This window comes from Capra hircus, chromosome 9 (genome assembly GCF_001704415.2).
Source record: "Capra hircus breed San Clemente chromosome 9, ASM170441v1, whole genome shotgun sequence".
Classification (NCBI taxonomy): domain Eukaryota; kingdom Metazoa; phylum Chordata; class Mammalia; order Artiodactyla; family Bovidae; genus Capra; species Capra hircus.
Genome location: NC_030816.1, coordinates 9166633 through 9294921, shown reverse-complemented (window position 1 = coordinate 9294921; position 128289 = coordinate 9166633). Strand labels below are relative to the sequence as shown.

The window sequence follows — 128289 nt, the reverse complement described above, 5'->3', positions numbered from 1 at the left end:
CAATAAAGGACAAAAATGGTAAGGACCTAACAGGAGCAGAAGAGATTTAGAAGAGGTAGCAAGAATATACAGAAGAACTGTACAAAAACAGGTCTCAGTGACCTGGATAACCATGATGGTGTGGCCACTCTCCTAGAGGCAGACATCCTGGAGTGTGACGTCAAGTGGGCCTTAGGAAGCATTGCTACAAGCTAGTGATGAAATTCCAGCTGAGCTATTTCAAATCCTAGAAGATGATGCTGTAGAAGTGCTGCACTTAATATGATAGCAGATTTGGAAAACAGGGGCCAAAGGATTGGAAAAGCTCACTTTTCATTCCAATTCCAAGGAAGGGTAATGCCAAAGAACGTTCAAACCACCATACAGTTGTGCTCATTTCATATCCTAGCAAGGTAATACTCAAAATCCTTCAAGTTAGGCTTCAGCAATACACGAACCAAGAATTTCCAATGTATATATAAACTGGGTTTAGAAAAGGCAGAGGAACAAGAGATCAAATTGTCAACATTCGTTAGATAATAGAGAAAGTGAGGGAATTCCAGAACAAACATCTGCCTCACTGACTATGCTAAAGCCTTTGACTGTGTGGATCACAAGAAACTGTAGAAAATTCTTAAAGAGATGGGAATACCAGACCACCTTACCTGTCTCCTGTGAATCCTGTATGCAGGTTAAGAAGCAACAGTTAGAACCATACATGGAACAATGGACTGGTTCAAAACTGGGAAAGGAGTACAATAAGGCTGTATATTGTCACCCTGGTTATTTAACTTCTATGCAGAGTATATCATGTGAAATGCCAGGCTGGATGAATCACAAGCTGGAATCAAGATTGCTGGGAGAAATATCAACAACCTCAGATATTAGAGTGGTAACTAATGGCAGAAAGTGAAGAGGAACTAAGGAGCCTCTTGATGAGGGTGAAAGGAGAATGAAAAGCTGGCTTAAAGTCAACATTCAAAAAACTATGGCAAAAAGAAGGGGAAGAAGTAGGAAGAGTGACGGGTTTTATTTCCTTGGGCTCCAAAATCACCGTGAACAGTGACTGTGGCCATGAAATTAAAAGACACTTGCTCCTTGAAAGGAATGCTATGACCAACCCAGACAGCATATTAAAAAGCAGAGACATTACTTTGCCAACAAAGGTCCGTCTAGTCAAAGCCACGGTTTTTCCAGTAGTCATGTAGGGAGGTGAGAGTTGGACCATAAAGAAGGCTGAGTGCAGAAGAATTGATGCTTTCAAATTGTAGTGCTGGAAAAGACTCTTGAGAGTCCCTTGGACAGCAAGATCAAACCAGTCAGTCCTAAAGGAAATCAACCCTGAATATTCACTGGAAGGACTGGTGTTGAAGCTGAAGCTCCAGTACACTGGGTCACCTGATGCGAAGAGCTGACTCATTGGAAAAGACCCTGATGCTGGGAAAGATTGAGGGCAGGAGGAGAAGGGGATGACAGAGGATGAGATGGTTAGATGGCATCACCAACTCAATGGACGTGAGTCTGAGCAACCTCTGGGAGATAGAGAAGGACAGAGAAGCCTGGTGTGTCGCAGTCCATGGGGTCGCAAAGAGTCGAATACGACATAAGGACTGAACAACAAATGTCCATGGAAGCTTTTTAGATTGTGTGTGTGTGTGGTGTGCACATGCCCAGTGATCCCATGGACTGCAGCCTTCCAGGCTCTTCTGTCTATGGAATTTTCCAGGCAAGAATACTGGAGTGGGTTGCCATTCATTTCCTACTCTAGGGGATCTTCCCAACCCAGGGATCAAACCCGTGTCCCAAGAGTGCCTGCTTTTATCACTGTGCCTCCTGGGAAGTCCTTAGATCCCATACCTAGTATAATTATCTTTAAATTTGAAGTTAATATGTATAGATAATGAAGAAGTAGATATATTTTAAATGGTTAATATCAACCTATAATGCAAATGATTTTCCAAATGCTTAAAATTTTTCTTTAGCTACTGAGCTTAATGTAGTACTTTTGTATTTGAAGCTCCTAAAAAATAAAATCCTGTAAACATAGTCCTTTTAAAATAGATGGTATTTGAAATAGATGGCAAATATATTGTCCCTTTTAAAAGATTCAGCCAGGAACTGCCCTGGTGGTCCAGTGGCTAAGAATCCTCCTGCATTGGGTTCAATCCCTGGTCTGGGAGGATTCTACATGCTGTGAGGCAGCTAAGCCGGTGCACCACAGAAAGATCCCTGGTCTGGGAGGATTCCACGTGCTGTGAGGCAGCTAAGCTGGTGCACCACAACAAGATCCCTGGTCTGGGAGGATTCTGCGTGCTGTGAGACAGCTAAGCCAGTGCACCCCAACAAGATCCCTGGTCTGGGAGGATTCCATGCGCTGTGAGGCAGCTAAGCCAGTGCACCACAACAAGATCCCTGGTCTGGGAGGATTCCATGCGCTGTGAGGCAGCTAAGCCGGTGCACCACAACGAGAGAAGCTATTGGAGTGAGAAGCTCTGCAACTGGAGAGTAGCCCCTGCTCGCCACAACTAGAGAAAGTGCCCTAGCAGCCACAAAGACCCAGAAGAGCCACAAGTAAAACTAGCTTTTAAAGATTCAGCTAAAAATAGTAAAAGAATCTATAATCCTTTCATCTCTACATGAGGTGATGGAAAAAAAAAAGGTGCTGTAAATTTTACTTACAGCAATATTGTAGGCACAATTTAGTGTGTACTAGAATTTCTAGTTTTAGGATAGAGAAAAGACATCTTCCCCTATCTCTTGAAAATCATCTCTAAATGATGAAAAGCAAGAAGCAAACACACAGTTCCTTTTTTTTATCAAATCACGAGATATCGCTAAGACTGCTTCACAGGGTAGGAAGACAGAATGAGTGTGGGCCCATCAAACTTGTCGTAGAATGGCCTCCACTTTTATTAGTTGATTATAACTCCATAAAGCCCCTGTTCTTTTAAGTATTTTATCCTTTTTTAGTTGGTTCTGATTTGAGCTCTTCTGGGTCCAAAGTATGTATCCTGAGTTTTTAAAAAATTTCCCCCAAAGAGTAGACTTGGTCATCCAGTTTGATAAATTTCAGTAATTGTGGGTCAGCCAATAGAACTGACTTGTAATAAACATCAGTATGCTGCGTGCTCATGGCCCAAGCCATCTCAATATCAGGCTGACCCCAAAACAGCATCTTGCTGGCTCATCACCAGTTCTACTAACTGCTGCCATGTTGCAACCCACAAAGCACAGCCTCACTTTCCCTGGAGTGATGGCGTGTGTGTGTGTGTTCTTTCCCCAGTGGACTGGTAGGGCCAGAACTAACTTACCTTGCAAAAATAAGTACTGGAGACCTACTATTTTAGCACAGTGTCTATAGCTAACAGCATGATTATATACTGAAAACATGCAGATCATGTATTCTCAGAGACACATACAAAATACTATTAAAGGGGGTGGTTGGAAAATGGACATGATGGGGGATTTGTCAGTGACCTTGATGGTGGTAGGAGAAGGCACTGGCACCCCACTCCAGTACTCTTGCCTGGAGAATCCCATGGACGGAGGAGCCTGGTGGGCTGCAGTCCATGGGGTCGCTAAGAGTCGGACACGACTGAGCGACTTCACTTTGACTTTTCACTTTCATGCATTGGAGAGGGAAATGGCAACCCACTCCAGTGTTCTTGCCTGGAGAATCCCAGGGATGGGGGAGCCTGGTGGGCTGCCGTCTATGGGATCACACAGAGTCGGACACGACTGAGTGACTTAGCAGCAGCAGCAGCAGCAGCATGATGGTGGTGGTGCTTTCATGGTGTGTTCTCATTTCCAAACTCATCAAGTTGTATAAATATGTACAGCTTTTTCTGTGTCAACCATACCTCAATAAAGTGGTTTTCAAAATAAGTGGAAGTAAAAAAGGAGGAACAGGAGAGCTGAAAGTGATGCCTCAGAGCTGGGGTCGGGAGCCCCTTTTGGCACTCATCTTTTTAGCAGGGTTTGACTTCTAAGCTCTGCAAGTGTAAGTTAGTGATGAAATTTAAAGATTGTCAAACTATAAACTCAAAAATGTAGTAAGTAGATAGGTGGCTTTATAGAAAAGAGAACCAGACTTAATTTTTGCTCAGGATAAATACAGATCTACCCTGTGTTTAATCTTAACATTTGAAACTATGTAAGGCAAGTGCCCTGAACTTGGTTAGCATGAAAGTTTGAAATATTAAGCCAAGTTTCCTCCATAAAATAAGCCCCAGTTTCAGAAGACGTACAAGTATAAGACATCTGTCTTCACTCTATGTTATTAGATACTGTATTAGATATGTTAAGGCAAAAATCTGTGGTGGAGTGTAACAAACACTTATTTATATATATATAAATCTTATTCTTAATCCTGAATATGGTTTATTTTTCTTAATTTAATTGGAGAATAATTGGTTTACAATATTGCGCTGGCTTCTGCCACACAACAACATGAATCAGCCATAAGGATACCTATGTCCCCTCCCTCCTGAACCTCTCTGCCAACACCCCACCCCATCCCAGCCCTCGGTTGTCACATGGTACCACATTGAGCCCCCTGTGTTATAGAGCAGCTTCGCATTGGCTGTTTTCCATATGGAAATCTGTATGTTTCAATGCTCTGAATACACTTCAGACTTGTTAAAGTAAAACTAAAATTTGAATCCTATTATAATGTATTATTCAAAACACGAAGATCATGTCATCTGGTCCCATCACTTCATGGCAAATAGATGGGGAAACATTGGAAACAGTGGCTGACTTTATTTTTCTGGGCTCCAAAATCACTGCAGATGATGACTGCAGCCATGAAATTAAAAGATGCTTACTCCTTGGAAGAAAAGTTATGACCAACCTAGATAGCATATTGAAAAGAAGAGACATTACTTTGCCAACAAAGGTCCATCTAGTTAAGGCTATGGTTTTTCCAGTGGTCATGTATGGATGTGAGAGTCGGACTGTGAAGAAAGCTGAGCGCCGAAGTATTGATGATTTTGAACTGTGGTGTTGGAGAAGACTCTTGAGAGTCCCTTGGACTGCAAGGAGATCCAACTAGTCCATTCTAAAGGAGATCAGTCCTGAGTGTTCATTGGTAAGACTGATGTTGAAGCTGAAACTCCAGTACTTTGGCCACCTGATGCGAAGAGCTGACTCATTGGAAAAGACTCTGATGCTGGGAGGGATTGGGGGCAGGAAGAGAAGGGGACAACAGAGGATGAGATGGCTGGATGGCATCACCAACTCAACGGACATGGGTTTGGGTGAACTCCAGGAGTTGGTTATGGACAGGGAGGCCTGGAGTGCTGTGATTCATGGGGTCGCAAAGAGTCGGACACGACTGAGTGACTGAACTCAACTGAACTGATGATGGATTAATTATGTGAAGATAGGTAAATTCTGAATTCTGTTAAGTTGCTAATATATGCCACATAGTAGCAGAGAAGTGGATTTGAACAAACTCTTTTCTAATAAGCGTATTAATTGCTGGGTCTTCCTATATGGACTCTCTGGGTCAGTAAAGAAAATAAATCCAAAGCAGAAAGTTAAGAAAGAAAGTTAAAATTTATGAATGCTTCAAGTTGATTTCTATTAAGGTTAAGCAGTTTTAAAATGGGTTTTAAATTTCATGTTTGATTTGAGACCCAGATTCTTCTTTGGGATTGCTCTTTTAAGAAATTGTGAATCCTAAAAGTATTCAAAAAATTAGAAATTAGAAGCTTTTTATAGGTTACTGGGATAGTAACCAAAAGTCCAAATTTCATGTTTTGATATAATTAAAAGTCTCCATATGAGGCACTATCTTTCATATTCATAGTAACAGATGGCACATCGGTTTTAGAATTTTCAAGTTGTGAATCACAACTGTTAGCTTAAGAACTGGAAAAGGTAACTTTTTAGGTTTTTCTTTAGGCATTCTGTATGAAAACAGTAGGTGAGTAAATGTTTAAACAGAATTACATAAAGTAAAAACAGAATTACATAAAGTGCATTTATTTCATTTTATTTTTATTGTGAGCCAAGTAGCTTTAAAAATTCAGAAAGCAAAAACAAAGTTCTGTTTTTGTTTTATAAACCTAGCCATAAACTTCAAATCAAGCTAAATTTTGCTATACTCTAGTATTTTGCTTATTCTAATGACCCAATTTAAAGTTCTGGGAAACAATGTATCCTAGAATATTATAAAATTATGTTTTGTATACCTTAGGATGAAGAGGAAGTAATCTATATCCTCAGTGGAAAAAATCATTTATTAATAAGATAGAAAAAAAGAACATCTTAAGATCAATTCATAAATAATTTATGCCTAATATTAGTAATTGTCCTAGTTTAGAACCTTTCAAAGTATGCTCTAGGTAGAAATTACAGACAGTACTATTAAAAATAAACACAGTATTCATTACTATAACTCAACCCTGAACTTCTTGCATAATATTTTGAGGAAATAAATCTTATTTTCCTTGAATTTTTAGAGAAAACAATTCCCTAGCTATTATATCTCTAAAGTGCTGTTTGCTACCTATGTCACTGGCTTCAATTTGTGATTTAAACATTTAAAAAATAATTTTCAAACAAATTACTAATAGCACTTGTCAATAAAAATAGAAAAACACTCAAGTTTTATAACTCTAGTATTCCTTTTATTTCCAATGCCAACGAAATGGAAATAACATTCAGCTGGAGAGAAAAGATGAATTTTCCTTAACCTTCTAAGAATAACATGGAACAGTGACCAGTCTGGGTTTGCTCATTACTCTGATGTTATGACCATAAAATAAGAATATTTGACTCATTTTGCGTCCTTAGAAATGGAAAACTTTTAGAGGCAAAGAGGCATTTAGTATGATTTCATATTTTATGTATGTCCATAACTATATCTAAAGCCATCAGCATCACACTCGCCACCAAGCATTGGTTTAAAGAGCTAGTGCCCTATGTGCTGTGCGCGTAGTCGCTCAGTCACGTCCAGCTCTCTGCAGTCCCACGGACTGTAGTCCGCCAGGCTCCTCCGCCCTTGCGACTTCCCAGGCAAGAATACTGGAGCGGGTTGCCATTTCCTCCTCCAGGGGATCTTCCCGACCCAAGAATCGAACCCTCGTCTTTTGTGTCTCCTGCCTTAGCAGGCAGATTCTTTACCAGTACCGCCCTCTGATACTGTACAGATAGTAGAATTCAAGACGGAGAATATGGTGTGCTCCTCCTGTCTGGGGACTGAAATGTAATATAACATGGTATGTTCTAAGAGCCTACAAGAAGAGAGATTGGAAGTAAGTACTATAATTAAGCTAGTATGTTATACAACATATATTTTGCATTAGTTAAATAGAACCCTCCAAATGACCTTAAACTTTTCAGAACTATACACCATTCAAGCAGGCTTGTTAGAAAGGAGATTTGTGTTCTCTTTAACATCGTTTACCTTCAGAGTTGTTGGTGTAAACTTGCTATTCCTCTAGAGTTATTGTTATAAACCAAAGACATATTATATATAATACATACATACATATTTTATATATATACACACACATATATACATACATACACTGTTTGCCATAGGATTATTCTTTACATTAGGAAGATGCTATGACCCCATATGAATGAGCTATTTGTGGAGTTCTTGTGAAGCTGAAACATTCAGTATCACTACAGAATTAGTTTACAGAAATATCAAGCATTTTAAAATAGGACAGAAATGTATGCTCAGTGCAGGATTCCTTAAAATGTTTCCTATGGAATGCTAATTCCAAGGGGTGTTTATCCACATATTAGTTCTTTGTATTTCTAAAATGCCCATTTGCTAATTTAATTTGGGAAATGCTGGGTTAAAGACTACAGGACTTTTCAGAACCTTTAATTTCCTAAAATGAATTGGAAATTCTCAAAGAGGGACTCTTATATGTTTATTTTTTAGCAGTATATCAAAATCACTTAACCAGTGAACTCTTTTCTTTTAGCAATAGCCCTAGGGACTGGAGTTCTATAGGGAATACTCTGAATTACACCGGTAACAAAGTTAGACATAGAAGCTCTAGAATTAGACAGTCTAGCAAGTCACTTGACCTCTCTGAGCCCTCTTAACCCATACAGTAAGAGGAATGATTTCTACCTAATGAAACATTACAAAGTACTAGTTCAGGTACAGAACATAGCTTATTATCACTAAAAATGCTTACTTATCAGAACAGCGTTAATTGAAGAAGAGAGATCACAGAAGCAGGCACTTCATTCCTCAGCAGAACTTAACAAGCCTAGAAAACTGGGCAATACGTCACCAAAGACAACTGTCATGAAGCAGGAAAACTAGGGACTATTTTATATTAAAATGTAAATCTTTCTTTGGTTCATGATTAGTAATTCGATCCCATGATTGAGTCACTTTAAATAAGTCAATTTTACTTACTGAGTAAAATTTTCATACACATTATCTCACTTAATCTTCATTAAAAGTCGGTGAGATATTATGTCTACTTTTACATTTAATTTTACAAGATGAGAAAATGGAAGTCATAAAAAAATAACTTTCCCAAGCTCCCACAGCTAATCTTGGAGCCTGTACTAAAACTCTGACCTGACTCCAAAACCCATGATCTCCTCTTTAAATGAACATATCCATATAGTTAAAAACTCAAATCATATGAAAAGATGAAGAGACATGCCTCCTGCTCCTGCCCACAACTCCTGGTTCCCACTACAGATAACCACGCTTTTATTAGATTAATTGTCCTTCTAGTTCCTTTATGCATACTCAAGCATGTACAGATACATGTTAGTTTCTTCTATAGGTGCATAGTTCTCAGACATGACATCAGAAGTACTGTCCCTCAGACAAAAAGAAGATAACACTTGTGTGCTGTGAAAGACACTTAAGAGGACGAAAGGCAAGCTGCACACAATAGACTGTATAAAGAACAACATTTTTAAAAAATCCAGTTATGAAATGGGCAAAAGATATAAACAGATATTTCACCATAGACGAGACACAGATGGCTTAATAAGCACACAAAACCATGTTCAACATCATTAACCGTTAGAAAGACACATATTAAAACCACAGTGAGATATCATTATACGCCTACTAGAAGGGCTTAAGTGGAAAGAAGTGATCCTACCAGATGCTAATGAGGGACGATGTGGAGAAATGGAGTTTTTTATTTATTGGTGGGAATGTACGATGGTACAGCTACTCTGGAAACCAGCTTGGCAGTTTCCCGTAAAACACGCACTTTCCATCTGACCCAGCAATTTCACTCTTGGGCATTTATCCTAAAGAAGTGAAACTTTGTGTTCACACAAAATCTGTGTACAAACGTTCATAGTGGCTTTCTGTGCGATAGTAAAATACTGGGTGCAGCTCAAGCCTTCAGCTCACACCTCCCACGTTATGGGTGAACAGTTCTCAGCCTCTGCGCCCACTGTCCACTCATGCAGCCAGAGGACCGTGTCGTTTGTCTCCAAGATGCCAGCGATAACCCTCCTGCCCTGCATTCAACTGAACCAGCTCTGGCGCATCCATGCACTGGAGTACTCCTCAGCAATAAAAAAAAGAATGAGCTGCTGATAACAAGCCACAGCCTGGCTAGACCTCAAGGATCTTATGCTTAGTGAGAATATCTCAAGATTATACTCTGTGGTTTCATTTCTAGAATATTCTCAAAATGATGAAAGTATGGAGGTGGAAAATAGATTGGTGGTTGGCAGGTGACAGCGACTTGGGGCAGGGAGTGGTGTTTGGGAGAGAGGGGCCCAGGAAAATAGAAGAAGCACAAAGGAATCCTATTTTGGTGACTGAATAGTTCTGTGCGTTGACTGTGATCATATGCGAATCTATACACGGTATGAAACTGTATAAAACTATATGCACTGGTACACACACACACACACACACACACACACACACACACACATACAGGTTAAAAAATGATGGAAGCTGAATGAGGCCTATAGTCCAGGTAACGGTAATAGACTAACGTCAATTTCCATCTGTGCTACATCACTGTATATTGCCCTGTAATTGTATGTCACTCGATAGCTATACTTCTGCCATCATAATTTGGAGAAGCTGATTGAAGGCTATGTGGGACTGTATCATTTTTGCAACTTCTTGAGTCTATTAATTATCTCAAAATACAAAAGTTAAAAAAAAAAGTGCATGTAGGATGGGACGGTTATTGTCACCATCTTGGAGACAAGTTACACACCAGTAAATAGTAAATAAAGTTACACACCAGTAAATAGTAGCACAGAGACTGGGGACTTGCTTGGGCTCTTGGAGCCAACACACAAGAGCCGTGATCCCGGATGGTCTGCCCCAGCAGTTGCAGGGACGAGTGGGCAGGAGCCAGCTCCAGGTGTGGTTTGGCAAGAATCATCATGGCTCCGGCTCCATTAAGGCAGGCTCGGGATGGAGCATCTGCTTTGAGGATGAAGAGCCTAACTGACTGACGCACGCTAAAGGAGAACACAGACAGAGACCCGACTCTGAACACAAGGCCAAACTGCAGAGGGGAGCGGGCAGCCCGAGATGCAGCGGAGCCCAGGAGTTTTGAGGGCAGAGGGAATCTGAGCCAGGGGGTCCTATACCGGCTGTGTGACTCAGCACCACGTCCTGCCGGGTGGGGTCGAGAAGGGAAAGGCTTAGTTGCTCAGTCGTGTCTGGCTCTGTGCGACCCTATGACTGTAGCCCACCAGGCTCCTCAGTCTGTGGCATTCTCCGGGCAAGAATACTGGAGCGGATAGTCATCCCCTTCTCCAGGAGATCTTCCCAACCAAGGGATCCATATTGCAGGCAGATTCTTTACCATCCGAGCCACCAGGAAGGAGAATGCAGGGGCCTGGAACTGGGACAGACCCCTCGTGGAAAAGTGTTGGAGAATGCAGACAGGAGAAATCAAGCACACAGAGAATTAGGGTACTTTTCTTTTCCAAGGAATCCTGAGTTTCGCCTCCTTTCCTTTACCATTTCTTAAACCTGTTTCCAGTTTGGAAATGACTGTAAAGTACAATACTTCTTATAGCACTGAGACACTGCTGTACCAAGAACTGTTACGGTTATATCAATACTTAGGCAGACTCAAACCACACATGGCGAATGAAGTCATTATGTTTCTTGGGACGGTGGGGGGGGGAGGTTTCTGAGGGGCACTGTGCTTCATGGACACTGTCCTTGCTTTCTTCTTTTAATAAGAAAGAAAAGTTTTGAAAAAAAAATCTCAATGCAATCTCCCAACAAGGCTATGTTTAAGGATCTGGGTTTAGAAATTTCCCAGGCCAAGAACTCTGCTCAGTGTTATATGGCAGCCTGGATGGGAGGGGAATTTGAGGAAGAATGCCTCCCAGGTGGTTCAGTGGGTAGAGAGTACACTTGCAATGCAAGAGGCGTGGGTTCGATCCCTGGATTGGGAAGATCCCCTGGAGGAGGAAATGGTGACCACTCCACTATCCTTGCCTGGGAAATCCCTTGGACAGAGGAGCCTGGTGGGTTACAGTCCATAGGGTCGCAAAGAGACATTGGAGTGACTAAGCACGCACGCACGCACATGTATGCATATGGCTGCGTCACGCTGCAGTGCACCTTAAATTCTCACCACGCTGTTAACCGACTGAACTCCAATATAAGATAAAAAGTTAAAAAAAAAAAAAAAACTTTCCTGACCAAGGACCCTCATGGTTCAATGGTTAAGACTTTCGATCCCTAGTCAGGGAACTAAGATCCTGTGTGACCAAAAAAAAAAAAAAAAAAAAAAAAAAATCCTGCTCTCTTGTCCACTTTCCAAGATAGTAACCCAGAGTTTACCTGATCTCTCCTTCCATCCCTGCCTCATAGGTTACACGGATAGACCAACGGCTTGCATGTATGTTCCCATTAACTGTAAATAGGCACGTGGATAAATGCTGGTTGTCTTACTCAGCCTCCCTGCCTTTCCACCCCATCCCAGGAAGCGAGTTTAGTACAGAACCGTCTCCATGCCCCTCCAGTTGCCCCAGCTCCACACTCCTGCCCACACGCAGCTGTGACTCAGCCCCCGTTTGAATGTTAGAAATGTCAGCTACAGGTACACAATCTAAATCTTTTCTTAGGACCTAATTTGATCTCCAGTGGTAGTCTGGCTTGTACACAGAGGATGTTAAAAAAAAAAAACAAACCTCAATTTGATAGTCAATGCTGCTACACGGATGATAGGCTGGTTTTCACTGGCTACTGAATAAGCAGTGCTTCAAAATCTGGGGTTTAGTGTGGGATACTGTTTAAACACACGCTCTTAGTTAAACAGAGCATTTGTGAATAAATGCGCTCGCTCAGCTGCCCTTACGACTTTTCAATTTGGCATGAACTTCATATAGACTTTTCCATTAGAACATAACTCCGAGTGGTACCAAACGTCACTCTGGCTGTATTTTAACAATGAAGGTAGCGACTATGAAGGCCAAGATTTCAATTAGCAGAAGTATTTACACTCACAGGAAGATGATTCTGAATTTAGTTTCACACGTTGGACAAGCATGTTGCATGAAAGCATGAAGTGACGCTTCAACAGGAAGCTAGGTTGGTGGCACACAGACCTGAAGTGAGTGCAGAGTGGCTTAACCCCTCTGAAGCTCCAATACTTTGGCCACCTGAGGCAAAGAGCTGACTCATGTGAAAAGACCTTGATGCTGGGAAAGATTGAAGGTGGGAAGGAGAAGGGGATGATAGAGGATGAGATGGTTGAATGGCATCACCGATTCAACGGACATGAGTTTGAGTAAACTCAAGGAGTTGGTGATGGACAGGGAGGCCTGGCATGCTGCAGTCCATGGGGTCACAAAGAGTGGGACACGATTGAGCGACTGAACTCAACTGGTTTGACCCCAGTTGATTGACTGGATTGCTGGCATACCATGCTCTTTCCTGCCTAGAATTGCAATAGTTGAATAAGAATCTGGTTAACCTTTGTTCCTTATCTCAGTGAGTTGCCATCAAAGTTAGCTTTTTTTAAAAAAAACATCTCAGAGCTCTTTGAGCTCTCAAAATGGGAATTAATTTTTATTTTATATTCTAAAGTAGGCTATTCTTGGCCCAGCCTTTGGGCATAGCTCAAGGCCTCCCTCACACATGGCTGTTAGGCTACCCTTTCTCCTCTGTAGAAACCACCGCCTTGAGCAGGGACCCTGGAAACCCTCAGGAGACAGCCAGTGTTAGAAACTAGCTATCTGAAGAACCAAAACTATTTCTTACGGCAAAAGGAGAGCTCTGCAAATACCTTTTATTAGAAAAGAAATATGCCTTAGAATTGTGCTTCATTTGATACCTGACTCTGAGTCCTGGTTTCACGCCTCTTACCTATGAATCAGCTTGTGGTATTTCTAAGAAATATTTATTTACTTACTTACTTATTTGGCTGTGCCAGGCCTTGTTGTGGCAGGCAGGGTCTTTCATTAGTCACAGCATGCAAACTCTTAGTTACAGAATGTGGGATCTAGTTCTCTGATTGAACCCAGGCCCCCTGCATTGGAAGCACAGAATCTTAGCCACTGGACCACCAGGAAAGTCCCTCATCTTGTGATACTTCACAGAAAGATTTCTGTAACTACGTATTGTCAGGCTCTGCTAATCAAAGAGAAAATACGGATTTTTTTTGTGTGTTCTGAAATTCAGCACGTAATCAATCAAACTTTGTTCTGAGCATTGAGTAAAGATTTCAGGGACCAAGCAGGAAGTGGACTGGGCTTCATTAACATAACCTTCATGGAGGTAACTTTGGTCTAACTCCACCAAGAAGATGTTTACAATCAGCAGTATAGTCGGTAGGCTGGAGCCAGTGTTGACCATTTTGGCTGGGTAACAGAGCAGTGTCATTCATCTTTGTCACTATAGCGGTGGTGACATTTGCAGATGACTTTGCAGGTGACCTTGTGGTGAACACGCAGGCAAGGTATCGCAAAATGACATGGTAACTGATGCGGAAGAGTCGCTTGCGGTCACCAGCGTACACTGATACACGCTGGGTTGTCACTGATGGCCTGACTTTTCAGAAAACATTCTCATGATGACAAATCCCTCATAACGACACGTGTGAGGGGATTACGTGCTTCAGCAACACTTAATATGGGTAAAAAACGTGGCAGAACCCCAGGCAGGCTAAATCTCTTAGCTCCAGCCTGAGAACACGACAGGTGGTTTCCTTGCCAAAATTAAGGCCAGAAGCATCGACGATATGGCTGAGGAGGAAGACTGACACTTGAAATGATGGATGGTGATCTAGGGCTTTCTACAAAGAATGCCTTTCTTTCCCGGTGGCTTTATGTCATAGCCCTTCAAATGTCGAGTGGAGGGTTCCAGCCACATTTGCTGAGCATCATAATCTCAATGCGTAGTGGTAACAGCAGTTTTGGCAAAAGGCCTGGATAGAAGACCCTGGAAACTCCAGAGAGCCAGGAGCCTGGAGGGTTTGGACTCTCTAAGGCAGTATTCGGTAGGCCTGTTACCTGGGGTATAGAACAGCCCACGACTTTGCCCGATTCTCATTGAGCCATCTCTGCTGAGGGCTCCAGGCGAGCCGTGGTGCTCACTTTTGGAGAGGGGCATTGAAGGCTGACTTAGTCCATGTTCTTCCTGGGCCCCACAGGGAATGGGGGAGGATCCTCAGACAAGACACAGCTCCAACCCTCTCCTGCACTTCTAGGCACTTACGGGCACTGCTCCCAACTGCACAGAACCCCGGCATCTTTCCCGCCCCCTATACGGCAGTGTCGCCTCCCGGGGCTCGCTCACTCCAGGTGGGGAGAAGAGCTAGGGTGAGGAGCAGCATTGTCGCCACGAGAAACCAAGACGTGTGGACAAAGTGAGCGATGCGGTTTGCTCAGGCCTGTGGGTCATCGTCGTCAGGGGTGTGAGCTAGGTCCGTGTCTGCCGACAGCAAAGAGCATCTGTGTTTGGACTTCAAGCCAGAACTCTTCCTGAGTTTCGTTTAAACGTGGTTTTTAACTTCTTGAAATGATCATGAGCTCTACAGTTAACATAAGGGTATTAAGGCAAAAGGAGACGGAGGCAGCAGAGGATGAGATGGTTAGATAGCATCACCTACTCAACGGACGTGAGTTTGGGCATGCTCCGGGAGACAGTGGAGGACGAGGGAGCCTGGCCTGTTGTCAGTCCATGGGGTTGCAAACCGTCAGACACACTTAGTGACTGAACAACAACAATTAATAGTTACACATTGACTTTGCTTTATTTTTAGCTTTGCTTTTAAAATGCATCAAGAAATACTGAAGTAAAGTGAAGTGTTAGTCACTCAGTCTTGTCTGACTCTTTGCCACCCCACAGACTGGGGCTCGCCAGGCTCCTCTGTCCGGGGGATTTTTCAGGCAAGAATCCTGGAGCCGGTTGCCATTCTGTTCTCCAGGAGATCTTCCGGACCCAGGGACTGGACCTGGGTCTCCTGCATTGTGGGCAGATTCTTTACCGTCTGAGCCACCGAGATAGCTCTCAAGCAATACTGCTGCTGCTAAGTCGCTTCAGTCGTGTCCGACTCTGTGGGACCCCACAGACGGCAGCCCACCAGGCTCCCCCGTCCCTGGGATTCTCCAGGCAAGAACACTGGAGTGGGTTGCCATTTCCTTCTCCAATGCATGAAAGTGAAAAGTGAAAGTGAAGTCGCTCAGTCGTGTCCGACTCTTAGCCGTCCCATGGACTGCAGCCCACCAGGCTCCTCCATCCATGGGATTCTCCAGGTAAGAGTACTGGAGTGGGGTGCCATCGCCTTCTCCGCAAGAAATACTGGAGGACTTGAAAGCTCACTGCAGCATTCGAGCGTAGAACGGGCACTCTGTCAGACTGTGTACGCTTCCCCATTGGCCCTCTCTCATGTGCGAGGGTGCGTGTGAAATGTTTTCTGTGAGATCTTCAGCTGTGTGGGACTCATCGGCTTATTTACACTCCAGCCTGGTGAGCAGCCGTGTAAGCCTGTGGTTCCCTTGGATCCAGTAAGGCTGTGATTCTGTGGGAACGTTTATAATATCACGTTTTCTGTCTCTTCTCCTAGAGGGCGACTGAGGAAACCAGTGATGCCCTTGGGGCTCCTGCATGAGTCAGTCGGCGCTGCGGCCTGTGAACTGCTGGCAGGGACTGGACACCAGCCCCTCCCCATCCTGGGAAGCACATCTCTCTCCCTTCCATGCCTTCCTTACTCCCTTCTGAAAAATTTGTCTTAAAAGAGCAAGGTGTGTATGTGTGTAGAGAGTGAGCAAGGGAGACAGAAAGAATGAGCGGGTGACTTATATGCTTCAGATTCCCTTCCATTTTTACATGAGAGGGTCGCGTGCTACTTCCAAGACAGAGACATTCTATGAGAAACAGATTTTCAATAGAGCGTCTGAAAGGACAGGAATGGTTTAAATTTAGCACCGGGGAGGGAAAGCTTGCCTCTAGGTAACGTACATGGAAAACGATTCCAAATGGTTTTCTCTGAGGCCAGCTGTGCGGCCTTTTGGAGAAATCATTTCACGTCACCCTCTTCAGAGCATTGAGTGCAGATGTGTCCCCAGGCCGCAGAGATCCTGGACTGAAAACCAGCCGCCCTGCGGTGCCCACCCCAGCGGGCGCTGCGCCCTGCTCCCACCCAGCACCTCCTCCTCACTCCCCTCCCAGCTCCGTGGGGCACCCAGGGAGGCAGACCAATAAACTCTGCCCACCAGGACCTTAGCGTCCCCCGGTGACACCAGGGTCCCCTCCTCTTTATTTTCCTTGGGACCCAGTGAATCATCTTTTGTGCCGTCTCACATGGTGTGACTCATTTCAGGCTGTTTTCTGCCCAGTCTCAGCCCAGTGGCTCATTCCTGGAGGTGGAGGGGGGGCCCTTCCTCATCTGTTAAATGTCATGAATCACAGCACTGCATGTGGCAGGAACTCCATGCTCGCTTCACCGGAGATGAGTGTTAGTCAAACAGCAAGAACAGAGCAGAGCGGTGGCCTTCTTGTGGGTGAAGCTGCCCAGGTCTGCGAGGCTTGTTTTAAGACCGCGATCTGCATATCCCTTGATGGCAATGACGATGCTGGGCTTTGTCATTCTGCCCCCTTGCTTTTCTTGGGAGGCATGTGGGAGTCAAATGTGGGCTGAAGTCAATATTTGCTTCCAAACAAACGTGACCTGGTGGGCACTTCTGTTTCCTAATGGCGCCCCCTCTTCTGCTCCCGTCTTCTGTTCTTATTTTCTTCATGTTGACATTTCAGAGCAAACAACATGTTTTAAGTTTCTCCTCTCATGCCCTTTCTAATGTCTGAGAAAAGTCTTTTCCAGTTGGAACTTAACTAGTTTAATTGGAGAAGTAAAGAGTTTGTCCAGTATACCTACACTGATATTCCCATTCTCTGGAAATCTGAGAAGCTTTTGGTGTCTTTTTAAAACTATTTATTTATTTATTAGGCTGTGCCAGGTCTTAGTTGCAAGACGCGGGATCCAGTTCCCAGACCAGGGATTGAACTTGGGCCTCCTGCATTGGGAGTGCGGAATCTTAGCTCCCCGGACCGCCAGGAAAATCCCTTGCTGGCTCTTTTAATATTAAAGAGGCTCACGATCATTCCTGCTTCCACTGAAGAGCTGAGGAGAAGATGCAGAAACATCTGGTTGGCTGGGTCAGGTGACCCAGGCAGCTCTGGGACTGCCTGCAGTGTTGGCAGACTCCTGCCTGTGGCCCTGGGGCACGCGTGGAATCTTCCCTGCAGAACAAAGGCAATCTTTTCCCAATTGTTTGATTTAATTGCTTTCATTTTTTTCAGGGCAAACTCCTTAGGTTTTCAGCTTTTCCTGGATTAGGATACGGATTGTAAAACATTTTGCTGGGTCAGGATGTGGGACATGACATGCCTCGATCTTCAGACAAGCTCAGGATGTTGCTCCAGGACCAAATGCCTCGAAAGTTTAGGTTCTGAAGGACGCGTGACGGGCAACAGCGGCATCCATGCCGGACGGTCACCTAAGTGACAGCAAGAGGTGACCCGGGTGACCTGAGTGGCGGTCCTGATGAGAGAGCATGGCTTGTAACAGAGAGGCCCCAGAGGACTGTTGCTGGCTTCCAGACGCATGGCCACACCCGCAGCTGCAGCCCAGAGAACTCCATCAGGCATGGCATGCCTTCTCTTGTGTGTTTTAAATTAGCTTCGTCAAGCTATAAATATTTGGGGGTAATTTCTAAAGAATGAAATGTTTCTGTTGAAGCCAGAAGACTGGGTTGTGCAATGCAAATTAACTTCTTATGGAGGTGGGGTCTGGAAAGCAGGATGCAAGTGTGTTTCTGGACTCCAGCTGGTCCAATAGGGTGATGGATCACAGGCTTAACTTGCTCTGAGGATTTTTCAGTTCCCTCGGAAATCCAAATGCCTGCCCATGGACTCCAGTAAGCTCCGTGGGATTCCGACATTAGTCTTGCGTGAGCATCTCCATCTCCTGAAGGACAGCTCTCCGTATGAGCTGCTTCTGAACTGATGTGTTTTATCCCACCTTCCCCCACTAGAATAATTTCTGTCTTTCTTTCTGCCAGGCCCTGTATCCATTTCCCTGGTCCAAATACCAATAGAGGCCCTCCATCCCAAGAATCTTCCCTATAGGGCGAGCTTTCTCTTCCTGAGTTTTGTGGGTTTTTTTTTTTTTCCATTTTTTAATGAGTATACTTTATACAAAAATACTGCGCATTTTTGAAAGATGCAGCTGCTCAGTCTCACACTACTCTGATAAATGCCAGTGCAATCGGCAATGAGATATCACTTCAAATTCAAAGATAAGCAAAAGGATATAGTCAGGAAGTCCTGAGTGGATGCCAGCGTGATGTATATTCCTGTTCCTTGAGAAGAAGCGGGAATTGCGACAACAGGACTTGGTAAAATTGAAGAACTATGCTCGTGTGTGCATTTAGCTGCTAAGTTGTGTCCAGCTCTTTGCAATCACATGGACTGTAGCCTGTCATTATTCCAGGCAAGAATACTGGAGTGGGTCACCATTTCCTTCTTCAGGGGGATCTTCCTGACCCACAGATAAAATCCAGGTCTCCAGCATTGCAGGTGGATTCTTTACCATCTGAGCCATCAGGGTCCCTACTGGATTATGATAAAATTTTGTTAAGATTTTATTTCAAAGTGCCTATAATTTTAAAAACTCTCCTGATAAGGACTCAAAATACATTTCAAAATCTATTTAATTTTAATTTCAACTCTAAAAGCCATGGAAACAATTTTTAGGTGACCCTAGCTCAGGTAAAGTAAGCCAAAATAGTAACTAGTGAGGCTAGTAACTTTTCACTAAGTAGATTAGCAATCAATAATTTGTTCTAAATTTATCTGGCTACATCAGGTATTAGTTGCAGCATGCGGGATCTAGTTCCCTGACTAAGGAATCGAACCTGGGACTACTGCTTTGGGAGTGCAGAGTCTTAACCACATGGCCAGCAATCAATAGGAAAGACCCAGCAATCAATAGTTTTAAAATAGCCTATCAATTACTTTATTTCTGATCAATCCAAGACCTTTTAAAGGATTCCTGAAGATACTTTAAAGAAATGTTCAGGATTCAACTCTTGTTCTTTATTTATTCCACCAATGCATCCATACTTTCATTCTTTCTGAATTCCAAATAATTTAAAGACTTGTTCTCTATTTAATTAAGAATGAATTTAATAACTATATGATTTCTGATGTGTGCTTTTTGAGAAAATTATAGAGAAAGTCAATCCATCACTTTGTAGGAAATGATCTGGAGTCCCTGTTACTGTTTACACACAAAAGGACTCTGATTTTACTTAGGAAATATAAACTAAAATCCGTTTTAGGATACAAAGAAAGAAACACCTATAGATAGAAAAAAATCTCGCCTAAACCCTGTCATCCTTGAAATCACTGACAGTGAAATTGGTGACATCATTTACTATGGAGAGCAACAGAGATGGATAAACTCAGCCTCCAGACCCACATCCAATGACCATCAGGGCCAATCTTAGCCTTGCCTCTCAAGCAAAACATAGCCAAATAGTAGTCATAGTTTTTCCTAAATCTGCTCTCCAAGCAATAGACTGTTACAAAAAGCAAGACACGATAGTAGAGAAGCAGTGATCCCTTCAGGATGAAGGTTCAAAAATGTAGAATGCAAAACTTGTGCTGGAAGGTTGCAGGGTATGTAAGAAATTAGGAATAAAAGATGTCTTCTAATGTAATTGGCCTAATATCAACTTAGATGAGAGGAAATGGATGAATTAGCTTCTAGAAGTCTTGCATATCTGATTTTATCTCAAAAGTGTATTTTTATGTGTTTTCCACTGTATATAAAGTCCTATTATCAATAGACCATGAAGTTTATTTTTTGCATAGTAGACACATTTATACCAATCTTACCATATTGTTGGGAAAAAGTTGATGGCTGGCTGACAAGGAGATGAGTAGAGTTATCTGATCTTTACAAGCCTGGCGATCTTGATCTGGGACTCATCACTGCGATGCTTTACTAAACCAGCCTTTGTTTTCTTTTGAACAGTACCAACTATTATCCTAGAGATTCAGTATTAATATGTTCGTTATTCAAAAAGTTTTTATTTAATGCTTATTGTGTGCTAGGTACTATTCTTGGCAGAGAGGGTCCAGGGATAAAACCAACCTTATCCTTAAAATGTCTACAAACCAAGAATTAAAATATAATGAGAATTCTGTTCATAATGATATATGCAAAAGGCAGTCAGAAGAGAGGAGAAACCACTATTTTCTCTGATTTACTCAGAGAAGACTTCACAGTGGCACAGAGACTTCCTGAGTGTTTTCTGGGCTTCCCAGTTGGCACAAGTGGGAAAGACTTCATCTGCTGATGCAGGAGACAACAAGAGACATGGATCGGGAAGATCCCCTGGAGCAGGAAAAGGCAACCCACTCCAGTATTCTTGCCTGGAAAATCCCATGGACAGAGGAGCCGGACGGGCCTCTGGGGTTGCAAAGGGTTGGACACAACTGCATGAGCGTGAGGATCACGGAGAGTCTTCTGGGTATAGAACCAAAGAAAGTACACTTGAAAGAATAGAATGTGCAAAGGAATGAAGCAGGAGCGACTACAGTGTGTTTTGCACAAACAGGTGAAAGGGTGAGATTAGAGTAAGAAGGGAAGGAGGGGATGATAGAAGATGAGAAAGGACAGGCTCTTGGAGTCCAGGTCCTGGTGGTCCACGCATAAATCAGAGGAGGCTCAAATTTACCCTTTGGAAAATGTAGAGCCACTAAAGAATTTTGAGGCAACAGAAAGACCTCTAGAAAAGTAGGACAGGATAGATTAAAGGTGCGCAGGAAAATCCAGAGACATGGAGACCACTTGGAGCTACTGCAATGAGGCAGAAGGAGGTGGTGAGCTCTTGAATATGGCCCCTGCCCCTGAGTAAGGACTTGGGAGATGTTTAGGAAAGAGTCCCAATGCTCGGCTTTCCTTGGAATACAGGTAGAGGAAATGGAAGGATGTAAAATGACTCTCTAAACCATCTCATTGGGATAACTGATGTCAGCCATGGGCTTTACCAGCAAAGCAGTGGCAGAAGCTTTAGAGATGCTTGGGAGATCTTACCATGTCAGTGTATAAAAGATGCTTGGCTGTGGAGATCTGGAATTAAAAGGAAAACAAGGTCTTGACTGAAGGTAAATTACTGAGGATCATTTGCATTTTCATGGAGAGCTAGCAGTTATAAACATTTATAGCATACGACGCGTGTCATTGGCAGTTATGGGCCTTGGATACAGTATACCTGGTTGCTCCTGGGGAAGATTTCCACTTTTGATGAAAGAGATGATAAATGGAACATTGCTTGCCATATCAATAAACAAAGGATATCATAGCCATCATCAATTGCAACTCTCCAACAGGAAGCAGTGAGCCCCGAGGAAACTCAGGAGGGAAAGGACTGCCATCTAGCAGCATCAGACTGCAGCCACTCCACAGGGTGAGCCCTGAGCAGAGGAAGCTCAGGATAAGCAGACACAGGGTACCGGTCCCAGGGAGCCGAGGTGCATAACAAAGGAAGGATGTCAGGGAGCCCAGACTCTTGTATATCTTCCTGTACACAGAAAAGCACTAAGTCCTTTAACTTGAGATATCTGGTTTTCCTTTAATTTACAATGATCTTTGGCCACTCAGCCTACCTGCTGTTTGTTGCAAAACTTCTATAGAACCTGGCTCCCTGCCTCACCTTCTCAGAGCAGTTCTCTCAGGGTTACTTGAGATGCTGCCTCCTGAGCTTGAAGTCCTAAAAATTCCTATCAAATAAAGCATCTCAACTTTTAGGCTGTGAATATTTTTCAAGTCAACAGATATACGAAGAGATCTCACTACTAACCTTTCTGCCTTTGGACTATGTTGAGTGAGGAAGTGATACCTAAAGATGAAGGCCAACCTGATGAGGACTGCAGTGTGGAGAGATGGGAAGGAGACAGGTCCTTGATGGCATCAGCTCCTGAAACTTCAGACTTCTTGTTATGTGAAGGTTTATATTTCCCTCCTGCTTAAACCCTATTCATTTTAATACGTTGGTACTTACAGCAGACACCATCCAAACTAAAAGAACCTCTTTCTGTGAGATAAGATAGAAACAATTAAAAATAGATATCTTATTTTGTGGGTAAAAGGGCAGGAGGCTGAGGGAGCTTTCTGTGTGTGTGATTTAAGAGCTAGATGTGGGACTTCTCAGGGATCAATCCCTGGTAAGGAACTAGATTCCACATGCAGCAACTAAGACTCTGCAGCCAAATAAATAAAAACATCTTTTTTTAAAAAGAAGCTAGATGATGAGAGAGGGGATGACATTGAAGATTGATGACAGTTTAAAGGGAATGAGAGAGGATCTGGCTTGAGACATGAGGAAGATTGTTGAAGAGTGTGTTGGGTAGAGTCGAGGCCAAAGGTCAGATCAGACAATGGTGCTAATGATTGTATAGATTGTATAATCTTCTCAATGTTGTCTTGGCTGGGCAGGAAGCAAGCACAGGTGGAGGGATGGCTACACTGTGGATCGGGGAAAGAGTCAGGGCCTGGAGAACATAAGGAGTGACTGAAGTAGGAGGGAGGAGACAGGAAGGATAAGAAGTTATGATCAAAGAACGGGCTGTTGAGATCTAAGAGTTCAACAGTGAAAGAAAATCCAAACTGACCACGTGTAGCACGTGGAAAAGGCCCATCTCTGGAACAGAAGAACAGAGGAAGTGGAACGAGATAATGATGGAGAGCTGGGCCTGAGCTAGCTGCGGGAGGGCCTTCATATAAAGAGTTGAGGTTTCCACTCAAACAGGCTGAGAGGGGGACTTCCCTGGTGGTCCAGCGGCTAAGACTCTGAGCTAGCAATGCAGGGGGCCCAGGTTCGATCCCTGGTCAGGGAACTAGATCCCACGTGTGGTAACAGACCTGGTGTAGCCAAATAAATAAATACTTTAAAAAATTGATTGAGAAATCACTAAAAGGATTTAAAAATGGCAGTGACATTTAAGAGCCTTTGAAAGGCAATGATCAGATTCTTTGGAAAGACCACCCTGGAGGCTGTGTAGAGAATGGATTATAGGAGGGCAAGAGGGAAATCAAGACGACATTTGGTTGGTAACTGCAATAGTTTAGGCAAGAAACCGTGATGACGTGAACCTAGAAAGTGACAGTGGAGGGAGACGGGGAAATGAATAGCTACAATATATACCTGGGACGTAGAACCAATAGGACTTGGTGGTGGATTAGATTATGAGCGTCAGGACAAGCAAGAAGACAAAGGAAATCTCTAAGTCTTGGTCTTTTGCAAAGTGATCGTGGTTCCGTTTATTGACAACAGAATATTAGATAAGAAACTGGATTTTTAAAATTTTTTAAACTTTTTTATATTGGAGTATAGCTGATTAACAACATTGTGATAGTTTTAGGTGTACCATGGAGCAACTCAGCCATACATATACATGTGTCCATGCTCCCCTAAACTCCCCTCCCATCCAGGCTGCCACATAACATTGAACAGAGTCCCCTGTGCTATTCAAGGAGGTCCTTGTTGGAGAAGCCAGACTTGGTGAGGGCAGGTGGGGGTAACAGAGAGTCAAGAGTGCTCATTTGATTATGTCACAAGGAGATATCAAAACAGGTAGTTGGATATTTAAGTCTGGAGCACAGAGGAGAAATCAGAGATAAAGCATAATTTTGAAGAGAGTATGGGGTACCTCCCCCGATGCTTTCTTTCCCATCACCACTGTGTCACACCCATATTATCTGGAGGGAACTGACTCCTCACCTGAAATCTGACATGGATTCATGACTGTTTTATCTTCATCAAGATAATCCTCTCCCATGTCATTGTTATTGATTTAGGTAACGAAGATTGAAGCCACCCTGCACGTGGCATTACCCTATCCAAAGGAAATAGATTAGAAGTATGTCTGTGAAAAATCTGGGCCCGTGGGACATGTGGAGTCACACTTCTGGGGTCTTCTAAGAAAGAATGTTTCCTGTCCTGCTGAGAGCATGAAGAAAGCAACTAGAAATCAACCTTCTCTCTCATTTTGGCAGCATGATTTGTGATTAATATCTGTAACTGCTGTAGCCATTTTCTCAACATGAAGGACATCAGCTTGAAATGAAGCCAATAGCATGGGAGGTGGGACAGACTTGAAAAGAAATTCCTGATAATGTTGCTGAACCCATGAAAATTATCTTGCATCTGAACTTTTCAGTTAAGGGAGCCAATAACTCCCCTTTATTACTTACGACAGAGTTGGATTTTTGGTTATTTGCAGTATGAGTCCTAACCGACGACTCTGAAGTCACTAGCACACAAATAGTATTTCATCTCAGGGAATAAGTGCTGAGAAGGAGGACTAAGTCTGAGGCATTGCAACCTTAGCGCCTGGGCCAAGGAAGAGGAGGAGCATGAGGGAGAGAAAAGCAGAGGGCAGGACCAGAGGAGGAGACGAAGGAAGGGGTGGAACTATCGAGGGGGAAACGTGTTGAAGAATGAGGGAGCGGTCCCCTCTTTGAGAGCTCTTGGGAGTTCAGGTTACATGAGGGCAGCAGGTACACGACCTTGGGAATGGCAACATACAGCTTGTCAGTGACCCTGTTAAGTGCAGTCAGGGGAGGGGAGAAAGGGGTTTGGGGGTGAAGACAGTGTGTAGACATACATTTTGAGAAGTTTTGCTGTGAAGATGAGAAGAGCAGTGAGTCAGGAGGAGAGGGTGCTGTGGGGCCAAAGGAGTGTTTTAAATGTACTCATCATTGGTTTTTTGAGAATGAAACACATAAGCATGTGTCCATATGCTGAGGGATTCAGAGAATGAAAAATAAAGGATGGGGGAAAGAAGTGCAAGGGTGGAGGGCCTCCTGGTAAAAACGAGAGAGAGATGGGTCCAGAGGATCAGAGGAGACGCTGAGTAGGAGCAGAAGCACCTCTTCCCTCAGCAAAGGGGAGAACAAAGAACATGAGTGGGTAAGAGAAGGCTGTGGGAATTTCTCTGGTGGTCCAGTGCAGGGGGGCCCAGGTTCAATGCCTGGTTGGGGAACAGGATCCCACATGCCACAGCTAAACACCCAGCATGCCACAGCTGAGACCCGGCACAACCAAAATAGAAAAAAATAAAAGAAGGTTTGTGGATTGGTGCTCTGAAATCAGAGAAGCATCTGTTCTGTTTTCTTGGTTGAGTGTGAGGGAATATCACCAAGATGTAAGGAAAACCTGTCATCAAATGTGGTCGTGACTTCTCGGCAGGACAGAAATTTTCTTTGTTAGGCTCATGGAAAATGACCTTTTACATTTCCCAAGGTGTAAAATCCTTCATAGTGAATTTCTTGTCTATTGGCTTCTAAAAGGGACGCTTTATATTTTTTGAAAGTTTTATGTAGATGGGGTGGGAAGGGGTCATGGAGGGGAAAGAGAAAAGTGAAAAGTTTTGGGTTTAGGCAATGGGATTCAGGTTCTCTTAAAGCTGGCTTTTATAAAAGGGGAATTTAAAACTTTCCACCTGAAATATTTATAAGCCAACGACATACTCTTTTCTCTCCAACAGGGAGTAACTATTTGCCACAATCAAGTTAGCTCACATCTGTGGTCTTCACTGACAGGAATCCTGACCATTGTCTTCTTTCTTCAAATTTCCTCTAGTTTTCTGGTACTATGAAAAGTCGGAAAAATAACTTAAAACACTTAAAAATCAAAGCTATAACTATAGTATATATTCTTCATAGCCTAGAAGAAAATAAAATATCATATTCCATTTCTCTGGACAGTTTAATAATAAGCACCAAGTTGAGAAACTGTCCAGTGTTTCAACGTGATTAGCTCTGACTTCTACTTATAAGTTATGTAGGGGGTTCTTATTACATCTTAATTATAGGTTTTACCTAACAAAATAATTTAATCAAACTCATAAAGACATGTGGGGATGTCCCTGGTGGTCCAGTGGTTAAGACTGCTCTTCCACTGCAGGGGTGCAGGTTTGATCCCTGGTTGGGAACTAAGTAAGATTCCACATGCTGTGTGGCAAGGCCAAAATACAAACAAACAAAACACCCATGTGGAGGAGAAGAGTATAGATTATTGTTTTGTAAACACTCTGATGGATTTGTCCTCATTTTAGGCAGTACAAACTAACTTATTTTGCATAAAACCACTTAAAAGACTTGAAACACAACTTCTTTCATGTGTAAAGAAAAAGCCCATCGTATCGCCTGGGGTACTGGCTGCAAATCCTGATGACATGTAGCTGAGAACAAGGACTGCGGCTGCTGCCAAGTCGCTTCAGTTGTGTCCGACTCTGTGCGACCCCACAGACAGAAGCCCACCAGGCTCCTCTGTCCCTGGGATTCTCCAGGCAAGAACACTGGAGTAGGGTGCCATTTCCTTCTCCAATGTATGAAAGTGAAAAGTGAAAGTGAAGTCGCTCAGTCGTGTCTGACCCTCAGCGGACTGCAGCCCACCAGGCTCCTCCATCCATGGGATTTTCCAGGCAAGAGTACTGGAGTGGGGTGCCATTGCCTTCTCCAAAGAACAAGGACTAGTTTCATTCAAAATCAAATTCAGCTCAATTGTATTGTCTGTGAAGCCACGTAGCTTGGGAGCAGGGATGAAAATACAAACCTTAATAGTTATGCTGTTCAAAACACATGACCCAGGAAAGGGTAAACCCACACATTTATAAAACACTCAGTGGGTCAGTTCTAGGCTTTTTGAAAGGGCATCAATTAAAACCATCTTAAAGAAGCTTTGTTAGAACAGAAGATTTCAATCATGGTCTTTCTAGCTACTAATGTATAACTATTTGGTTTTAAAGTAAGTTTTAAGTTAAGACATATAACTGTACATGGTATATGTCGGTGTGGTGAGTGTATATTAAAAGTTTGTTTTCACATCATTAGAAAAGTTTCTTTAATGAAGGGACCAGAGTGAATGGTAGAGGCAGTGACAGGTGAGAGAGTCCAGCAGATGTGATCCCATTTTAAAGCCAATCTTGAAAGTGGTTCTCTAACTGTATTGAACAGGTCAGCAACTCAGGGCAAGAGTATAGAGGTATTTCTTACAAAAGTGCAGCTCGCTGAGTAATCCTTACTCTGGAAATGTCAGATATGGATTCATTGGGATGAAACTGTTACTGGGATTATCTGTAAAAATCTGATGTGCTTTCAGGATGCAGCCAGGAGGATGAAGTTTGACTGGGAGCGCTCAGTCGTGTCTGACTCTTTGCGACCCCATGGACTGTAGCCCGCCAGGCTCCTCTCTCTGTGGGGTTTCCCAGGAAAGAATACTGGAGTGGGTTGCCATTTCCTGCTCCAGGGGATCTTCCTGATCCAGGGATCAAACTCACATCTCTTGAATCTCCTGCGCTGGCAGGCAGATTCTTTACTTGGGAAGCCCGAAGTTTAACCATACCTATTGGCTAATTACTGATCCCAGCTGGTAATGATCATACTTGCTTTTATTTTTGTCCTCTCAGTCCCCTGCTAAGTTCAAAAGAAGAGAAGGTGAAGGCAAGAAGTAGAAAAAGAAAAAACAAAGCCTCAATCATCAACCTTGGGTTTGTGCCTTTTCCTCTTGAATCCTCTTCCTTATCTTGGCAGCAGAATACCATGTTCTCTCATTAGGATTTTGAAGCCTTTCACCGGCTTTGTTATTGGCCCAGATATAGCCCAGAGTTAGGTAGTCGTTTAGACACAACTGTTTGTTTTTCATCAAGTCATCTCGACCTATCTGCAGTGACACATTGGCAGGGCCAAATTGGACCTGCTCACAGCCCTGTGAGCCTCGGGTGGCCTGTGCTAATTTCCCACTCGTGGAGCTCCGTACCATTCATAGCATAAAGAAAACCAAATAAAATCTTTTCCCTTTCAAGAGGAGCAGGCAGGTTTCAATTTTCTCCTGGATATGGCCAACAATCAGAATTTTTAGGCCAAAGATAGTGGAAGATTTAATGTTTTTCTTCTTTTAAAAATATCTAGGGCTATTAAGCTAAAGCAGTGAAAGTTCAGATAATTATAACTTTTGCTTTTGCTTACTGTTTTTCTCAAGTTGACAGAAAAGCACAAACTACAAGTCTAATAGATTTGGGCTGAAAGCCAAGATTTGTCTGTGGTCTAATCTCACTCTGCCCTGTGGTTCTGACTCCTTCCTCTGCCATTGGCAATTCGGGGTGCCCCCAGCCCAGAGTGACTGTCAAGCTCTCCATCCCTAACGTGGGGCTTTTAAAAAGTGTGTTCCACACATAGACAGTATTGCTAAATGCTCCCCGTAGGAGGGTTATATACGGTCTATTTATATGAGACTTGGCCATGTGACTTGCTTCCACCAATAAAATGGGTGCCACTTCCAGCAAGATTTTAAGACTGTGGCAAGATTCTACAATTTTCTTCTGATTTCCACCATGAGACCAGCAGTGGCTTATATGGGAGTTGCCCTCTCAGCCTTCATCCAAGAGTGAAGAAGATGTTGAAAAGATCTACGGCCACCTAGCAGTTGTCATGTAACCTGAAAGAGAAGAGAAACATTGTTGTAAACCACTGAGATTTTGTTCCAATGGCATGACCCAGCTCATTCTCACCAATACACTGTCAGGAACAAAGGAGGCTCTCTGTTTTCAAATGAATTTTGAAAATGACACATATACTGTCCCACATATGTTATTATATAATAACGTACACTGGCATTAAAAAAAAAATCCTGCAGGAAAGAAACTGGCTTACCATTGTGATCTAGCATGTTCCCAGTAATCTTGATTAAAGAATTATTTTTTTAACATCATACTTAATAACTTTTCACCAAACTTTTGAAGAGCTTCCCTGACACATTTTTTTCCTTTCCCATTGCTTAAAGAAAGGTTGATTCATGAAGCTGGTGGCTCTTGTGAACTTGCCAACCATTCATTACTAGTTTCATTCCCTGGTTCACTCATTCAGTCATGAAAAAACATACCAGGTACTAGAGGTAGTGTTGGAGGTACTAAGGTCTCCCACTGCTATCCTGTGGCTATGAAAGAAATATCACCGTCATTGATTTCTGTAAGTCAATTTCATTTCTAATGGTGTGTCTAAGTGCATACTTTTGAGAGTAATGGTTACAGCTGGTCACTTCTCACTTGCCCACTGTCCCGTTCCACATGGGGGCTTCATGACTGGGGAGTTAACGCTGTCCTATTAGTTTCATGTCAAACCTAGACTGTGTGAGCATCTCTGCAGGGGTCCCCGTGATCCTGTATCCCTGGACAGCATCACCCACTCTTTCCTTCTGCTGCCTTAATGGTTCTGCAGGGAAGCAAGTTTCAGTTCCTTGCCCCAGGAGTACAGGAGGTGGAATTCTATGACAGCCTCCAAGAATCCTGGCTCCAGGGGTACACACGCCTTCCCTTAGTGTTCAACAAACAGTAGTCTGGGTACTGCTGTGTAGAGATTTTGCAGATGTAACTGAAGTTCTGAATCAGTTGACCTTACATTAGGGAGAGCATTCACGTGGACCTGACCTAATTACCTAAGTCTTTTACAAGCGGAGCGTTTTTGCTGCTTATAGAGGAGGACGTCAAGGATTCAAAGCATGGGAAGGATTCAACACACCACTGTTGGCCTGAAGGGAGAATGGAGAGCGGCCCTGACTGGCGGCCAGCAGGGGAGCATGGGCCTCAGCCCCACAAGTGCCAGGAAACTGAGTTCTTCCAACCCAAGTGAGCTTGGAGTGGATTTCTCCCAGCCTGGCTGACACCCTGACTTCAGTCTTGTGATACTCTGAGCAGAGATCCAGCCCCACCAGATTGGACCTACAGGACAGGATTGTAGCTTGTGAGACCGGCTGGTTCTACAGAACCAAAACCGTGAGTGGTATTTTAAGCTGCCAGCTTTGTAGGGACAGGTGATGTAACAAAAGAAACCAGCATATACACCCCAGGCCTTGTCCTCAACTCCCGTCTGGGGTCTCTGTTTCCAGTTTGGAGGTGAAATCAGAGCAAGAGGGAAGCTTGGGCAGCCTTACTTCTTCAAGACATTTTCTTTACAGTCTCTTCCCCTCACTTCTTTCAGAGCCTGGGTGTATTTCCTCAAAGGAACTTCTAGAAAGCACGACTCAGAGAGGCTTGCAGGCTGTGTCTCCCCTGCTCCATCTTTCAAACACGCTCAGAGGTACCACCCACTGCCCCGAGACTATAAGATTCGAGCCTGCCACCACGTTGGGAGTGGGGAAAGGAAACAGAAGATACAGGGAGGGGAAATACTCCAGGAGATACTATCTTCACACACTGCTCCTCCCCAAAGCTTCATCCCAAGGCCCCATGGATCCAGACGTGGCAGAGGAAAGGTTTCCCACAGGGGCATCAGATGATGTAGCATCTGATCAAAAGACAGCCGGACCTTGTGCCCAACTGCCTGCCCCCCACCCCGCTTCTCCATTCCTTCTGGATCAAACCCTAGATCACTGTGGGAAACGGAAAGGAAAGCGGTGCCCCAGCCTCTGGCTGGCGGGCAGGGCAGCTACAGGGAGCAATGCCCTGAGGGTGGCAGCGTATGGCAATGACGGATGTCCAGACAGCGGAAACCCTAGACTCCCGGGTGAAGGGAGAACCATCTGCTGACATTTCCTGGCATCAGGCTCTGGGCGACCACATCTTTAATCTCATAGACGCACTGTGTCTCCCTGGGATCCACAGCAGGGCCCGCTGCAGGCCCTGGAATGTGGGTTGTGAGCGGTGAAACCTCTGAGAACCACAGGGGAAGCAGCCTTCGTGTTTCTTGGCCTGGGGCAGCCTCTAGAGAGAAGAGGCAAACAGAACTAGTAGTTGCCAGCTCTTCCGGGCCCATTTACAGCCAGGCAGCATGCCTTGCATTTTCTGTGCATTGTATTGTTTTGCTCTCATAACAAATCCACGAGGCTGGGAAATCCGCCTTTTGAAGCTGAGGAAGTTGAATCACAAGGAGGTTAAAAAAAAGTTGCCCGATTCATCCATCCCCTAACTGGCGGAATCAGAGCCAATGAGGAAAGAAATCTCAGACGGTGGAGTTGTCAGGGTTCAGCCAAACACATTCTGGCCATTATGCTCTGGTTTTCCGCTCTCTAGGTGTCCTTCACATGGGGATTCCCCAAAATATCTGTAGGTTGGAGGTGGGGAGAAAAGCCCATGGCTAAGAGGCAGCATGAGTGAGCAAGCATCTGGGTGAATCTGTTTAGATTAGGTGTCAAAGAACCCAAGCACAGCGGGATTGCTTTGATCTTGGTGACTGCAGGGTAACCAAGGCTCACTCATTTGGGTCCTCAGAGGTGGTTACAGCTGTTTGCATTCACTGCAGCTTCCTGAGAGGCCCCCGCTCTGGCTCCCACTGTTTTAGGTCTCTTTAACACATGGATGGGAAGAATTACTCATTTCCTCCTTTTGCGCCCAAAGCTTGGATTCCAAATGATTCCATAATATTTACCACTTTGTGTTAAACTGTGTTGTCGCCGACCATTCCACCCAACCACCACTAGCATTCATTCTCGTTCCTTCAAGACCAAAGTAAGTCCAGCACACAGTGGGTCTTTAGTATTGGAGAGGGAAAAGGAAAAGCAGAGAAACGTTTGCATTGTCCTGGCCACAGAGATACAAGGGTTTGGTCCTAGAATGTGCTCTTACAAACAGACCGAAACCTAATCAGTTCCAAAAGCAGAAGCGACTCTGACTTGCCCTCTGGCGCTGGAGGATAAATACTGACACTGTGTTGAAACAGGATGTCCCCGTCACAGAAGAGGAGGTCAAAGGTACGGTCATGTGAACACAGTCTGAGGCAGGACTTGGGGCCCAGGCGAGATGGACAGATAGATAAGTCAGGGTCATTTAAAGGGGCCTTCACCAGTGGCGATGGCAACAGAAAGTCTCCACTGCTGCTCTTCTCCTGGGGCTCTCAAAGGACCCTCTGATGAAACCATTACCAGGAAAATTACTTCCCTTAAAATCTCTTCCTATCAGGCTCTGCCTCCCTTTGCCATCTGGCTCTTTCTACCACTCCCCTCTAAGCCCCTTTCCTGCCCCACCAGACTCAGTGAAAACTTCCTGCGGAATCCCATTCTCACTGGGGCATGGCTCTATAATTCTGGAATCTAGAGGCTCTCATATCCTTCTCCTCCGCTGGAAGCTTCTTCTCAGGCAAGCCCCACCATGCAGGTCCTGTGGGCCTTGCAAGGTCCTGGAAAGGCCTTCGCTGGAGTGGCCTTACCTCACGCTGGGCAGAAACCTCCTGTGGGGCTCATTGGAACCAAATGGGGGTTGGAGGATAGCAGAAGATCTTGCCGCTAAACAGGGAAAGCAAGAGGGCCGTGGTTCTGGGAGCCCTGCTTGGGACTTGTGATGCGTCCTCTCAGCAGTTCTGATCAGGTTCTAGAATGTTGTTAGTATAGCACTCTCTTGCCTTTGTGATGAGTGCCATTGGCTGCGGTGGACTGGTCTGAAATTTCCTACGGAAAAATGCATTCTGAGTTCCCAAGCATGTCTCAGAAAAGAACTTTTGATTCTTTTTACAACCCGTTTCTCAAATTACTCCCAAGGAGCTTATGATTTTTCTGTGTCATGATGCTGAGCTAGTTCTGGTTTCATGTTCATTAGAAAACAACATCCAATGTCCAATCTCAGACTCTTAGAAATGAGTAATACTGGGAAAAGAAAGAGTTTTCCTGAAATCACCTTCCCAGAAAAGAAACACAGAAACTGGACAAAAACTCACTCTGAACAAAAACCTCAGAACTTTTGGGCCTTGGTCTAGATTCCTGTTTCGCAAACTCAGGAGAAAGAAGAGAAACACGGAATTGCAGGCCATCCAACTGCACGTCTGTGCGCCAGGTCCCAGTGAAGCGACTGCTGCTGCCCCTTCCTGTCACATTCTTTTCAGGATATTATTATTAGAACACATGCCCAATACAACCCTATGAACAAAGATTTTGAAAATAAGTCTCCTCTGAGGCTTTTGTCTTTGACACTTCCAGGTTGGATCTAAGTTATACGTTATCTCCTGAATGAAAGAGGTGTGATCACCAGTTTCCGTCAATGGACTGAACCCTGGCAAACTTGGCTTAAGATGTCGGGTAAGTTTTGAGGAAGGACTGGACTCAGTTTCTACTTTCTGACAACGTGCTCCACACTCTTGTACCTATCACCACCTTGAATGTTACTAAATGAGCAGCAAGAATAATCCCTGTCTTTCTTTTCTGGCTCTTTGGTTCCCTCCTGCTTGCTGACTTGGCAGGTGGCCTGAGCAATTCCATTGTTTGTCTGCAGCCTCTTGAAGCAAACTGGCTGTCTGCTTGCCACTCTGACCTTTAGAAGGACAGGACTTTCAAAAACCAAGGGCAGACAAGCAGGATGGTACTGTTATTTTATTAACGAGCCAGTATTGTTGTCAGAATGGACATTATTAAAAGTCTACAAATAAGAAATGCTGGAGAGGGTGTAGAGAAAAGGGAACCCTCCTACTGTTGGTGGGACTACAAATTGGTGCAGCCCCTATGGGTAACAGTCTGGAGGTTCCTTAAAAAACTAAAAACAGAGTTGCCCTTTGATCTAGCAATCCCACCCCTGGGCATATATCCAGACATATAATTCTAAAGATAGGCACATATTATCAATGTTCATAGCACTATTTACAATGGCCAAGACATGCTGCTGCTGCTAAGTCGCTTCAGTCGTGTCCGACTCTGTGAGACCCCACGGGCGGCAGCCCACCAGGCTCCCCCGTCCCTGGGATTCTCCAGGCAAGAACACTGGAGTGGGTTGCCATTTCCTTCTCCAGTGCATGAAAGTGAAAAGTGAAAGTGAAGTCACTTAGTCGTGTCCGACTCTTAGCAACCCCATGGGCTGCAGCCCACCAGGCTCCTCCATCCATGGGATTTTCCAGGCAAGAGTACTGGAGTGGGGTGCCACTGCCTTCTCTGGGCCAAGACATGGGAACAACCTAAATGCCCATCAACACATAAATGGATAAAGGAGATGTTTTATATATATATTTGTCTGTCTGTGTGTATAAAGTAGACAATTGTTCAGCCATAAAAAGGAATGAAATAATGCCCTTTGCAGCAACATGGATGGACTGAGAGATCATACTAAGTGAAGTCAGAAAGACAAACACCGTATGATATCACTTCTATGTGAAATCTAAAATATGACACAAACAAACCTACCTTAAAGCAGAAACAGACTCGTAGACACAGAGAACAGGCCTGTGGTTGCCAAGGCAGAGGGAGAGGGAGGGATGGATAGGGGGTTTGGGTTTAGCAGATGCAAACTACTGAATACAAAATGGGTAATAACACAGTCCTACTGTATACGTATAACACAAGGAACTATATTCAATATCCTGTGATAAACCATAATGGAAAAGAATACTAAAAAAGAATGTACCTATATGACTGAACCCATTTGCTGTGCAGCAGAAATTAATACAAACTATTAAATCAACTATAATGCAATAAAAGTAAAAAAAAATATGCCAGTGTTGTTTCTCTCATATCCTTGACATGGAAAGTTGGCTTTTCATCATCTAAGAGAATTTACAGGCAACAAATGCTCTCCCGTCTCTTTTTTGCCTTAAGATCCCTATTTAAGTTTTGGAATAATGAAGGCTGAACACAGAAAATATAAACCAAATTAAGACAGAAAGCTCCAAACACCCAAACAGGCTGCCTGTTGACTCTGCTAAGCTCTACTCCGTACATATCCATCTACTGGGGTTAGAAAACTGTTCAGTGAAAATCAAAAGTTGAAGTTCATGGCTTCTATGAAAAGGAAGACCCATCTTTGATATTTTTTGTTTCCCTCCAGAGATCTTTCAGTTACTCTCATTGCAGAAATGACTTTGAATAAGAGCCAATAATTACCACAATGGACATTTAATATTTATCATGTTAAGTTCTTAATAACCTTTAATAGGCATTAATCATGTAAACTTATTAAGAATCACAGCAAATTTGTGAAGAACCATTTCCTAGGATGATTTATAAAACCATAGAGACTATCAAATTTCGACAAATCATTCCTTAAAGTGAAGGTAATTTAAAAAGGAATACAATCAAGACAAATTTGGTATATGAATGTGACTTCAATGGAATATTAATGCAAGTTCCTTGATTTGTTAAGTCATGGAAAAAATAACTTTGGGTTTTGATTGTTAACAATAAAGTAAGTTTACTCAAATAGGCACAATTCTGAAAGGCTAGCAAAGCCTCAACGGATCTGTGGTCTGTGATACTGAAATCAGAAGAGCATTCTCTATGGGTGTGGATTTGGTTTTGTTTCTTTGATGTCCACCTACACAGTAGGAACGTGATTGAATTCAATGAAAAGGTGGAATAAATGCAAGCTCACACACAAGAACTTTTGCATCATATACTAGGAAATTTAAATTTATACTTTTTCTAATTTGTAAGCTTTGTTGATTAAGAAAAACCCTTGCTATTCTTTTCCACTTTGAATGCCACCCTCCTGCTTTCCTGCACCCACCTAGCTCAAGGACTTTCAACTGTAGGAGTGTTCCATGATGAATAGGTATAGTTATAAATATAGAGTTGTATGTATAGAGCTATCTAATATTCTTATTATGAGAAAAGTTCCCACCCACACCTTGAGCTAAATAAAGAAATAAAATACTTAGGAGTAAACCTGAACAAGGAGGTGAAAGACTTATGTGCTGAGAGCTATAAAAATTAATAAAGGAAATTGAAGATGATTCAAAGAAAGTGATAGATATCCCATGCTCTTGGATTGGAAGAATTAATCTTGTTAAAATGGCCACACTACCCATACTACTACAGATTTAATGCAATCTCTATCAAATTACCCATGACATTCTTCACAGAATTAGGGCAAATAATCCTAAAATTTATATGGAACCATAGAAGACCCAGAATTGCCAAAGACCAAAGCAAGAGGCATAACCCTCCCAAACTTCAGACAATACTACAAAGCCACAGTAACCAAAACAGTGTGGAAAAAAAAAAAAAAAAAAAAAAAAGCCCAAAATACAGTGTGGTACAGGCACAAAACCAGACATTTGGATAAATGGAACAGCATAGAGAACCTAGAAGTAAACCCAGACACCTACAGGCAATGAGGCAAGAATATACAATAAAGACATTTTCTTCAGCCAGCAGTGTTGGGAAGGTTGGACAGCTGCATGTAAATCAGTGAAGTGAGAACACACCCTCACACCATACACAAAAATAAAGTCAAAATGGCTAAAAGACTTAGAAGACATGACTCCACAAAACTCTTAGAAAAAAACATAAGTAAAACCTTCTCTGACATCAACTGCACCAATGTTTTCTTTGGTAAGTCTCCCAAGGCAAAAGAAATAAACGCAAATACAAACAAATGGGACCTAATCAAACTTACAAGCTCTTTCACAGGAAAGGAAACCATTAATGAAATGAAAAGAAAACCAATGAATTGGGAGAAAATATTTGCAAACAATGTTACTGACATGGGCTTAATTTCAAAAATGCATTAACAGTTCATACAACTCAACAACAAAAAATCAAATAACCCAATTGAAAAATGGGCAGAAGACCTAAATATACATTTCTCCAAAGAAGACATACAGATGGCCAATAGTCACATGAAAAGATGCTTAACGTTGTTAATTATTAGAAAAATGCAAATCAAAACTACAAAGAGGCATTACCTCATAGCAGTCATAATGACCATCATTTTAAAAATCTACACATAACAAATGCTGGTGAGAACGGGAAAGAAAGGGAATCCTCCTACATTGTTGCTGGGGATGTAAATTGGTGAAACCACTATGAAGAACAGTATTGAGGTTCCTCAAAAACCTAAAATTAGAGTTATCATATGATCTAGTAATCCCACTCCTGGGCATATATCCAGCCAAAACTAATTCAAAAAGATACGTGCACCCCTACATTCACAGCAGCACTACTGACAAAGGCCAAGACACAGAAACAACCTAAATGTCTATCAACAGCTGAATGGACAAAGAAGATGAGATGATGTGTGTGTGTACACACACACACACACACACACACACACACACACACACACATACACACACACAGAGGAATTCTACTCAGTCATACAAAAGAGTGAAAATAACGCCATCTGCAGCAACACGGATAGATGGACCTAGAGATTATACTAAATGAAGTCAGAGAAATACAAATACCATATGGTATCACTTACATGTAGAGTCTAAAATATGACACAAAGGATCGATTATATGAAACAGAAACAGACTCAAAGATGGAGAACAGATTTGTGCTTCCCAAGGGGGAGGTGAGGTGAGGGAGGGAGAGATGGGGAGCTTGGCAGTAGCAGATGCAAACTAGGAGATATGAAATGGATAAAAAACAAGGTCCTATAGTATAGCACAAGGAACCATGTTCCATATCTTGTGACAAACCATAATGGGAAAGAATATGAAAAAGAATGTGTATATATATACACATATAACTGAATCACCTGACTGTTAGGTAGAACTTGTTACATTTTAAATGGCAGAAAGTGAAGAGTGCCGGGAGCCTGCACGGGAGATCCCACCCATGACAAGGTCATGTGGAGAGACCTGACGGGGCAAGGCGAGTCAGGTCTCAAGGGGTCCTCTGCCTGAGCATCTACCCCAAAGCCAAAATCTGTCTGTTTACTGTCTGCTATACTATACTCTTATGACATTACAGGGGGCTACCCCGACCACCTTTCTCTGGAAAGAGTTAACTTAGAGCTCCAGTTAACAGTCTCCTGCATATGAAAGGGGTGTCTCAGCTCACACCCCTCTGATGGCTCTCTAACTTGCCTGACAGAGACTTTTACAACTTGTGATTGTTTATAGCCCCCAAACCACAAGAGGCACGAAGCTTAAAACATCTTAAAGATATAGAGCCTTTTCTAAAAGGCAAAAAATTATATTGGTGATGGGTTTCACCACTGAGTCAATGACTGCTGCCAGGCCTCCATATCCTTTATCTTTTAGGCACCTGGGAGGATATTAATCAACATAATCAGGAGGCAGAAATAGGAATATAGTAGTTTTGATGTTAGCAATACTAGACTTTTGAGTTAATGAACTTTCTCTTTGTTATAAATCACTGTACTCCTCTGCCTTTGTTATAAATCGTTGTGTCCTTGCTATGTAAGAATGTAACTTTATTTAGTGCTTTCTGAGAGTGGCACCAGACTTTGGAAAGAACAACACTTTTAAGGCAAATAAGTTTTCTGGTTGACAGACCCTTATCAGAAAATAATAGGCCTCCTGGCCAGAAGATGATGTAAATCACCTAAGACTTGTGTATACAGCTAGGTATACAGAGAGAAAGCCTGGTCTCGATAAGAGTCAGGACTGCTGATGCTGCATAATTTTGTATTATCCATTGATCTCTATGTACAACCAAAAGTATAAAAAGTTTTCTGGACAATAAAGGATGGGCCAGTTCCTGGAAAGACTGGTTCCCCCATGCCTTCTTTTCTTTCTTACTCTATTTTCTGGCTGATTCCCATCTGGGGCATAGAGGTTAGCCATGTCTACTTATTTGCCCGGGCTTCTAAGACCCACACAAGAGGGAGCCCAAGGCGGGGCACCCTCCTCTATTCAAGCGGGTGCTTGTGGCCCTACGTAGATGGTTCAAGTCCCTTGTCTCAGGGCTTTATTGGCTTTCTATGTAAACAAAGGAATACAGCCTCTTTCCTCCTCTAAATTTCCCACTACACTATTCTTCCCTAATTTCTTTATATTTCTAATTAAATAGTTCTTTCCCAGACGCCAACTCCGTCCCTGCTTCGAATTCCCTGGATCCACCAGGGCTGGACCCCGGCAGAAGAGGAACTAAAAAGCCTCTTGATGAAAGTGAAAGAGGAGAGTGAAAAAGTTGGCTTAAAGCTCAACATTCAGAAAACGAAGATCATGGCATCTGGTCCCATCACTTCATGGCAAATAGATGAGGAAACAGTGGAAACAGTGTCAGACTTTATTTTTGGGGGCTTCAAAATCACTGCAGATGGTGACTGCAGCCATGAAATTAAAAGACTCTTACTCCTTGGAAGGAAAGTTATGACCAACCTAGATAGCATATTCAAAAGCAGAGACATTACTTTGCCAACAAAGGTCCATCTAGTCAAGGCTATGGTTTTTCCCGTGGTCATGTATGGATGTGAGAGTTGGACTGTGAAGAAGGCTGAGCGCTGAAGAATTGATGGTTTGAACTGTGGTGTTGGAGAAGACTCTTGAGAGTCCCTTGGACTGCAAGGAAATCCAACCAGTCCATTCTGAAGGAGATCAGCCCTGGGATTTCTTTGGAAGGAATGATGCTAAAGCTGAAACTCCAGTACTTTGGCCACCTCATGCGAAGAGTTGACTCATTGGAAAAGACTCTGATGTTGGGAGGGATTGTGGGCAGGAGGAGAAGGGGACGACAGAGGATGAGATGGCTGGATGGCATCACTGACTCGATGGACAAGAGTTTGAGTGAGTTCTAGGAGTTGGTGATAGACAGGGAGGCCTGGTGTGCTGCAGTTCATGGGGTTGCAAAGAGTCGGACACGACTGAGTGACTGAACTGAAACCAACTAGACTGTGATCAAATAAAATATTTTAAATTGTCAATAGTTTCTTTTTTCTTGTAACTATTTTTTATCACAAATAATACCTGTAAGATTGCCAGATAAAATTAAGATATCTAGTTAAATCTGAATTTCAGATAAATAATGAAGAATTTTTGCTATAAATTATGTCTCATGCAATCTTTGGGACACACATTAAAAAATTACTTATTGCTTATCTGAAATTCAAATTTAACTGGACATTCTCTACTTCTATTTGCTAAATCTGGCAATCCTATGTTCATGCTTTACATAAATGCAAAAACAAAGAAACATAATCACCAGGATTCTCACATTCTTGATTCTTTTCCTAATCCCTTAAGATAACTGGAACTAATTTGGGTGCTTCCCAACTAAATTATTATAAATTAAAATATTTTTACATTATGTATTTTCAACAAGTAATATCAGCATCTTTAACCCCCTTTGGCTTTTCCTTCTTCTGGAGTAATCTTGTTAAGAAAATGAAGATGGATGAATACTGGAGTAAAGCCAGAAATATCACTGGTCAGACTGTTAAGAATCTGCTAAAATATGGACAAAGAAAACTCAGGTTACAGATAACATATTATTTCATCTTTGGCAGCCAGAGAATGGCAAGGGCGGCACTCACTACTGAAAGACGTGTGTTGGTGTGCGTCTCCATCCTTCTATTCATCTGATTATAACTGACAGAATAAATGGAAAACATACCACAGCCCCCACATTTGAGCACATTTCCCTCATATCCTTCTTTGGGTTGTTTGATACACGCTTGTTGTTATCTATGAGTTTTGCTAAGATAATATGGGAGAATGGCCATCGACCTTCCAAAGGATTTTTAAGCCGTTTCTGATACCAGGACTCTCATATGAGTGGTGGATTGTGCGTGTGTATGTATTTGCATGTGTGGGTATGAGTGTAAGTAGGTGAGTGGGAGTGCACGTGTGGGCCTGAGGCGTGTATGGAGCGGTGAGCAGAGAACGCTTGAAAGGTGAAGATGGCCCTAAGACACAAGACCTAATGAGGAGGGAGCACCTCTCCTGGGCTTTCTGGGTAGTGCCTGGACACTTCAAGATAGAAACACTAATTTAAACACTATTTTAACCAAGTATGCAACTGCTTTTGAAGAAGGAATGAATAGTGGTCAAGGAGTAGATATCTACGGAAGGTGCCACTCTTGTCCTCTGCCCTCCCCCAAGGATGCGTCAAAGGTAAGACTGTGTCAAGGGAATATCCTTGTCTGTATTCTGGAGCCGAGTGTGTGAATATGTGTATTTGCAAGTGTGAGATGCGGGTGCCGGGAGGTTTTCCTGGGACAAGTAGAAAGGTTGAGGGCCTGACTCCGTAGGGCTGCGGTCTCTCTCTGGCCCTGTTGACTCCCTTGGACTTTCCATTCCTACTTGAAGTGTTCACTTTGCCTTGAGCCTTGGGAGTACTATGCCACTGATTCTCTTCTGGCCAGTATCTTGCCATTAATAAAAGGAGCCCTTTTCTGCTTTCTGTGTTGTGTAATATCTGAAGAATAATCAGATGGTCGTGAACTCTCCTTCAAAGTACCACTGGTGTAGAACATTCTTAGAACCTATGACTTGACCATTGAGCTCTTGTTTTCCACCTGCTGGACAACATCAGGGTTGTCCCTGATTAAAGAGATGCTCTTTCTGTCTAGGCAGGGATCTCAAAGAATATTCCTTCTGGGTGAATCTCCTCAACTCCTCATATTGGTCAGGGTCAGGAGAATGCCAGGCGCCAAACAAGTTGTTGGAAAGAAAACAAGGGAAATTTCAGTACTTCCCCTCAAGGAGCTCATGTGGTAACAAAGCCAGAAAAGAAACCATCATAAACTGAGAAGCCTATGGGAGACCATGGCCACAGAGATGGAAGGGGTGGCTGGGTGGGTTGGGGTGTGTGTGGTGTGACGTGGAAATCATTTCAGGTATGGTGGAAGACACAGTATTTAAACTGAGCCTTGAAGATCCTTAACAGTGAGCTCAACAGGGAAATTATTCCAGAAACAGCATGGACGACACAGAGATGGGGCGATGGCTGCACCCTTGGAGAGACGCAGGGCCCTGTGTCTGCATTTTGGAGCAGAGTGTGTGAACACGTGTATTTGCATGTGTGGGCGTGAGTGCACAGAACATAAGCAGAGCTCTGCAGCTGAGATGGGGCCAATCAAGAACAGCTTAGTGAGCTTTGCTAACAGGATGGGTGTATACTCAGAAGCATGGCAAGACACTGAAGAATTTTAGGAGTGTTGTAACTGGGGGCTTCCCAGGTGGCGCAAGTGGTAAAGAACCCACCTCTCAGTGCAGGAGATGTAAGAGATGGGGGTTTAATCTCTGGGTAGGGAAGAGCCCCGGAGGAGGGCATGGCAATCCACTCCAGTAGTCTTGCCGGGAGAAGCCCCAAGGACAGGGGAGCCTGGTGGGCTACAGTCCATGGGGTCACAAAGAGTTGGACACAACTGAAGTGAATCAGCACACACGCAGCACGCTGTAACTGGATTTAAACTTCAGAAAGATGCTGCTGACAACAGCAAAGGTAAATGGCCATAGAAGGTAAACAGAAGTGAGACGATAAGTCTGAGGAATCGAGAAAAGAACTAAAGTAATGGTGACGGAAGCAGATACAGACACGTGTGCCAACAGAATTTGGGAGTAGATGGTGGGGTGCGATGGTGCTGGGGGAGTGGCATGACAGTTTCCGGTTTCTGTCATTGGATGGATGGGGATGCCATTTGTTAAGCGAGAGGAAACAGGAGGAGGGACAGCCTCTAAGTTTTGCTATTCTGAGTCTGAGGCTTAAATGACATTCAGATGCCTACAACTCAGAAGAGAGGTTAGCTATGCTGATAGGTTTAAAAATCCTCAGTGTTTCAGTGTTATGTTGAAAGAAACTCTAGGATGCATCGGGGTGTTTAGGAGTTTCTGTAATAGGTAGGAACAGGTTTCAGTACATTATTTCAATACTAGCTTAGGTCACCCTTTACAGATATTCATACCCATTTTAATCACTGCAGATGATAATTGCAGCCATGAAATTAAAAGATGCTTACTCCTTGGAAGGAAAGTTATGACCAACCTAGATAGCATATTCAAAAGCAGAGACATTACTTTGCCAACAAAGGTCCATCTGTCAAGTCTATGTGTTTTCCAGTGGTCATGTATGGATATGAGAGTTGGACTGTGAAGAAAGCTAGGTGCTGAAGAATTGATGCTTTTGAACTGTGGTGTTGGAGAAGACTCTTGAGAGTCCCTTGGACTGCAAGGAGATCCAACCAGTCCATCTTAAAGGAGATCAGTCCTGGGTGTTCACTGGAGGGGCTGATGCTAAAGCTGAAACTCCAGTACTTTGGCCACCTCATGCGAAGAGTTGACTCATTGGAAAAGACCCTAATGCTGGGAGGGATAGGGGGCAGGAGGAGAAGGGGGTGACAGAGGATGAGATGGCTTGATGGCATCACCGACTCTAGGGACATGAGTTTAAGTAAACTCCGGGAGTCGGTGACGGACAGGGAGGCCTGGCATGCTGGGATTTATGGGGTCGCAAAGAGTCGGACATGACTGAGAGACTGAACTGAACTGAAAGATTTTAAGTATCTCACACAACACAAGAGAAGAGTCTACACATGGACATCATCAGATGGTCAACACCGAAATCAGATTGATTATATTCTTTGCCCCCAAAGATGGAGAAGCTCTATACAGTCAGCAAAAACAAGACTGGGAGCTGACTGTGGCTCAGATCATGAACTCCTTATTGCCAAATTCAGACTTAAGTTGAAGAAAGTAGGGAAAAACACTAGACCATTCAGGTATAACCTAAATCAAATCCCTAACGATTATACAGTGGAAGTGAGAAATAGATTTAAGGGAGTAGCTATGATAGATAGAGTGCCTGATGATCTATGAAAGGAGGTTCATGACAGTGTATAGGAGACAGGGATCAAGACCATCCCCGAGAAAAAGAAATGCAAAAAAGCAAAATGGCTGTCTGAGGAGGCCTTACAAATAGCTGAGAAAAGAAGTGAAAGGCAAAGGAGAAAAGGAAAGATATACCCATTTGAATGCAGAGTTCCAAAGAATAACAAGGAGAGTTAAGAAAGCCTTCCTCAGCAATAAATGCAAAGAAATAGAGGAAAACAATAGAATGGAAAAGACTAGAGATCTCTTCAAGAAAATTAGAGATACCAAGGGAACATTTCATGCAAAGATGGGCTCAGTAAAGGACAGAAATGGTATGAACCTAACAGAAGCAGAAGATATTAAGAAGAGGTGGCAAGAATACACTGAAGAACTGTACAAAAAAGATCTCCACATCCCAGATAATCATGATGGTGTGATCACCCAGCTAGAGCCAGACATCCAGGAATGTGAAGTTAAGTGGGCCTTAGGAAGCATGACTACGAACAAAGCTAAGGAGGTGATGGAATTCCAGTTGAGCTATTTCAAATCCTAAAAGATGATGTTGTGAAAGTGCTGCACTCAATATGTCAGCAAATCTGGAAAACTCAGCAGTGGCTACAGGACTGGAAAAGGTCAGTTTTCATTCCAATCCCAGAGAAAGGCAATGCCAAGGAATGCTCAAACTACCACACAGTTGCACTCATCTCACATGCTAGCAAAGTAATGCTCAAAATTCTCCAAGCCAGGCTTCAACAATATGTGAACCATGAACTTCCAGATGTTCAAGCTGGTTTTAGAAAAGGCAGAGGAACCAGAGATCAAATTGCCAACATCTGCTGGATCATTGAAAAAGCAAGAGAGTTCCAGAAAAACATCTATTTCTGCTTTACTGACTATGCTAAAGCCTTTGACTTGTGTGGATCACAATAAACTGTGGAAAATTCTGAAAGAGATGGGAATACCAGACCACCTGACCTGCCTCTTGAGAAATCTGTATGCAGGTCAGGAAGCAACAGTTAGAACTGGACATGGAACAATAGACTGGTTCCAAATAGGAAAAGGAGTATGTCAAGGCTGTATATTATCACCCTGCTTATTTAACTTTTATGCAGAGTACATCATGAGAAATGCTGGGCTGGATGAAGCACAAACTGGAATAAAGTTTGCTGGGAGAAAAGTCAATAACTTCAGATATGCAGATGACACCACTCTTATGGCCGAAAGTGAAGAAGAACTAAAGAGCCCCTTGATTAAAATGAAAGAGGAGAATGAAAGAGTTGGCTTAAAGCTCAACATTCAGAAAGCAAAGATCATGGCATCCGGTCCCATCACTTCATGGCAAATAGATGGGGAAACAGTGGAAATAGTGGCTGACTTTATTTTTCTGGGCTCCAAAATCACTGCAGATGGTGACTGAAGCCATGAAATTAAAAGATGCTTACTCCTTGGAAGGAAAGTTATGACCAACCTAGACAGCATATTATAAAGCAGAGACATTACTTTGCCGACTAAGGTCCGTCTAGTCAAGGCCATGGTTTTTCCAGTGGTCATGTATGGATGTGAGAGTTGGACTATAAGGAAAGGTGAGCACTGAAGAATTGATGCTTTTGAATTGTGTTGTTGGAGGAGACTCTTGAGAGTCCCTTGGACTGCAAGGAGATCCAACTAGTCCATCGTAAAGAAAATCAGTCCTGAATGTTCATTGGAAGGACTGGTGTTGAAGCTGAAACCTCAATACTTTGGCCACCTGATGCGAAGAGCTGACTCATTGGAAAAGACCCTGATGTTGGGAAAGATGAAGACAAGAGGGAAAGAGGACAACAGAGGATGAGATGGCTGGATTGCATTACCAACTCAATGGACATGAGTTTGAGTAAACTCTGGGAGTTGGTGATGGACATGGAGGCCTGGTGTGCTGCAGTCCATGGGGCTGCAAAGAGTCAGACATGACTGAGCGACTGAACTGAAGTATCTCATGGTGGTCACAACAATTCTGAAAGATGAGAAAGGCACCATCCATCTAATATGACAGAGCAGGAAGCTCAGGCTCAGATTGAATGCCTTTCCTGAGGTCACTCAGCTAGTCAATTGACAGGTCTCCTGCCTGTGAATCCAGGACTCTTTCTGAGCTCCCCAGGCCCTCTCCCACTGAAGAGAAGGCCAGCACCGCTCACCACATCCTGCTTCCTGCAGCAGGCAAATGTGGATTTAAGAGCTTTAAAACCCAAAGGTACAATAGCCACACCAAGATTATACCACAGTGCTCTTGGCACACAGGTCACCGTCCTAGAAGTCCTTATTTTGTTGCTAAATGTACTCTTTGTACATGCTTATTGGGTGGAATACAGTATAAAAAGAATGTGGTTACATAGTTCAGTTCAGTTCAGTCGCTCAGTAACTCCAGTTTTCTGGGTCCTTGCTAATCTCTTTCTTTCAGTGCCATGAAAAGTGGAATCTCGGGGCTGGCACAGGGTTGAGATAAAGCTATGCTGCCTTCCGCAACATGCCATTCCCACAGCTCTGCTGGTGGGGTTGTGCCCACAAGAAATGGGTTGTACAGGGGAAGTATGAAAACAGCATGTGGGTGCTTGGTGAATTCCCTATCCCATTTTCTCCACTGAGAAACCAGTTCCTACCAGTTCTGAGTCCTCAGGGAGTCTCTTTACATCTGCCTCCTATCCCTTCTGGGCTCAGCTGATCGGACTTCCTTGGGCACGGCCTCCCTCTCCATGCCCAGCTTTCCTGGAGTGAAGGTTTGGCTTGAATGGACTGCTTTTCAGTGACTGTTCACCTGAGCTCTCTAACCTTGGGTAGATCAGGCCTCACCTGGGCATCCTTCACAGATGCCTAGAAACCGTCAGGTCTGGCAACCCTGGTTTCAACAATATTAATAACAAGCAGGTGAAACAATCCGGTGACCTCAGGAAGAAAGCTGACCTTGGTTCCATGACAGAATTTTGTTGGTTTCCCTAAGTTCTTACATGTAGTCAGATTATGAAATAATACTTTTCATTCTCAACCACAGTTTACTAACTCATTTCCCTATTATTCAACATTTTGGTTATTTGTAAATGTCTCCTTATAGATAATATACCAATACATGTGTCCATTACGTCTTTATCCTGTTGAATTATTATTAATAATGTATCTCATTTGGTATACATGTCAGGAACCTAGGAATTCTTCAGCATTTTCTCACTAAGATTCTTTCCAATACCAAATCCACTAATATCCTCTATTCTCTTTCTCAGCTGTTTTGTTCCATGACTATAATTCAATTCCTTATTATTTTCCTTAGGACTACTGTAACAGAATGCTCAGGCCTTTTCTCCTTAAAGAAATTCCTAACATCTAAAGAGACTTAAAAGTCACCACTTCAGAAATGATCAATCTTGGTAATAGAGCAAATCCAGAACTAAACCACAGGGAGAACTCAGAACCAAAGACCTGTGGTTGGCTGGTCTTCAAAAAAACAGCAAATAGTTATTTTTTTTTCTCCCCCAGAGCTTGCCTTCCTAGACAGTGTCATAGGCCTGAGTCTACGTGATCAAGTACTTGTGAATATTTTCTGGTTTGGTTTTGTGGCTTTATTACTTCTGCATGTCACCACAAGAATGATTTTAGAAATATTCAAATTGTGGGTGCTGGAGAAGACACTTGAGAGTCCCTTGAACTGCAAAGAGATCAAACCAATCAATCCTAAAGGAAATGAACTCTGACTATTCACTGGAAGGACTGATGCTGAAGCTGAAGCTCCAGTGCTTTGGCCACCTGATGTGAAGAACTGACTCCTTAGAAAAGACCTTGATGCTGGGAAAGATTGAAGGCAAAAGGAGAAGGGGGTGACAGAGGATGAGATGGTTAGATGGCATCATCAACTCAATGGACATGAATTTGAGCAAAATCCAGGAAATAGTGAAGGACGGGGAAGCCTGGCATGCTGTAGTCCAGGCAGTCACAAAGGGCTGACATGACTTAGTAATTGAACAAGTGCATAAATAATTTTTAAAAAGGAAATATAGCTACGTTTATATAACAAGCTTTATGATACAAGACAGGCACACTCAACATTGTCACAATAAAGAATCTTAGAGTAAAATGCATAGAAATGAAGAAGCTAATCCAATTAAAAACACTTCAGCATCTTACTTCAGAAGCATGGGCCCCCTGAATATGTGCAAACGGTAGAAGAGGAAAAGTCCTGAGGAGTGAGTGAGTTAGTCGGAGTCTCTATATATTACTTGTAAAGTAATTCAGTCAAACTGAATATTTCAGCTCTTTTTGATTAGTAAATCATGTGAAGAAACACTCATGTGCTAAGGCATATTCTGGGATGACGATAAATTGTCTGCATGTTACCAGATACCATTATTAGAGGACGTGGATGACTGATGAAAGGGACTGAGCTGGGGTTAAACGCAACTTTTTCAAAGAAGTTGTGTCAAATCCCAGGTACCTACACTCGGTATTCACAGGCCACTGTGGTTAGATGCTGTATCTGTTTTTAAGAGTATAATAACAGTAGATGGGCCTCCCTGGTGGCTCAGTGATAAAGAACCCATATGCAAATACTGGAGACACAGGTTCAATTCCTAGGTCAGGAAGATCCCCTAGAGAAAGAAATGGCAACCCACTCCAGTATTCTTGCCTGAGAAATCCCATGGACAGAGGAACCTGGAAGCCTACAGTCCACGGGGTCACAAAGAGTCGGACATGACTTAGTGACTAAACAACAGCAACATCAGATAGATGCTATAAGATTTTTAGCGCAGCAGCATAGCTGATAAAGGAATCTATCATTAATATCTTTCAAAAAATATGTTAATGGCTGAATTTAAATGGTCACTACTTCTAACAACCTAACAGTGTTGAGGTGATGTATGATCACTTGAGAAGTACTTTATATTATTCTAAAGGAAGATGTTATACTTTTCTAAAAATCTCACTTCAAATCCATGTTTCTATCATACATTGTATTAGAGAAACATAAAAAAAAAAGCAATAGAGTTCAAATGAAACAAAACTGTAAAACAAATAAACAAACCATGTGTACTTTCTATTACTGGATAAAATATAACAAAATTTAGTGTCAAATGGGTACTCAACTCATCTTCAATACTGTTCAGGAACATAACAAAGTATTCTCAACACAAATACAATAAAATCTATAAATACAGACTATTAGGGTAACGTAAAGAGACTTGTATGAAATATTACTCCTTTGCAACTAATTACGAGAGAAAATAGGGAAATGTAAGTCCACTAGGGCTAGTAATTGTTGATACTGCCTTTTTTGATATTTAATTCTATTTGCTGAATGGGACTGAGCTTTTGATATCATACTGAAAATAGATTTTCCCCTTGATAAGAAAAATCTTCCTAAATAAAACATAACCTCATTTTAAAAGAAAAAAAAATCTTTAAAAAACAGTAAATTGCATGTTAATCAGTGAGTTTGTGTATGTGTATGGTTAGAACATGCCCTACACAAAAGCAAACTCAAAATGCCTTAGAGACTTAAACAGAAGACATGACCCCATACAACTCTTGGATGCGAACACAGGCAAAACGTTCTCTGACATAAATTGTACCAATGTTTTCTTTGGTCAGTCTCCCAAGGCAAAAGAAATAAAAGCAAAAATAAACAAATGGGACAAATGGAGTAAAGAGAAGCCTCTTTGTTGGTGGGAATGTCAATTGGTACAGCAGCCACTTTGGAGAACCATACGGAGATTTCTTAAAAAACTAAAAACAGAGCTACCATATGATCTAGAAATTCCATTCCTGGACATATATCCAGAAAAAAAACAATCTAATCTGAAAAGATACATGCACCCCAATATTCATGGCAGCATTATTTGCAATAGTGAAACATGGAAGCAACTTAAGTGTCCACTGACAGATAAATGATTAAACAAGATGCGGTGTATGTGTGTGTGTGTATATATATATGTATGTAGAATATATACATATATATTACTCATCCATAAAACCCAATGGAGTATTACTCATCCATTAAAAGGAATGAAAGAATGCTATTTGCAGTAACACGGATGGATTGTAGATTATCTGGAGAAGGCAATGGCACCTCACTCCAGTACTCTTGCCTGGAAAATCCCATGGATGGAGGAACCTGGTGGGCTGCAGTCCATGGGGTCGCTAAGAGTCGGACACGACTGAGCGACTTCACTTTCACTTTTCACTTTCATGCCTTGGAGAAGGAAATGGCAACCCACTCCAGTCTTCTTGCCTGGAGAATCCCAGGGACAGGGGAGCCTGGTGGGCTGTTGTCTATGGGGTCGCAGAGTCGGACACAACTGAAGCGATTTAGCAGCAGCAGCAGCAGAGATTATCATAGAGATTATCATACTCAGTGAAGTCAGATAAAGACAAATACCATATGGTATCATTTATATGTGGAATCTTAAAATAATTATACAAATGAATTTATTTATAAAACAGAAATAGAATCACAGATAGAACATATGAGTAACAAAGGGAAAAGGGCAGGAGGGATAGATTAGGAGTTTGGGATTAACAGATACAGACTACTATATATAAAATAGATAACAAGGACCTACTATATAACAGTATGTGTATGTGTTTAATTATATATATAAATATATATAATTTACATATTATATATATATATTCACTGAATCACTTTGCTATACACCTGAATAAGTCTGTCACTTAACACGGTGAAGGGAATCACATTTTGGAACTTCAGCCACAGGAAAACACCCCATGTTCCAGGACTCCACTGAGGAAGCAGAAGCTAAGACAAATGGAGTGAGAGTGGTCTCCTGTGAAGCAGATACAAACTTGAACCATGGCTTGGCTGTGTGACTTTGCTCAGTTAAGGGGTCCTCAGGGCCCCTCACCTGATAAGTGTGTCAGTGAGGGATGCTGTTTGGCTTAAATTATCAAAACAACAGTCGCTGAAACACAGAGGTCAGAGGATGGTCCAGGGATTCTGTCTTTCTGCCTTGCCGCCCTTAGCTGGGCCTTTCTTCCTCAAGATGCTAACTCGGCTCCTCGACCTCCAAAAATTAGAGGAGGAAACGGCAACCCACTCCAGTAGTTTTGCCTGGAACATCCCACGGACAGAGAAGCCTGGCAGCCTATAGTCCACGGGGTCACAAAGAGTTAGACATGACTGAGCGCGTGTGCATGTGTGCACACAAACACACACATGCCTCCGAACGTGTTGCCTTTAAGAAAGAAGGGGAGAAGGTACAGGGAAAAAGGTTCAGGCTGTTGAATTTAAACAAGGTTTCTCAGGAAATATTAGCCACCCCTTACATTCCACAGAAAACAAGTATATCATCACCTGGACACCCTGAGCTACGAGAAAGCATGAACACAGCAGTGCATAGCAGGGTCTCACAAGAGCAACCGAGCTCCCTCGAGGACATAGAAAGAAGACAGCAGACGCCTCTGACTTGTGTTCCTCAGCCTTCTGGATTACTCTGTAACTCAATCTTCTCCTGTGTTGCACCATTACTTCTGTATTTTGACTTTACACATTGAATGACCAGGCCATATCACAACTTCAAATCATATCCCCTTTCCCATAAAAATTGGTGGCTCAATACTTGTTTGAGATTCTCCAAGTGAAGCGTGTTAGGGCAGTATTAAGGACCATTATGACCATGAAGCTTTTGTGTTAATTTTACAGATTTTTCTCTTTTTTAAAAAATGAGTTTGTGTTAAGTAATAAGGAAATAACTAAATTACCGAGCAGGATGGAACACTGCTCAGCTGTAGTGCTCACATCCAGCCTGGGCTGAGGTGACATGGCTCACAGACTCTAGAACGCTCCGCTTACAGCTTAGTGCGGAAGAGGATGAATTCCACCCCCTCTTCCATCTGCGCCAGCTGTGGGAGGTCATGAGCCCTGGTGAGAAGGTAGCTTTTTGTTGTTGTTTAGTCACTAAGTCGTGTCCGACTCTTATGAAACCCCATGGACAGTAGCCCACCAGGCTCCTCTGTTCATGAGATTTCCCAAGCAAGAATACTGGAGCGGGTTGCTAGTCCTTTCTCCAGGGGATCTTTCTGACCTAGAGATTGAACCCATGTCTCCTGCATTGGCAGGCGGATTCTTTACCGCTGAGCCACCTGGGACACAGAGAAAGTAGTTTAGGTACCATTATTACTCCTCATCCTTTCTGGTTCCCCCTTCCACCCTGATGCTCCATCTTTTAGCCTTGAATGTAGAAGGGGCCAGATCAGGCACCCCAGAAAATCTAAGGATGTTTTATTTTTTCATTTTTTTCTGAGGATGTTTTAGAAGGACAGGAAGTCAAAGGAGGCTTGAAGAGGGATCATGCCCAGGATCTCTGCAGAGTTGGAGAAGACTTGTCAGAAACCACAATGCTTGACTTCATAGTGACCTCTGCCTGAGAACCTGCAATAAAGGCAAAGCTCTTGTCTGAACCACAGTCATCCACCCCCTTCAAATTGTATCATGTTATTTTTAGTTTAACCATAGTCTTTGAGGCGATGGTTTCCCGAAGTTATTTCTAACTCTAACTGAGAGAGTTTAGGGTTGGAAAAGTCAGACCTCCTCTATCCTCACTGATTTTCTTTCAGATATCATTATGGGATTAAGAGAGAATGCCTTTAAAAAGATTACACCTATGGGAGAGAAGGCAACAAAAGGAAATCATGAATCACACCAGGGGCCTATTTGAGACACTCTCCTCTGGGAAATTTTAATTCTCATTTAGAATGCAGGAGTCTGAGTCCTATATTCTATGGAAAAAAAATCAGTTTTTAATATGAAGTTAATTAAAGTGTGAAAACTGAAGAGTCTATTTTCATACAAGGTCACCTCTGACTAGGTACTAACATCAAATAAGCCGTTAGGAAAATATGTCCTGTTGACAGTTTGATGCTGAAGCCTGCGCAGGAGTTGAAACGACAAAATGAAAGAGGAGCAGAGTCCACTGGAGGATCTGTTCTGAGCTCCTCATGTGTTCACTCACTCAAATTCATTCCATGGACATTCTTGAGTACCTACCCTTTAAGGGCACAATCCCTGATGCTGGTTTCTCCTGCAGCCCAGAGATGGAACATGGAAGCCCTCCAGGGCGTAATGTCCACTTTAGCTGCTAGAGTGGCTGAAGAACAGGGTGGTGGCTGGCATGGCCGGCCTGAGGTCACAATTGCCCCTGAGCAGATTCTAGGTCTCCTGATGAATGGGTTCAGTGAATCGTTGCCAGACAGCTTCTTTCCAATGTCAGTCCCAAGTGAATGTGACATTTTGCATTCTTTCCATCTTTATGGTTGCTAGATTCCATGAAGCTCAAAGTGAGAAAATTGTAGAAAACCACTCTTTTATCACAGCATCAAATTTTCACATTTAAGCATCAACAATGTTTTCCTTTGTCAAGTGATGTAGACGTCACTTCAAGAATGTTTGGTGCTCAAACTGACAAAGTCTTCCTTTTATTTCATGGAAAAATACAGCATGGAGAGAACAGGAGTGTTTTTTTTTTCTTGGAAATGGTTTTGCTTATTATTTTCGAGTTGGAGGCATTATTGATTTATCCATCCATGACTTAAATGTAACCATTTTAGCTTAATTATTTTAACTTTGGGAAATGAGCATCACGTAATATAAGCTCGCACCCAAACTGACTTAATTTATGAAAGTGGCTATAGAACAAAGATTGTCAAATGACAGCCACGGGCCAAATCTAGTCTGTTGCCTGTTTCTGTATAGCTTATAAGCCAAGACAGGTGTGTACTTCATAAAAATGAGCAGGACCTTCATTTAAGGGTTGTTATTGTGCTACCAAAGGAATAGGAAGGAAGCAGGACTGGGCAGAGGCAGAAACTGAACTCGATTAATACTCTCTTCTGCAGGGATGACTCTGAGTGTTGTTTTGAGCTGGGATATGTTGCTGTCAATGTGAGCAGACCTCAGAAGGTAGTACAACTTTGAGCAGGACAGCTTTCTCAGCTAAGGCAATCCTTGAAGAGGGATAATGATGATGACTCAAGATCCTCTTCTGTCAGCCCTCTCAGCAACTAGGGAACCAGTCCTTCTCCAGACTGGCCCATGACCTTCCTCAAGAGTCAGCCCAGAACAGTTCTGATGCCTTTTTCTAGCTCTGTCCTGAAGCTCCCTGGCTTCCTAACCTGGGAAGGCTTCCCTGTCCTTCACCATCTCTTGGAATTTGCTCAAACTCGTGTTCATTGAGTCAATGATGTCATCTCTCCATGTCATCCTCTGTCACCTCATTCACTCCTGCCTTCAATCTTTCCCAGCATCAGGGTCTTTTCCAACGAGTCGGCTCTTGGCATCAGCTGGCCAAAGTACTGGAGCTTCAGCCTCAGTCCTTCCAATGAATATTCAGGATTGATCTCCTTTAGGATTGACTGGTTTGATCTTCTTGCAGTCCAAGGGACTCTCAGGAGTCTCCTCCAGCAGCACAGTTCAAAAGCATCAATTCTCCAGCACTCAGCCTTCTTTACAAAGTCCAACTTTCACATCCATATATGACTACTGGAAAAACCGTAGCTTTGACTATATAAACTTTTGTCAGCAAAGTAATGTCTCTGCTTTTTAACAGATTGTCTAGTTTTGTGATAGCTTTTCTTCAAGGAGCAAGCATCTTTCAATTTCATGGCTGCAGTCACCATCCAGCGATTTTGGAGCCCAAGAAAATAAAGTCTGTCACCGTTTCCATTTTTATTTATTTATTTTTATTATTATTATTAATTTTATTTTTTTACTTTATAATACTGTATTGATTTTGCCATACATTGACATGAATCCACCACAGGTGTACATGAGTTCCCAACCCCGAACCCCCCTCCCACCACCCTCTCCATATCATCTCTCTGGGTCATCCCAGTGCACCAGCCCCAAGCATCCTGTATCCTGTATTGAACCTAGACTAGCGATTTGTTTCTTACATGATAGCATACACGTTTCAACGCCATTCTCCCAAATCATCCCACTCTCTCCCTCTCCCACAGAGTCCAAAAGTCTGTTCTTTACATCTGTGTCTCTTTTGCTGTCTCGCATATAGGGTTATCTTTACCATCTTTCTAAATTCCATATATATGTGTTAGTATACTGTATTGGTGTTTTTCTTTCTGGCTTACTTCACTCTGTATAATCAGCTCCAGTTTCATCCACCTCATCAGAACTGATTCAAATGTATTCTTTTTAATGGCTGAGTAATACTTCATTGTGTATATGTACCACAGCTTTTTTATCCATTCATCTGCTGATGGACATCTTATCTTCAACAAAGGAGGCAAGAATATACAATGGATTAAAGGCAATCTCTTTAACAAGTGGTGCTGGGAAAACTGGTCAACCACTTGTAAAAGAATGAAACTAGAACACTTTCTAACACCATTCACAAAAATAAACTCAAAATGGATTAAAGGTCTAAATGTAAGACCAGAAACTATAAAACTCCTAGAGGAGAACATAGGCAAAACACTCTCCGACATACATCACAGCAGGATCCTCTATGACCCACCTCCCAGAATACTGGAAATAAAAGCAGAAATAAACAAATGGGATCTAATTAAAATTAAAAGCTTCTGCACAACAAAGGAAACTATAAGCAAGGTGAAAAGAGAGCCTTCAGAATGGGAGAAAATAATAGCAAATGAAGCAACTGGCAAAAAACTAATCTCAATATACAAGCAACTCCTGCAGATCAATTCCAGAAAAATAAACGACCCAATCGAAAAATGGGTCAAAGAGCTAAATAGACATTTCTCCAAAGAAGACATACAGATGGCTAACAAACACATGAAAAGATGCTCAACATCACTCATTATTAGAGAAATGCAAATCAAGACCACAATGAGGTACCACGTCACACCAGTCAGAATGGCTGCGACCCAAAAGTCTACAAGCAATAAATGCTGGAGAGGGTGTGGAGAAAAGGGAACCTTCTTACACTGTTGGTGGGAATGCAAACTAGTACAGCCACTATGGAGAACAGTGTGGAGATTCCTTAAAAAACTACAAATAGAACTGCCTTATGACCCAGCAATCCCACTACTGGGCATACACACTGAGGAAACCAGAATTGAAAGAGACACGTGTACCCCACTGTTCATCGCAGCACTGTTTCCATTTTCAAACCATCAATTTGCCATGAAGTAATGGGATCGGATGCCATGATCTTAGTTTTTCAAATGTTGAGTTCTAGGCTGGCTTTTTCACTCTCTTCTTTCACTTTCATCAAGAGGCTTTTTAGTTCCTCTTTACTTTCTGCCATAAGGGTGGTATCATCTGCATATCTGAGGTTATTGATATTTCTCTTGGCAATCTTGATTCCAGCTTGTGCTTCATCCAGCCTGGCATTTCACATGATTGTATTCTGCATATAAGTTAAATAAGCAGGGTGACAATATATAGCCTTGACACTCCTTTCTCAATTTCGAACCAGTCTATTTTTCCATGTCTGTTTCTAACTGTTGCTTCTTGACTTGCATACAGGTTTCTCAGGAGGTAGGTAAGGTGGTCTTGTATTTCCATCTCTAAGAATTTTCCACAGTTTGTTGTGATCCACACAGTCAAAGGCTTTAGTGTAGGCAATGAAGCAGATGATTTCCTGGAATTCCCTTGCCTTTACTACGGCCCAACAGATGTTGGCAAGTTGTTCTCTTGTTTCTCTGCCTTTTCTAAATCCAGCTTGTATATCTGGAAGTTCTTGGTTCACATACTGTTGAAGCCTAGCTTGAAGGATTTTGAGCCCTGTGAGCATGTGAAATGAGCGCAGTTGTGTGGTAATTTGAACATTCTTTGGCATTGTCCTTCTTTGGGATCAGAACGAAAACTGACCTTTTCCAGTCCTGTGGCCGCTGCTGAGTTTTCCAAATTTGCTCGCATACTGAGTGCAGCAATTTCACAGCATCACCTTTTAGGATTTGAAATAGCTCAACTGGGATTCTATCACTTTGACTAGCTTTGTTTGCAGTGATGCTTCCTAAGGCCCATTTGACTTCACACTTTAGGATGTCTGGCTCTAAATGAGTGTTCACACCATTGTGGTTATGGGTCAATAAGACCTTTTTTTGTACATATATACATATATATATATAAATATACATATATATATATAGAAGCATATATAAATATATATTTGTATATATAAGTCACTTTGCTGTACAGTACAAACTAACACAACATTGTAAATCAACTATGCTTCAATAAGAAAAATCAAACTAATTTTAAAATGTGAAAAAGAGAAGTGACTGTCAGTCTCAGGAGTGGAAGGGTCAAAATGAGAACAGACCCTCTATGGGCCTCATCTGCTTCCTTGGTAGTGGTGAGTTCTCTACCCTCTGCAGGGGGCTCTGTTAAGATCTAACCCTGTAACCTACTGGGTAAAGTCATGTCATAGCAGGAAGGGGGAGTCTGGGCTCCCTTTTAAAGCTGACCACCGCTCTCTCCCCATTAACACGAAATCTCTTTGATTAACCCTATGATGTCTACCCTTAATCTTTTCTGCTGAGGTAAGCATCTTTTCTAATGCGTTGGCCACTTTTTCCTCTCCTACATAACTCACTTCAGAGTTCATCTCAGCTGGTAAGGTGGTCAAGGTCAAGGTTACTCCCACACTAATACTGGATTATCTGCCCTCACCTCCCAGCCTCCTGGAGTTTGTGCTGTAAGTTTACAAAGACAGAGAGATGATTAGATTCTCTCACTCTCAGGGATGGTGCTCTGTGTCATAAGCGATCAGTAAATATTGAGCCAGTATAACAAATACGATTTCATAGAAAGATGAATGACTCACCAACACAGCAAGAATAAAGTGATCCACAAAGGTGGACCAGAGATCACGGTTCACAACATTCTCTAACAACATCTAGTTATGTGTTGTGGTTGTTATTGATTTCTTTCATTTATTTTATCTTTTTAAAAACCTAGAGCACCCCCCTCACTGGAATATAGGTTTCAACATCAACTTCATAGAAAATGTGTACCTATAGTACACATTGCTTGTGTTTCTAGTTATTCTTTAGTAACAAAACCCTAACATTTCTATAGTAGTTTCTGATTATTCTGTTTTTGTAGAAGAAATTACTGCAGCTGGGTGGATAAAGGGTTAAAAAAAAAAGAGGGTTGATTTGTATCTGTGTATATTATGGCTCCTCTGTAAAGGAAATTATTCCTCTTGCAGTAATATAAACCCTTAGCAGAAAATGAAGGGGAAATGAAGCCAATTTTCAGGAAAAGGTTCAGCAGATTTAGTGCTTGAATTGAGATAAAGTATCATTTAAAAAACACAACTGCCTCAAACACTTAATGAGATCAAAGTACATAGGAAAAAATACTGAATTATTATTTGCCCTAATTTGAAAAGATGAAAAATCAATCAAAGGTTAAAGCTAATGCTTCAAAACACACAAAATAACATTTATTTCTGGGTTTCCCCTTATTTATAGTGATTATTTGTTGGATAATTCTTCTTGTCCTTTAGAGAAAAAGCCCTTGAGGTCAGAAACTGTGTATTCTTTATTGTTTTCCTTGCAAAAAGAACAGTCCCTGGCACCTAGGACTTAATAAGTGGAGAATTTTTTCAACATCACATTTCCATCAGAGTGTACAGACCCCAAACTAAAGCTTTACTGGGATAATTTTGATGGATTTTCTTCACATTAAAACACACATTGGATTCCCTGGTCCTTCAGTAGCTAAGACTCTGTGCTTTCAATGCCCAGGTTCGATCCCTGGTCAGGGAACTAGATCCCATATGCCACAACTAAGAGTTTGAATGTTGCAGCAAAAATCAAAGATCCCACTGCAAATAAGACCTGGCACAGATGGGTAGGTAGGTAAACAAATAAACTTTAAAAACCCACAGACATAAGTGTGGTAAGTCATTCTTCTCTCTATATATAATGAATCCATTATTTCAAGTTTTTATAGATCCTGTGTTTCTCTTTGATCTCTAGCATCTCATGAAATCTATCCTCACAAAATTTTATATCAATGTTTTATACCTTACTGTTAGTCATTTGTTTTACCTTCTGAGACTCGGTGAGAAGAGACAGCATTTTCATTTTTAACCTTGTTGCAGACGATAAAACCAAAGCTCCTTTTCCTAACAAAAGCAAACAAGAGTAGTAAGTAAACCTGGAGTGATTTTCATATCATGCAGGTAACTGCTTCCTGTGTTTTTGCAAAAGGCTGTGTTTAGACCTTGGAACATCTATGCGCACAGTCAAGGGTAAGTAAGTTGCGTGAAGACAGGCTCGAAAAGTTAACTGATGGACAAGTGAAAAAAAAATTGGATATAGAGTTACAACTTTGAACGGAACCTATCATTTACATTTATTATAAACTATATTGTAATATCCATCCACACTGTATCCATCAGAAACGCTGGGCTAGTTGAAGCACAAGCTGTAATCAAGATTGCCAGGAGAAATATCAATAACCTCAGATATGCAGATGACACCACCCTAATGGCAGAAAGTGAAGAAGAACTAAAGAGCCTCTTGATGAAAGTGAAAGAGGAGAGTGAAAAAGTTGGCTTAAAGCTCAACATTCAGAAAAACAAAGATCATGGCATCCGGTCCCATCAGTTCAGTTCAGTCTCTGAGTCATGTCTGACTCTTTGCGACCCCATGAAGTGCGGCTTGCCAGGCCTCCCTGTCCATCACCAACTCCCAGAATCCACCCAAACCCATGTCCATTGTGTCGGTGATGCTATCCAACCATCTTATCCTCTGTCATCCCCTTCTCCTCCTGCCCTCAATCTTTCCCAGCATCAGGGTCTTTTCAGATGAGTCAGCTCTTTGCATCAGGTGGCCAAAGCTTTGGAGTTTCAGCTCCAACATCAGTCCCTCCAATGAACACCCAGGACTGATCTCCTTTAGGATGGACTGGTTGGATCTCCTTGCAGTCCAAGGGACTCTCAAGAGTCTTCTCCAACACCACAGTTCAAAAGCATCAATTCTTCAGCGCTCAGCTTTCTTTATAGTCCAACTCTCACACCCATACATGACTACTGGAAAAACCATAGATGGACCTTTGTTGACAAAGTAACGTCTCTGCTTTTTAATACACTGTCTAGGTTGGTCATGGCTTTCCTTCCAAGGAGTAAGCGTCTTTTAATTTCATGGCTGCAATCACCATCTGCAGTGATTTTGGAGCCCCCAAAATAAAGTCTGACACTGTTTCCCCATCTATTTCCCATGAAGTGATGGGACCAGATGCCATGATCTTTGTTTTCTGAATGTTGAGCTTTAAGCCAACTTTTTCACTCTCCTCTTTCACTTTCATCAAGAGGCTCTTTAGTTCTTCTTCACTTTCTGCCATAAGGGTGGTGTCATCTGCATATCTGACGTTATTGATATTTCTCCTGGCAGTCGTGATTCCAGCTTGTGCTTCCTCCAGCCCAGCATTTCTCATGATGGAGTCTGCATATAAGTTAAATAAGCAGGGTGACAATATACAGCCTTGAAATACTCCTTTTCCTATTTGGAACCAGTCTGTTTTTCCATGCCCAGTTCTAACTGTTGCCTCCTGACCTGCATACACGTTTCTTAAGATGAACGTGAAATAGGAGAATGAAAAAGTTGCCTTAAAGCTCAACATTCAGAAAACAAAGATCATGGGATCCAGTCCTACCACTTCATGGCAAATAAATGGAGAAACAGTGGAAACAGTAGCAGACTTTATTTTTGGGGGCTCCAAAATCACTGCAGATCGTGACTGCAGTCATGAAATAAAAGATGCTTACTCCTTGGAAAAAAAATTATGACCAACCTAGACACAATGTTAAAAAGCAGAGACATTGCTTTGCCAACAAAGGTCTGTTTAGTCAAGGCTATGGTTTTTCCATTAGTCATGTATGGATGTGAGAGTTGAACTATAAAGAACGCTTAGCACTGAAGAATTGACGCTTTTTAACTGTGGTGTTGGAGAAGACTCTTGAGAGTCCCTTGGACTGCAAGGAGATCCAACCAGTCCATCCTAAAAGAAATCAGTCCTGAATGTTCATTGGAAGGACTGATGTTGAAGCTGAAACTCCAATACTTTGGCCATCTGATGCAAAGAGCTGAGTCATTTGAAAAGACCCTGATGCTGGGAAAGATTGAAGGGGATGACAGAGGATGCGATGGTTGGATGGCATCACCGACTCAATGGAGATGAGTTTGAGTAAACTCTGGGAGTTGGTGATGGACAGGGAAGCCTGATGTGCTGCAGAGCATGGGGTTGCAGAGTCAGACACTACTGAGCGACTGAACTGAACTGATTATCCATCTTAATATTCACAAGTGTCTTAATCCAACCAATGGGCCCTTATTATTTTAAGAGGAACACATCTGAGTTTACAGTTATGTGAGTTTTGACTGACCACACATACAATAAATTAAAAAATCAGGGGAGACTTCCCTGGTGGCCATTAAGACTCTGTACTTCCATTGCAAATTCTAATTCCTGGTCAGAAAACTAAATTCCCACAGGCTATTGGCGTGGCCAAACAATACATAAAATTTTAAGAAAAGTTTAGTGTTTCAGCTTCAGCTTTGGATGTTTCACTTCAAAGCTCATGGTTTTAATTATTAACAATCTCCCATTAAGAAACTTTGATGTTAATTAAAAATCTGTCCTAAGAGTCAATTCTTACAACAGGCTGTAATTCATAGCACTTTTCTGAAATGACTCTTTCGTACAGAAATGTGCGCTGACAGCCATGCCTCAGCTCAAGAAGCTATGCTTGAATCATTAGTTACTCTCTCATGTCCAACTCTTTGCAACCCCACGAACTGTAATCCACCAGACTCCTCTGTCCACGGGGTTTACTAGGCAAGAACACTAGAGTGGGTAACTGTTCCCTTCTCCTGGGGATCTTCCCAACCCAGGGATCGAAACCCAGTCTCCTGCACTGCAGGCAGATTCCTTACCATCTGAACCACCAGGGAAGCCCACACTTGAATTAGACACTTACTCAACCTGGCTGCTGGAGAAGGCACTGGCACCCCACTCCAGTACTCTTGCCTGGAAAATCCCATGGATGGAGGAGCCTGGTAGGCTGCAGCCCATGGGGTCGCTAAGAGTCGGACACGACTGAGCGACTTCACTTTCACTTTTCACTTCCACGCTTTGGAGAAGGCAATGGCAACCCACTGCAGTGTTCTTGCCTGGAGAATCCCAGGGACGGGGGAGCCTGGCGGGCTGCCATCTACGGGGTCGCAGAGAGTCGGACACGACTGAAGCGACTTAGCAGCAGGGGCCGCAACCTGGCTGCTCACAGACCAGTGCTCTCTGGATCCTGCCCAAAGTACCTTCTTTGTCAGAGTTTTGCCTGTTTTGTATGATCTGCCTTCCTCAGTAAGAGATCCTCTCTCTCAACCAACTTGTCTCTGGGAAAAAAGTGATCTTGTCTCACAGAAGCAAGAGAAAAATCCAGGGTTTTGACAATAATACCAGGGTTAAGAGTCATAGGAAATACGGTCCATGTTAGGATAACCCTTCTCTAGGAGTTAGGATCCAATGTTTTACCATATTCTATAACACTTTTCTTTCAAATTAGATCTGTCTGAAGAAAGGAAGATTTATCTCTTAGGAAGAAAGATGCTAACAGGTTGTTAAATTAGAAAACCAAACCTATTTAATTTGAAGCCTGAAGACTGGGTTTAGATATTCAGACCTAGAGCAAATCACTTACACTCTCTAGGTCTTGGCTTCCTTTTCTGCAATGAAGAAGCAATAAAGTCTCCTTCTCAATGTGGCTCAAGGCTGGAATGAAATAATATACCTGAAGGTGTTTTTTTAAACTTTAAAGAGCTAAGCCAATACATTACCACTGCAGATAAAAAGCTTTATTATATTATTATTATTCCCAGTGATACTTTACAAATGCATTCCAACATGTTCCGTTCTAGGAAAGTAACAGATATTGTGAATTCTTGACAATTGTTTCTTAATCTGTTCAAACTTGAGCAGGATGTGGGTGTGTTCTAGAGAACACTTTATTTTTCCACAATTTTCACATTTGGAAAAACTGCAAAAGAGTTATGGAAAACTGGAGGGGCTCACATGCTGAGTTTTAAACTAAACTGTCTGACAAAAAATGAAATAAATGTAAACCAGTTGTCAGGTTGCACTGTTCAAACAGAAATTAATATATTCCTTCTTAAAAGCGAGAGTCAACAGTGACTCATGAAGACAACAGCTCTATTTATTTACCTCAATCTTACTTGTTAGTTGAAACATTTTCTTAATAGTTCATAAGCAGTAATTATTTGCAGTGTGTTATGCAGTTGGTTTATTTAATGGTTTATACTGGACTCCCGGTCCTGCCACCCGGAGCTGGTGCGGGTGTGAGGGGCTGCGTCTCACCGCTGCCCACCGGCCAGGCATGGTGCTGGGCGCCGGGCCCGCCTTGCCTGTCTTGGGGTACCCAGGAAAAAGGAGGCAGTGATGCTGATTCTGGCAGGCAAGCTGAAGCGGGATGACGGTCTCAAAGAGTCCCAGGCGTCAGCCACAGCCTCTGACTGCACTCGGTAGGTGTTCGTGAGGGACCGGCTGCTAGTGAAAGAGGTTGTAGAACTTGAAGCTAATTTCCCTTGAACGTGTAAAGTGCATGTTCCTAATCCAAACAAGCTTCACTGTTTTCAGCCAACTGTCTCCCCAGGTGAGGGTTACTTACCAGGGTGGAAAACTTCAGTTTGAAACTGAAGCTCCTGATGCATGCAACATGGTGCCTCCCAAAGTGGAAATGCTTGCCCAGGACCTGGAACCCCAACATCACAGAGACGGGCGAGGATATGTCTCAGTTGACTGAAAGAACATTCGATTGATAGCACCGGGTGGGCCCCCCATGAGGACACTGAAGGCTGTTGTTTAGGGATTAAACTCTTTGTTTACTGATCTGTGGAATTTTGATGATCCGCTGACTAGCCAAGCTGTAGGACATCATCTGCGGATCACGGCGGACTTCCGGCATCAAGCGGAAGACTACATTGAGCGCTGCACCAGATGATAGAGGAGAGGACTGCAGGGCCCTGGGCTGTGCCGGAGAAGATTGTCTCCACCTGAAATCAGAGGGAGCCTCTCCCCAGTCCTCGGCTCCCCTCAGTCCCGCTGGGTCGTCCGAGTCCCGTGATCACGTTGTCCTGAGGAAGAACCTCTTCACGACCGCCCACTGTAGCCAGAGAGTTCCACATAAATGCAGCCAGAGCGTGTGTCTGGGGTTTTACCGTTTACTTTAATGTGTTTACTTTCTTTGAAACCAGACTGCATAGGCTGTTGATGGTAATGAACTCAGTGTCTAGGCTAGAGCCGCTTCTCCCCTCCCCCAGTCAGTCCCGCACAGGTGACGCTCCTGACGTGCTCCGTGTAGCTCGCAGATAGGCCAGCAGAAACCCGCTGCAAAGTGTGATTGGTTCGAAGCCTCTTAGCTCCGCCCATGCATGTCGGCCCCGCCAAGGTTTCCTGAAGCTTCCCAAAATGCAGTCAGTCATTCACTGCAGATCTCTTACTGAAATGTGCATTTTATTTACGTGAAGTATATTTGGGAACAAATTTGTAATTTGTACAATTTAATGCTTTTTTTCTATTCTCATTTAGTTTGTAGTTTCATTGTATAGAGCAGACAGAAAGATGTTGGGTCAAGCAACTATTGAGAAATACGAAGTATGAAAGGCAAAAAAAAAAAAAAAAAAAAGCTTAAACTGAGTAGAGATATATGTACAAATTTATCTTATATTGCAAATACCCCCTGAAACTTTTATGTTAAATATTCATTTCCCACCCACAGCATTTTCTTTTTTCTTAGAGTCCATGATTTCCTGACACTTTTCAGTTATATTAAAACTCAATCTCAGACTTTCCTGGTAGTCCAGCGGTAAAGAATCCACATGTCAATGAAGGGGATGTGGGTTCCATCCCTAGTCTGGGAAGATTCCCCATGCAGAGGGGCAACTAAACCTGTGTGTTACAGTTACTGAGCCTGCACTTTGGAGCGCTACAGCCGCAACTACGGAAGCCGGCATGCCTAGAGCCGGTGCTCCACAACAAAAGAAGCCACCACAATGAGAAGCCTGCACTGCGATAAAGAGTAGCCCTCCCCTTGCCACAACTAGAGAAAGCCCACATGCAGCAAGGATAAAAACTTAAAAAAAAAACCCCTCAAACTCGGGTTGGGGAGGGATGGATTGGGAGTTTGGGATTAGCTGATGCAAATTATTGTGCATAGAATAAACAACAAGGTCTTAAGGTATTGCAAAGGGTGTATGTAGTATATATAATATAGTAAGTATATAGTGTATATATCATAGTATATAAAGTATATAGTATAGTAAGGTATATGTAGTATATACATTCACTATCCTGTGATACTTTGTTATATCACAATATTGTTAGTCAACTATACTCCAATATAAAATAAAAAGTTGAAAGAAGTCACAAGTTATAAGGTTTAACTAAGGAGTGAGAGAACAAGGAAACTACTATTTATGATAAGCATCTTTTAAAATGGTAGGCAGTGTGCTACATATTTTACAAGTTATTTCATTTAATACTGAGGACTGTGAATTAGGTGTTATTATTTCCAATTTAAAGATTAGATTTATTAAAACAATGAGATATCAATATACCTATCAGAGTGACCAAAGTCTGAGGCACTTTTAATGCCAAGTGCTGACAAGGATGTGGGGCAACAGGGACTCTCAAGTGGTACAGCCACTCTGTGGATGTCCCAGGTGATGCTAGTAGTAAAGAACCCACCTGCCAATGCAGGAGACGTGAGAGACGTGGGTCTGATCCCTGGTTGGGAAGACCCCCTGGAGGAGAGTATGGCAACCCACTCCAGTATTCTTGCCTGGAGAATCCCATGGACAGAGGAGCCTGATGGTCTACAGTCCAGAGGGTTGCAAAGAGTTGGACACAACTGAAGTGACTAAACCACCACCACCACAGCCACTTGGGAAGGCAGTTTGGCAGTTTCTTATAAACCTACTCCTACCGTATATCATCCAGCAATCGTGTTCCTTGGTATTTATCCAAATGAATTAAAAATTTATATCCACACAAAAACCCTGCACTGTATGTGTTTAATAGTTTTATTCATAATAGCCCAAACTGGGAAACAACCAAGATGGCCTTCAGTAAGAGACAGGATGAATAAACTGTGGTACATCCAGACAGTGGAATGTTATTTGGCACTTAAAAAAAAAAGGGTTATCAAGCCATGAAAAAAACATGGAAAAATCATAAATACATATTAATAAGCAAAAGAAGACAATCTGAAAAGGCTACATGTTGAACAATTCAACAATATGGCATTCTGGAAAAGGGAAAACTATGGAGTCAGTAAAAAGATCAATTGTTGCCAAGGACTAGGCAAGGAGGGATAAATGAATGGAGCACAGAGGATTCTTAGGGCAGTAGAATTATTCTGTATACTGTAATGTTAGATACATGTCATTACACATCTTTCCAAACCTATAGAATGTACTACACCAAGAGTGAACCCTAGTGTTAACTATGGATTTGGGGTGATAATGATGTATCAATGTAGGCTCATCAATTATAATAAATGTACCACTCTGGTGGGGGATGTTGATAGTGGTAATGATGTATCAGTGTAGGCTCATCAGTTATAACAAATGTATCATTCTGGTGGGGGATGTTGATAGTGATAATGATGTTATCAATGTCAGCTCAATGATTATAACAAGTGTACCACTCTGGTGGGGAATGTTGATAGTGAGGGAAGCTGTGCATGTGTGGGAACAGAGGGTATCATGTACTTTCCACTCAGCTTTGCTGTGAGTCTAAAACTGCTCTAAAAAAATAAATTCTATTTTTAAAAGAGTGTGTGCATGTTCAATCACTCAGTAACGTTCAACTCTTTGCGACCCCATGCTGTAGCTCTCCAGGCTCCTCTGTCCCTGGGATTATTGTAGCATGAATATTGCCAAATGGAGTGGGTTTCCATTTCCTTCTCCAGGAGATCTTTCTGACCCAGGGATCAAACCTGAGTCTCCTGCGGCTCCTGTATTAGCGGGCAGATTCTTTACTGCTGAGCCAGCACCCCCCCCCCCCAAAAAGAGCACACACTTCCCCCCAAATATGAGGCTCTACAAGTTTGAAAATTCACCAAGTCAGAACCCTTCTGTAATACCTAACTTTGGTTATTAACAAGCCATTCTTCTGCTTCCTAGAGTTGGCAGGCTATCTAGATTTCCCTTAAGCATGCTACTGGATTAGATGGTTCATTTTGAATTTTCATGTGATTATTTTTTTTACTGCAGGGCATTCAAATGGATGATTATTGCCATAGTCTTGAAACAGAAAGTCAAAATTACTTTTCTTAAAAGTAAATAAATACCAAAACCCAAAACAAAACAAAAATATCCTGTGATAAACCACAAGGAGAAGAATATTAAAAAGAATGTATATACACACACACATAACTGAATCACTTTGCTGTACAGCAGACATTAAGACATTATAAATCAACTATAGTCAATAAATTAAAAAAAATCTCAATCTGATCCAATCTTAAATGTAAACCTCCAATTTCAAATCTGATTTAAACCATCTCTCCCTTACCTCCTGGACATCCCCAATCCCATGGTAGCTGATCTCCAAAGATGGCCTTAAAGCACCACAGCCTTCATTGTCCCCCCTATACTGGATCTGAGCTGGGCCTCTTCTTTTTCTATGTAATTTTTAAAATTTATTTTTGGCTGTCTTTGCTGGGTCTTTGTTGCTGTGCTGGCTTTCTCTAGTTGGGGCAAGTAGGGGCTTTTCTCTAGTTGCAGCGTGTGGGCTCCTCATTGCTGTGGCTTCTCTTGTTGCAGAGCACAGACTCTAGGCTGTGTGGGCTTCAGTATTTGCACCACGTGGGCATTACAGCACAGGCTCAGTATTTGTGGTGCATGCGATAGCTGCCCCAAGGTATGTGGGATCTTCCTGGACCAGGGATCGAATCTGTGTCCCCTGCATTAGCAGGTGGGTTCTTTACCACTGATCCACCAGGGAAGCCCTGAGCTGGGCCTTAGACTCCTATTAATCAGCAGAAAAGGCTGCTGTGCCAGTTCTGAGTCTAAGTTAAAAGAGGGCCTTACAACTTCTTACTTTGCATATTTGGAGGCCCTGAGCCATCAAGTAGGAAATCCGGTATGTTAGCATGCCATGTGGAGAAACCATGTGGAGAGGGAAAAGTCCTGAGCCCAGATAACTCAGAGTCCTCGCTGAGCCCAGTTTTCTAGGTGTCTCTGCCGAGGGGCCAGATGTGTAAATGGGACACCATGGGCAGGAAAGCCTAGTCAGGGCCGCAGGTGACTGTAGCTCCAGTGACCTGCTCATGGAGCCAGAGAACCACTACCCAGATGAGTGCTGTTGACCCTCAGAAGCAAGAGAGGAAAGCCACTACATCCTGGGAGGGTTTATTACACAGCAGTGGGGAACTGGAACATTTCTTATGCCCACATCTATCTGGCTGGGGAGAGGGACATGACTTTTCTCTTCACCTTTCTGGTCTTCTGTTTCTAGGTTTCCGTGTCGGGGACTGCTAAGAGAGGTGAAAACAGGGACGGTCTTTGCTCTTAACTGCTCCCACACCAAGTGATATGCTGGAGTTGGCCTGAACCAGATTGTTTGAGCCAACTGTTAAATTTTTAGGAATTTTATGGGCCAAATGTTACAAATGTCACCATTAACAATTAAATCACATAAAATGATAATAAAATAAATTATACTAAAAAAGAGGCAATAAATACTCAAAACTTGCCATCCCCTATCTTATTGTGAGCATAGCTGCCTTCCTGTCTTATTTTGCTATCATCTATCATGTCTTCAGGATTATTGACGTGTCTTGCACGTGTCTGGTGGAGATGCCATACAGCCATGTGCTGTGTTAATTCTTTTCAACCTCACAATCAGTGAGCAATGTCATGTCAGTAGCTTAGAATCAGCCATGAATCTTTATACCATGGAAATGAGCAAAACATTAGAAATTTGTGATTTTTCCCTGTGGATTAAGCTGGTTGTTAACCTGGAATCCTCTGTTATATGTATTAATATATAGGTCATCTTTGGTCCATCCTGGCTAGTGGGTGATGCCTTCCCTGGGGAAGGCAGGAAAATGTTAACCCTCTATGAGTTTTTTGAAGGTGTCCAATGAGACCCTCGGAGAAGGCAATGGCACCCCACTCCAGTACTCTTGCCTGGAAAATCCCATGGACGAAGGAGCCTGGTGGGCTGCAGTCCATGGGGTCGTTAAGAGTTAGACACGACTGAGCGACTTCACTTTCACTTTTCACTTTCATGCATTGGAGAAGGAAATGGCAACCCACTCCAGTGTTCATGCCTGGAGAATCCCAGGGGCGGGGGAGCCTGGTGGGCTGCCGTCTATGGGGTCGCACAGAGTCAGACACGACTGAGCAGCAGTAGCAGCAGCAGTGAGACCCTAATGCTGGAAAAGATTGAGGACAGGAGGAGAAGGGGGCAACAGAGGATGAGATGGTTAGACTGCATCACTAACTCAACGGACATGAATTTGAGCAAACTCCAGGAGGTAGTGAAGGAAAGGGAAGCCTGACATGATGCAGTTCATGGGGTCACAAAGAGTCAGACACGACTTAGCGACTGAACAAGTACAACAAATGAGGCCTGCTATTATTCCAGCTCCTCACTTGGGAAGATTTTGATCCACCTCCTCATTTTGGCCCATAGAAGAACACCTCTCCACCTCTTGCTGCTAGTTCCTTTAGCCAGTGGATAGCCCCTGTTTGCAGAACATAATAGATCAAGCCTGTCATCTTCCTGGATGTCCATCTGACCCACCAGATAAGGCTGGGCTGCAGAGTCGGACATGACTTAGTGGCAGACTTTCACTTCAAAGATAAAGAAATATGATTGTCTGGATGAAGAGTTTACTGTTAGTCTAAGTAATCACGAGTGCCTTGAGTTAGGTTCCCTGGGAAGCAAGTTCTGAGATGGAGCTCAGCATATATAAAGTTTATTAAGGTTGGGGGTTAAAGATGAAGAAAAGTTGGGCAGGAGGAGGAGTTGAACTGAGGAACAGTCACATAAGAACTCTCCTTACACCACGGGACACGTTGAAGCTGGAAAGGCCCTTCAGACTATATGCTGTCAGCCCAGTGGGGCACATGATCTTGGCCAGGGGGCCCTCTTCAGGTGAGGTAATTCTTGAAGAGAGCAAACCATCACCAACTGTGATGGTCAGTTGTTGGGGCATAAATCTTTCCATCTGGAAGGGAGGACCTGGCTGTGCCACTGCATACATGACAGACATCCCTTTCCTGAGCCATTTGCTAACTTTGCAAGAATTCTGGGGCCAGTTCCTCAGGATTCTGGTGAGCCTCCGAGGGGAACTTGCAGGGGGACAGTGAGGGAGACACACGACACCCCCACCGCTGCAGTGAGCCTGGAGGCCACACATGATATTCACTCTCTCCCTCCTTGGCTAACCAGTCAAAATTCCCTTCACCCTCAGCTAATGGCTCAGCTGGTCTTTGGGGTTTCCTGGAGCAGAAATTCAGACTCTCATCACTGAGGGGGTTCAGTCCCCTTTCTCAGGCTGTGGCTACTCTGTCTATGATGGGTTCATGTTGATGAGTACCAAAGTTTGGTGACAAAATACTAAGAGCAGTCCAGATGGACTACTTGTGTGCCAATCATAAACCTCTCTGCCCAGTCTGGGTAATGGCAGGTCTTCCTTCTCGTGACTGGTGATCAAGGCAGATTACCTCTGCAAGGCCTTTGACATGAGTTTCCCAAAGTGGTTGGGTGGCAGGTGTAGCTTAGAGTATGGTGGGATTCTCACAAGGCCTCCTGGTGCACAGGATCCCTCTTTAGGATCCAAGGTCTAGTCTATGGCCATACCACCCTGAATGCTCTGGCTCTCAAATGATCTTGGAAGCTAAGCAGGGTTGACTCTGGTTAGTACTTGGATGGGAGAATCCAAAGTCTTAACTCACAGAAGTCAACTTACAGGGACTGGAGAATGAATTCCCTAAGAGAATGTTGGAAAGTGCTGTTTGGCCTAAAAAGTAAATCAATGAAGACTTTGTGATACATCCTCTGCTCTGTATCACAGTGTTAGGTAAAGATAGAATTTTTACTCTACATTGAAATGACAAATAGAGTATATGAATAATGAGACCCAATTCCTAAATCATTTTTAGCTAGCAAACTACTAAATAGAAAATAAATCAGTGAAGTGATCAGGATTACTGAGAAATATATTAGACATAAATTTCAGAGAAGATAAATCAGTAACATTTGGAGCCGGGAAGTTGGGGATTAGTTCTTCCTTTAGACCCTTACTGATCGACTAAGGTGGCCACATGTGGGGTCTGGGAGCCTCAGAGAATTTTCTGAGAGCTAGGAGAGTAAGACTGGGAAGTCAAGCACACTAGGTACATTTCTTGATATTTGCAACACAACCCAAGATTGAATTATCATTAGGCCCTACATTTGTAATTCTTTCGGACCCACCTTAATGCGCGGCTCTGCTTTCTTCCTATTTTAGTCTTAGTAAGGAGAAAGCTGGTCTTCCCTGGTGGCTCAGACGGTAAAGCAATGCCTACCATGTGGGAGACTCGGGTTCAGTCCCTGGGTCGGGAAGATCTCCTGGAGAAGGAAATGGCAACCCATTCCAGTATTCTTGCCTGGAAAATCCCATGGACAGAGGAGCCTGGTGGGCTACAGTCCATGGGGTCACAAAGGGTCAGACACGACTGAGCGACTTCACTTCACTCACTTAAGGAGAAAGCAGGGCTTCCCTAGGGACTCAGTGGTCCATCTGCTGGGGCAGGAGATGCAGAAGATGCCTTTCAATCCCTGGTTGGGAAGATCTCCTGGAGGAAGAAAGGGCAACCCCCTCAGGTATTCTTGCCTGGAAAATCCCATGGACAGAGGGGCCTGGCGGGCTACACTCCATGGGGTTTCAAAGATTAGACAACCTAGCAACTAAACAGAAACAACAGAGATCAACAGCATCTGACTTCCCACATTCTACTATCTCTTCCATGCCAGCACAGACACTAACATTAATACTAAAACGAACAGATACTGATAATAGATACTGATAAAAATGATTTAGAAATTGGGTCTCATTATTCATATACTTCACTTGTCATTTCAAGATAGAGTAAAAATTCTGTCTTTACCACAGAGCAGAGGATGTATAATAAAGTCTTCATTAATTTACTTTTTAGGCTAAATCTGTATTGAGGCTTCCCTCATGTACATAGCTAAGCCGTGTACACATATTACCACTATTAGTCGTTTTGGACACACTATGATGAAAGTGAAAGTCGCTCAGTTGCGTCTGACTCTTTGTGACCCCATGGACTAAACAGTCTATGGAATTCCCCATTCCAGAATATGGAGTGGGTAGCCTTTCCCTTCTCTAGGAGATCTTCCCAACCCAGGGATTGAACCCAGGTCTCCCACGTTGCAGGTGGATTCCTTACCAGCTGAGCCACCAGGGAAGCCCCACTATGAAGACCTTGTTATGATTTTTATTTTACAAACAGGACACAGAGGCATAGGATGTCTGGGAGAGAAGATTCATACCAGCAGGGAGAGAGAAAACAGGAGGAGCTGTGAGATTTCTCGTGTCCTTTTGCTGCTTTTCATATAGCTGTCACACCCGTTCTTTGGCTCGAGTGATTACAGTTTTCAAATAAAAAATCAGGACACAGGGCTTTAAGCAATGCTTTCTGTGCCACTGGAGGAAAACAGAGGCAGCCAGTACTGTGCGTCTGAGGAAGCATGGAGGCAGGTGCTGCTGTCCCACTTCGTCTATGTGACTGGGTACCACCTGGGAGACTCTGGATGAGGACCCTTATCTCTCTCCACCTGGTTTCCCACTGCAGACTGAGGTTGATGGAAGGTGGTTTTCTCCTACGCTATTGGCAGCAATGTAAACTGGTGCAGCCACTATGGAAAACAGGACAGTGATTCCTCAAAAAGCTAGAGCTGCCACAGGATCCAACAAGCCCACTCCTGGGCACGTATGCAGACAAAATGATACTTCAAAAAGACACATGCAGCCCTATGTTCACGGCAACACTATTCATAACAGCCAAGGCATGGAAGCAACCTAAACGCCCATCAGCAGATGAACGGGTAAGGAAGATGTGGTGCATACACGCGACGGAACGCTACTCAGCCATAGGAAGGGGATAATGCAACTGCAGCAACATGAGGGGTCCTAGAGACTCTCATACGAAAAAGTGAAGTCATCAGAAAGAGACAGGCAAATATTATATCACTCATAGATGGCATCTACAATATGACGCAAATGAGCTTGCCTATGAAATGGAAACAGACTCACAGAGAACAGATTTGTGGTTGCCAAGGAGGAGGGGGTTTGGGATTCAGTTCAGTTCAGTTGCTCAGTCATGTCCGACTCTTTGCGATCCCATGAATTGCAGCACGCCAGGCCTCCTTGTCCATCACCAACTCCCAGAGTTCACTCAGACTCACGTCCATCAAGTCCCTGATGCCATCCAGCCATCTCATCCTCTGCTGTCCCCTTCTCCTCTTGCCCCCAATCCCTCCCAGCATCAGAGTCTTTTCCAATGAGTCAACTCTTAGCATGAGGTGGCCAAAGTATTGGAGTTTCAGCTTTGGCATCAGTCCTTCCAAAGAAATCCCAGGGCTGATCTTCAGAATGGACTGGTTGGATCTCCTTGCAGTCCAAGGGACTCTCAAGAGTCTTCTCCAACACCACACTTCAAAAGCATCAATTCTTCGGTGCTCAGCTTTCTTCACAGTCCAACTCTCACATCCATACATGACCACAGGAAAAACCATGGCCTTCACTAGACGGACCTTAGTCAGCAAAGTAATGTCTCTGCTTTTGAATATGCTATCTAGGTTGGTCATAACTTTTCTTCCAAGGAGTAAGCATCTTTTAATTTCATAGCTGCAGTCACCATCTGCAGTGATTCTGGAGCCCAAAAAATAAAGTCTGACACTGTTTCCACTGTTTCCCATCATGGGACCGGATGCCATGATCTTCGTTTTCTGAATGTTGAGCTTTAAGCCAACTTTTTCACTCTCCTCTTTCACTTTCATCAAGAGGCTTTTGAGTTCCTCTTCACTTTCTGCCATAAGGGTGATGTCATCTGCATATCTGAGGTGATTGATATTTCTCCTGGCAATCTTGATTCCAGCTTGTGTTTCTTCCAGCTCAGCGTTTCTCATGATGTACTCTGCATATAAGTTAAATAAGCAGGGTGACAATATACAGCCTTGAAGTACTCCTTTTCCTATTGGGAACCAGTCCATGTCCAGTTCTAACTGTTGCTTCCTGACCTGCATACAGATTTCTCAAGAGGCAGGTCATGTGGTCTGGTATTCCCATATCTCTCAGAATTTTCCACAGTTTCTTGTGATCCACACAGTCAAAGGCTTTGGCATAGTCAATAAAGCAGAAATAGATGTTTTTCTGGAACTCTCTTGCTTTTTTGATGATCCAACGGATGTTGACAATTTGATCTCTGGTTCCTCTGCCTTTTCTAAAACCAGCTTGAACATCAGGAAGTTCATGGTTCATGTATTGCTGAAGTCTGGCTGGGAGAATTTTGAGCATTACTTTACTAGCATGTGAGATGAGTGCAACTGTGCGGTAGTTTGAGCATTCTTTGGCATTGTCTTTCTTTGAGATTGGAATGAAAACTGACCTTTTCCAGTCCTGTGGCCACTGCTGAGTTTTCCAAATTTGCTGACATATTGTAGCAGATGCCAACTATTATATATAGGATAAACAACAAGGTCCTACTGTATAGCATAGGCAACTATTTTTAATATCCTGTGATAAACGGTAATAGAAAATAATATATAAAAAATAACGTAAAATATGTATAACTGAATCACTTTGTTCTATAGAAGAAATTAACATGACATTGTAAATCAACTATACTTCAAAGGTTTTTAAAATTGAAAGGTGGTTTTGAAAATTAGGCATGACAGCCTACACAAAAGACTTGACCTAAGTCGGACACGATCTGAGCTACTTCACTTTCACCTTTCACTTTCATGCACTGGAGAAGGAAATGGCAACCACTCCAATGTTCTTGCCTGGAGAATCCCAGGGATGGGGGAGCCTGGTGCGCTGCTGTCTATGGGGTCACACAGAGTCGGACACGACTGAAGCGACTTAGCAGCAGCAGCAGCAGCAATGCCCTAGTTATGTGTGTCAAATAGTTCTATTTGAGGCTTATAACCCAGTGAGGGTGACATGTGTATTCTGCTTTGGAAAATGCAATGCTCATCGTTGTTGGTGTTCAGTCACTAAGTTGTATCTTTGTGACCCCAGGGACTACAGCGTGTCAGACTCCCCGGTCCTCCACCATCTCCTGGAGTCTGCTCAAATTCACGTCTGTAGAGCAAGACCCATGGTTGTTCTTTTTAAGCTTATCTGAATTTTGTTCCATTCCTAACTCAGGAGTGTCAATGGTGCTTTCCTTTCTTCTTTTATTTTTCTCTCCTAAGATCTTAGTTTCCAGGCTCCCAGAGCTGCTTCTCTGACCATCTGGTGTTTTGGCCCAGCTAATAAGATAATGCTTTCTTGTTTGTTTGTTTGGATTTCGTGATTTGGTGGCTTCTGTGCTGATTATCTGATTAGAGCTCTCATTAAGTACCTTCCCTTTAGCTTGTCAACAAACAAGTTTTTCCACTTACAAGATCATCCGAATAATTAGTTGGACATTGTTGAGCCTGAGGCAAAGATTTTAGATCCCTGAACTAATTTTCCTCCTCAGTGTTAGTCAGTGACCCAGTCTGACTTTCCGATCTCATGGACTGTGGCCCACCAGGCTCTTCAGTCCATGGAATTCTCTTTACTCTTTTGTGACCCCATGGACTGTAGCCCACCAGGCTCCTTCTGTCCATAGGATTTCTCAGGCAAGAATACTGGAGCGCGTTGCCATGCCCTCCTCCAGGGGATTTTCCTGACCCAGCAGCTGAACCTGGGTCTCCTGCACTGCAGGCAGATTCTTTACCTTGTGAGCCACCATCTGCTGCTTAACATAGTACTCCTTCAGTCACAAGTCAATGGCAGCTCAAGTGCAGACCTTCACCATGATGGGCTCCCAATCCCGCCCCCTCCCTGCAACTCAGCACAGGGCGTTGCCACATGTAGAACTGGAGTTATACATATTACAAAACATGTAATACTGTAGTTGGTAGCCATTCCTTTCTCCAGGGGATCTTCCTGACCCAGGGACTGAACCCAGGTCTCCTGTATTTCAGGCAGACTCTCTACTGTCTGAGCCACCATAATTATGGTCATTTTGTCTCCCGCTAAATTCAAATTTAGGAGCGCTACCTCTTGGCAGCGTGGTGGCTCTCTGGCTGTCATTTCTGCTTTGGGAATCTCTTTCTGGATAGCGAGGCTGCTCACTATATGGAGGCTCCTTGGAGGGTCAGCCAGACCCTTGGGACCCACCTCCTGGGCATCACTGTTGCCCCTGCACTTTCTACCTGCTCGGAAGGGCTCCAGGCTTGGGGTGTAACATTCTGTCATCACTGTCTTGAAATCCTTCATAATCTTATCTTTGAATTTGTGTTTTGCAAGTGAAGTCTAATGGGATCACTGGAGGTGATGGTGTCTTGGAGCCTGCTTCACACACAGTCCCTTGTCTTGCCATGTCGCTGCTTCCCTAGGACAGTTTCTTCCCTGCCCACGCCCCTGCCTTGGTCCAGTGACTACTATTCTCTTCTGGCCTCCAGTGGGGCTGGGTGCAGGTTCTGGGGCAGTCGGAGGCAACGCCTTGTGCTGAGTTGCAGGGAGGGGGCGGGATTGGGAGCCCATCATGGTGAAGGTCTGCACTTGAGCTGCCATTGACTTGTGACTGAAGGAGTACTATGTTAAGCAGCAGATGGTGGCCCACAAGGTAAAGAATCTGCCTGCAGTGCAGGAGACCCGGGTTCAATTGCTGGGTCAGGAAGATCCCCTGGAGGAGGGCATGGCAACGCGCTCCAGTATTCTTGCCTGAGAAATCCTATGGACAGAAGGAGCCTGGCGGGCTACAGTCCGTGGGGTCACAAAAGAGTCAGACACAACTTGGCGACTAAAAAACAACAATGTCTACATATAGCTGATTCACTTTGCTGTACAGCAGAAAATAAAACACTGTAAAGCAACTATATTCCAATTTTTAAAAAAATCAATGAAATATTTGCTAGACCTATTTTCTACATATTTTCTATGATACACTTAAATAAACTACAGTGTGTGTGTTTGGGGGACTCAGTCACATCCGACTTTTTGCAGCCTCCTGGACTGTAGCCTGCCAGGCTCCTCTGTCCGTGGGATTTCCCAGGGAAGCATGCTGGAGCGGGGTGCCACCTCCTCCTCCAGGGGGTCTTCCCGACCCGGGGATGGAACCCGTGTCTCTTGCATCTCTGGCACTGGCAGGCAGGTTCTTGACCACTGCACCACCTGGGGAGCCCAAACAAACTGTAGCGTAGCATTAGATCAGAGCATACTAAACCAGAACATCCAGTCGCCATTCCGATGAACGACACTGCTACTGTGGTCACTGCTTTGGACTTGTGACTGCCCGGTTCTCCAGAGCAGGGTGGCAATTCCCGCAGGAAGGAGGCTCTGGTTCCTCTTTAAGTCCGAGTAAGTAAATCTTTGTGTTCAATTTGACGCAGGTTCGCCCCAGGGAAGTCAAGCTGGCTGGCTGAGTTTGACCTGTCAGGAGAGGGTTATCATGAACTTTGTCTTGTTTCCTCCTCCTTAAGAAAATAATCGCTCTGGACAGTCCCATTCAGGGTTGCTTACACTAACTGCCCAAGTGAAAAGTGTCATTGAGCCTGGTGTAGAAGCTTTTAATTTCACACAATCTCTCCCAAAGAAATTAAAAGCAAGCTGTTCTCATTTTCTGTGTTACCAAATCGGTTCCTCTTACAAAACATATTAGCTAATGTCTACTAAACGGCCCTGAGAAAGACACCCAAAGAAGGTCAGAAAGGCACTGTGGCACCCGAGTCCCCCTGGATCTAGTTCAGAAACCCTGGGTTCTAAGCCCTGCCCTGTTATTTACACTGAGTTGTGGGGAGGAAAAGATGACATATGAGAGCCTGGCAGAGTCCGGGACACAGGAGGTAGCTAATAATTGTTTGTTATGAAACGGTATGAAAATCACTTGTAGGTCCTTTAAAACTCTCACTTAAGTTCTTATTATCAACCAGAAGGGAAGAAGCGATGTAACTTTATAATTTGAGCAATATCATATTTAGGAGGAGAGTGCATTTGAGCTCATTTAACTGCATGTGGCATTGTGAGGGGTCAGTGCCCATTCTGTCATCCTCTGTACAGATGTCTCAGGCAGGACAGTGTAGAGTGGACATCCCACCTGGAAGTTTCCATCTGCTGTGGGTCCAAGAGACTCTCCCTCCAGAAGCCATGTGACGATGGGCTCTCTGTGGCTTCCAGGGGTGCTCAGCAAAGACATTCCCCCTTCACTAGCTGTGATTCATGCCCCGTCACTCAGCAGCAAGCAGAGGGTATGTAAACCCAGTGTAAACGGCCACTGGACATTAGGGATATCACAGAACTGAAAAAGTGAGCACAGTTTCTTTCAGAAGTGTTAGGGGTTTCAGGTCTTCAGTATTTTAGGCAGTAGGGTGCTATATACAGTCAAAGTACTCAAGTTAAAATTGCCAAGTATGGAAGCAACCTCAGTGTCCATCAACAGATGAAGAAGCTGGCATATATGTGTGTGTGTGTGTGTGTGTGTGTGTGTGTGTGTGTGTGTGCATGCGCACACACGCTTAGTTGATCAGTCGTGTCCAGCTCTTTGCAATCGCGTGGACTATAGCCTATCAGGCTCCTCTGTCCATGGAATTCTCCAGGCAAGAACACTGGAGTGGGTTGCCATGCCCTCCTCCGGGGGATCTTCCCAACCCAGGGATTGAACCCATGTCTTCTGCATCCAGGTGGATTCATCTGAGCCACCAAGGAAGCCCAAGAATACTGGACTGGGTAGCCTGTCCCTTGTCTAGGGGATCTTCCCCACCCAGCAATTGAACTGGGGTCTCCTGCATTGCAGGCCAATTCTTTACCTGCTGAGCTACCACATACATGTGTATGTGTGTTTGTGTATATGTGTATATACATATATATGGCTTCCCAAGTGGTGCTAGTGGTAAGGAATCTGCCTGCCAGGGCATGAGACATAAGAGACATCAGCTCAATCTCTGGGTCAGGAAGATCCCCTGGAGGACAGCACGGCAATCCACTCCAGTATTCTTGCCTAGGGAATCCCATGGACGGAGGAGCCTAGTGGGCTACAATCCATGGGGCTGCAAAGAGTTGGACATGACTGTGCGACTAATACCCATGCACACACACAATGGGATACTACTCAGCCATAAGAATGAATCTGATTTTGTCATATGCAGCAATACAGATGGACTTTGAGGGTATTATGCAAAGTGAAATAAGTTAGAGAAAGACAAATAGTATATGATATCACTTACATGTGAATCTGAAAAAATACAACAAACTTGTGAATATAATAGAAGCTGACTCCCAGATATAGAGAACATACTAGTGGTTATCAATGGGGAGAGGGAGGTGGGGATAAGGAATTAAGAGGTGCAAACTATTTAGGTATAAAATAAACTACAAGGATAATATTATACAACACAGGGAATACAGACAGTATTTTACAATAACTATAAATGGAATAAAACCTTTAAAAATTGTTAATCACGATGCTGTACACTTGAAACTTATATAACAGTGTTAATCAACTATACCTCAATCAAAAAAGAAAAGGAATTCACAGAAAAGTAGTATGCAAGAAAGCCTCCCAAAACTAAATTTAATAATAATATAGTAAACATTCCATAGGGTAAGCCAGAAATCTATTACTTCATAGTGGGTTGAACAAGATTCAGCTGTTTCTGACATAGAAAATTACACATTCTTATGATTCTAACAGGGAGGCCTGGCGTGCTGCAGCTCATGGGGTCGCAGAGAGTCAGACTTGACCGGGCAACTGAACAACAACATGATTCTAGCACTCACATACTTTTACCACATAACACTTTGTTTTTGCTAATCTTGTGGATCAGCTGAACCCAGATGGTAACCATGATTTTAGTATAATTTTAGTATTATGTCCATAGACAAGAAACACGACATTGAATTTTTGGCTGTGTTATGATATCTAATATTTTTTTGCTCAGAGGAGGCATTCAAGTCCCACTAGCTGCTGAGTAATTGAAATGGCTTACAGTTTGAAATCCTCATATGGAATAAGTGATAACTCCGTTTTATATCCAGAATGCTGCTTATAATTTGGCCAGAACCCTCACTGCCTCGCCTTGCCAAATAAGGGATGCTCAGAAAATTGGAAAGTTCTAAGCCATTAATGTTTTGAACTGTTCCCAGAGTGATGATTACTCAAATAAGGGCCCTATGACTCCTGCCTACCCACAACAAAACTGTTTCCACTTGACTTTGCTACGGATTAAAGAGCCAGCAAAAATGACACCCATATCAGAGAATCATTGCCCCGTTAACCAGTAAAAGCATCCGCCATTTCAGAACATTAGCCAGCAGGAGCGTTCCTTTGGTGCCAGAGGCTCGGGACCAAAGCAATCTTTGCGTTTGCTGTCTGTGACATTTCCTTTCAGAGACAGTAAAGCTTCAACTTCTCTTCCACGCATAAGTGCATGTCATCGGTTATCCCAAGTATCCGGCTGATACTATCAGCAAGGTCGAAAGACAAACTGAAAATTTAGCTTCAACTACTGTTCTGCATGAATCAGCAAGTTATGCAGAGATGAATGACTGCAATGTGCCACCTGGAGACATAAATGTTCAGTTGTTATTTGTGTTAGGAGGCCCTTGATAAAAGCTCCATTATTTTACAGAGGGAGTAAGTGTTCCTGCCTAGCAGCTACAGGGAATACTGTGCTCTTCGCTCTTTGTTTTCTGCGGCTTGATTGTCACCAAATGCCTGCTGTTTGTACAGCTGAGAAGATTAGGGAAAGTAGGAGGCTGAGAGAGTTTTTAAGCCTGGGCACAGGTAGAGAAAAGGCTTGCCTTCTGTCCCCATACTTTCATCCTGCAACAGACCCCGTCCCCCCGGCCCTGCTTCTGCCAGATACTTGCCAGTGACTGGGCACTTTGATGTCAGAAACAGATTATTTCATTAGAGGGACATCCCAATCAATGTCTTTTTCTGTAGTGTGTTTGGGCTTTCCAAAGAAGAATATGTACATAGAGAAAAATAATCATTATACTAGACTCTATTATTTATACTGTACTAACAGAATAAAACTGTTTGACCCCAGAAAGTAAACTTAACTTCTCTTTGCTTCTATTTATTTATCCCTAAAATGGGGATATGACAGTACCTATTTCAGAGGTGACTGAAAAGATTAAATGAGCTAATACAGGTAAGTCTTCCCTGGTGGCTCAGAGGTTAAAGTATCTGCCCCCAATGCAGATACTGGGAGACTCATTACTCCCAGTAATGGGGAGACTCAGGTTTGATCCCTGGGTCGGGAAGATCCCCTGGAGAAGGAAATGGTAACCCACTCCAGTATTCTAACAGTGATCACTGAACTATGGTTCATGGGCCAAATCTAGCCAGTAGCCTGTTTTTTTGTTTGTTTTTATGATCCATGAGCTAAGACCATTTTTACATTTTTTAAATGATTTCATTGGAAAAGGCTATATAAGTACCTACACATAATTGCATTGGAAAGTGCTATATAAGTGCCTACACAATGCCCTCAATTTTGTCTGTTGCTCCATAAAACCTACAATACTTACTATCTGACCTTTTTTTTTAAAAAAAAGTTTGCTGACCCCAGCATAGTACAGTGCCTGGCACACAGTGAATGCTTTCAGAGTACAAGCTATTATTAATAATATTTACCACACTATGTCATACCAAACTATACTTTCACGCTCAGTGACTTAATTGCTAGTGCTGAGAAGAAAGACCCACGTGTCAGTGGAACACTTCATCCAGCCTGATTTGTGGGCTCATGAGAATCCTGGTTCTCAGTCCATTTATATTTTTTAAATTTTTTAAAATTTATTTATTTTAATTGGAGGCCAATTACTTTACAATATTGTATTGGTTTTGCCATACATCAACATGAATCTGCCACAGGTGTACATGTGTTCCCCGTCCTGAACCCCTCTCCCACCTCCCTCCCCATCCCATCCCTCTGGGTCATCCCAGTGCACCAGCCTGAGCAGCCAGTATCATGCATTGAACCTGGACTGGCGATTCATTTCTTATATGATATTATACATGTTTCAATGCCACTCTCCCAAATCATCCCACCCTCTTCCTCTCCCACAGGGTCTAAGAGACTGTTCTATACATCTGTGTCTCTTTTGCTGTCTCGCATACAGGGTTATTGTTACCATCTTTCTAAATTCCATATATATGCGTTAGTATACTGTATTGGTGTTTTTCTTTCTGGCTTACTTCACTCTGTATAATAGGCTCCAGTTTCATCACCTCATTAGAACTGATTCAAATGTATTCTTTGTAATGGCTGAGTAATACGCCATTGTGTATATGTACCACAGCTTTCTTATCCATTCATCTGCTGATGGACATCTAGGTTGCTTCCATGTCCTGGCTATTATAAACAGTGCCGCGGTGAACACTGGGGTACACGTGTCTCTTTCAATTCTGGCTTCTTAGTCCTTTTAAAGGCACTTTGACACGGAAAAGTTCAAGGAAGGTCATTCAAGATGCAGGCCCAGATCCCAGAGGCAAGATTCTGCCACCCTTACAGATCACCCACTTACTCAAAACTTGGCCAATGGTCCCTGTCTGTGACCATTGCAGCCTACCAGGAAACAGAATTCTCCAGCATTCACAGCTGGACACAGCAGTACTTTCATCCCTAAGGCTAAAGGGCACAGGCCTCCTTGGGTTCTCTTACCTGAGCCATTTAAGGGTAGAGAACACTTTTAAAATAATTTTTGGCCATTTCACAATTTTAAAGTTTCATCAAGAAGTCAATTTCTAACTTTCATCTTGCTAGTCAACAGACTACTATTTCCACTTACAGAAAGCCATTTCTGATGCATATGCAAATTTATAAAGCACTGGTCGTTGACCAGGATACAGAGAACTGGATTATGGGCTTCTGGGTCAGAACACCACTGTGTCATGTGATATAGACTAGCATTTGGGTTACAGTTTACCCCAAGTAATTCTCTACGTCACATTTCATATGCTGAAGTGTTCAAATTATCCATGTTGAAAACTGCCTATTTAGAAAGGATATGCTCTGTGCGCTTTTTGTCTGAACTTGCAAGCTTCTCGAGTTCCATGTACAGCTAATTTCCATGTACAACTGCTACGCTATCAATTCACAATGGCATTTATGTTTTATTTAAAAAAAGAAAGCATGGAAGCATCTAATGATCTTTTGGAAAGCTGGCTGATGATTCTGCATTTAAAAATCAAAACCAAACCTGGGACACAAGAGTATCTTTTGAAGAACATATTACGCTCTTCTCTGAAGAGGAGGTGTTATTATTTCTAAGTATGTTTTACCTTCTGACATGTGCAGGCAAGGCGTAAAAGGGGAAGTGGTTGGAGAAAAAAAGACAGTAGACAAAGCTCTAGTCAAAAAATCAGACAATTAAAATTCCCTGAGCCAGAAAGCAACACTGCAGCAAGAGGGGGAGGGTGGATAGAAAGCAGGGGTATTTCACTGATGTAGAAGCTGGCAAATATTTTTTCAAATAAACTGGAATATTTTAGATCAGATGTATGCATGCGTTCGAGATGAAGATGTAAGACGCTAAGAACAGCACAGTGCACAGACCTTCATCTACGGTTGGATTTTCATACGTATCTTCCTTATGGCACACCAAGATTATGAGGTCCTGAGATCAAGAACCTTGCCTTACTCTTACCTGCACAGGCTCCAGACTGGTGTTCAGCTCACCTGTGATGTTCAGCTGTCATTGCTGTTGACAGCTTTCATATGAACATACACAAAGATCATTTATACAAATTCAGTTGTAATTCTCAGAGCTCACAATCTCTCTTCTTTTAGGCAAGAAATCATCTGGTTTTCAGAAGCTACTGGTCATATGATGGAAAGGCATATATGGTACAAAGCTGCAGTGGTTTATCTCGCTATACAGTATGAATCATTAAGTCTTTATGATTCATTAGAGTCCTTGAATTTTTCTGAATTCCCATTTCATATGCAGCAAATCAATACCATCTCCAAATCAAAATCACTTTTTTATATGTGACCCCATCATACTTACTGAACTCCATACATACAGAAAATGTTTCAGCACAGTTAGCATCAGCAGTCTCTGGTGGATTTTTCTGAAAGATGCTAGTAGGCACAACTGAGTCACTGACTTGGGGATAAAACACAGGGGTGCTGCACTTCTGGTCCCTGGAGGTGAGACACGACAGACAGACAAACAGATGGCCAACCATCTCTGGTGCTGCCTGCCGGACCCCAGGGGTTGACTGCACCTGAGAGGCAGGCCCACAGGCCAACAAGACTAATCTTAGGCAAGAAAATCAATACCCACCAACTCATCTCTTTCACACACGGGGAACTTTAAGCCAAGAGGAGACTGTGGGGATGTAAACACAGGCCAAGCCTTTTCAACTCACAACCAACTCTCTCCCTAAACACACAAGGCCCTTCATGGTGGCCCTGGCCACATCCCCTGACCCCTTTTTCCTACTCCCACTTGGCCAGGCCAAGGCACCCAGGCCATGGCCCCCCAGTGCCCACCACAGTCCCCTTGGGCATGGGGGTAGGTAGCGACCGTTGATGTGAGAGGTCCCCCGAGGTCCCCAGCAGGTCCCGGTGTTTCTCCCGCAGCTCCTCCAGCCGCAGCCAGCACGGCCACGGCTGCCTCACCTGGCCCAGGTTCACACAGCCCAGCCCTTCTTGCCATCCTGCTAAATCCCAGAGCCTGGGATCCTCCAGGAATGGCATGGTGAACCAAGGCTGATACTGCATTGAAAATTCAGTCTGTTTTAATCAGCAAGATGAGTGAAGTGGAGCCTCCATCTCCCACCCTCGCTCTCAAGCCAGCACCTTGGGCCCAATAATCACTGGGTCACGGGGACCACCTGGACTTATTGCTTATTGATCCGTTCCCTGCACATCACCAATTTTCCAGTCCCGAGTTCACTTCGTCTGTCCCCCAAAGTAAGGGAAAAAATGGTAGCCTGGAGCAGGGCAAGCTTCCCTTAGACACCAACCACTCACCACCCAGAAGGGTGCCCCTGAGCAGCCCAGGAAGACAACAGACCACGACAGATGAGCACTGTGAGTATTTTGCAGTGCTCCTGGCTCCGTTTACAGACTCTAACTGCAAACCATGCCTCCCCTGCAAGGGTCCAGCACCACCCCCTACGCTACTCTCCCATGGACTGCCTCACCTGCCCTCGCGGGTCACAGTGAACCGACATCCCGGGATATTCATGGGGCCGGAGCAGAGTCAGGAGGGCCAAGTCCATTTTGCGGCATTCTGACTGTTGTGCTGAAGATGGGGTCCACCCAGGGTGGGCAGACGAGCCTCTGCCAGCTCAGGCTGGCTTACCTGTGGACCTACGGGCTGTAGTAACAGCTCACTAGGAACACCAGAGGGGCAAAAACGCTAGGACAGAGTTCCTCACACACACTTCTTATAAGAAAACCCCAGACAAGCTGAGTGCTCTGGTAGTTGACAGCAGCGATCAAGCTTTCCTCCTATAAGGAGCATTTCCCGCACAACGAGCCTGAACACCTGGTTCCTACAAGAACAGCTGAGAGCTATGAACAGAGCTTCACCAGTCACGGGCAACTTTGGCGAGCTGCTTGCAGGTCATGGGGTGTTTCTGTGCACAGCCCAGGAATACAAAGTCATTCAAGGCTCTTTCCTGGATTCTGCAAGCTCCAGGTAATAAGAACCTATTCAAGTCAACAATTCTGTTATATTCTATTCCACTCTAACTAAACTAAACTATGAAAGAGTATAGAACACTCCTCATCTCCCAAGTGACATTCCCAAGATGGTTCTATGGAAGGTTGTTGACACCATGTTGCAGGACTGATAAATAAAGATCACAAACACCCAAACAACCTTACATTTCTGGTTTCTTTTCTCCGAGAAGCACAACTTTCTGCCCAAGGGCAGGTCATCTGAGGCTGTGGGAGCAAGGGCTACTCTCTCAGCCAAAGGAATGATGCTGGTACCTATCTCAAAGGACCGAACTTAAGATGAAAGTGAAAGTGAAGTTGCTTAGTCCTGTCCGACTCTTTGCGACCCCATGGACTGTAGGGCACCAGGCTCCTCATTTTCAAGGCAAGAATACTGGAGTGCGTTGCCATTTCCTTCTCCAGGGGATCTTCCCGACTCAGGCATGGAACCCAGGTCTCCCTCATTACAGGCAGATGCTTTACCATCTGAGCCTCCAAGGTGGGAGGCCCATCCAGAAATCTCTAACTGAACACACCCACTCTTGAAGGAGAACTTCTCCGCTGGTCAGGAGGTAAGGCAGAAAAACCCAGCATGCAATTGACTAGAGGCCAGACAAGAAATTCAGGCAGGACTTTACTGGGGAGGGGGGTGAGAACAAACAACAGGTTCCCTTCTTGTTTCTGTCCCTAAGGGGTGGCAAGCTTGTTCCTTATGTGGGGTGAGGGTAGGCGTGTGTCCAGGAGTCCCGGAAGGAGGGGTGGCTCAGGTGTTTTGCTCACCACTTAGGTGGTGGTGTACGCAGGGGCAGGCGCGGTAGTGCAGGCACCTCAAAAATGGCAATTGGGTTTTTTTTGGTCTCTTTGTTTCTTTTGGGCCCGGAGTTGCCCCAGTTGCAGCATGGAGACAGTTATATTCTGTCTCATAGTTTCTTTGTACTTTGTTGCTAGAGGAGAAACGTGACTAGAATGGTCTTCATGGATGTGTTTCTTCTTCACCTGTCGAATTTACCAGCCAGAGTTGAATTTGAGCAGGTTTATATATCAGCATTTCTATAGATTTTCTCATGCTTCCAAAATGTATGACCCCTTAAATGTATGCTGCTGCTGCTTCTAAGTCGCTTCAGTTGTATCTGACTCTGTGCGACCCCATAGACGGCAGCCTACCAGGCTCCCCCGTCCCTGGGATTCCCCAGGCAAGAACACTGCAGCGGGTTGCCATTTCCTTCTCCAGTGAATGAAAGTGAAAAGTGAAAGTGAAGTCGCTTAGTCGTGAACGACTCTTAGCGACCCCATGGACAGCAGCCCACCAGGCTCCTCCGTCCATGGAATTTTCCAGGCAAGAGTACTGGAGTGCGGTGCCAGTGCCTTCTCCACCTTAAATGTATAGACCCCTGAAATATATAGAGGTCTTCCCTGGTGGCTCAGATGGTAAAGAATCCACCTGTAATACAGGAGACCCAGGTTTGACATATGTGGTCAGGAAGATTCCCCTGGAGAAGGAACTGGCTACCCACTCCAGTATTCTTGCCTGGAGAATTCCATGGACAGAGGAGACTGGTGGGTTACAGTCCATGGGGGTCACAAAGAATCAGACACAATTAAGTGACTAACACACTTTTAAACGTATAGAGACTCTGTTGCTCTTAACTCTGTCATCTGCCAACTCTAGCCAAGGTGTAGTTTTCTGTGTGCAGGTTTGAGGATGTGTCATTGGGGAGCACCTGTCAGGTAAGGATGCCACAAATTCATTTATTACCCAGTACAGTAACACTTCTCAACAGTAAATTCTTTTTAAGCTTCTGCCTACCTTTGGTAATTTTCCAAACCCTGAACTAGTTATTTTAAATAACTGTTCCCAGTTTAAATAATTGTTATCTTCAGAAGGAATTGCTCAAATTCTTTATGCTTCCATTACCCAGAATCCAGCGTGTTCCTTATATGGGGCTAAAATCCAGCTTCTTAATGGCCAATAGTTTTACTTTTAAAAATGGGCATGATATGATATCTACCTTATCGGGCTCTTATAAGAATTAAGTGACATAATGTATGCACAAAGCTTAGCATATTATCTGTTACATGATAAGCATTTGATAAATGTGGTAAATATTATTGCTTCTTGTTATTCTTCTCATTCATCTTGGACCCAAGAGTTTTGATTTCAAGTCCATGACTGTATACGGAAGAGTTACTTGTTAAAGTAACAGAGTTTCAATGCTTTAGTCACTTAAATGGCATTGACTGCAATACAGGTTGTGAAATCTGAATCTGACAATAACCTTGAGTTACTGTCCTCTTAGTGCTGCCTTAAAAATAATTTATTCAATGAAAATGTGTAGTACGAATTATCATCTCACCTTAGCTAACATCCTTCTACTGACTTTTTTTAATCCCTATAAGAACCGACTAACTAGAACTCACTGTAGTACGGGGCTTCATAGTGGTTTAATGATTGCATTAAATACTTCATATAACAGGAAGTCCTGAGGCAGGTTAGACACCAAGTTTGGCTTAGGAGCTCATGAGTTTCCCATGACTTGGGTTCTCTTTATATTTCCACTCTGACACGCCTCCTGAAGACCCCCTCCTCTGACTCACGGTAAGATGGCTGCTACAGTCCACATGATATCCAAGAAAAGATGGATAATAGTTTTGTGTTTCTCTCTTAGGAGTAAGCCAGTAGTCCTTCATGGTCTTTCTCTTTTATCTCCTTGATGAGAATTAAGTAAGGATGGTAAGAATGTAAATCAGAGTGTTGGTCATGAGTTACTCAACCAACAAAGTAAGACAGCCAGGAATGCTTATTTGAAAAGCCTATACATATATTTGATTAAAATAAAAATTCATTTAACATGTATGTTTTTCCTCAATAACTCTGAATTCATGTGTCTTATAATTATTGCATCTTTACTTTCATCTGTACTTTTTGCTTTGCTTGTTTTTATTCTTTCTTTGAAACAGAAGCCTTAAAAACACGTAATCTACACCTATTTCTGCTTCTGGGTGACATATTATAGGCTGTGGCAGGCTATTCTCTGATTGAAACTAATAAAAATAAAATAAGTTGCAAAAATACTAATATTAATGATACTGAGAAGTTATAAAAGTAATGAGGACGAGATAAATAAAATTTCAGAGAGCAAAAAGCTTTTCTTCTGCTGGCAGCTTTGTTCCTGGGAGCATCAACAACTTGCATGGTGGACTGAGGACCAAGCTTTTCTTAGCAGAGAAGGTTTACTGGGGAAAAGAGAAGCCGGCAAGGGACTAGTGTAACATGGGAAAGGAGAGGAGGTCAGAATACAAGCTTAGTTTCCCCTATAGACCATTTGCAAAATTCTGGTTGTGATATGAGTCTGCAGTGCTGGCTGGAAAGGTAGAACAAAGTATTCCATTGTCTTATAGTACTGAGGTGGAGAAGGAAATGGCAACCCACTCCAGTATTCTTGCCTGGAGAATCCCAGGAACAGAGGAGCCTGGTGGGCTGCTGTCCATAGGGTTGCACAGAGTCAGACAGGACTACACAACTGAAGCGACTTAGCAGCAGCACCAGCATAGTGCTGAGGGGGCTTCCCTGGTGGCTCAGATGGTAAAGAATCTGCCTGCAATGCAGGAGACCTGGGTTGAGAAGATCCCCTGGAGAAGGGAATGGCTACCCACTCCAGTGTTCTGGCCTGGAGAATTCCATAGACTGTATAGTCCGTGGGGTTGTGAAGAGTCGGGCATGACTGAGCGACTTTCATAGTACTGAGGAGATCAAGTCCTGGTAGAGGGACATTGTTACACACACATGAATGGCCAGTCTCTGAACCCATGTGGGACGGGAGACCATTGAGCTCATCTTAAATTTCCAAAGGGAAGCCTAGAAGAACATTAAGAACAGGAACAAACTAGAGCTGAACTGGGCCTTTCTAAAACTTCAACCTGCTCTCAAGTTAGCACTGTCTCTGCCTGAACTGAAGTTATCAGTCTCTTACTGTAGTAGCCATGTCTTTTTATTTCCTGTATTCTGATGCTTTGACATCTTGGGGCCTTGCTGAGACCCTGAAAGTACTGCCCCTTCCGGAGTTCAGCCAGTTCTTAAGATAATGAAAATGCACCCAGGAGAGCACACCTTTCAAATGTAAACTAACTAATCGCACTCCCCCAGTCACCTTCTCCAATGGCCTCTTGTACTCTGGGCCACCACCACCTGTCCCGATTATCCCAGGACCAGGTACCAACAACTAGGGACAGCCACTGTGCTCCAGAGTCTGCTAAAATTACGCAGATTAGCCAGTCGAAAGCCACTTTACTCTCCCTCACCAGTTCTTTCTTGCAGAAACCTCGATAAAGGGGTCCTGCCCATAGTGTCCCTTCCCTCTACCTTCTGAACAACCTGGAACTTCCTTGTGTAGCCCCCAGTGCTGTGATGCCCCCCTTCTCTTGGGATCTCTGCGTGTAACAGAGTACCTTTTCCGTGCTGATCATCCGATCTGTTTTGCTTGCCATACCTCAATGATAATAAAGCAGAAAAACTAATTCTATTTCAGTGCACCCAAGGTGCATGCATGCTCAGTCATGTCCAGCACGTTGTGGCCCCTCATGAACTGGAGCCCGCCAGGCTCCTCTGTCCACGGGGCTCTCCAGGCAATAATACTGGAGTGGGTTGCCATTTCCTCCTCTAGGGGATCTTCCCGACTCAGGGATCGAACCTGCATCTCCTGTGTCTCTTGCATTGTAGGCAAATTCTTTACTGCTGAACCTTTGGTGAAGCCACAAATATTTTAAAACTCCTGGAACCTCCCTAGTGGCCCAGTGGTTAAGACTTTGCCTTCTATTGCAGGGGGTGCTGGTTCAATCCTTCGTGGAGGAGCTGAGATCCATATGCCTCATGGCCAAAAAAAAAAAAAAATGCCAAAACGTAAAATGTAAGTAGTATTGTAACACATTCAATAAAGACTTAAAAAAAAAACAAAAACAATTTCTTATCTAACAGAGCAAAGAGTAAATCCTCCCTGGGAATAAATAACATCATCTGCAATGCTTTCACACTGTATCATATAGAATAACGAGGCTCTAAAGAGGCAGAAAAAAATGTGATTTATACAGTATTAATCTTAAAAGAATTAATAATTCATTGTATGGAATTAATAGTTCACTGGACACAGAAGACAAAAGAATAAATGAAATTGAAGATAAGTCCATAGAGAATATCCAACTGAAGTACAGAGAGCAAAAATAATGGAATACACAGGACAGAGTGAAAGAGACATGTGGGGCCCAATCAAAAAGTTAATATAAAAAGTAATAAACATATAATTGGAATCCCAGGACAGGGAGAGGTTTTGAGGAGATAATGGCCAAACATTTTTCAAAACTAATGAAAGACTCATGAGTGAGGCTCAATAATAAATGTTCATTAACTGTGCAATAGATATATTGTATATACTAATGTAGGAATAAAAAAGAATAAGCTATTGTTACACACAACAATAGGGATAAATTCTATAAACATAATGATGAGTGAAATACACTCCAAATTCCGTTTGTATGAAATTTAAGAATTGGATGGCATCACCGACTCAATGCACATGAGTTTGAGCAAACTCTGGGAGATGGTGAAGGATAGGGAAGCCTGGCGTGCTGCAGACCGTGGGGTCGGAAAGAGTTGGAGATGACTGAGGGACTGGACTGAATTGAAGAATAGGCAAGATTAATCTATGGTGGTAGAAATCAGGTTAATTAACTCTGGGAAGTACTTACTAAGAAGGGATATAAAGCATCTTTCTGGGGTATTGGAAATATATTATCTTGATCTGAATGGTGGTTACATTTATATGTGTACATGTGTTTGTATTTATACGCACATACATGTATATTTATATTTACTGATATGTAAACTTAAGATTTGTGCACTTCATATATATTGTATTTCAAGAAAAACAAAATGAAGAACTAAACCACATTGTCTGTGTTGATGTAAGATTGTGATGGAAATACTGCTGTGAATAATACATATGGAGGAATTACATATTCTTACTGAAACAGATGGTGAGTTGAATAAATGAGATGCTTCAAATAAAAGGAATATTGGAAATGATTTCATTTTAAAATGCCTTCTGGAGCTGAATTAAACATTTTTGGTTGGGCCAAGAACTTTCATTTTAGAGATAGGTGAATGAATTACGAATAATTTTGGCAACATAACTTAGTTTGTTGTTCCATAGATAAGCAATAATGTAAACCATTGTACAACTAGAAAATAAACGAAAGCTCATCTATAGCCTTTTATATTGTGATTTAAGATTCTAAGCGGAAAGTAGGTCAAGTTTGAGGCTGAGAATAAAACATTGTATGTTCTGGCAAAGGGAATGTCAAATGATTTTACCTGTGCTGTTTAAAGTGTTCATTTTATAAAGATGATCTCAGGGAATATTTAGAATTTTGTAGAGTGTGAGGAGGAGTCAGCAGAAAAGGGCAAGAATCACAGTCACTGAACTGATTTCCTTTGTTAGCAGTTTGGTTAGGAACATTTTTTTCAGAAATTTCTCTTCCTTCTTTTGAGAGTTGTTGGCCTTCGTGTACACTGATTGATACCTATTCAGGACAAGTGTCAGACAACTACAAATAATCTAAGGACTTGATTCTGTCTTTAATTTTTTTCTAGAAATATACATTTTTTCAACTCTTCAACATGAGTAGAGCCATAGTTTGTAGGGTAAATGAAATGCAGGGCCTCTTGCTCAAAAATTTAAAATTTCAAGATGGTGACTACTATTAACTGCTAAGTCGTTTCAGTTGTGTCTGAGTCTGTGCGACCCCAGACCCCAGAGATGGCAGCCCACCAGGCTCCTCTGTCCATGGGATTCTCCAGGCAAGAGTACTGGAGTGGGGTGCCGTTGCCTTCTCCAAGGCATGAAAGTGAAAAGTGAAAGTGAAGTCGCTCAGTCGTGTCCAACCCTCAGCAAGCCCATGGACTGCAGCCCTCCAGGCTCCCCTGTCCCTGGGATTCTCCAGGCAAGAGGACTGGAGTGGGGTGCCGTTGCCTTCTCCGCAAGACGGTGACAGCAGGACATTAAGCCAGATCTGGAGCCCCTTGGAGTGTGTGGCCCTGGGTGGCTGCATGTACGTGGAGCTGACTCTGCTTAACACCACATTCAAAACCTCTGTGACTACAGCCCTGACAAACTCTGCAGCCTCAGCCTCCACCCTCTTCCCACACACTCCAGCCATAAACACTTGCAGTTCCTAAGACGCTTCACGTTAGTTCATGTCTTCATGCATATAGTTCATTTTTCTTTCTAGAATGTTCTTTATCATCTTGTCTGTCTGATATAGTCTATCGATTTCCACCTACTGACTCCCTTGAGAGAACTGCCCACTCCTACCTCGAGCCATCTCTGACCTTGTGAAAGCTGTATTCTTACACTCTGCATATTTTGTGGCTATTTTAATTAATTAATCAAATTATTATTATTTTTTCCTCAGCACGTAACATGTGAGATCTTAGTTTCCTGACCAGGGATTGAACTGGTAACCCTCCTGCACTGGGGGTGGAGGCACGGAGTCTTAACCACTGGATTACCAGAGAAATCCTGTTTATTGCTATCTTTGTTCACTTGTTTGCCTTCTAAAAATGTGAGCCCAATGTGGACCGTAATTGTGTTTTATTTATATTATTGCATTGTACAAAATGTATATTTAGTAACTGTAAATGGACGAAGGAGTAAGAGTCTAAAGACACAAAATGGAGAAACTCCATGTACCTTTAAAATAACAGCTACAACTGTTTTTCTCCAATCAAAATAATGTAAGAAACTTTTCAAAAATGCAAAAAATATAAAGAATGACTGGGCTTAATCTTCTCAGTCCCTTTGATTCCCTATTTAATTAAGCTCTAAGAATTTTGATATTTGGGTTGGTAAACTAACTTGGTTCCATCCCTACACTCTGATTCAATCTATTTTGCTTTCACACTTTTGTCATTAGGTGCTAGGATTAGTAAGTCTATTTCGCATAAAGAAGATGACAAAAGAGTTATTAGGAGTAATGTTTTGGAATCAACTTTTCCCAAAGAGATTATTATATCCTGAATGACTAAATGAACCAGTGACTGGTCCCTACTAGTAGCTAGACTAGTAATAATAGCTTTCTTCAACTTTTTATACACAGAATAATTTTTTATTGTTCTTTCCATACCACATGGCCAAATTCTTTCTTGTCTCTTCACAATAATTTCCACCAACTGCTGGAAAGTTAGCAGGTATGAGCTGAAATATAAACTGCAGCTTCTCTGAAGTTTTATACTGCCTTTTCACTCAATGAGACATTACTTTCCAGCCCCAAGGGTCAAGATCATGAATCATTTCATTTCCTTTTTTTTTTTTTTTTTTTCTTTAAGAAAAAGTAATTCATCTGAGAGGGCTGACCTAATCTGGGTACTATAAAAAACTCTGTTTAATAGCAGGGAAGATGAAGAAGGGCGGAGACACCCTTAGCTGAGTAAAGGGTAGACTGAGGAGCTTTCTGGCCTTGACTGTGGTCTGGAAGAAGACAGAAACTGAAGCAAGTGGAAATATAATGAGGAATAAGCATCATCCAGACCATGGTAACCTGGAGTGAGGACAGTCACAGAGAGAACCTTAGTTATCCCAGCAGAACGGTTTCAAATCACGCCTGTTGGGCGTCCACAGAAGACAAGGTCTCAGATCTATTGGCACCTAATCCTAGGGAAACAGACTGACAATGGCATGGCGTCTCTTCACGTTTATTCCGTGTTCTGTTGCAGGATGGGGAAGGTACACTGAGTACGATTATGGTGGGGGGCAAAATACTTTTGCTTTCAACTTTTCCAAGGTAAATCCCATAAGAGAACGGAGGTGATTTTTGAGGAGAGAGGCATGGGACAGGCTTAGGATGAGCAGAGTGGGTGGTATGCGAATACATGTTTGTTTTTTCTTTTTTCTCATATAATGTTTGTCATGTTCAGTTCAAAGGCTTTTCACATGTGAGCCGAGACTTGAGAAGAAAATTGACATAATAGAATGGAAGGGAATAATTTTAGTAGCAGGGTATCCTGAAAAGCCTGAGGAGGCCGATATTCATTCATTCTCTCATCACCCATGAGACCGTCCGACGTTTGCCAGGCTAAGTCACAGATCCTACTAGCCTCTTTTCCTACTTTTTAGTGAAATGGCAAGAAGCTAGAGCTGTAGTTAACCTCAGCTCTACAACTAATTCATTGCTATTTCTTAGTCACATTACATTTCTTTTTTTTAGCCAACTGCACTAAGATTTACAATATAAACTCAAAACTACATGTATAATTAAATATAAAAATATAATATATTTATTTATTATATATACATACGGAATTACCTAGTAAACAGTTAAAATTATATACGTGTGTAAAAGTCGCTCAGTCATGTCCTACTCTTTTCAACTTCAATGGACTATACAGTCCATAGAATTCTCCAGGCCAGAATACTGGAGGGGGTAGCCTTTCCCTTCTCCAGGAGATCTTCCCAACCCAGGGATTGAAACCAGGTCTCCCACATTGCAGGCAGATTCTTTACCAGCTGAGCCACCAGGGAAGCCCAAAATTATATGTGTTTATTGAGAAATAAAAAGAAAAGTACATCTGATTATTTTCATGAAGATATCTGTGTTCTCTCATGAGTATCTGAATGACTAATTCACCCCAGAGCTTATGAAAATTTACTTAAAAATACAAAATATTCCTAATACATCAGGAAATAACATAACTATTCCTGATATTATAATAGCAACAATAGCACACACACACTTTGTGTACCTAGTATGTGCCAGGCACTATTCCAAATACTTGAAGTGTCTTAATTAATGTATAATGGCAGTTTTCTAAGGAAAGTGGTACTAGAAAACAGAAAAATTCTGTTTTATTAGATGAGGAAAATAAGGCACAAAGTACCTGAATTGCTGGCCAGGGTGACCCAGATAGAGAGACGAGGATTTAAATGTAGCCTGGTTGGTTGGAGAACTCAAATCCTAAACTCCCACAGGTAGCTAAATGCACAGTGCTGGTGATTTAGCAAAATACTTGACAGATGAGTAATCTTGCCAGAATGGGTTGCTGCTTCCTATCAATTCATCACCAGGACTTCGTGACTGATCGATTTATCTTGTGCATAACCACACAGAGAAGTGGAAAAACACAAGACATTACATTCTTCTGGATCTTTCAGCTTAAGTCATTTAGGAATTTTACCATTTCCTTCCCTGGCCTGTGGACCATTGTATTTTTCATCCTTACAATTCTTATTCCCACAGGAACAGTAAAAGGAGGTTTTTCTTTTCCCTGGGAGATAGCCAGACAGCTGACAGGAAATGCTAGGAGGAAACCTAAGAATTTGAAGGAATCATCTCCAAAGTTACCTAGCATTCCTTTCCTTTGATTCAGTTTTTTTTTTTTTTTCTCTCTCTTAAGAACGATTTTCTTTCTTTCTCTCCCTCCCCTGTTCCTCTCAATTTAAGACACATAGGGGAATTCTTTTTCTACTTCTTCAGTTATCATCAGCCCATCCTCCTAGTTTATCCTGAATATCTTATTTCTGTAGCAGCTTTTCTTTTTTAAATTTCTAGACTCTCAGTTCTTTATTATTTTTTTCCTCATTGGAGAATAATTGCTTTATAATGTTGTGTTGGTTTCTGCTGTATGACAGTGTGAATATCCATATATCTCCTCCCTCGGGAGCCTTCCTCCCCACCTCCTCCCCCTGCCCCATTACAAAGGAAACAAAAATGTGCTCTCTGTGGTGTGTATAACATGGCCATATTTCTCCCGTTTCAAGCCTTGGATGGCTTTGACAGTCAGTGCTGGGGCCACAGGATGTTTATAGCTCTAATTATGTGAAGGCCAGTGGAATATAGGCTGGTCATCACCAGGAGCCCAGGGACCCAAGCTTCTTTCACAGACACCCATGACCTCGGTGCCAACAGGATCGGCTGTGTCTTCAGTGTGCACTCACCCCCACAGGGCCCAGGCTTTGATGCAAGCTGTCCTCCTTATTCCACCTTCCCAGGTGGCGCTAGTGGCAAAGATCCCACAAGCCAGTGCAGGAGACATAAGAGATGCCGTTTCAATCTCCGGGTCAGGAAGATCCCCTGAAAAAGCGCATGGCAACCCACTCCAGGATTCTTGCCCGGAGAATCTCCTGGACAGAGGAGCCTGGCGGGCTACAGTCCTTGGGGTGGCCAAGAGTCAAACAGGACTGAAGAGACTTAGCACCCCGCACGTGCTCCTTATTCACTGTGCTGCGTTGTGGTTTCGACTCTATTTCTCCTTTGAGTTGTGAGTTCCCTTTATGACACACAGCCCCATCCACCTCCATTTGCTAGGCTGCCTCCCCATCTGCTAATTCCTTTGCAAGTTGCCACTGTCCTGAAGGGAGAAAAGTGCTACATAATGTACCTGATATGGAGCAATGATAGCACATCCCCTGAGAGCGGCATGTCAGTGAGAAGGGCAGCTACGGTGGGCAGGTGACTTGCTCAGAGCTGCACAGATGTGAGCTCCACTGCCGGACAGATGCCACATGGGCAGCTTGAGTGGCCTTCTGAACTTGGATTTAAGGAACTGGGTGCAGACATCCATCCTTTGGAGGGTACGAAATCAGAAGGCCAAAGGATTTCTAAATTCTTAAACATTATCTTAAAATTCTTAAGCATTATTTTTGATGTTGTCCAAACACCCTATGTTGCTTTCTTCCAATGAATGGAACTTGTTTCCAACGAGATATGAAAGGGATGGATGCTGTTTTCTTTTTCTTTAGTGCATGTAGATTAGCATTTATTAAGTGTTAATTATTACATATTTCAAAGGCGAGGCTTGAAATTGAAAGACAAAGCAAAACAAAGCTTAGAGGAAGTTGTCCCAAATTTATAGTCAGAAATTCTGGGTTCAAACTTGTAGTCACAGGACTCATTTGATGTGTGACCTATGAAATACCCTGGCTCTTTGTGCCCCAGTTTCTTCAGATGCAATCCCTCTTTTTTATATCAAATTATTTTTATAATGATAAAATTACATAAAAGAAGGAAAAGTGAAAGTGCTAGTCACTCAGTCATGTCCGACACCCTGCAGCCCCATGGACTGTAGCCTGCCAGACTCCTCTGTCCATGGGATTCTCCAGGGACATTATGTTTTCTGTTGTTGTTGCTACTTCTGCTGGAGGCTGCTTGGTCGTTGACTTTACAGACTCAGCCATAAGTTATGTGACTTCTGGTAGAATCGTAAACCCACTCTGTGCGTGTGAGAGAGAGAGAAAGAGAGAGAGAGAGACAAAGACAGACAGATACATCCTTCAGAGGCCAGTGTGCCTTGGGTCCTGGGCCATAGATTGTGTCTGAGTGCCTGGAAAATTCCATGGATGGAGGAGCCTGGTAGGCTGAAGTCCATGGGGTCTCGAAGAGTCGGACACGACTTAGCAACTTCCCTTTCACTTTTCACTTTCCTGCATTGGAGAAGGAAATGGCAACCCACTCCAGTGTTCTTGCCTGGAGAATCCCAGGGACGGGGGAATCTGGTCGGCTTCCGTCTATGGGGTCGCAGAGTCGGACACAACTGACGCGACTTAGCAGCAGCAGCAGCAGCAGCCCTCATTTCAAAGTGGCGTGCAGGGAATCAGCGCAGTGGGATGATCTCATTTATGGTGCGGATGGGAAATGGAAATTCCAGTTCTTTTTTTACTTTAGAATATTTCTGCTTTTTTGGTTTCCGTTTAAAAACTAAACCACTTAAAAGCAAAACACAGCAGATATTTTTTCCCTCAACATACCTTCCTTCATACTTGTCTATTCGCTCAGTGGTGTCTGACTTTTTGTGACCTCATGGACTGCAGCATGCCAGAACTCCCTGTCCTTCACTATCTCCCAGAGTTTGCTCAAACTCATGTGCATTGAGTTGGTGATGCCATCCACCCATCTCATCCTCTGCAGCCCCCTGTTCCTTTTGCCTTCAATTTCATACTTATCATTCTGAATTACCTTTACTCACAAATAACATATTACTTGGATAAAGGTGCTGCTTAATGAACTTGGACCAGATTTTATTACCTGATGATCTTCTTATCCTGGTCAGGTCAGTACTTTGAATTTAGCAGTCAGAATAAAATTTTGCTTATTTGACTTTTAATTGGTTTTCTAAAAGAACTTTTAAGTGCTGGTGGATATTGATTTTTATCATGTTATTTATTTTTTCCTGGAGAATTCTGAATGTACTAAAGTGCTATATTTAGGCCTGACTTCATGAAACATCGGGTAACAGCCCATAAGGAATTTGACTCAAAGCTCAGAACACTAATTGAGAAAGAGCCTGGTGTTTAGCTCCCAAGCCAATGGAAAAGCAACGTGGGAGGTAATTATCCAATTTGGGATATTTCTGGGGTAAAAGAGTTACTATGTTAATAAAAATATAATATGGCCTAGCTGTTCCGGGCTGCTGTTTATCTTTACATATCATCCCCAGGAGATCTCTCCGGGTGCAAGATGAATCCAGGGAGATGGCATTTTTACCCTGCACTGACTCAATTAGAAGGTGGGTGTCTACTTGCTGACAAACATGGAATCCAACACAGACAGGACTCAGGGAAAGTAAATGATGCACAAGGATGGCACGACAGTCCTCCCACTATTCTTGGCATTGGTGAGGCTTTTGTATCATACTTAGGCTTAAGCACTGACGTTTTAGAGAGATGAGTGATAAGGCAGACTCAAAGGATGAAAGTCAAGATTGTAAGTGGGATAGGAAGGAGAGTCAGGGAACACACTCCATGGTGCGAGGAAGAGGTGTCAGCTCATACAGACTAACTTGCAGGGGAACTGTGTTATGCATCAGATGCGAATCACCTGTCCTTCCTCCCATTCTTCCCCATGTCTTGCCCTCCTCTTCCCAATGGCTACCATCAGCATACACACACGATGCTTTTCCTTTCAATTTCAGAAGCTCTTTCTTTGAGCCGTCTTCCCTTGCCAGCTACCATTTCATTTCTTTGCTCCTCTTTGACTTTAAACTCTCCTAAAGACTCGTCACGTGGTCTCCAAGTCCTCCTTCCTTACTTCCTCTTAAGCCCATTGCAGCCCAGCTTCTGCCTCGAATGTTTCGTTAGAACTGCTCTTGTCAAGTCAAATGTGACCTCCACGTGCCCAGATCCGCTGAATCACTCTCAGCTCTCATCTTACTTGTCCCAGTCATGTTCTTGACACAGTTTGGTCACTCTTTTCTCCTTAGTAGCCTCCTTCACCTTCCAGGATACCACTTTTTAATTTTATCATACTAAGTGAAGTCAGGGAAAGATAAATATCATATGATATCACTCATATCTAATTTTTGAACTGATACAAATGAACTTATTTACAAACCAGAAACAGACTCACAGATACAGAGAACAAACTCATTGTTACCAAAGGAAACAATTGAAGGGGAGGGATAAATTAGAAATTTGGGGTTAACAAACACACACTACTCTATAGAAGATAGATAACAAACAAGGACCTATTGTAGCACAGGGACCTCAACTCAATATCCTGTGATAATCTGTATGAGAAGAGAATCTGAAAAGGAATGATTACATGTATATGTGTAACTAAATCACTTTGCTGTATACCTTAAGCTAACACAACACTGTAAATCAACTATACTTCAGCAAAGATTTTTTTTTTAAAAACTTCCTATGTTATCAATTACTCTCCTTGGTTTCCTTTGCTTGTTTTTCTGCTTCCCATTGCTCCTGATACTAGAGTGCTCCAAGTTCTGTCCAGGGGCTCCTTCTTTGTCCACACTGACTCTCTTGTGAATCTCCCCCAGTTCCATAGTGTTGACTATCACCTGTATGCTGACATATCCTAATTAATATCCCCAGCCGATACTTTCTCCCAAGCTTTTGATTTTTATGTATAACTGTGCATCTGACATCTCCACTTGGATATTTAACAGCAACTTCCAATTTCAACATGTCTAAATGGATTTTCCTTGCTCTTTCCCCCCCAAATCTGTTCTACCTTCAACCTTGCCCATTTCAGTCAGTGACAACTCCATTTTTCCATTTGCTTACATCCAGGACCTTGGAGTCATCCTTGGCGCTACATTGTCTCTCATACTCTAGGTCCAATCTCTGAAGACATTCTGTTCTTTCTACCTCGAAAATACATCCAGAATCTAACCACTCCTTGTCTCCAACACTGCTGTAATATTGGCCAGCGCTGCCTTTTTCTCTTGCTTGTATTAGCCTGCCAATGAGTTTCCTGACTTCTACTCTTGAGCCCTTATAAATTATTTTCAACCTAGCAGTTCATCAACCTTTAAAAATTTAAGTCAGATCATGTTACTTCTCTGCTCTAACCTTGCTCCCGTTTCTCTCCCATTTAAAGTACAAAATCCTTATAATGTTCTAGAAAGACTGTATTAGGTTCCTAGGGCTGCTGTAACAAACTCGGTGGCCTAAAACAACAGAAATTCATTCTTTCACAGTTCTGGAGGCAGGAAGAATGAAACCAAGGTTTCAGAACACTCTCTCCAGACACTCAAAGGGAGAATCCTTCCTTTTCTCGTCTCACTTGTGATGAATCTAGGTGCTCCTTGACTGCGGCTGCATCACTCCCATCTCTGCCTCTGTCTTCACGTGACCATATTCTCTTCTTTCTCTTATAATAATACTTGTTAATACTATATTTAAGATGATATAGATAACCCAGGATGTTCTCATCTTGAGATCATTAATTTATTTGCATTGGCTAGACTCTTTTCTCCAAACGAAGTCACATTTATAGGGTCCAGAAGTTGGAATGTAGGCATATTTTTCGTGTACCATCATTCAATTTTTAGGGTATCATTAGAGAATCCAGGAGATCAGCCCTGGGTGTTCTTTGGAAGGCATGATGCTAAAGCTGAAACTCCAGTACTTTGGCCACCTCATGTGAAGGGTTGACTCATTGGAAAAGGCTCTGATTCTGGGAGGGACTGGGGGCAGGAGGAAAAGGGGAAGACAGAGGATGAGATGGCTGGATGGCATCACTGACTCGATGGACGTGAGTCTGAGTGAACTCCGGGAGTTGGTGATGGACAGGGAGGCCTGGCGTGCTGCGATTCATGGGGTCGCAAAGAGTCGGACACGACTGAGTGACTGAACTGAACTGGACTGAGAGAATCCAGTGTATTATGGACTACGGTTACCTCTTGGATCTCTTTTTCTACCACTCTTCCCTTTAGTCACCTTGTTGCAATTGTATTGGATTTCTAGCTTTTCTCAACCATACCATGCACCCATGGATTGGGGCATTTTCACTGGCAAGTCCTTCAGGACAGTCTTCCTCCAGAAAGGATCCTGGGTCACTTCCTCATGTTACCATGTCGCAAGGTCTCTCCTGGTTACTCCATCTGAAACTGTAGCGCTTACCTTCCTTCTCGTGCAGGTGGTGGTTTCCATTTTCCTCCCATTTTGGTTGAATGAGCAATTCTGCTTCACGTGTTATTGGCTGGAGTACTAGGATGGTGCAAAGGTCCAAGTGGCCTCAGACATACGGTTGGAAGTCGTTTCTGGCTCCCAGATGGGAGTTTAGTTGGAGCTGGTGGCCAAGGGACCCTGGTTCTCTCCCATGTGACCTCCCTATGTAGTTGCCTGGGCTTCCTTGTTAACTGGAGGCTGAGTTCCAATAAAGAACATTCTAAATGGAAGGAAGTAGAAGCTGTTCACTTTCTTAAGGTATATACTCTGAAGTTTCAGAGTATTACTTCTGTATTCTTTTAGTGTGCTCCAAAGTGGCAGAGTATTACTTCTGTACTATTTTAGTCAGAGTAGTTGCAAGGGCAGTCTAGATTCAAGTGGAGAAAAAATAAACTCCAACTCCCAGTTAGGGGAGTGGCATGTTTATATAGGAAGGGAAGAAAACATCTTTGGAGGTTATTTACCAAAAAGACCTTCCTGGGGACTTGATATACCATGGCATGTCTGCCCCCTGAAACAGATAACTTTATTTTTGTATTCCGTCACTACATTATTGAGGAATTTCTATGATCTTAAAAAATGAAAATATAGGAGAAATATTTCAAGATTTTAAAATCTGAAACATATAGTTAAATCAGTTCATTTGCAATCCTCAATGTTATTGACATTTAAGCTTGCTCTGTATGCAGTGAGAAAGAAATCCACTGTTAATCCTTAATAGCTGGCTAACATTTTATATAGCTTTCCAGTGTTTCACAGTCAAAAAATTACTCCTTGGGACTTCCCTGGAGGTCCAGTGGTTAAGACTCCACCTTCCAATGCAGGGTGCGAGGGTTTGATCCCTGGTTGGGTAACTAAGATCCAACATGTTGTGTGGTGCAGCCTAAAAGTTTTTTTAAAATTACTTCTTAACATTATTACTCTTAGTTACTAGAGATCTGATCTATAATCATACAGAAAAAGCAGTCATTATTATAAATAGTATTTTAAAGGTCTCAAACCATTCCAATGAGAGTTGTATTTTAGAATATTCCAATAGATTTGGGTTAAGATGCTTTTGCTCTTAGTTGAGGAAATTGTGATTAAATAAGACCATATCTAATGAGATCTATAGTTTACTCTTTTTGAAGAGATTATGCCACCTCCACTATGAAGCTACATTTCTTTAGATTGAAAATAGGGGGATGAATCTCTTTTGCTTATGCATAAAACTTCTCTGTTTTAGACAGCTCAAACTGCCATTAAAACAAGTAGACAAACCAACCAGGATGGGATAGTTTAGTAGAAATTTTAGTAGAAATTCCAGCTCTGGAATCTGGAAGTTAGAGATGATGATGATGGCTTGGTCTGGTTCTGATGAAAGCCCTCTCCTTGTCTTGCAAACGGCCACCTTCTCATTGTGTGTTCATTTGAGAGAAGAGAGAGAAGAGAGAAGGCAAACTCTCTGGTGTCTCTTCTCCTAAGGGCAGTAACCACATCACGAGCCTTTGGGACTTTATCAGAGTCTAATGAGATTCCCCAAAGCTCCATCTCCGTATTTCACCACATTGTGGTTTAGGGCTTTAGCATATTAATCGCCTATAGCATTGACTCATTTATTCTCATCTCTCTATTTAGACTCTACTGGTAGCAGATAAGAATAGAGTAGATGAATGAGGCAAAGAACACTTTCCAGTTGTGTGAAATTCATTTGTCCATCAGCAAATTTTATTCATTTGAAATCCTTTTTAGTAAGCTTATTCTCTTCAACAGAGGACATTATTGTTCAGCCAGGGATGTATAAGGTTGGCATCGCAGACAAAACAACGGCCTCCCCAAAGATACCTAAGTCCTAACAGCTGGAATTTATGAATACATTTTCTTCCAGGGCACAAGCACTTTGCAAATGTGATTAAGGGCACAGACACTAAGATGAGAAAATTATCCTAGATTATCCAGATGGCCTGAATAGAATCACATGAATCTTTAAAAGTGGAAGAGGATGGAAGAAGAGTGAGTCAGAGAGATGTCACATTAGAAGGACTCAGCCTGCTCTGGCTGCCTTTGAAGATCCAGAAAGGGGGCCCCTAGAAGCTGGGAATGGCCCCCAACTGACAGCCAACAAAGAAACAGGGACCTCAGCCTTGAACCTACAGCTACAAGGAATAAATTATGCCAACTGATTCTCCCTAGAGATTTCAGACAGCCGCCTTAATGTCAGTCCACTTAGACCTTGCTGGACTTCTGGCCTACAGAACTCTAAGACACTGTTTGTGCTGTCTTAAGCCACGGATTGAACCCAGGTCTCCCGCGTTGCAGGAGGATTCTTTACCAGCTGAGCCACAAGGGAAGCCCGCCTTAAGCCATTAAGTTTGTGGTAATCAATTATGGCAGCCATAGAAAACCAAGACATTTGGTTATGAATTAAAGCTCTCAGTCTCCTAATTCTAAATATTACCCAAATGTGGAAGAATTCTTCACCTCTAATCAAAGAGAATTGATGACCTTCATTTTAGCAGTTCTAGAATCTTCATAAACATTTTCAGAATCATTGTAGCACTCTGTTCTTTCAAAGCAATTAGAATATTTTGGTGAAATATGGCTTTTGCGTATTCCTGTGTGAGTCAGGAGAGACTTGGACAGATAAAATGGCTGGATTGGGAGAGTAGGTAGGTTGTGTTCAATAACCAGGGTTACAAGTTGGTGGGGGCATCTGGAAAATTCAGAAGTTATGCAGAGACTCAGTCTCATAGTTGTGTTGTCATGCTTATTGTTAGAGACAATGGTGTGCACCTGAAACTAACAACACTGTCAATAATTTCAAATGTTTTAAAAAGACAACGGTGCCCTGCTTTTAGAGCTATGACAAAAAGAGGTGCATAATCTTTGTTTTCAAACTCCATCAGGCCGTATGCTTGTCTGCAGGGGTGAGAGACATCTGAAGTGCTGTGTTTTTTTCCACCAGTGTATGAAAGAACCTTGAAGTCCCACATTCCTATGAATTCAATTGCAGTGGAGATCATGGTAAAAACCCAATACCTTTGAGGCATCCTGCCTGCTTATTTAGTGATCAGACTTGACAATGACTAAATTAGCAGCCTCAGTGGTATTAAGATATTTTAACATAATGAAATTTCTTGCCACATTTCAAATTAAAGCCTTTTCATTTATGATTATGATTATTTGGTGGAAGGAAGAAGGGATATTTTAAGTGCAGAGAAAAGCTTATGGTAATTTTAAATAACAATATCAAAGGAATCATCTATTTATTTTACCAGCCATGTCTATGTAAAGCATACATTCCTCATGATAGTCTTATTTGTTAATATTTTTCATGAAGTTGAACTGCTTCTGTCACTGAAAGGTCAAAAATACAAATAAAGTATGATCATTATAAAAACTCATTAAAGTCTATTTCAAAAATAATAGTAATAATGATAATAATAAAAGTCATTTTCATTCTTAAAGTACTATTTTTCAAAAGGGGAGGCTTCTTATTGTGCTGGGACCTTTAATGATGACTGAGTCAACCTACAGAATAAGGAAAAATGTATAATTTAAATGTATTAAATTATAGAGCTGCCTTCAGTGGCTCATAAGTCAGTCTAGCATCCATGAATGAAGCCACCGTCTGAAATATTTACTTCATTCCCTTTCTCGCCTTCCAGCCTCTGACTAGGAAGATGTATCATCCTTTATTTATTTGTTTATATTGGAGTATAGCCGCTTTACAATATTGTGTTAGTTTCTGCTATACAATGAAGTGAATCAGCTATACGTATACATATATCCTCCCTTCTTAGAATTCCCTCCCCCCACCCCCATCCCCATCCCATCCATCTAGGTCACCATAAAGCATCAAGCTGAGTACTATTAACAATAGCCAGGACATGGAAGCGACCTAAATTCCGACAGAGGGATGGATAAAGTGGTACATATACAAAGTAGAATATTACTCAACCATTAAAAGGAACGAAACTGGGTCATTTGTAGATATATGGGTGGACCTAGAGTCTGTCATGCAGAGTGAACTAAGTCAGAAATAGATAAATATATATTAACACATATATGTGGAATCTAAAAAAAATGTATGGATGAACCTATTTGCAGGGCAGGAAGACACATAAGCGTAAAGCCAGATGTGTAGATGGAGGGTAGGGGGCACAGGAGGATGAACTGGGAGACTGGGAAGATGTATCTTCTTGAAAGCTAACCACGTTGCTGCTTAGGCTTCTCTGTTTTGTGACACTCGTCACTTCAGATTTTTTTTTTTTTCCTCATGTATTCTGCTTGTCATATATCAGTCAATCTCTATTATCTGGGTGGTGTGTTTGTAAATTTTTATTTTTCTACTGCTATGTCTGTCCAAGAAATTTGGTCAGAAAGGGGATATTCAAGGCAGGCCCTAAACAGATTAAAAATTTGATTTTTGCCTTTTCTAGTTTTATACTTCATAGAAAAGTCACAAAACATCACTGAGGACTCGCCTCTATCATGTAGCCCTTTCTTATATCTCTGACTTTCAGGACAAAGGCACCAAGCACCAACTCAAAGGTGATCCAGGTATTGTCAGTTCAGTCGCTCATTGTGTCCAACTCTTTGTGACCCCATGGACTGCAGCACGCCAGGCTTCCTTGTCCATCACCAACAGCTGGAGTTTGCTTAAACTCTTGTCCATTGAGTCAGTGATGCCATCCAACCATCTCATCCTCTGTCGACCCCTTCTCCTCCTGCCTTCAGTCTTTCCCAGCATCAGGGTTTTTTCTAAGGAGTCAGTTCTTCATATTATGTAGCCAAAGTATTGGAGCTTCAGCTTCAGCATCAGTCCTTCCAATGAATATTCAGGACTGATCTCCTTCAGAATGGACTGGTTGGATCTCCTTGCAGTCCGAGGGACTCTTAAGAGTCTTCTCTAACACCACGGTTCAAAAGCATCAATTCTTTGGCACTCAGCTTTCTTTATAGTCCAGTTCTCACATCCATACATGACCACTGGGAAAACCATAGCCTTGACTAGACAGACCTTTGTTGGCAAAGTAATGTCTCTGCTTTTTAATATGCTGTCTAGGTTGGTCATAGCTTTTCTTCCAAGTAGACAGTGTCTTTTAATTTCATGGCTGCAGTCACCATCTGCAGAAATTTTGGAGCCTAAGAAAATAAAGTCCCCATGGATAGTATGATCCAGGTATTGTAGCAGCATTGTGTTAATTACCCGGGAGAAGAAATAAACAGCCGTTAAGTGGATTCATTTTAAACCCACTGAGGAGTTCCAGTAGGCTTTTCCAGATTAAAAACAAAGAAAAATTGACTCCAACTACAAAAAACATTTTCCAGTGACTCTTTTATGCTATCAGCATTAAGAAACATTTCAACTTTTGGTAAGTGAAAGAGGAAGGAAATAGAATTTCAAGGGGGGACCATTTCATTCCAGGAAGATTATTAGGAATACAGGAAAAATGAAAATAAGAGGATTTGCTGAGTAGTAATATAAGTAAAAATTAATGACAGGATGTTCTGATTTCACAAACATATGTGCACTAATCCTCTATCAAGTTTGAATCCAAGCCATGTTGTTACTATATTTTGTGATCATGGACACATCCAGCCTCTCTGAGCTTCATTTTCCTTATGCAGACAATGGGGTTAATAACAATAATTCTTGTTCTACTTAATAGAGTTGGCTTAGGGAGGGATACTGTGTGTGAAAATAGAGTGTTTTACTAAACATAAAGCATCTGGTATACCAAAACACTGTAATTATCAGCACAAAAATACTTCTCAATTTATTGTCTAGCTTAGTACAGGAGTTATTCCACCTCTTCAAGAAAAGCACAAAATGTACTGTAGTAAACTTAGGGCACCTGTTTTCTTGTTTCAAAGAATATGCTTTCCCAGTACAAAGAGATCAATGAAAAAAGAAATGCAAATTTTATCCATTAAAAAGTACAGTGTTCTCTGTGGACTGAAAGTGTTTTCATGAGAATGCAAGTTAGTCATGTCCAATTTGCTTGTTCTTTACATCTTTTTGAAGAGTGGTGTTTAGGTTGCTCAGTGGTAAAAAATCCGCCTGCCAATGCAGGAGATGCAGGTTCAATCCCTGGGTCAGGAAGATACCCTGAAGTAGGAAATGGCAACCCACACTAGTATTCTTGCCTGGAGAATTCCCCTGGACAGAGGAGCCTGGCGGGCTACAATCCATGGTGTCACAAAAAGTCAGACATGACTGAGAACATGCACATATGCACACACACACACACACACACACACACACACACACACACACACACTGATTAGAAGTATACAACTTAATAGTTTCACCTACCAAATGAACACCTCTTGTAAGTGACACCCAGATTAAAAATCAGAATGTTACTAGCACCCAGAAGCCCTCCTACTTGCCTGCTCCTTCCCTTCTGAGACAAACCACTTCTAATAGTTTACATTAGTTTTTCCAATTTTATACTTCATATAACTGGAATAATACAATAATGCAGTATTCCTATGTAGCCAGTCTGTTTCATACAACATTATATTTGTGAGAGTCATCACTCTGTTATACACAGTTATCAAGTGATTATTCTCGTGGCTATGTAGTACTTTTTGTGTGAATACACCGCAGTTTGTGTATTCATTCTAGTGCCAATGGGCATTTGAGTAGTTTCCAGTTCGGAGCTATTTTCCTTAGGCTCCTATGGACATTCTGGTACTGCGTTTTGTAAATGTTTGCACACATTTCTGTTGGTGGTAAGACATGCTTGTGTTCAGGTTAACAGATCCTGCCAGTTTTCCGGCCAATGAACATTTCCACCAATAGGATATGTGAGTTCTTGTGATACTGCCCTTTCATCAACACTCGTTATTTCCCTTCTGTCTTTTTTCAGTCACTTATTTTTATTCATTCTTATTTATGTCTAGTCATATTTCCTCATAGTTTTATTTGGTATTTCCATGATGCTTAGTGAGATTGAGCATTTTTTGTTTATTAGTTGCACATTTGGATATTCTATTTTTTCAATCACTATTCATTTTTCTATTGGATTTTCTTTTGTGTGATGATTTGCAGAAAATTTTCATGAATTGCTAATATCTTTTCCACTTGCACTTTAGATTTCACGTTCATTCACCTATCATGCTTTTTGATGAACACAAATTATTCTTTTTTGGTACATATTTGGCTCCCTGGAGCCATAGGTTCTGCAACTGCAGATTCGACCAATGGCAGATCAGGTACTATGTTTATGAGCCATGGTTGATTGAATCCTCAGTTGCGGAATCTATGGATACAGAGGGCTGACTATGTATTTTAGTACCCACAGACTTTGGTATCCATGGTGGGTCTGAAATGATTCCCTCCCGGCTCCCCCCACCGTGAAGTTAAATAGCACCTCCATCATCATCACCTCATACATTCACCCTTTTTAAAAAAGAACATTTTTAAGTTCTACCTTCAATGAGTTTCAAGTATACCAAAAAGCATTACCAACTACAGTCACCATGTTACATGTTATATGCTCAGACCTGTATGCTTTTATTAACTTCTCCCTTATTTCAATATATTCCAATTTATTATTTCTTCTATAGTCTTTTTTTTCTGATGAATAGCTCTTTGCCTAGGTTGTAGTCATGAAGATATTCTCTTACCCGTGACATCGTTCAGTAATTGGGAGTCAGTACCCACAATAAAGTAATACCAAAGAAAAAACACCTTCCACTTGGTTAATCAAATGTAATTAAGCAAATGACTGACTAAGCAATGAATATGAAGAGATGAATTCTCTGGCTGCATAATCAGTCACTTTAAATCTTGTCATTTTTTTAGGGTGAGCTAACAGGGCTGCTTTTTCTTTCTCATGTGTCTGATTTCAGAAACATCAGGTCATCTTCAATGACAGACTTCATCCATTTCACATGCCACCCCTCTCTGCTCCTGCCCCACCCTCAAGATAGAACCTTTTACAGGATTGTGGAAGATGCAGCTTCACAAATGGGATAGCATGAAGGATTTTAAGACAGGAACTAAGAGACAAAGACGCAATGTGTGACTTAAGCTCTCGGCAGGTGTATATGTTTTAGCAAAAATCAGTATAACTTACTCCCCATTTTCATCTGTTGACATTTCTGGTAAACAGTGAAGTCAGAGCAATTGCCTTTTGTGTGCAGGGGTTCTTTCTTTGAATGTCAAATATTCTTGAACACCAGATAAAATGGTTTTCCCTGTCAATCTCCCCTGGCCTGATGAAGCTAGTGTTTTGCTGCAAGAGTAGACTTAGCAGATATGATGTGTCTCTTTTTTTTTGCCCCTCATGTAAGACAATTGGATCACTGAAAATCGAATCAGAATATTTTGGGCAGATCAAAAAATACTTGGGCAGGGTAATGTGATTCCTTTGAATAAGGATTCGGGTTTAGATAGTAAAAAAAATTATTTGTGAGTTATATGAGAGTCCTTAGAAGTTGTTGTATACTTTTGGCATATGGAATTTGGACTTTTTGATGATAAGAGTTAGGCATAAGATTGTGAGAGTTCTATATAAAAAGAATAGCTAAAAACCTTAATGAGACTTTTTAATGAAATGGTTGAACTACCCTGGCTAAAAAGCACTGAAATCCTCACCGATTCAATTAGCCTTTCTGATTCCCATGAGTTTGGACCTCTTTGAGACCCCATGGATTGTATAGTCTATGGCATTTTCCAGGCCAGAATACTGGAATGGATAGCCTTTCCCTTCTTTAGGGATCTTCCCAGCCCGGGGATTGAACCTAGGTCTCCTGCATTGCAGATGGGTTCTTTACCAGCTGAGCTATCAGGGAAGCCCGAGATTGGACCAGGTGGAGCTAAATGCCTTCCAGGATTAAAGCATCCTCTCCAAGGCTTGGTACCTGTCACTTGGGACAATCCCCCTTTCCTCTGGATCACTGCAATTGGTTTGCCCTGTTCATTACCTGTTCTTTATCTGTAATGAATGCCCCCCTCTTCTGCCAGAGATTTGGGAGGTTCATTTCATGTTTGCCTTGAGGGGTTAGTCTGAATTTGTTTCTGTTAAAAAAGACTATTTTCCCCCTAAGCCTTCAGATCAAGAAGGCAGAAGTTAAATGACCTCTACACAGTTTGAGTAAGAAACTAGGAATCAGAGTAATCCAAGGGTTATAGGTTTTCTTGCTCTCTTTTCATACTTGGCTTTTCTAGAAGAGTCCTAAGTGGGAAGAGACCCTGAGGGCTTCCCCACAGTGCCTCTTCAAAATCCAAATCTGAGTTGTATAACTCGCAGCCTCCTTTCTAACCACTTCCTAATGTGGTGTGTTCTCAAAAGTCTATGGAATTAGAGAAGATTAGTTTTTTTAAATTGCTTTTTATAGATATGTAGATAATGACAACACTAGGGTTTGCATTTTTAAGAAATTTGGATTGTGGAAGGAGTCGGGTTGCTGAAGGAGACCAACCATAAGAGCACTTTGATGGAGGGTGCTGAGAAATAAAATAGAACCAAGTAATGAAATAAATGCACTAGTGCTTTAACAAAATTTTAAAAAATGAGTTCTTGATTATTTTATGGGGAACGAATTTTAGATGACTCCCTGAAGACCTCCAGTCAGCGTCTGTTTCCTCTTCACAAAGAATAGCCAAAGCCCCAAGATACCTTGGAGCAGAGTGTGTAGGGAGAGCAGGGGAGGTGTGCACGAATTATGAGGTGAGCATGTATCTGTGGGTAGCTTCCTACTCCCTCCCCTCACCCCTCTTAATGGAAAACTGTTGGTATGTGCTAACCCTTGACATCACTGGGGGAGCTGTGATATCAATCTAACTTTAAAACACGACATTGAGAAAAGGACACCCCAGGAGTAGCCACTGGTGATAGAAGACTTTGGTCCTAGCTGTCTAATAACCCCCAGGACCCCTCTGTTCCTGAGAACCTACACCAGAGCTTGGTCCTGCTCTCTTGTGTGTGGGCTGATCTCTTCCTGTGATCTCTCATAGATGTTTCAGGGTAAAGGGTAAAGGGTTTCAGTCAAGACAGAGGACAAGAATGGGTATGAGTGTCACAGAGATGTCAGAGCACTGGGCCCTGAGATCACTCTGGGAGCCCACACTGACTTGACTCTCACCCTGACTTTCTGCCTGCCAAGAAGAGGAAGTGCTGGAGATGGTGAGACTCAAACAGGATCCCACACACATCCACGAAGATGGACAGCTGACCCTGTGGTTTCCTTGGAGATGGAGCTGTTTTCAGGAATGATTGAAGCTAACTTTGCCCTTAAAGTCACCTCATTCTTGGGCCACTGGGAAGAAAAAAATCAGCCTCTCTATATAGAAGGTCTTGTGCTTGAAGCCATGTCACCGAAGTCTTACTGTCCTTTCTCTACCTGATGCCTGACTTGGGGCTCTGCACTTAGTAGGTGTTCTATTAAATCATAGCTGAGTGAATAGACACATGACTAGCATGTATATGAGCACCAAAATTTTAAAAATGTGGTTAGAAATCTATTTTACAGGAACTTCCTTGGTGGTCCAGTGGCTAAGACTCCAGGCTCCCAATGCAGGGGCTCAGGCTTGATCCCTGGTCAGGGAACTGAATCCCACGTGCTGTAGCTAAGAGTTCACATGCTGCACTTAAGACCCATTGTAGCCAAATAAGTAAATATTTTAAAAAAGAAATCTATTTTACAATTATACACAATACTTGGTAAAAAAAAATTATTTGGAGGAAAAATTAGGCATAATCACTAAAACATACTTTTGAAGTTATCAATGTATTTAATGCATGCTTCCCATCCTGGCCCACCTTTAGATTATATAAAAATGTATCTACGTAGCTTTTTAGAGTAAAAATTTTAGCCAATAATTAATATTGGTTAATATTAACCAATTAATAGTGCGAGCTGTACCACTCCCAGTAATCCCAAGCCCCTTTGCCCTGCTTCTCTTTTCTGCAGAACTTCCTACCCTGCACCACGAAATTCAATTTACTTTTTAAGTTCCTTATTGATTATCTGACTGCCCACTTTCGAACTCTATCCCTTGAGGACCAAAGTCTTTGCCTACTTTCTTCACTACATTATCTCAGGATCTTAGAACAGTCCTTAGAGTGTATTCATGCTCACTAAATGTATTTGAAACCAACATTTACTGACTCCCTTCTATGGGCAAGGCAGTGAATGATCCTGTATATAGGGATAAATAATGAACCAAGGGCTATTTCTGTGAATGTATATGGATATTTTCATTGATACAAAGAGCTTATAGATCTATACATGTCCATATATATCACAATTTTAAATATTCAATATTCAAAGTTATTTATGTGTGTGTATAAAACTTAAAGGGCTATGCCCATCTTGACCCATTTTTGACCTGATCCAGGTGTCTTTGCTGCCTGTGTCCCCACCTGAAGTATGGCATGCTCTGGGTGCATGTCACCTCCCAGGGCTCCACCCAGCCTGCCACGTGTCCTGTCCACCCTCTCTCCCGTGCTCTAGGACACAGCTCACAAACTACAAGTCTCAGAGTAGCATCTGGCCTGCACATGTGTATTGTAGGGCTTGCCGGGGGTTTGAAAATTCTTTAAGTCAATTGCCAACACTTAAAACTCTGGGGAATTCTCATAAGCATCCTGATTTCCGCCTTCCCTTGCAAAGCCTCAGTCTCTGTCGACACGGGGCTGGCATTCCCACGTGGCCTTGCGGGGCTGGGCTTGAGCCGCCCTGGCCGGGCAGATGTGCCTTCCTGGTGGCCAGTGTTGCCTCGGTGCTCATCACACCCGCTCACCCTGTGCCTGGCCCTGGAGGGGCTGAGTTTACAGCCTCTGACTTAAGACTGCCCCCACCCCCAACACCTGTCATATTGCAGCAAGCTCCCCAAAAGATGAGAATAGATAATAAGGCTCAGTTCACACTGATCGGAAGTACATACACTTTTTACATCTAGGGTCTGTCTATGTATAAATGAAAACTTATTTCAGAAAATGAGTGTAGATGCTTCAAATACTTAGCTCTGACTGACAGTGGCTAAAATGTCTCTTTGAACCATTATGTCTTCTGAAGTCTTCCTCCACCGTAATTATTATTATTAAATCACATAATAATGATAATAATAAAGGTTAAACCCAAGCTAATTAGGGCTCCATTTCTTCCCCTCCTTTGGACCCAACTCTCCTTCCTGGCATAGGAGAGGTGTCTTGTCAACAGCTTCCTTCTGGGAGCTGACAGCTGAGATGGAGACAGATTTGCAATTCCTCCCTGTCCTTCAATACAATATGCTCATTAACAAAACAATGTCAGAAACAGTCTTACTTCTCTTGGAGGAAAAGCAGAACATTTGGGATAATGGCTCAGCATGCTGTAAAACTTCTTCCTGGAGGCTTTCCTTTCTTGAAAAGGCAATCCTGCCACTTGAGCTTGTCTGAGTTTGTCTATTAGGCAAGTGTGCCTTTTTCACTTATATAATAACCTCCCATCTAGGTCACTTTGGGCAAAATAGCATCATAGGCTTGTCACCCTGTTTATCACGGAGGGTTTCATCTCATGTGGGAACGCAGCAAGACGCAGTCCAGCACACTTGTATACATCCAAATGAAAACACATTGAAAGAAGCAGACATCTTAATGTCAGCGGAGCAAAAAGAACCGCTCATCTAGCCTCTCCACCCTGAGAGGAGGAAACATGATGTGGGGTAATCTCCTTTGGTCATTCTCCTTTTCTTTTCTTTTTCTTTCCTGTTCTTCCCGCTGACGGGATGGAAAGGCTACTTCATGTCAGGTGGCACCCAGCCATCTGTAGGAGAGCATAGGTATACGTATAAATTTTCATTGCTTTGAAACAGTGCTAAACAATTAGAATGTTGTCACTGATACCCCTATAGCAGTTTAAATAACCCTGAGCTCAGTCAAGGGTAATCAGTTTTAAGTAAACTGAAAACATACAGCTCGACTCATTTGAAAATAAGCAGCATGCAAATGGGCAGTGAGCCAGACGCTCTGGTGTATACAATAGGCTGGTGGGGCCAGGGGGGCCACTAGGTCCAGGGTGCCGTGAAGAGAAACCATCTTAGGGTTGATTCTTGATGAAAGTGGTCCAAACCCAGTGTCGAAGATGCCTGGTAAGATTTCAGCAACCAGGAGGAATCTGATCTAGTTGGGTGGGTTGTTACAGTTGAAATCTCCAGGAAGTGACATGGGTAGTTGGGCCCAATAGCCCCTAGAGTCTAGTGGTTCAGAAAAAGGGGACCCCTGAGTGTGAGGCACTAGCCGAGGAGTTTGGGTAGAAAAGGGTTCTAGGTGTTCAACGGGAAACAAAATCACAAATCAGGAAACTGAGGCAGCCCAGCAGCCCAGCCCTCTGAGTTGGACGCACATAATGTGGGCTGGGAAGGCTGTAGCTGCAGATTCCCCTAGGAGCCCAAGGCTGGTCTTGGCCATCACAGAACCACAGTTGTTATTCGGTTGCTCGGTCATGTCTGACTCTTTGTGACCCCCATGGACTGCAGCACGCCAGGCTACCCTGTTCTTCACCATCTCCCTGAGTTTGCTCAATTCATGTTCATTGATCAATTTGGTTCAGTGATGCCATCCAACCATCTCATCCTCTGTTGCCCCCTTCTCCTTCTTCCCTCAATCTCCTCCAGCATCAGGGGTCTTTTCCAATGAGTAGGTTCTTTGCATCAGTTGGCCAAAGTATTGAAGCCTAAGCTTCAGCATCAGTCCTTCCAATGAATATGCAGAATTGATTTCCTTTAGAATTGACTGGTTTGATCTCTTTGCTCTCCAAAGGACTCTCAAGAGTCTTCTCCAGCACCACAGTTCGAAAGCATCAATTCTTTGGTGCTCAGCCTCCTTATGGTCTGGGGCAGGACTGAGAAGCCAGGAGCTTATAGACACCAATACTGGCTAGGATATCTGTGTGTGCAAACACACACACACAAACACACAACTTCTAGAAGAATATACTCCAAAATGTTCACAGGAGTCATCACTAATTAGTGGAAATGTGGAAGACTTCTTTGTTGCTTTTTAAAAACTTTGTCTTCTTAATTTTTAGCATAAAACTTATGAAAACGTTGGTAATAAGACAATAAGATTCTTAAATTATGCTTCACTTTAACTTGTACTTGAAAAGAACGATGATTACAATCTAATGTGGGTTTCCTTGGTAGCTCAGCTGGTAAAGAATCTACCTGCAATGAAAGAGACCCTGGTTTGATTTCTGGGTCAGGAAGATCCACTGGAGAAGGAAGGTGGCTCAGATGATAAAGAATCTGCCTGCAATGTGGGAGACCTGGATTTGATCCCTGGGTTGGGAAGATCCCCTGGAGAAGGGAATGGCTATCCACTCCAGTATTCTGGCCTGGAGAATCATATGGACAGAGGAGGCTGGCAGGCTACAGTCCATGGGGTCGCAGAGTCAGACATGACTAAGTGATTTTCATACTATAATTTAATCTTAATCCTACATCACTTTCAAACCTTCTTTTCCCATCAAAGTAGGGTGGAGTGGGGGATAGGGTACCAAAGAAGTGAGAGGGTAAAAGATCATTTCTGAATGTTTCCCTGGTATGGCCTTGAAATATTAATTTGGAGAATAAAATGAAAACTGCCAAAATAAGAAGCAGAGTGCTTATACTTGGATTAAGAGGAAAATTTTAGCAGTTAATGTTTTAGTCTCGACCTTCCCAGACTATGTTTCATCTTCTTCCCTTTATTCACATATTTATCCTTAGCTATTTATGGAAATGAGTCTCACTGTAACATCTTAACAATATAACATCTCAGTTCAGTTCAGTTCAGTCACTCTGTCATGTCTGACCTTTGCGACCCCATGAACTGCAGTACGCCAGGCCTCCCTGTTCATCACCAACTCCCAGGGCTTACCCAAACTCATGTCCATTGAGTTGGTGATACCATCCAACCATCTCATTCTCTGTCATCCCGCTTCTCCTCCTGCCCTCAATCTTTCCCAGCATCAGGGTCTTTTCAAATGAGTCAGCCCTTCGCATCAAGTGGCCAAAGTATCGGAGTTTCAGCTTCAACATCAGTCCTTCCGATGAATACCCAGGACTAATCTCCTTTAGAATGGACTGGTTGGGTCTCCTTGCAGTCCAAGGGACTCTCAAGAGTCTTCTCTAACACCACAGTTCAAAAGCTTCAATTCTTTGGTGCTCAGCTTTCTTCACAGTCCAACTCTCACATCTGTACATGACTATTGGAAAAACCATAGCCTTGACTAGACAGACCTTTGTTGACAAAGTAATGTCTCTGCTTTCAGCAAATACCTGATTATGCTTATTCACTGATCTGTACTCTGAAGGAGGCATAGAGATGCAAAGCTACATTCGCTGGGATTCCAAGCCCATTTCCTTGTGTTTCTACTCTTGCTAGAATTGTAGTGTTCAATTACAGAAATGTCAATAATTACTCACAATGGTTCCTCTCATATGTAATGATTAACTTCAGATGTTGTTAACACAGATCAGTGTATCAGCAGCTTCTCTTTGTCAAGGCTGTCTGTTACGGTTTGTGTCATTCAGTATTCATGAATTGAAAATTCGGTATTAAGGTATGAATTCTCCAATTTATGAATAGATTGAATGCAATATCAACCAAAATACCAAGAGTTATTTTAAATGTAAAAATTAAGAAATAACTGAAATTTGTTAGGGAAATCAAAGAACCTAGAATAGTCAGGTTAGAGGCTTTATCTAATTTCAAGATACTATTAGGCTGCAGTACTCGGAGCAGCTAGGTTGATAGGTAGATAGACAAAGATCAATAGAACAGAGCAGAGTCCATAAATAGACCCATATTTGCGTGATCAGTTTATTTCTCCCAAAGGCCCAAAGGCAACTTAAAGGGGAAAGGAAAATCTTTTTGACAAATTGTGCTGGAATTAATGTATAATTTTATGAAAAAGTATATCAACATTACCTCACACTCTACTCAAAATAAAATTGAGATGAACATACTTTAAAAAGTTCTACAAAATGTAGGAAAATCTTCACAAAATTGATATAGGTAAAAACTTTTGAATTAGATAACTAGTCACAAAAAATAAATAAAAACTTGAACTTTAAAGCTGAAAACTTCTAATTATCAAAGACAGCTTTAGGAAAATGAAGAGGTAGGTGCATGTTTATTCAACCAGTTTTAGTGACCCAGACCAGACTTCTCTCCTTTTTCTGAACTCTGTGGGGATCCGGGGCCTTGGCACCAGCAGAAACCTCTTGTGCCTGTCTACCTCCTTGGAGAGTCCAGATGAATTTGGATCTCCTCTGTGTCTTGGATCTCCCTTTATTGGCTGATAGCCCTAAGGTTTATTTGGTGGTGGATAAGCTCTCTGTGAAGAGTATATTTTCCTTGAACTTAGTTTCAAAAAGAGGTACCTGGGTTACCCTAGTTGCGAAAGCCTGGGAAGGTTTTGCTCAGTTGAAAGACACTGACTGTCTTGCCCAAGTTGAGAGACACTGGGAAGATTTTATTATGTACAGACAGAATTTATACAGACAAGTACTTGCTTAACTGGAAATTAAAGGAAATCTCATCCTCAAAATGGTCAAATTGGGGTTCTTTTTACATTTGAATTTTTTTCGCCTATGCAGCTAGAAAAATCTGACTTGTTAAAACATCTTTTCAGAATTCTGACCTTAAAAAACAAAACCCCTCCTAGGAGGAACTTACATTTCTCTCCCTGTGTCTTTGAGATGTAAATATTCCACCTGATCTTAGGTGTTTGTTTGTTTGTTTTTTTAAAGAGTTTGTTCTCTGCCAACTGCAAGATATACAAATGGTGTACATTTGGCAACTAGTCCAATAGACTGAAATTCCAAGCAGTCTTTGTGCCTGGCTGTGCCAACTCTCAAGGGGAAATGACATAAGGAATTCCAGACTGTAAGGATCCTTTGTCATCTCAATTTTAATTATGTCATGTCTATGATAAAGGCCTTTACTTTCTCAAACGAGTTTTGGAAGAAAACTCGCTGAATATTATGAAGGCTGTATCCTTTGCACATTTTTATGGGGACACCTCTCGGGTCTTACTGGTTTAGTTCATTATTAAGGTACTACTCATTTAGAGAAATGCAAATCAAAACTACAATGAGGTATCACCTCACACCAGTCAGAATGGCCCTCATTAAAAAGTCTACAAATAACACATGTTGGAGAGATTATGGAGAAGACGGAACACTCCTACACTGTAGGTAGGAGTGTAAGTTGGTGGAGCCACTTTAGAAACAGTATAGAGGTTTCTCAAAAAACTAAAAGCAGAACAATTTATATAACCCAGCAGTTTCACTCTGAGTATATACCTGAAAAAAATACTCATTGGAAAAGACAAATGCAAGTCAATGTCCATAGCTGCGTTATTTACAGTTGCCAAGATATGGAAGTGATCCATTGATGGATGAGTGGATAAAGAAGTAGGGGTACAAATATACAATGGAATACTACCCAGCCATAAAAAAGAATGCAGTTTTGCCATTTGCAGCAACATAGATGGATTTGTAGGGCATTATGCTAAGTGAAATACATTAGACAGAGAAAGATAACTGTTGTATGATACTGCTTATATGGGGATCTAAAAAAATACAGCAATTAGTAAATATAACAACAAAAAACAGACTCACAGATAGAATAAAATGGTGGTTACTAGTGGGGGGCAGTATAGGAGGTGAGGAAGGGGAAGGTACAGACTATTGGGTATAAGATAGGTGCAATATTGTACAACATGGGGAACGTAGCCAATACTTTGTAATAACTACAAATGGAAAGCAACCTATGAAAACTGTATAAAGACAAATTTTAACAGAAAAAAATACTTGTTTGGGAAACCTTATTTGTTGTATCAAAGTTTCTTCAGTGAATCTTACAGATGCTAATAAAAATATTACATTAATTAAAATTGATTAACAGGGAAATTTGAAGAAGCTGAGGGGAAAGTCAAAAGACTTCTCCCCAGTAAGGTAAAAATTTTAAAGGGACCTGTCCCAATAGAACGGAAATCTTTTGTTGTTTACTAAGATGTGAAATAAATAAAATGGGCAATAATGGGATTAAACACTGGTTTTGATAACATGTTACCTAAAGTTGAATGGGCCAAAGGACTCCCTATTGGTTCCCCCTACCTTAAAGGGCCCCGAACCAAGTCCACTCTATTTACCCCATCTGAAAAAAAAGTTTCTAAAGGCTGGAAGAAAATTACGTTGAGATACGTGATCATCAATTGCATGGGGCAAGAGGTAGGCCGATTTATCAAGCTGAAAGGCTGACAAACAGGACCCGAGTCCCCAGGCTCAGCTGGGGATCCCACAACCTTTATACAAAAGTAGGTAAAACAGCCAGAGGATCCAACAGAAAGTTTCTGGGATTCCTTGTTAAGACTGAGACTTCTCGATAGGGTTCTAATGGAAGCTAAAGTTAAAGGTAAAATACTTGACAGAACTGAAATGAATGTTTATAAAAATTGATGTATTTAAATGAGTTTATAATTATGTTATGGGATAGACATGTCTCACTGGGGAATGCTTCCTTGCATGGTATTATAAGACAAGGCATACAAATCTGACTCTCAGACAATATTAATCAAATATACTAAAGGAAACTAATAGGGTTACCTTAACCCACACAATATAAAGCAAAAACTGGGGACTAATACTCAGGGACTAATAAAAGCAAATTAAAGAAAATGCAGTTGGGCTAGTTGGTCATTTGATATCATTTAGCTGGCAAACCAGATCCTTTGGAAATTAGAGGCAACTGTCTCTGTCTTGCAAATTTCTACAAATCAAAGTGTAAATACATTCCACAGTGACCTAAGGTTTAGCCCCATTAGTTCAATCAGATAGAACTTGAAACTGAAAGAAAAAAGGGGGAAAGAGGCCTTTGAATACTCAAATGGCTAAAAAGGCTCCTTCACCCCAAATCAAATTCACAGCCTCCTTCAAGATTTACCAAGGACAAATACAAATCTTAAGTCATTTCCACAAATAGTAAAAAGCCTTCATCAGCTAAGTAAATAGGTTTAACTTAGTCCAACTGTTATTTATAAACTAGTAAGTTTCTACTGAAGTTTTAAAATGAAGCCATAACACCTCTAGTTCTGTCTGTTTAGATGCTGTGTGTACATTGTTCATACATGTCTCTACCCCCAGACAGAATTATCAAAGTCAAATATATGTAAGAGCTCTATTTAATTGACTTAAAAGTAAGTACTTATAAATTAAATATTTCCAAATGTAATAGAAACTAACTCAAATGAACTCCAAATTCATATGATCTGGGATATATTCAGTATTAATTAATATTGAGAATTAAAGTTTAAATTTGCTGGTTTAATTAATACAGCCATGTCTTACTCTTATTGCACCTAGGTTTATAAAAGTCGAATAAGCCCCTATTATCTCTTATAAAATTTATCAGTAAGGAAAGTAGCCAGGGATGATGTCTGATTTAGTCTAATGGCTCTAAGTTTTCATGGGCAATCTGAACATAATTGTTAGGAACAAGTGAGTTAAATAGATATAAATTGGGTAAGGGCTTTTGGGTAAATCTTTAAAAATAATTCTGCTTTGTGGTATGTCTGCTTAAACATAGTTTCTCCAGATTTTTGGTAACTTGGAATTCTAGAGTTTTGCTAAGTTAAATGATGAAAGTTTGTTAAATATCCAGATCATTCCCAAACAAAATACTGAAACATTAACACTGAACACAGGCTTCCTTTACAGAGAAACTAAAGATATTTAGGACTATTAGTAAAAATGTTTCATGCCACACTGAAAATTTTCCTATAAAAAGCACGTTTTTAAAAACCGTAAGTTGAATTTACAGTTTTGCCAATCTACAGAATGCTAATCTACAAACTGCTAAAGGCCAGTTTATAATTGCTTGCTTCTTAGTTTTCACCAGAATTAAGCTTAAAAAGAATTCTAATTAATATATATAATTAAGACTGTTAGGTAGTTAGAATAAGAAACAGGAGTCCAAAATGGCGGTGGCTAAAAGACAAGGAAGGGAAAAGCCCCCGAAAATAGAACAAAGGAAGGTCCGAGGACTGGAGCGAGGACCTCGGGTGGGACAAAGAGCAGTCCTGGCTGGCCCAGTTCACACAGGGCAGGCTGGGGTTGGGGCCGCGGGTGGAGGAAAACATATAAAAAGAGGAGCCAAAGGGCCGGGGCTCTCCCTTCGTGTCTTTGGGGTCGGCATGCCCTCATGCCTCAAGGATGTATTTTCCTGCTATTTTCTAAATAAAACCGAGCTGTAAATCAGAGCTGTAACACTGATCTGTCTAAGAGCTATAACGCTGTCTGTTTGAGAACCAAGAGCTATAACATGGTCTGTCCAAGAGCTGTGACGCACCGAGGGCTTTAATGTCCGTCGCTTCAAATTTTTGTTGAGATGAGACAGAACCGAGGAGATTACACTTGTCTGACAAGACTACTAAAATTAATATGGAAAACATCTTTGTATGAAGGAAAGAAAAAAGATACAAGAAATGGAAATACTTTGTTAAGGCTAAGAAAGTAATTTTATCCTGGAAGGAGAAAGAGAAAGCATAGGACAAAATCTGAAACTAAAAAAGTTATATAAGCTTTTGGGGAAAGGAGTCCTGAGAAGAGTTTTGTGCATGGTCAGAACTGGCTAAGATTAAAATGAAATATAATTAGGTAAGTCAATTTTAATATTAAGAGTAAGCTGGTACGAAAATGAAATTTTGTTCATTCTCTCTAGTTCATGTTCTCTATGTTAAGAGAAGAGAGGTTTTTTTGGAATATTAATTTGCTTTTGATAACTGATTGTAAGGTTTCTTTGCAGCTGTTTGCTATTTAGTCACTAAATTGTGTCCGACTTTTTGCGACCCCATGGACTGTAGTTCACAGGCTCCTCTGTCCATGGGATTTCCCATACTGGAGTGGGTTGTTATTTCCTTCTTCAGTGAGTCTTCCCAACCCTGGGATTGAACCTGTGACTCCCGCTTGGCAGGCAGATTGTTTAACACTGAGGCACCTGGGAAAAGTGAACTGTAACAAGTTTCTGTATTTAAAACCTTTTATTGTAACTTTGGTTGAATATTAACTATTATTTCACAGTAACCTACGATCTTATTTGACCAAGTGTTTTGAAACCTTTTAATATTCTTGACAAATTTCCAAATTCTAAATAAAGCTATTTTGACCGCTAGCTCACTTTGGGATGTTTCAAAGGGCCTCTGAAAGATTCCAAAGAGATATATTAAACTTAGGTTTATTTGGTATATTAAATTACAAAGGAAACATTGTCAAAAAAGTAGTAATAAAACTTCTTTGGTTGTATTATATGGATAACTGTCATTACCGTTCATTATTATATAGAAATGTCCATTATTGTGTAGATAAATGTCATTAAATGTTCCAAAAAGTATATGGAATGCCTAAAGATCTGGTATGTTCTGGTATAACGTAATCATATTTCTAATTATCTAAAAATGTATGTCACAGAAATAACCAAGTTTCTTGTAAATTGTGTTGTTGTTCAGTTACTTAAGTCGTGTCCGACTCTTTGCAACCCCATGAATTGCAACATGCCAGGCGTCCCTGTCCTTCACTATCTCCCCAAGTTTGCTCATACTCATGTCCACTGAGTCAGTGATATCATCCAACCATCTCATCTTCTGTTGCCCCCTTCTCCTCTTGCCCTCAATCTTTCCTAGCATCAGGGCATTTTCCAATGATCGGCTCTTTGCGTCAGGTGGTCAGAGTACTGGAGCTTCAGCTTCAGCTGAATATTCAGGACTGATTTCCTTTAGGATGAACTGGTTTGATCTCCTTACTGTCCAAAGGACTCTCAAGAGTCTTCTCCAGCACCACAGTTCGAAAGCATAGATTCTTTGACACTCAGCCAAACTGTGTGGTACAATTTTCACATCCATACATGACCACTAGGAAAGCCATAGCTTTGACTATATGGATCTTTGTGGGCAAAGTAACGTCTCTGCTTTTTAATACACTGTGGGGTATGTCACAGCTTTTCTTCCAAGGAGCAAGCTTTTAATTTTGTGGCTGCAGTCATTGTCGCGGTGATTTTGGAGCCCGTTTAAATGAAATCTGACACTGTTTCCACTTTCCACTTCTTCCCTGTCTATTTTCCATGAAGCGATGGGACTGGATGCCATAATCTTCGTTTTTCTGAATGCTGAGTTTTAAGCCAGCTTTTTCACTCTCCTCTTTCACATTCATCAAGAGGCTCTTTAATTCCTCCTCACTTTCTGCCATTAATGTGGTATCATCTGCCTATCTGAGATCATTGATATTTCTCCTGGCAGTCTTGATTCCACCTTGTAAGTCATCCAGCCCATCATTTCGCATGATGTACTCTGCAGATAAATTAAATAAGTAGGTGACAATATACAGCTTTGATGTATTCCTTTCCCAATTTTGAACCAGTCCGTTGTTCCATGTCCGTGTTGCTTCTTATCCTGCCTACAGGTTTCTCAGGAGACAGGTAATGTGGTCTGGTATTCCCATCTCTTTAAGGATATTCCACAGTTTGTTGTGATCCACACAGTCAAACGCTTTAGTGTAGTCAAAGATGCAGATATTTTTCTGGAATTCTTTAGCTTTTTCTATGATCCAATGGATGTTGGCAATTTGATCTCTGGTTCTTCTGTCTTTTCTAAATCCAGTTTGTACACCTAGAAGTTCTCATTTCACATACTGCCAAAGCCTAGCTTGAAGGATTTTGCATATATTCTTGCTAGCATATGAAATGAGTGCCATTGTATGGTAATTTGAACATTCTTTGGCATTGCCTTTCTTTGGGATTGGAATGAAAACTGACCTTTTCCAGTCCTGTAGCCATTGCTCTTTTCCAAATTTGCTGGTATAATGAGTGCAGCACTTTTAGGGTTTGAAATAGCTCAGCTGGAATTCTGTCATCTCCATTAGCTTTGTTCATAGTAATGCTTCCTAACGCCCGATTGTGTTGTACTAAGATCTTAAACTACACCATTTTATTAATAATTTTTTGGTCATTCACAGACATTGTTTTACTCCGATTCTTTTACAAAATGAAGATATTTAAAGAGATTTTTAAAAAGGGCTTTACAAACAAGGTTTCTGATGACTTTTAGATCATACTACTGAACTGCAAGGAGATCCAGCCAGTCCATTCTAAAGGAGATCAGTCCTGGGTGCTCTTTGGAAGGACTGATGCTAACGCTGAAACTCTAATGCTTTGGCCACCTCATGCGAAGAGTTGACTCATTGGAAAAGACTCTGATGCTGGGAGGGATTGAGGGCAGGAGGAGAAGGGGACGACAGAGGATGAGATGGCTGGATGGCATCACTGACTCGATGGACATGAGTCTGAGTAAACTCCGGGAGTTGGTGATGGACAGGGAGGCCTGGTGTGGTGCAATACATGGGGTCTCAAAGAGTCAGACACAGCTGAGTGACTGAACTGAACTGAACTGAACTGGGTAAGAAGAAACAAAACTCTAGTGGAAAACCTGAGGGCTTTGTCCAGATCAATAGGAATTAACTACATGGGGCTAAATGAATTGGTATGACTTTTGTCAGAAACATTACTTACTGGCTTTTAATCTTTGTTTTCCAGAAAACATTTCCTCTTACACGATGGCCTACAATATTGCTAAAGTATTCCTTTGTAAACAAAGATTAAACATTCATTTTTTTCTTTCTATCTGATCCCTCTAGAAGTTGATTCATCAGCTGGCTCCCCTCTAGATTTGATGGCTTGTTGTGACACAGATCATGACTAATTATACTAACCACTGGTTTAATTTGTTCTTTGTTGTTTTCAAACTGTTTATGCTTTGTGTCTCTCAGCTGTAACGTTATTAATGTTACTAGCTATATTACTTATATTCTGTTTATTTTATAAGATTGTTACCTCTTGCATTACTCAATGTATAACTAGGCTTTTGACAAAACTAATGATGGCTGAATGTCTTGAGGCAATTGATCCCATATATAACTCTATATAATATTGTAATAGAGCAAATCTAGATGTGGAAAGAATCAACAAGGGAAAACTTCCTGGATCATAACAGACTAGTAAGGTGACCCCATGGGCCACAGCCTGCCAGGCTCCTCTGTCCATGGAATTCTCCAGGTCAGAATCCTGGAGTGGGTACTCATTTCCTCCTCCAGGCGATCTTTCCAACCCAGGGATCGAACCCAGGTCTCTGGCATTGCAGACAGATTCTTTGCCATTTGGGCTACCAGGGGAGCCCTCAGATTTGGAAAGAAGCAACAAGGGAAAACGGTTCCTGGATCATAACAGACTCCTAAGGAAGACAGTCCAGAGAGTTCTAGGTCATCAACAGGGCCTCCTCCAAAAACAGCACATGAGTGGCATAAGAATGGAATCCTTACCTGACCTAGAAACAAAACCTCCTAGCATGATAGGCCAATTGGTCATGAAATGCCTCCCAAACCTTGGTTGAATTTATAACCGAGTGGGAATGTGGATGGGGACTGTTGCTTGCTATTTTAGTAAACTAATAATGTTGCCCATCATCCCAGTCCTACAAGGATCAGACCATTAGCCACTGCAGCTGCCCACTGACAGTGTGCCCTAAGGGGAATTCAGGATGAAGCATAGCAAAGCATTCTGTGCTTTGGATACTGGCCCTAGATCCATATATGAGGGATAATTTCAATGAGCCCAGACTCTTATATCTTCCCTTACATAGAAAAGTACTTAAAATCATTAACTTGAGATATCTGTTCTTTGTGATCAGCAGTAATCTTTTGATGTTTGATTACATATTTGCTTTTTTTTTTTTTCCCAGGGAAAAAGTTTCCTTTATATCCTGGCATCTCTCTTACCTCTTCAGAGTAGTTCTTCAGAGCTATTTGAGAGGCTATCTCCCAGGCTACAGTCCTTAGTTAAGATCCCCAAATTAAAAAAAACATCTAACATAAAAAGAAACAAGAAAGCAAATGAAAAGGCAGTCCACTGAACAGGAAAATATTTTTGCAATATGTATATTCAAGAAATACTTAAATATAAAGAACTTTTACAAGTCAGTAACAAAGTCAAACAACCAGTTAAAAATGGATGAAGCCTGAACTGACACTACAAAGATGTACAAATGACCAATATGCAGAAGACTAGGTGCTGTGTATTATTTGTCTTCGGGGAAAGAGATTTTAAACCCACAACAGGATAGCAAAGGTAACATTCCAAACCAACAAAATTAAAAATACTAACAATGCTAAATGTTGACTATGGTACAAAAGCCTTGAGAGCTATCATACATTCCCAATAGGTCTATAAAATGGTACAACCACTTCAGAGAACTTTGGCAATTTTTTATAAAGTTAAACATACATATATCCTGTGACTCAGCACTTCGGCTCTTAGGTATTTATCAAAGAGAAATGAAAACATGTCCACAGAAAAACTTGTACAATGATGTCCAGGATGTCTAATAATACTCAAATACCCCAAAAGTCCATTAACGAGAAAATGAATAAACAAATTGTGTAATACATATGTTCTGGAATGCTAATAGCCGTAGTAAGAATGAATACTTGTTAGCAAGGATATAGAAAATTGGATTCTTGTACATTGCTACTGTAAACATAAAATAATTGCAGCCTCTGTGGAAAGCAGTTTGTTGATTCCTCAGAAAGTTAAACACAGAATTACCCTACCAATTTCCCTCCTAGGTATATTCCCAGAAGAACTAGAAGCAGGTACTCAAATACCTGTATGCAAAGATTTGTAGCAGTCCTATTCACAAGTCAAACGGTGGAAGCAAATGTTCATCAACCAATAAACAGATAAGCAAAATGTGATATGTATATGAAATGGAATATTATCAGACACAAGGGAATGAAGTACTACGTGCTGCATGTTACAATGCAGATGATTCTCAAAACTCATGCTAATGAAATCAGCCACCGAAGGGCACATATTATATGATTGCGTTTATATGAGGTGTCCAGAATAGGTAAATTCATAGAGATAGAGTGCATCTTAGTGGTTGTCAAGGGCTGGGGATAGGAAAGAAC

The 128289-nt window shown here is 42.2% G+C and overlaps 1 non-coding gene and 1 pseudogene across 1 annotated transcript; both read left to right on the top strand.

Annotated features, from left to right (window-relative positions):
- TRNAA-AGC lies at nucleotides 23263-23335 on the top strand. The gene has a single exon. It is a non-coding gene; the product is annotated as a tRNA-Ala (tRNA).
- LOC102174660 lies at nucleotides 63334-63895 on the top strand (annotated as a pseudogene).